Below are 144,179 nucleotides of genomic sequence, written 5' to 3' on the forward strand. Positions count from 1 at the left end.
TGTACTTCTTATTCCCTTGAAGGACTTCCTGTCATTGGCAACAACAGAGACATGCACAAGAGAATGCCTTACAGTTTATATTTCCAATTGTTAGTAATTATGTTCTTGGTACCGATTTACAAGACAAACAACATAAAACAAGCCTCTGGCCACTAAAATGTTTAGTGAAAACGCAAAGGTCCCTTACCAGAATCGCTGCTTCGCTATATACACGAAGACCCCTTGTAGTTTCACCGAGTAGGGCCTGTGAACATCGAACACAATAAGGGGCTTGTCCGAAAACAACCTGCACAGCGAGGTTGGTCCTTAATGTGTCCTAGAGGTCAATGCCCACGTATCGGTTCCACTCATCTCAATCACTCACACATTCGCTTCATGCAATATAAGACAACAATACAAATAGTACATTATGTTAGTAGGCGGCCGCCCTCTTTATATTCTTAGTTACTCTATAACACAATATCAAAGAGAAAGTAATAGAAAGATAAGAAGTAAAGTTCCTGGACACCCCTGTGTCCCATGACGTAATCTAACCGCTTTTTACGTGTCGCACGGAGTTAATTCTTTCCTGTAGCCTTCTCACAATGGCTATGGTCTCACATAGACTACTGCTATTGCCCCTTGGCAACCCATTCATCTATACTTGCCTCTCATTTACAATACACATTGTAAATTCTACTAACACTAAAGTATACAGAAGAAGAAGAGAGAGAAGAAAAGTTTAACCATTGTTATACTTACTACACGTTATCTGGGAGGCTTCTAAATTCTCCGGCTAGTTCGGAAAAACGTCACTTTTTCAGACAGGATGCCCGACTGGCCTCTAATGACGTCTAAGCAAGACGGAGGTCTTTTAATGATCGGAGAGTACTTCAGACCCACCTTTTCACAGCCAAGCTGTCCTCTCCCTCTGCAGTGAGTCTTTCCGGCTCGAAGGACCAAAAATGTAAGGAGAATTTATGTGTTTATCAAAGAGAAGACGATCCCAGATCTCGTGCAGTAGTCTGGACCCAGGAGAAATACAAATTACACAAGCCTGTGCGGTATCAGATGATTTCTAATTTATTGTAAGGTGGTCAAGCTTATATACCATAAATGACATCACAGCAAAAGTATATACCTCCAAGATTAATAAGAATACATAATAGGCTAAAACAAAAAATGATTACCATAAGTTACACCTCCTAAGGTGTATCTATTACATACAATAAAACCGTTATGAGTTGAGGGAAAAGGAATGCAAGGGAGGGGGTCTTCTAGTCTCTACCCCGTTTCCTGTATACATTATCTATAAACATACATACATGGGTGGTCTAGTAGACTGACTATCTTATCTCTAATCTGTCTTCCTCAGAAGACATGCAGGCCTATAGAAGGGTTTAGTTTAACCCCTTCACTACTTATACTAGTACCATGCTATATATTTCTAGTCTACAATGCAATAACAGAACAATTAACTGATACATTGATCTACAATTTTCTTAACATTATGCAGGTAGTCATCCGCAGTACAGCGCTTTTTTATTTTTTTTTATTTCCTGTGCCATCGCTTAGCGATGTGTATGAGGTATATCCGCCACCATACAGCACAATGGGTTCTTTGTCACTGATATCTGTGGTAAAATAGAACATGCTGAGTTCTGTTTTCCGCAAGTGGATTACGCAATCCAGACCTGCTATTGTGAGCGCAATGATGTAATCCAATGCGTTTGATCAAACAGCATGGATAAAAAAAAAAAATCCTGACTGTTTTATTTGTCAGGAGGAATAAGCGAAAATGAAAAGAAAAAAAACCCCTGCATCCTTAAGGGGTTAAACCATGCGGATGATACCTTTTGTATTAGTGTCTCTTGACGCCACCAGAAGTACAGGTGGAGCCAAGATACAAGGAGTTTGACAGGGGGTTGACTTCCCCTATTACTGATTGACTGTCCTTTTTTTGTTCCCCGTCTTCGCCCTCACAGGTCCTGTAGCCACCGCTGGACTATATGATTCCGGTCCTGCTGTTCCTCTCCCTGGGTGCAGTCTTCCACCTCCTGCTGTGATTATCCCCGTTGGATTAATGCTGCAGCTACTGTGCCTCTGCCCGGTGGCAGTGTCCCAGCTCCGTGCTCCCCGCACCTGTGACTGCTGGCGCCCCTGCTTTGGCTCTCCCCGCCGTCTGTCTCCCAGCATGTCGCTGGTTCGGCGGCTCCTCCCGCTGGCGTCCTGACCCTGGTGGAGTAGCAGTCCTTCTGCTGTGCACGTCGGCTGTCACAGCGAAGGAGGTAGCAGCGTGGCAGCTGACAACGGATGAGCGGAGTGTCAGCGCAGCTATGCAGGGAGAGCCTGGTGAGTCCATTCAGCAGAGGAGCAGCGCAGAACACTAGCGATGGCCTCTTTCAGCCCGGGCCGCCGGTTACCGCTCCCTGCAGATCGACCGGTCTGATCTTAGCTCATAAGTCGCGCAGGCTACAGGACCTGTGAGGGCGAGGATGGGGAGAATGCATGACAGCCAATCAGTAACAGGGGGCGTCAACCCGCTGTCAAAGTCCTTGTATCTTGCCGCTACCTGTAATTCTGGTGGCGTCAAGATACACTAATACCTGATACCTTCAGGTACATCGCACTGAAAATATGCCATGTATGAGGATTACCAACGGTCAGCAATCTGTGGCTAAGCTTCATATTTGCGCTGCGGTTGATTTGCGCACGGATTAGCACCAGTGGGACAAATCTGCACATGGTGGTAGGATTTCCGCAAAAAATAAACACGACATTTATCTTTTCTATGACACAGAATTTAAATAAATCCATGTGCAGAAACCGCCGCACAATCGCTTCACGGGAATCAATAATTTACAACTATTACCAGATTCCAGCGTGACTCCATATTGTATGGTGGTAACACCAGGCTGCGAGCTGGCGCCATTGTAATGGAGGTGCCACCACCAGTGTGTACTGTAAGTGCTCTCGCCCAGGTGTACCCACAGCTCTCTGCCCCCACAAACATGGCTGCCCGCCACCCATAACACACAGCACCCAGCCATTACTTCCCGCTGCATTTTTTTATATTCCACACCACCTCTGCTCAAGTCAACCCAAACAACCAATCCCTGTGAATCAGTTAACCCAAACAACCAATCAGGTTGCGAATGGAGCAGAGGTGGTGTGGAATTTCGTAATACGCGTCAGCTGTGACGTCCTCCTGCGCCATATATCTATATTCCACAACACTTCTGCTTGATTCACAACCTGATTGATTGTTTGGGTTGGCTGATTTGCAGTGATTGGTTGTTTGGGTTTAATGGAGCAGACGTGTTGTGGAATTACACACACACACACATATATATATATATATTATATAATGCATTTATGCTGCCCGGGAGGAAAGTCAGATATGGTTGCCAGGGTAACTGAGCCAGGTCTGCTGACGTTATCAGTGTACGCCGGGCCTGCGGGCATATTAGCCTTTTACTCTTCAGCTCAGTACTATCCCGGCGGGCATATATCTATATTGCACAACACTTCTGTTCGATTTGCAACCTGATTGGTTGTTTGGGTTGGCTGATTTGCAGTGTTGTAGTAATAATATTATAAATGTGTTTCTTAAAGCAGCCTATGCAAATGTATGTATGTATGTATGTATGTATGTATATATTCATGTATCCACCTTCATAGAAAATAGCTAGCAGTCAAAGGGTTAATTGGTTCATTCTTATGCTGGTATCCTGAAATACACGCCTCATCTCAAGTTCTACAAGGTCCTGAGAGGTGTTTCTCATGAAAAAGACCTGCGATGCCCAGCGCTCATAAGGAGGGGGGCTACTTCTGTTCTACTCCCTTGGATTCCTAAGTCCAGGCAGAGATATTGATAGTCTATTCTAGTTGCGTTTCCTAGAAATTACGTGTTCACATAGCAACATACACCTGGGGCGTAAACATATCTTAATCATCAGCGTCGTTACATACTAGGCCAATCATGAGTTGGTATGATGTTGGGGGGGGGGGCATGCATGAAATTGGAGTGTCATATTCAGTATAACTGTATTGTATTTCCTTACAATAAAGCAGAAGGGTATGGGGACCCACAGGGAGTATCCCTGAGCTCAAATACATATATTCATGCATGAAGCTTCTCATTATAACCAATCTTGAGCAAACCAGTGAAATCTTCTGGAATATGATTGATTCCCATAACAGCAGTGATTGGTTGTTTGGGTTGAATCGAGCAGAAGTGTTGTGGAAATATATGCATGCTGCCCGGGAGGAAAGTGAGTCATGGTTGCCAGGGTAACTGAGCCTGGTCTGCTGACGTCATCAGTGTGTGCCAGGCCCGCGGGCATATTAGCCTTTTACGCTTCAGCTCAGTACTATCCCGGCGGGGATATATCTACATTCCACAACACTTCTGCAGCCTGATTGGTTGTTTGGGTTGGCTGATTCACAGTGATTGGTTTGGGTTGGGTGGAGCAGAAATGTTGTGCAATATAAAAATATGCAGCCTGCAGATGTTCAGAGGAAGTTTGCTGGGAGATGAGACTCGGCTGAACGTTAGTGTTTGTATGGGGGTTTGTGTTTGTGTAGAGCGGGGGTACAGAGCGTTATGTAGCCTCATGCAGCCTCATGCCTGGGGCAAAACCTGCTGCAGTTGCCCTTGCTTTGGTAAAATGAAAGTTGGCATCCGATTGGTTGCTGTGTGCAGGGGTCTGCCTTCATGGCATGCTGGAGGCACCCACCCTTCCTGATTGTGAGCCGGTCAGTGGGGTGACAGCTGGCAGGGGTCACCATCCCGCCCTCTAGGACAGTCGCTGCCATTCCTTTTAGGCTTTCGGAAAGTTTGCGAGACGTTTTGTTGATCTTTATGGCTGTTGTGCGGTTTGTGATTTCGGATTATCGTGTGCAGTGCGATCCTGAAACGCTTTAAACTGCGTGTTTGTCAGCGTTTTATATTTTCGTCCGCGTTTTCTCTTTAAATAAGCCAGATGTACGCAGGCCTGGTATTATTGTATCTTGACGCCCCCTGTTTGTAACTGGCTGCATGCTCTCCCCTTCCTACAGGTCCTGTAGCCGGCCACCTTGCAGCAGCGCTGAAAGTGATCTGCCCCGCTCTGGGGTGTCTCTCCGTGCTGCAGACCTGTCTGCCCTTCCTCGGGCTCACAGGTGCTGTAGGTGTCGGCGGCCTCGCAGCACCGCTGAACGGCATGGGCTCCGCTCCCTTTTAGTGGGGCATCAGTGACTCTCCCTGCCAGCTCTCTTCTGACACCTCCCTCCACATTTCGTGCTCCGCCATCAAGGAAGGTGAGAGCCGGCGGTCCCCACATATCAGCGGTGGCCGTGGAGTTCGGTCACAGCCAGTCACCACATGTCAGCGCTGCAGTGCCAGACGTGAGCGCTGCTGAGCGGCTGTGGGGCGCAGTGTGAAGAGCGGAGCGGTGCGGGGGTGTTTGCTCTCCGACAAAACTGTGCATTGTTTTTAGGCTGCCCTGGAGGCTTAGTATTCGTGTTAGCCTTACCTCATTTGCTGTAAATGCTTCCATGTAATCCTCGTAACATGGAAGCATTGACAGCTAATAAAGTAAGCCTCACCGGAACACCAATCGCTAACCCTCCAGGCCAGTCAACAGGCTATCCATGCGCTGCTGCTAGGACCTTGACTAGGGTATTTCACACTTCCACGTCTCAGCTCCAACTGCTATTCTTTGAATTATAACTCCTTCCCTTCATCTTTCTTGCCGCTCTTTCTTTTCCCCCACTAACCCCCTCCTTCTCTTACCCAGAGCTCTGCTTTACTTAACCCCTTCGCTCCCCGTTAACCCTGTCATGCCTGCCTCCCGCCTACAACCTGCGCTTTCCAGCTCCGGCAGTTCCTTCTTCAATGTAGCCAATCGGGAGCTAGGGGTGTGACAGGGGTTCCCCTCTCGCACCCCTAGCTTCTGATAGTCAAGATGCAAGAATACTCGCAGGCATATCCGTATTTCAATGAGCGCAGCGTTTTTGCGTCGCGAACAATGCTTTTTTTTTTTTTTTGCACGTGCATCAGCGTATTTCACTGTACTTTTTCCGTGCAGCAAAAATGCACACCGACTGAAATATCGATTGAGTTTCAGGTGTGTTCTTTCTTCTGTGCCATTACGCAATGTTACATACGTCTCCTAGCAGGTTTTGCGTGTCCTCATTGATTTCTATCGGGACTTTCGATGTACAAATGTGCAGGAAAATAGGGAATACTACATTTTTTTTTGAGTGACCAAAATGCGTAAGAGAAAATGCGCACATGTGAACGAACCCAATGAAATCAATGGATTCTGATCTCTGCGTACTGCGTGCGTAAATACGCCCGTGTGAAGTTAGTCTTAAGAGCTTGTTTTTTTCTAAAAATTGCAGCTGGATTAAAAGTTGGTGTCATCCTGTGGGCTTCATATGAAGACTTTTTATATATTATTATTTTCCATTTGGTCTAGGGTCGTGAATGGGTTAATGCCAACTATAGTAGTTAAAGGGGTTGTCCCACCGTGACAAATGCATCTATATACTTCTGTATGGCCATTACAAAGCACTTTGTAATATAATGTGTTCGTTGTAAATAAGCCATACAGAAGATATTTACTTACCAGATCAGGTGTCCCCCTCCCTATATTTACCTGTCCGTTGTCCTTGGATACGACTAAACCAGCGGTGTCTTTGCATCTTCTAAAAAACTGGCAGTGGAGAAGGCGCAACACTCCAGGTTAAAGCAAATAGGAAGTGACCCAAGATTTGGGAAACTTCTCCTTTTATTTAATAAAGTACGTGATCAGCTCATGAAAACGCGTTTCAGGGATAAGGCCCTTCGTCAGTTCAGCTGGTGCTTAAAACTTACAAGCAATTGGTAGGTCCCAAAAGGGTTAATGATTAGATCTGTTTTCCTGTGGGGTGCTGGTCAGCCAGGGCAGGAGCAGGAGAAGTTCTCCACCCAGGTGGTGCGTCATCTGCTCAGGCAGCACCTCCACTATTGAAGTTACCACTTCACTCTCTTCACCACTTTTACAGTATCATTTTTCAAAACAAACACAACTTTACGGGCTTTGCTCCACCCCTCTTTTTCCTCCTTGTCTGCATCTTCTAGTCGCTGTAGCTCCAGTCAGCTGGTCAGGTCCTCGTGCATGCGCAGTCCGCTCACTCCTTGGCAACGGCTTCACCAGCTGGCTCCCGCTGAAAAAGAACAGCAGCAGCTCTCCCCAGCGGGCCGTCCTCAGTTGAAGGGTAAGCATGTATATGGGGGGTGGGGGGTGGGGCTGTTGAGCTGTTACTGGTCCTGCAGGGGGATGGGGTGTTGTCGGGCTATCACTGGTCCTGCAGGGGTAGAGTGTGGGGGTGTGCCAGGCTGCCACTGGTCCTGCAGGGGGGGGGGAGGGTGTCGGGTTGTCACTGGTCCTGCAGAGGGGGATGTTGTAGAGCTCTCACTGGTCCTGCAAGGGGATGGGGTGTTGTCGGGCTGTCACTGGTCCTGCAGGGGGGAAGGGTGGGTGTCGGACTGTCACTGGTACTGTGGAGGGTGCTGCAGCGTTATACTTGGGGGTGGGTGGGGTGGGGGGTTAGTGCTGTCACAAAACAGTTGGCGGGAGGGAGGTTCTGACTTGCTGTCACATAGAGTTGTCGCTGGTGGGGTTGGGGGGGGGTGTGCTGTCACAAAGACTTGTTGCTGGTGGGGGTGCTGTCGCATAGACTTGCCGCCGTCGCCGGGGCTGCTGTCACATAGACTTGCCGCCGTCGCCGGGGCTGCTGTCGCACATAGACTTGTCGCCGCTGGCGGGGGTGCTGTCACATAGACTTGCCACCACTGGCGGGGGTGCTGTCACATGATGCTTTAAAGGAATGCTAGAGATCGCAATCTCCTGCTACTGCTCTGACAGCTGTAGCAGAAGATTCCTTCATCTCCCCGGCATGTCCCCTCATTACTGGACACTGGGACAGCATTGTCACATCACTGTCACATCATTGTCCCATCATTGTCCCAGTGTTCAGTAATGCGGGGACATGCCGGGGAGATGAAGGAATCTCCTGCTACAGCTGTCAGAGCAGTAGCAGGAGATTGTACTGCTCTCCCATTGCTGTGAATGGGGCCGGGCGGCCGCAGGCTCCAATAAAAGCAGTGGGGACTCACACGGAGAGAGAGTGATATTGGGCTGTCACTCACAGCCCGATATTGCTCTCCCCATCACAGTGTGTGTCCCCACGGTTTGGTACCATGTTAGCCAGTAGAGCAAAGTGTGATTGTTCCCAGCAAGAGAAACCAAGTAATCTTGTAGATATGATAGCTTTTAATGACTAACAAAAATACATGATGTTGTTATAGCGAGCTTTCGGGGCAATCTCGCCCCCTTCATCAGGTTACAGCACACAAATGAACATATCCTACCACCAGAAAAAGGACTGTAAAATACACTGATACGCGTGCAAAAAAGCCACGCTCATAATACAAAAAAGTTGTGCTAAGTCATGCGAAATTGCGCTTATGCCTGTGTGAAGCCAGTGTCATATAGCAAACATAGGACATGTACAGCCAGCAGGGGGCAGGATTACTGTCAGTTTTTGCTTTGCTACGGTAGCACTGCTGCCTCCTGCTCAGACAGTTTCTGCCATCCGCTGAGCTACCAGTACAAGATGTCCCACCTCACACTTTATCTGTATACAGAAGCATAGCCTGCTCTGCTGTCCTGTACAGATGGAGGCAGTAAGTCCAGCTAATTTAACCCCTTACCAGCCATTTTTCAGGTTTTTGTTATCTTTCAACTTCGCTTTCAAGAGCCATAGTTTAATTGTTCCCTTGACATATCTGTATGAAGCTGGTTTTGTGTTGGATGAGTTGTGTTTTTTAATACTATATGTACTATATGATGTATTGCAATGCTTAAAAACAAATGTTATTGCTTTTTGTTCTCATGCTCGGAGCCCTATGACATTTTATATTTTTCCGGGGCTGGTTATTTGCTGGCAAGCTGTAGTTTTTATTGCTTCCATTTTTAGACACATACAACTTTTTGATCACTTTATGCAATATTATTGGGCTCCAGAGTTACCAAAACAATCCGTGGTTCTGGCATTACGTTGGAGTTTGTTTTTTTTCGGTCAGGGTAGGTCATCAATAGTTGATCCTCCTTCCAGCTCACTGTCTGTGCCGCGGGGCCAGACGGAAGAGGAAGTCTGACAGATGGCTGCACTTCGGGAGTGAGCTGCCTACTAGGGCTCACTCATGCAGGCGTATGTTGCCCACATATTATGTGGTGTTAAGGATCCATTGGTTTTTTTTATTTTTTCCACATCCGCCATCTTGGGGGGGGGGGGGCGCAGAGTTTTTATGGCATTCAAATTGCTTCAAAAATGATATAACTTTATTCTGTGGATCAGTACGATTACTGCATTACCAAATTTATGTTTTTTTTGCTGTGCTACTTTTAAAAAATCTAATATCTTTGGAAAGACATAAAACTATTTTCTGCCGCCATCTTCAGACAGCATTAGCTTTATTTTTCTGCTGACATAATTGTGTATGGGCTCGTTTTGTTTGTGTGACGTCCTCTAGTTTCTATTGGTACCACATTGGATTACAGGCGACTTTTTGATCACTTCTTATTCATTTTTTTTCTTGGAGACGGGCTGACCAAAAAAATCACAGTTCTAGCGTTGTGTTTTATTTCTGGATGACGTTCACCGTGCGTGATAAATAATGTGTTACAAAAAATATGTTTTTTTTGCTTTTGTTGTTTTGATGTTTTTATTGAGAATCTAGGAAAAAGGGGGAATTTTTAAAACTTTTACTACCTTTTTTTTATTTTTCATCAATAACTAAAATTTAAACTTGCAATAATTTGATCGCAATTGCAGTGTAATATAATATTATATAGTATTATATTATACTACAATCTGACAGGCAATCTATCAAGCCAAGCCACGGGTATGGCTTAATAGGCAAGGCAGCACTGAGGGCTTTCAGTAGGCCCCAGGCTGCCATGGCAAAGGAACAGCACCTCGTGATTTCATCGTGACCCTTCAAAACTGATCAATGGATTTAAATGCCGCTGTCAGAACAGCAACAATCAGCGTTCATTATGGTGGGTGTCAGCTGTGAGAAACTCCATTTAAACCTGGAGCACACAGGATGTAGATGTACTTCCTGTTTTAAGGGGTTAGGCCTTAGTCAGACGGGCGAATTTTCGCGCGATTTGCGCATGCGCATGCGTCCGGCGATTTTATAAAACCATTGCTTTGCAATGGTATCGGACACATGAGCGCTTTTTATGCGCTCGTCCGATAAATTATAGAACAAAAAATCGCAGATCGCACCTATCTGCGATTCCTGTTCTCTTCTCTATATGCGCTCAATGGGGCCGGCGGCAGCAGTGCCGACCCCATTGAGAACATATAGAAGATAAATCATTCTTCTCTGCCACAGCTGTAACAGCTGTGGCAGAGAAGAACGATGTTTGCCCATTGAATTCAATGGAGCGGCAATACAGCCGCTCCATTGAAAGCAATGGGCTGCCGGCGTGCGCGGGGTTAATTGTCGGGAAGGGGTTAAATATATAAACCCTTCCCTGCAATTCATTGTAAAATGTGTTAAAATAAAAAAATGGATACTCACCTTTCTGCTGCAGCCGGAGTCCAGCCGCGGCCGCTGTCAGTTCTCCTGAACTGCTTCTTGGCACTATTCAGCCGGCGGGGCTTTAAAATCCCCGCCTGCTGAATGATCTGCCTCTGATTGGTCACAGCCCTGACCAATCAGAGGCTGAAAACACTCACACACCCATTCATGAATTCATGAATGGGTGAGTGACTGCTGCCTCTCAGCGCTGAGCCAATCAGGGGCAAGTCTGACTCACATCCATTCATGAATTCATGAATGGGTGTGAGTGAGGCATGCCTCTGATTGGCTCAGCGCTGAGCCAATCAGGGGGCAGGTCTGACTCACACCCCCTTCACACCCACTGCAGGACGCCGCACGGAGCTCCAGCTGCCGGCAGAAGGTGAGTGTACAATTTTTTTTTCATTTTAACACATTTTAGGATGGATTGCAGGGAAGGGCTTATATATTTAAGCCCTTACCGACAAATCATCCCGGTCTCGCCCGCAGCGCATTGCTTTCAATGGAGACGGCTGTATTGCCGTCTCCATTGAATGCAATGCGCTGGACAGCTCCGGCCCGTTTCTAATGAAACGCGGCTAGGAGCAGATTTTCGGGCGATTTGCGGGCGACTTGCGCGCACCGGTCACGCGATTTTTCGGATGCGCATCCGTCATGCGATCCGCAAATCGCGCGAAAAATCGCCCCTCTGACTAAGGCCTTAAGAAACATTTGACTTCATTTTGGTAAGTTTGTGATGAGAAACTAAATAAGAAGAATGTGTAAGCACTCGCACAAAGCCCGTCCCATGATGGCGACTGACACTAATTCTAAATGACTTTTTTTTCTTTTTTTTTTTATTAAATGAAATGGAAAATTGCCCCCCTCCCGCCCCCTGATGTGCTCTACTGTGAATAAAATATGTATAGGAGATTTCCAAATCATTGTGTTCTTCTGTTCTTTACATTTATTTACAATTTACAGCATCCCAACGATTTTGGAATTCGGATTGTATATAAATATCTGCGCTCAGGGAAATTATTCCGTGGCATTAGGACTAAGGCCTCCTTGTCTACGGGCGTTGCGGTATCCCGCGGCGGAGCTCCGCCGCAGGAGCCGCCACTGCACACGAATCTCCGCCGGTCAGCCTAATCTCACAGATAGGCTGGGACCACGGAGAATCGGGGCAATTTGCAGCATGCTGCGAATTGCCTGCCGTGAGCGGAGAATCGCAATGATTCTCCTCTCGTGGACACGGGGCCGGCGCTTTTCATAGCAACGCCATGGAAAGCTTCAGCCGGCGTGCTTCGCTGGTGATTTACCGCCGGCGAATACACTGCCATGGACAGGGGGCCTAATAGCTATAATCCAAAGGCAGCAACTATTTTGAATGCAAGAAATACTCACAACCAACCAACGTGGGGGTCTTTTTGTGTGTAGACATTGTCAGAATTTTTGAAAAACCTCTGTAGACCTTTCCTTTGTTTGTAGCACATCTAATTAAAATGTTTCCTGGTAAACAAAATTCCAATGAGATTTGTTAAACAGAGTGGGAAGGATTAGCCCGGCACCACACCCTTAGGCTCCTGTCCATGGGTGTTTTTGCACTGCTTTCCCCGCTCGCGGGCGGCAAATTGCAGCAGGCTGCGAATTGCCGCGATTCTTTGCAGTGAGCCTATCTGTAAGATAGGCTCACCGCGGAGATCTGTCAAATATCGCCTGCTCCTCGACGGCGGCTGTGGACAGGCAGCCTTATCAAAGCTGTCTATAAGAAACTTTTTGTTGCCCATAGTAACCAATCACAGCACAGCTTTAATTTTACCTTAGCAGTATAAGAAAGGAAAACTCTGCTTTGAATGGTTGCTTTGGGCAACAGAGACAGATTTTCTTTTAGACAGCTTTCATAAGAGTGTGGTGTTGGGCTTCTTTTTCATCACCCACACTGTAGATGCTATGGTGATGATGAGTGAGTGTGAGGCATTGCGTGCAGTGACATAATGCACATACATGAGGGAAGAGTTAGTGTGATGGCAAACCGCATTGCATCAGGCTAAGGTGTGTGTGAGTGCCCTCCCAGGGCTGCCATGTATTGCACTTTATTAAGCTCTGCCCATGGCAAGGCTTAATACACTATCATTAAAAATGCAGTATACTGCATTGGTGCATTATATTGTTGAAGTAATCAAACTATTGCAAATTCAAGTCTCCTGTGCAGACAAAAAAAATGTAAAGACAAGTTAAAATTTATATAAAAAAAAATATTAAAAGTTTGAAAAAAACCTTTTCCTATTTCTCATATAAAATAAGCATTATTGGTATCGCCACATCTGTAACAGTCCAAAGTACTAAAATATATACTTATTTATCCTATGTGGTGAATGTTGTAGTAAAAAAAACATAATTCCAGAATTAGTTTTTTTGGGCACGCCATTTCCTAGGTACAGTTGAATAAAAAGGGATCAAAAAAATTCATGTACCCCAAAATGGTACCAATAAAAACTACAAGTCATCCTACCAAAACGAGACCTTATACATCCGTGTCTGCAGAAATCGAAAAAAAATTACAGATCTTGAAATCTGACAACAGAAAGCAATATATTTTTTTTAAATGATACATTTAAAAACAGCTAAAATGTCATATTGCCACATTTGTATGGGCCCACAGAATAAAGTCATCATGTCAATTTTGCTGCATAATAAACACCGTAGAAACCCCTAAAACAATGATTCAGTTATGTTTGTTTATTTTTTCTAGTTCACCCCACTTAAATTGAGCTATTAAAAAATGCAGATTGTCCCCGAAACAGCTATATTGACAGAAAAATAAAAATATTATAATCCTCTTGAAAAAGGAAAGTTGAAGATGTTGCCGGTCTTTCTGTGTTGGGTTATATGGCAGGGCTATTGTGATTAGTACTGATTGCTGATTTGCTTCTTTCAGGGTTTTTCTGTGCCTCCCAGAAAAATGAGCGCCCGGCCTTCTTCATCTTCATCAACCTGCTCTAAATGCAGAATTCTCTCCACCCTGCACAAAGTTTTTGGATTTCGTACTTTCCGGTCAGACCTGCAGGAGAATGCAACCCGCACTGTGGTTAAAGGTGACTCAGACATGTTTCTCTGCTCCCCATGCACATCCTTTGAACACTTTTGGTTGGTACTATATATACCCACAACACCCCACAGACTGACCCAGTCATCTAGGCATCACACTTTGGTCCTTGTCAAAGTCGATCACATTTTTACACTTGCCCACTTTACTGCTTCCAACACATAAACTTCAAAAGCTGATTGATCACTAGCTGCCTAATATATCCCACCCAATAACCGTGACTTCATCTGTCCATGGTCTTATGTCAGGCCTTATGTCCACAGGCACGCACAGTTTCCAAGTGTGGATTCCTGTGGTGGTTTCCCCCCGTGCCCGCAAACATGAGGCTTAAAGAGCCATTTACTCCCCTGTGCAGCTGCCGTACAGGTCTTCTCCGTTGCGGCTGGATCTTCTTTCTTCTGCACAGCAGATGCGTCCAGGCATACCACGAGCATGCGCCATGCTTTTTTTAAATGGAGTTTTCCCGTGCATGCAATCCGCAAGCTGGGAAAAAATGACATCTGCAGATATTTAATTATCTGCGAATGCCCATTGAATGGCTATGGGCATATTGAACTGAGGATCATCTGCGCGGATTCCAAAATTCGACTTTGCCCATGGACGTAAGGCCTAAATGTTATGGCTGATTAGTGCATTTATTCCTGTCATATGGCGTTAGACTTTGTGTACTCTCATAGAGATTCTGTCTTTTATTTATCTTTTTTAATATATTTAACCCCTTAGTGACGGCCCAATAGTGTTTTTTTTGTCCTGCTGTTGCAGGACGTGTATTGAGGGAGATAACGCCGCTATCTCCCTCCATACAGTGCCGGCGTCAGCTGTTTATTACAGCTGACACTCACGGGCAATAGCCGCGCAGCCGATAGCACCTATTAACCCTTTAAATGTTGCTGTCAATTCTGACAGCGGCATTTAAATTCCCCGACCGATGTTCGGTGGTCCCGTACGCCCCCCCACCCCCCGCGGTGAGATTGGGGAAGCCGTGCAGGTGTCATGGCAGCCAGGGACCTTCTAAAAGGCCCCAGGGCTGCCTTAGGAGACTGCCTATCAAGCCATCCCCGTGGGGTGACTTGATAGGCTGCCTGTCGGAATGCAGTATAATGTAATGCTATGGCGTTACATCATACTGCAGGAGTGATCAAAGTATCACTGGTTGTGGTCCTCCAGGGGGGCTAAAAGAAAGTGTAGGGGGGGAAAAAAAGCCCCTTTTGCCATATTTGCAATAAAAAATCTAAATAATAAACCGAAAATACGTGTTTGGTATCGCTGCGTCCGTAAAAGTCCAATCTATCAAAGTAATGCATTATTTACCCCACATGGTGAACGACGTCCGAAAAAAAAAAATAAAGAACACTAGAATTGCACTTTTTTGGTCACCCTATCTCCGAGAAAAAATGTAATAAAAAGCGATCAAAAAGTCAAATGTATGCAAGAATGGTACCATGGGAAATGATAGGACGTACCGCACAAAATGACCCCTCACTCAACTATGTCGACAGAAAAATAAAAAATTTATTGCGTGCAGAAAATGGACACAGAAAATAATTTTTAAAAAATTAAATATTTAAAAAAAAAATACAAGTATTCCACAAAAAAAAAAAAAAAACCACATAGTTTTGGTATAGTAGTAATTGTACTGCCCTATAGAATAAAGTTATCGGGTCATTTTCGTTGCAGTTTGTGCGCCGTAGAAACAGGACGCACCGAAAAAATTGTGAAATGTCGTTTTTTTTTCCGTTTCTCTCCACTCAGAATTTTTAAAAAGTTTTTCAGTACATTATATGGTACAATAAATAGTACCATTGAAAAATACAACTCATCCCGCAAAAAACAAGCCCTCATTCAGCAACGTCGATGGATAAAGGAGTTACGATTTTTTTAAAAGGAAGGAGGAAAAAACAAAAATGGGAAAAGGCAAAAAAGCTTGGTCACTAAGGGGTTAAATGTATCTGTCACTATAATATACTGTCCTATTTAAAGGTGTTTTGCAATTTTGATGAAGTATCCTTGGAGTACAGGTCATCAGTATTAGATTGGTGGTGGTTGGCCACTCAAGGACCTCAATGTTCAGCTATATGGAGTAACCACACTGCTCAGATGAGCCTGACAGCCTCTTTGTTGCACATTAGATGCAGTGCCATACATTTCATAGCGATGGTGCCTAGTGTAGCTGCTCAGTCCCATTCACTTGCTGCTGTCAGGCCATGTGACCAATAAACGTGATGTCACTGGCCTGGGAGGAGGCCACAGCACTCGCCAGAGTGGAGCTGTCTCTTCAAACCGATCAGATATTGATGACCTGTCCTAATGATAGGTCATCAGCATCCTAGTCCAGGAAAATCCCTTTAAATATATGATCACACATTGTGGAATTGATGTGGATTTTTCTCTGCAAAAAAATTTGTACCAAATTCTGCATTATAACCCCCCCCCCCACCACATAATGTGGATTCACATCAACATCCGTAGCGCAATATATTCTGCAGATTTTGGAACTGATACACATCAAAATCTGCCAAGTGTGAATACAACCTAAAAGCAGCATATTGCTTAAAAGGTCCTCTGTACTATTGTTGTGGCTATTGGGCTAAAAACACCTATTGAAGACTAAAGTGGATAGGGGGTAAGCTAATTTCTTGGGACAACCCTTTTAAGCCCGATTTACATGCAACGATTATTGCTCAAAATTCACTCAAAAGATTTTTTTGAGCGATAATCGTTGCTTGCAAATGCTACCATCATTTGCTTGACGGCCGAACGATGATTTTTAGTTCAGCTTAAAATCCATGGTTCAGCTGGAGAGCTGATAGCAGGGACCACACGCTGTGTTTCTCCATTAACATTGTTTTCAGCTACTTTCAGAGGGAGAACAAAGGAGCTGAATGCAGATAACAGACCACCTGCTGTTATCTGCATACAGTGCAGGGATGCTCATTTACATGCAAATGAAGCTAATAAGCTGCTAGTGGGCATTAGTGCCTATTAGCAGCTTATGCAAAATGATCGCTCAAACTGTCAATCCTCCTATGTTTTAAACTAATTTGACCGATAATATTTGTGTGTAAATGGGGCTTTAACTTAGAATGCTTAGAATGCATTGTGGGTAATACCATCAATCATTTGTATTCTTTGTTTCTCAGGTGACAAAGATGTGTTCGTCTGTTTGCCAACTGGGGCTGGTAAGTCTCTTTGCTATCAGCTCCCAGCTGTCCTTGCCACGGGAATCACTTTTGTCATCTCCCCCTTGCTAGCTCTGATTCAGGTAATGTATTCTAAAGGTTACATACATCGTTAATATTAATACATTGGTTATTTGAAGTTGTACGTTAGACCCCCAATTTGTGCCTGTAAAGGTTTCTACACTATTATGTCTATTATGTCTATACTATTATGTCATCTAATGTTACACAAGTCACGCAGCAAAACCAAAATTATGCAAAATTACTACTTTGTGAAAAAATCATGTAAACTGAGGGTAAACGATTAGATTGTATAATTTGCTCATCAGAGATCTGATCATTAGAATGTGTTTTCTTGTTCTACAACTGTGTGAGCAGTTGATCAGTAAAGTCCGTAGGTTGTAGCCACGGACGTCATGGATTGTTTAACCCCTTGAGTGGCACGCCCGGAAATTTTCCAGGACAAGCTTCACTGCCCATAGTGATATAGCCCGTAAGATTTCAGGGCTATGTTTCACTGTGGGACCGTGTAGGGTACTGGTGTATTATGTCTCCACCGGAAGTAAGAGGTGGCCACATAATACAGCTGTCAATAAAAGTACTCACACCCCCAGCTTCTTATTGGCTGAGGGCGTGTTTAATCCCCCCAAAGGCCGTTCATACATACCAGGAGGACAACGCCGAGCCTGCGATCGGCGCCCTGCCAGAGACGACTGAGACGGCAGGAGCATAGCGGCAACTGTGGCAGAGACCGCGGAGGAGGACACAAACTGCAGGAGATGAGCGGAGAGTCTGGGAGCGGCGGAAACAGAGGGAGCCACTATCACTATAGTGAGTTTCTTGCACTGCTTTGCTGCCGGCTGGGATGGAGCAGACTGCCGCACAGCAGTGCAACAAAGTGCCCGCACGGACCACTCAGGAACCACAGGGACAGCTACAGCAGGTATATAAGTAGACTGGATGAGAGGTCAGTGTGGCGGCAGGGACAGGGTGTCAGGCTGAGGGGAAAGGAGGATGGAGTCGTGTCAGGGGGGTGCAGCAATTATTTGTAAGGGGCAGTGGTGAGGGGGCAGTAATAGTCTGATGGGGCAGTAATGATGTCGGGGCAGTGATAGTATTGATAGCAGTGGTGTGAAGACAGTAATAGTGTTGGATAGTGGCATAGGAATGCGGTTGCGGGAGGTGCGATCACTGAGGAGGAAGGGGGATGACAAAAAAAAATTCTGCCCCAGGTACCACCTGACCTTGCTACGCCACTGCTCTGTGGCACCCAGTGGCTTGAATATGTTTAACCCTTTACATGCTGCGGTCTCTGTGACCGCAGCATGTAAAGGGCTGTCAGAAGGAGGGGGCTCCCTCTGTGACCATCAGACTCCCCCGCAATGTGATCAGGGGGTCCTGATGGGTCTCTGTGGCACTCGGAGGCTTGAATATAGCCTTCGGGTCTGCCAGCTTGGGGTATGACGCTCAGATGCTGTATAAGCGTCATAGCCTATCTAATACTCTGCTATGCTGAGGCATAGCAGAGTATTAGAAGAATGGAAAAAAAAGTATTATGCAAGTCCTCTAAAGGAATAAGAATTTTAAAAAAGTAAACAAAATAAAAACGCCCAAACCCCACCTTTCTCCCTTTACTTTGTAAAAAATTAAGAACAAAATTACACATGTGGTATCCCTGCGTTCGTAATGACCCAGAGAAGGAAGTTAGTACATTATTTAACCCCTTAATGACGCCCCCCCCCTTTTTCCCCCCTATTTTTGTTTTTTCCTCCCCCTCTTAAAAAATCGTAACTCCTTCATTTATCCATCAACGTCGCTGTATGAGGGCTTGTATTTTGTGGGACGAATTGTGTTTTTCAGTGGTGCTATTTATTATACCATGTAATGGACTGAAAAACCTTAAAAAAAAATTCAAAGTGGAGAGAAATGAAAAACAAAGACGACATTCCGCCATCTTTCAGTGCATCTTGTTTCTACGGTGCACAAACTGCAACAAAATTGACATGATAACTTTATTCTACTAAGTCAGTACGATTACTATGATACCAAACTTGTATAGTTTTTTTTTTACTGTACTAGTATTTTTTTTCAAAGACATTTTATTTTTTCTAATTATTTTCTGCCGCCATCTTTGGCGCGCAATAGCTTTTTGATTTTTCCGTCGACTTAGTTGTGCGAGGGCTCATTTTTTTGTGGGATGTCCTGTAGTTTACATTAGTACCAATTCGAAATACATACAACTTTTTGATCGCTTTTATTGCATTTTTTTCTGGGAGACATGGTGACTGAAAAAATGCATTTTTTTCGGACAATGTTCAACATGCGGGAAAAATAATGCACTACTTTGATTGATAGATCGGGCTTTAACGGATGTGACGATACCAAATACGAATTGACAGCGGCATTTAAAGGGTTAATAGCCGCAAACAGCCGCGTGGCTAATTGCAGCTATTGCCCATACTGTATGAAGAGAGGTCCCTTCGCGATCTCTCTTCATACATACCTCGACGCTCCAGGACGTAAATGTACGTCCTGGAGCAGGAAGAAGTTAATCTGCAGGGTGCAAAACATGGGGGAAAAAAATGTAAAACGTTACAAAAATAGCTAATTTATCCCCCCATACAAAAACGGAATAGAACGTGATCAAAATGCTGTACGGATCAACAAATGGTGCTAATAAAAAGTACAACTCATCCCGCAAAATAAAAACCCTTACACAGCTCCGTTGCTAGAAAAATTTAAATGCTAGGGGTCTTATTTTTTTTTTTCTTGCTGTATTTAAACAATTTGGTATTGGCATAAACGTACCGGCCTGTACAATGACTTTAACATATTATTTATACTGCTCAGAGAATGCAGATAAAAATAAAAAAAACATGCCAGAATTACAGATGTTGTTAATCTTGCCCCTAGAAAAAATGGAGTAAAAAATGATCAAAATTTTACATGTTCCTAAAAATTAGAAAAATGAAGACTAGAGTTCATCCCGCAAAAAACAATGGCAATGGAAAAATAAAATTAATACGTCTCTTGGAATGTGGCGACACAAAAGCAAATCTTTAAAAAAAAAAAATGTTTTAAATGTACAAAAATAGCAAAACATAAAACAACTGCATAAACTTGGTACCGCTGGAATCGCGCTGACTCAGAGAATAATGTTATCACATGATTTATTCTGCACGCTGAACGACGTAAAAATGAAATCGAATGGCAGAATTTCTTTTTTTCCCCCAATTTCCCTACAATTTTTTTTTTACAAAAGTGTAATACATGTAATGCAATACATTATATATACCCAAAAATGATGCCATCAAAAAGTACAACTTGTCCCGCAAAAAACAAGCCCTAATATGGCCGTGTCAATAGAAAAATGAAAAAGTTATGGCTCTTGGAAATTAGTTGAAATGAAATGATTGGCCCATTTAAAAAACCTGCCCTCATGGGTCTGACAGGGTGGTAAGAAACCCGCCACTGAAGGGGTTAATGGGGTTTTCTGAAACATAATTTCTTTCCACTTATGTTCCTAAAGTTCAGAAAGCGGTAACTTTATAATTTTATTCCTTTTTTTATATGTTGCTCTGAATGGTGTTTTGATCGCAGGGATGTGTTTTTTTTTTTTTGTAAATCATTGACCTGCCATACGTTTATCACGTGTTTCTGGCCCAGGAGCCCAGTCCCTGAGTGTACAGCATGTGATCAGTGACATCCCGCTCAGGAGGCTGGATCCACTAATCCATGTAACATTCATGGAGGGTCCAACACCTTTTTTGCGCCTTCACATATTCTGTTTGCACTGATACGCTCAGTTGCATTTCGGGATGTGTAGTTTTCAGCTATAATAATAGTCTGTTTGACTTATAATTCGGCTTCCAGCAAATTCTTCTAAAAATTAACAAAAAGGGTATATGTGTATATGGCTGTTTAAAGGAACTTTGTCACCATCTTCTTGCACCCCTCTCTGAGGGCAGCATAAGATTGTAATGAATGTGACTGTGTCACTGTGATATGTTTTCTGTATCTGTGCAGTAGTTTTGGAGTAACGTGCATTTCCCAGTCGTCATCCCGACGGCCCCATCACATATGGAGGTTTCCCTTTGACCTCAGTAGGGACAGGAAGAGCCCTTAAAGAACTTCCCCTTCCGCCATCTCCTTAGTCTTCCTGTTCTTACGGTGGCCAGAAGCAAGCTCCAGGGGTTACTTACCAAAGGGCACACTGTGCCGAAGAGGCCGGGCGGCACACCACTGTGTCCCTGCATCCCCGGCCTGTGCTGCCATGGAGTAGTCAGTCGCCGTGCAGCGCAATTCTCCATGGGCGTGTCAGCTCCTCTTGCAGATGCTGCTGCTGTGTCGGCCTCGGGTTGTTTCCTCCTGGCAGCAGCATCCTTCACAGCAGCGGCGCAGACTAGCGATGATGTAATCCGGCGTGGTGACGTCACGTGGGGGCGTGGCTACCGACACAAACCCGGGAATGGCACCAAATTTAAATCCTGCCTCCACTGATAGGCTCTAGTCCTGCTGGAGGTTACCCTGCAGACCCAGGGAAGTGCTCCAGCATGTCAGCACGGGAAGGAGAGCCAGACCCCCTGCATACCGTGAGTGGCTATATGCCAAGAATGGAATATGCAACTGTCACTGTGGTTGATTAAATGCATATATGTTCCCTCTCCTCCCATTCTTTGCATGGGTCTTTTAGACTGATAAGGAAGGTCCGAAGAGTAAAGCTGACCCTAGGAAACGGTCTAGAAAATGCGTTATCTGCAATAAGAGATTGGAAGATAACTATAAAAAATCTCTATGCAAAGAATGTACGGCAGAAGTACACTAGGGGACTGAGGCCTCATGGAATCTGGGGGCGGAAAGGGTTAATAACTTTAATAAAAGGTAGGTTTGAATTGGGGATGGGGGGGGGGTTCTAATCTGTTTTTATTAAGTCACTCTAGGGTCAGCTATAATATGAGGAGTCTGCTATGGAAGCTGGGAAGCCTGGCGACAGAGAATGATTGGCCTAGAAGATAACGGCAGTGACCTATCAGGAGAGAACGTCTCTGTGAGGCAAAGGCCTAGCAACAGGCTGTGATTGGTGGAGGTTTGAGCGGGAAAGAAGAGAGGAGATATCATTAAGAAAAGCTGAAGAATCCTGTCACAGTTTTCCTCACAGCATTCAAGGTTGCCAGCTGTGTGATGGAGGACTTGCTGAGGCAGCTGATAGTGAGAGCGGAGGCTGCAGGGGGTGAGGAGTGGCTGAGACGTTGCCTGGAAGTTCCTGCTGCAGGTGGGTCTGCCTTACCTGCCAGCCTGGAGGATATCTCCCTTTTAGCCTCTGAGCCAAGTGAGCCGGAGGATGATGGAGGTATCGGGTCAGCGGTCATTTTGCCCAGGAGGGACTCTACCAGAAGTGCTGCTGCATTGTCCAGTGCGAGGAAGAGGTCGTCTGGAAGGATGTTGGTGTCGGAGCGGCTGACTGGATGCCCGCCGGAAGCTTTAGTACCAGGTGTGGAGATGCAGACCCGCGCTAGGAGTAAGCGCACACGGAAGAGCAGCAGGTGCTATTCTCCATCAATTTCCCCACAGCGTCACAAGCCAGCGGAGGACAGTTCCAGGAGGACACCGTTGGGCTCCACAACAGCTGAGGGGCCAGCCATCCAGATGACAGCAGCGGCGAGCTCCAGCGGTGGTGGGACTTCTGGAGGGCAGTGTTTTTCGCTGCCCTCTGGCAACGAAGGTTTATCGCAGCCATTGCTGGCGTCGGCTAATACGCTAGCATCATTAGATAGTGTTTTGCTGACCCTGAGAGGTTTGTTACAGGCTGGTTCTTCAGGGATGCAGCAGTCAGTGGAGTTAAATAGAGGGTTAACTGTGCAGGATGAGTCCCCAGCAGTGTCATGGATAGCTGCACCAGCGGTCCCATTGATTGTCATGGATAGCTGCACCAGCGGTCCCATTGATTGTCATGGATAGCTGCACCAGCGGTCCCATTGATTGTCATGGATAGCTGCACCAGCGGTCCCATTGATGGTTAACAAGGCCGGTGTGAGCTCACAGTGTTATAAAGCAGCTCTGCCCTGTGAGCTGTCCCCGCTGGGGTTTCACCTGCCAATAGCCACTAAGGAGAAAATCTGGCGCAGAGAGTTTGTGGAACTCTTGCCACTATTACCATCAGGCAAGGAGGCTGCAAAATCAGAAGAGGATGAAAAAAAGCGCCCCAAGAGTTTCAATGTGTGGTTGCAGGCGTTTTGCATTTATGCTGCAGTGTTATCTGAGAAGTCGTCAGTTAAGACTGCAGGCATTCTGCAACATACAGACATTATATTGGAGGCATATCACAGCTTTGGCGGATCGTCATGGTTTACTTACGATGAAATGTTTCGCCAAAAGCTGGCGATATACCCCAATTTGAAATGGGGAGTCAAAGATGTGGGTCTGTGGCTGAGCCTAATGAGTCCACCGAGGCAGCAGAGCTTTCCTAGGGTGCAATCCACAACAGGGGCGGTGCTGAAGAGAGGACATTGCTTTGCATTTAATGACAGTCAGTGTAAATGGCTTCAGAACTGCAGGTACCGGCACGAGTGCTCTTTCTGTAATGGATTGCACCCTGTGGTAAAGTGCTTCCGCGAGGCTGCAGCAGCCAGCTCTCAGGTTGGTACGAGGGATTTGCATGTTAAAGGCCTCAACCCCAGTGAGGCTGGGAAGGCTGCTGCCTTGGTTAGGACGGTACCCAGAGCGCCTGAGGGCCCAACTCATTGAAGAAGGTTTTTTATCCCAGGTTTTAAAGGCTTCGGGTGTAATTGGGTGGAAAACTTAAGTTCGGTCAAGTTGCAGCCAGATGTGTGGTGTGATAAAATCCTAAAGGAGATTCAAGAAGGCCGGGTTGCTGGACCATTTAGTAATCCTCCTTTTGAGAATTTCAGGTTATCTCCCTTGGGTCTAGTGCCAAATAAAGAAGCAAATACTTTCCGGGTCATTCACCACCTGTCTTTTCCCCCTAATGCCTCCTTGGATGATGAGGTGGATGGGGGTCAGGCAATGGTGAAGTAGGCTTCATTTGATTCAGCATTAGTTTTATTACGGGGATTTGGTCAAGGTGCCATGATGGCTAAAGCTGATATACAGGCAGCGTGCAGATTGCTTCCGGGGTGTGCAGTTGGCTTTAACTCTTTAGGTTTTCAGTTTGATGGGTTTTTCTTTTTTGACATGGTGTTACCCATGGGGTTTAGGCTGTCTTGTTACTATTTTGAGCTATTTTCTTCATTCTTAGAGTGGGTGGTCAGCAGGGAGTTCCCTTTAGTTGGTATTATGCATTATTTAGATGACTTTTTGTTTATAGGTCATCCAGAAAGTGACAAATGTGCTGAGGTTTTGAGAGTTTTTTTGTGTGATGATGGAGTTTTTTGGAATCCCGCTGGCTCATGAGAAGACAGTTCAGCCTTGTGTGGAGCTAGAGTTTCTAGGGATAGTTATTGATAGCATTAGGATGAAATTTCGTCTGCCGGCTGAGAAAGTGGAAAGATTGTGCAACTTGATCAGTGGTGTACTGCGCAAGAAGAAAGTTACTTTGAAAGAGCTACAGAAAATGGCGGGCCAGTTGGCTTTTGCGTGTCGTGTAATTCCAGTGGGTAGAATTTTTGTCAGAAGTTTATTTTCGGCGATGAAAGGGTTGGTTTCACCTTTGTCGCATGTTCGATTAACTGCAGGTATAAAGGAAGATCTGAGCATCTGGTTGAGCTTTCTGACTGATTTTAATGGTCACACCGCATGGCAAGCAAGTTTTTGCCGGACACAGGATTTGAAGTTAAGATTAGGAAAATCGAAAAGTGGTTATGCGGCAGGGCTGCTGAGTGAGTGGTCTGTTGAGGAATGGCATGAATCTTGGCTATCAAAAGGTTTCTTGAAGAATGCAGTGTTGTTAGAAGTGTTCCCGTTAGTGGTAGCATTGTATCTGTGGGGTGAAAAGTTGTGTAATAGTAGATTATTTTGTTCTGATAATAGGAGAGTTCTATTAGCATTGAATTGTTTTGTATCCAAATCAGAGCCGGTTACAAGACTGCTGAAACTGTTAGTGTGGGCTTGTTTAAAGTACAACATTTTTGTCAAAGCACAGAGCAGTCTTAGGCCGCCTGCAGACGGGCGGAAATCCCGCGGCGGGATTTCCGCCGCTCAAAGCCTGCATAGGAGAGCATTACAATACGCACTCCTATGCAGACGGCCGCGGTTTGGCCGCGCGAAATGTCGCGCGGCAAACAAACCGCGGCATGTCCTATTTTTGTGCGGGGCTCGCAGAGCCTCGCACAGAAACGTCACTCACCCGGCCGCCGGCTCCGGTCTGTGCATGCGCCCGGCACATGAAAGAGCCGGGGCCGCCGGGCGCGGGTGAGTACGCGCTCGTCTCTGCAGGCGCTCGGGTAGGGTCCCGCGGCGAGAATTCTCGCCGCCGGATCCGACACGCTCTTCTGCAGGCGGCCTTAGTCAACAGGAGGTTTCAGTCCCTACTTTATCTTGCTTTCAGATGCTGCATTTCAGGGAGCTGGCACCAGAAGGGGATTTAATGGGTGTGAAATGTCCCGAACATCTCTGGGCCCTGATGCTGAGTTGATTTTTCAGCTTTTGTCCAGATTGGTAGCGCCGAAGACTTGGTTGGAGTATAATGCAGCTTGGGAAGCTTGGAGATGTTTTTGCAAGGAGAAGGCAGTACACGAGAGTTCACAAGATGTGAATGTTTGCATTTCCTTTTTATGTTCAAAGATTAAGTCGGGGTTGGCTTATAACTCTATTATGAAGCTTTTGGCAGGTTTACCTTTTTTTCAGAAATGGTTGAATGTAAAACCAATTAATTCATATAAGCAAATTAAGCTTCTGACTCGCGGTTTTAAAACGGTTGCTTTTGCCGCAGATCAGAGGTCGGCCATCACGTTTAGTTTATTGAGTAAGTTAGTGGCGGTTCTTAGCTTCGTCTGCACTTCAGATTATGAGAGTATTTTATTTCACTGTGCCTTTTTAGTGGCTTATTTTGGAGCTCTGAGATGTGGTGAATTTTTGCCCCAATCCAAGGTAACTTGCTCACCGTTATTGGTGTCTGACGTGTTTGATCAGGGCAATCACGTGAAATTATTTTTAAAACATACAAAGACTGATAGGTTAGGCAGAGGGATATGGATTCAGCTGTTTCAGAGTCCCTCTGCTAACCTATGCCCGGTCAGAGCTTTACAAAGGTATTTGAGGATTCGTCCGCAAAAGATGGGATCGTTCTTTTGCCATGTGGATGGATCTTCGCTGTCACGATTTCAATTTGTAAGTGTGCTAAAGAAATGTGTTAAGAAGGCAGGTTGCAATGGGGTTAAAGTGACATCGCACTCGTTTAGAATTGGCGCTGCCACAGAGGCAGCTAGGTTGGGTTTCAGCAAAGAGCATATTAAGAGTATCAGTAGATGGGAATCAAATCGATTTCAATTATATGTTCGGCCCAATAATGTTGCCTTGTAATGTTCTTTTTTTTTTTTTGGTTTTGTTTTTTTTAGGTTCTCAAAGAGAGATAGTTTGGATTGTAGGACACTCTTTTATATTCTGGGCCCATCAGAGGTCGGTAAGCCGCTGCTACTCGGGGAATTTGGATTTGGATACATCTTCTTATGAGATCTATTGGTGTGGAATCAGGGTAATGTCTTGGCCCTCCTTGACATCGTTGCTGCTCGAGAAGCAGGCAGTGCTGCCGATGCCGAGCATTTTGATTATTCATTTAGGAAGAAATGATGTTGGAAGGCTGAAGACATACGACTTGATTCTTGAGATCAGAAAGGAGCTGTGGAAAACGAAGTCTATGTTCCCTGGGACCAGAATAGTGTTATCAGAAATAATACCCCAGAGAATTTGGTCGTTCACCAAGTTTTTGTTTATGGAAAAGATTAGAAGACGGTTGAATAGATCTCTAGAGAGATGGATGTCATGGATGGATGTATTTGATTTTATTATATTTGGTAGACTTGATGTGGACGGACTGAGTCTACATTTTATATATTTTATGATATTTAATATGTTTTAACCCAGTTTAAATAAATGCCCGCGGCCCTTTAATCCAGATTCAGATTTTGTGTATGTTATTTTCTTGGTAAGATAAAAGATATTTGTAGCCTAAGATTCCATGCACAGGGAAAATTCTAGCGGAGGAAAGGGCCGCTTTTAAAGCGGATATTAGGGGTATGATTAAGGAGGAATTACAGGCCTCTATGGCGTCCCTTTCCCATCCTCAGCCTGGGCCATGAAGGCCCTCCAAAAGGTCAAGGTCAGTCACTGAGTTCTATTTCTGGGGAGTCCCTGGAACCCTTGTCAGAAGGGGAATTGGAGGACCCGCTGCCACAAGCCAAGGATTAGAAGAAATGCTATTTTTCTTCAGCCGATATGGAACATCTCATCAAAGTGGTGAGGGAGACCATGCAGATTGAAGAGGACTGTTTGCTTAGAACCGTCCAGGATGAGATGTTCGTGGGGTTCCGTTCCAGGAGGAAAACTATTTTTCCAATAAATGAGACCCTGCAGCAAGTAATCTTGGACGAATGGCAGGAGCCATAAAAGAGACTCTCCGTCTCAAAAGAAATAAAGAACCGGCTGGCATTTGCACTAGAAGATGTCCGTATACATAGAGAGACCCCAAAGATCGACATGCAGAAAGCCAAGGTGGCTAAGAAAACCCTGCTGCCCTTTGAGGATGGATCACAACTGTCAGATCCTATGGACAAGAAAGTTAACGGACTGATAAAAAAGGCATAGGAAGTGACTTCCTTCACCCTTGAAGCTAACATCGCAGTGACGTCAGTAGCCAGGTCTGTGGTCCTGTGGCTGAACCGAATGGACACCTCAATAAAAGAACGGGCTCCCAGAGAAGAATTAGCCAGCTGCTTTCCTCTCCTTCAGATCGCTACAGGATTCCTAGCGGACACATCAGCGGAATCAGTTAGATATGGTGCAAAAACCGCAGTCCTGAGTAACACTACAAGGCGAGTGCTATGGCTAAAATCATGGTCGCAGATGTGACTTCGAAGAACAAACTGCTCAATTCCTTTTCAGGGAGAATACATGTTCGGACCTGTCCTGGATAAAATATTTGAGAAAGCGGGGGACAAGAATAAGATCCTTCCAGATAGAAGGTCTTATAAGAAACCATCCTTTCCAGGAAGGACATGACAACCACCTTCTGAAACCAAAGGGAAAATGGGAAGATGGTCGTACCCGAAAGGAGGTCGGGGTAAGGAAATACAGCCCATTTCTGACCCAACAGTGGGGGTAGACTGTCATAATATCTGGACCAGTGACGTGGAATAATGTCAAACCCCTGGGTACTACAAATAATTGAAATCGGGTATCCAATTGAATTTCACTCCCTACCCCTCAAAAGATTCTTCCTAACTTCTCCGGGTTCCCCGCAAGAACAGAAAAATCTGATAAAGGGCATCCAGGAACTTAAAGACCTAGGAGTTATTATGCAGGTTCCCTAACACGAAAGGGGTGAGGGCTTGCTTCTATCCCCCCCGCGCTTTTCTTGATCAAAAAGCGGCTATATCAGAACTATTTTTAATCTCGAAGCCCTAAACAAATTTATTTCCTACAGGAAATTTAAAATGGAAACTGTTAGATCCATCGTACCTCTAATAGATACTACAGCGTCATGTGCACCATGGACTTTAAAGACGCATACTACCACATCCCAATAGCTGCCGCCCATTACAAATATCTAAGGTTTGCCCTGCAAATAGGAGATGTAATTTATCACTACCAATTTATGGTTCTGCCGTTCGGTATCTCTACAGCCTCTAGAGTCTTCACGAAAGTAGTGATAGAAATGATAGCCTACATTAGGAGAAATCAAATCCTCCTCTTCCCTTATCTGGATGATTTCCTGCTAGTATCAAAGTCAGGAGAAACCATATGCACAGACTTGTCCGTAGTCCTGTCCATATTGAACGACTTGGAGTGGATGATAAAAGTCAACAGACAAAAGTCAGACCTGATCCCGGGTACGCAGAAGACATATCTTTGGATACTCCTAGATTCCCATACCCAGGAAACACAGCTCCCCCTGTCCAGGAGTAAGGACCTTATCCAATCGGTTTCGTCCCTATGTCAAGCAACGACCATATCCATCAGAGATGCAATGAAAGTTCTGGGCCTATTAACAGCTTGTATACAAATAGTCGCATGGACACAAGCCCATACCCGACAGCTGCAACAGTTTATCCTTACCCGTTGGGACAAACTTCCCTAGATGAAAAGGTGAGCCTGTCTGTTCAGGTTAAACAGTCCCTGCGCTGGTGGCCTTCCCAGAGTAACCTTAGCAAAGGCACCCCTTGGTCACAAGAACCCTCTATATCCCTGTCAACGGACGCCCTGTCTCAGAGCTGGGATGTAGATCTGACGTATGCGTGTTCCCCCTTTCCACTGATCCCTCATATCCTCAAGAAGGTTGTCAGCCGAGCAGCGATAATCCTAGTCACCCCTATGTGGGACAAGAGACCTTGGTATCCCCTATTCAAGACCCTAGCAATCCAGAGCCCGCTTCAGCTACCAGTCGAGCAAGATCTCCTATTCCAGGGTCCACTAACTTATGCGGGAGTTGAGAAACTGAAGTTAGCAGCCTGGATGCTGAAGGCATAAAACTTCGGGGGAAAGGGCTCTCACAAAAAGTAATTACTACTTTAGGTAGTAAGCCTGTACCCACAGCAATTTACAATAAAGTGGGGAGGAGATTCTCGAAATACTGTAATCTAGATCCGAGTGAAGCCCCAAGTGTAGAATTACCCATAATTCTGGAATTTCTGCAAGCAGGCCTAGAAAAGGACCTAAGCCCAAGGACTCTTAAGAGTACAGGTGGAAGCATTAGGATCCTGTTTAGATTTTCCCCTGGCAGATCATTGCTGGATCCGCAGGTTCCTTAAAGGGGCCGACAGTCTCCAGCCCCTTATTAGGGAAACCTTTCCCACATGGGACCTAAACTTGGTCCTAAATAGTTTTTGTAAACCACCCTTTGAACCCCTCTCCCAACCCCCCCCCCCATGAAGCTGCTCACACTTAAAGTCTCTCTTGGTCGCCATAACCTCGGCACAGAGAATGGGGGAATTACAGGCCTTATGTTGTGTCGAGCCACATATGGTAGTGCAAGATGATAGAATCATCTTTAACCTAGATCCCACCTTCCTTCCAAAAGTTGTGCCTAAATTCCACAGAGAGCAGGCAATTACGCTACCCTCTTTCTGACAGGACTCCCGTAATGACAGAGAGAGAGAGCATTCCATAACTTTGACGTCAGGAGGGCTGTTCTAGCATACCTAGAGGCTACCCAATCTTTTTGTAAGCATAATAACCTCTTTGTCCAATTTCAGGGGCCGGGCAGAGGAAAGACAGCGATTAAAAGAAACATTGCAAGATGGATCAGGATGGCCATCCAGGAGGCATACAATGCCTGTGGTCTCGACCCTCCGGAAAATATCAAAGCCCACTCTACAGGATCGCTCTCCTTTTCGTGGGCAGAAAAAGCACAGGCCCCCGCTGAACAAATTTGTAAAGCGGCCACCTGGTCCAGTCTGCACACATTTATTAAGCACTATAGAGTTAATGTGCAATTTGACAAAGACCTAGGATATGGACGGAAAGTCCTCCAGGCAGTAGTCCCACCCTAAATACTTAGAATTTGGTATTACTCCATATGTAATGGGGCCGTCGTAATGACGACCAGGAAATGTATGGATTACTTACCGGTAGTCCTTTTTCCGGGAGTCATCACAGCGGCCCATAGGTCCCTCCCCTATAGAATATTTAAGTTATTTTACCCATGCAAAATGTGAGTGAATAAAGGAAAATTTTTGGTTCAGTATACACTGTCCACCATAATAATTTGAACGTCACTGAGGAGATGGTGGAGGGGAGGTGCTTTAAGGCCTCTTCCTCTCCCTACCGAGGTCAGAGGGCAACCTCCATATGTAATGGGGCTGTCGTGATGACTCCCAGGAAAGTACTGCCGGTAAGTAATCTGTATATTTTATCAGTATCAGCAAATGCATAGAGGACTACCTAAGGTAGTCCTGGATATTCATAAGCTGTAGGCTACCTACTCCGCGGTTCAGCCATAAACTGACAGCTATCTGCCTTTTACTGTGCATAGAGAGCTGTAAATCATTGGCTGGAGGGCGGGTGGGTGTGACCAGCCTGTAGCTCATGAATATGCAGGACTACTTCAGTGTCTGTCTGCTACTAATAAAATGCAAGTTTCTCCAAAACTCCTGCACAGATACAGCAGACATAACACTGCAATCAGTGTGACTGCCACTGTCTTATGGTGCTGCAGAAACATGGTGACAGAGTCCCTTTAAGAAAGGTTTCTTCTCACTTCCCTGTAAGATGCGCACTAACGTCTCTCCCTCTCTCTATTTCACCCTGTATAGGATCAGATAGACCACCTTTTATCCCTGAAGATTCATGCTTGCTCTCTGAATTCCAGTCTGCTATTAGAAGAGCGTAAGAAAATCATTCAGGACCTGGAGAGCGAGAACCCGAAGATCAAACTCTTGTACATCACCCCGGAAATGGCTGCAGCCGCCTCCTTCCAGCCCACCCTGAACACGCTGCTATCCAGAAATCTGCTCTCCTACTTCGTCATAGATGAAGCTCACTGCGTTTCCGAGTGGGGCCATGATTTTCGACCCGATTACCAGCGTTTGGGAACTCTGCGCTCACGTTTGCCACAGACGCCTTGTGTTGCCCTGACTGCCACCGCCACCAAACAAGTGCAGGACGATATCATAGCTTCCCTGAAACTGAACCAACCTATTGCAATGTTTAAACTGCCCTGCTTTCGTTCCAACCTGTTCTACGATATTCAGATGAAAGATTCACTGCAAGATTCATATAGCAATCTAAAGGACTTCTGCTTGAAAGCGCTGGGCGAAAAGACACCTTCTGGGGTAATGAGAGGGTACATCATAACTTAGCATCAAAATGAAAGGGCGATTCTGTTTAAGGACTCGTTTAGACGAGCATGTTAATGTGCGTACAATCACACGCACAAAACTACATGTATATTATAACCATTGGTTTCCTATGGTGCGTTCACATATCCCTGTTTTACAAGCGTGTACTGTAGGTCCGTGGTGCGTGTCAATATACCCCGCGGGGAGTCCCCTCATCACTGAACACTGTGACAGCACTGTCACAGTGTTCAGTGTTGATGGCACTCCCCATGGGGGGTAAAGAATCACAGAAGATCACAATGTTCTCCTATTGCTTTCAATGGGGTCGCCGCTGCTGTCGACGGCCCCATTGAAAGCAATGGACTGCTAGCAACCCCTGCAGTGATTTTCGGGGAAGGGCTTTAAATATAAGCCCTTTCCTGAAAACCATCCCTAGGAGGTGTTAAAAAAAAATATATATATATATATATAAATAAATAAAAACATATAAACTCACCTCTCCGCTGCTGTTGTGCTTAGGCACGTCTAGCCGCTTGGTCCTTCTGCACTGCTCTGAAGCTCTGTCAGCAGCCGGGGATTTAAAATCCCTGGCTGCTTAAAGGGTTGTGTCTGACTGGCTAACCACTCAGCCATTCAGTGAGTTATTATTTATCTCATATGATGAATGTCGTTAGAGAGCAATTCTGACGTTTTTCTTTCTTTTTGTCACCCCTCCTCCCCCCTTCCCCATTACCAAGAAAAAATGTAATATAAAGCAATTAAAAGTATGTACTCCAAAATGGTACCAATATAAACTACAGGTCATCCTGCTTTAAATCAGCCCTCGCACAACTATGTTGATGGAAAAGTTAAAAAAGTTATAGCTATTAGAAGATTGTGGTAGAAAATTTTTTTTTTGTTCAAAAGATATATATTTTTTTAATTTTAGTTTTTTTTTTCTGTACTATATAAATTTTGCATCCATGCAGTCATACTGACCCATAGAATAAACTTATCATTACTGCCGTATGTAAAGCCCTATTTACACTGGATGACTGTTGGGCAAACGATGCCTGACACTCGTCCCCGGACGTACTCGCTCCTGTGCTGCTGCACGAGAGTGAGTATCGTTGCTTCATAGCGGGGTGGCTGGAGGAGATTTCTCTCCTCGCTGTCCCCCGCCCCTCTCCATTAACTTTACACAGGGCTGTTTAGTACTGAACGATCATCGTTCAAGATTTCATGCAGCCTAAACGATGAGCGATGATCCTAAATGATGATCGTTCAGTGTAAATAGCAGCCATTCAGCACTGAATGGCTGCTTTTATAGGTGAATGAAGAGGAGCTGGTGGAATGTAACAGCACGGGAGCGAGTGTATGCGGGGACGAGTGTCGGGCATTGTTTGCCCGAGATTCTCCGTGGGATACCGCATCGCCCGTGCACAGTCGGCCTTAGGCCTCATGTCCACGGGGAAAATCAGGCCCGCTACGGATTCTCCATGGAGAATCCGTAGCGGGTCCCTCCTGCCCCGCGGACATGAGGCATAAAAATAAGAATAAACTTACCTCTCGCCCGCTCCGGATCTTCCCTTCGCCGCGGCGTCATCTTCTCTGCGTCGCGGCTGGATCTTCTTTCTTCAGCCCGGCGGATGCGCAGTATGACGTCGGTGACGTGCCCCGTGCATGCGCCGGCCCGAAGAAAAAAGATCCGGCCGCGACGGAGAGAAGATGGAGCCGTGGCGAAGGGAAGAACCGGAGCGGGTGAGTAAATTCCGATTTTTGTCTCCCGCGGATCCGGACGGCTTCTATAGGCTTCAATAGAAGCCTGCGGGAGCTGTCCCCGCGGGAGACCCGCATGAAAATGGAGCATGGTCCAGATTTTTTTATGCTCCATTTTTTTTTTTTTTAATCACTTTTATTGACCATCCGCGGGTATTTATCTACCCGCGGGTGGTCAATGCATCCCTAAGGGGTGCGGATCCGCGGGCAGGAGAAGAGTTAAAATCCGCTGCAGATTTTAATTCTTCTTTTGCCTGTGGACATGAGGCCTAACCGTTTTCAATGCATTTTAAGGTACATTAGATATTTTCATTGAAAAATACAACATATTCCACAAAAAAATAAACCCTCAGACAACTATGTTGATCAATAAATAAAAGTTACATTTTTGTGAAAATGGGGAAGAGAAACCGAAGAAAATGGGTTTGCGTTAATGGGGTAAAGGGTGTTTATTCAGAATAAAATATACATGGGGGGCATTGTGCAGATCTGTCCGGGGATCAGGCTGCCCGTGGCTTGTATGTAAGTGGACTACTTGCTAATGAACGGATAGTGCTATATGTAAGAGAATACATCTCCTATGATCTCACACCACCGTACTTGCCTATTACTCTCACAGGGCTTTTCTGGTTGTGGGATTGTCTACTGTAGGACCAAATATTTCTGTGGAGAAGTAGCTCGTCGCTTGTCCACACTAGGTGTCCCATCTAAGGCCTACCATGCAGGTCAGTAACAGCCTGTTCCCTCTTTTTTTTTTTCTTTTACATTGTCTTTTGTGATCTTTTGCATAATGGCCCTTTTACACGCAATAAATTTCATCCAAAACCACTGAACGTTAGCGATTAATCTTTACGAGCAAACGCGAGCAATTGGCTACTAGTGAACCTTCTTTTTACATGCCCGCCTACTGCTCAGCCCTTGGCTAGGAACCTCATCTGAGCTACACAAATAATAAGCTCCTCTGAAATACATTCACCCTCTTTTTCACATGCCAGCAGGTTTCGGTACTCCCCCTAATGATTTGCCTTTTAAAAAGGCACATGGCGAACACGCCTTTCCTGTCCTTTGTTTTTGCGATTGTTTCACAGTCGCATTTCATGACACATCCAGCACTAGCGATTGTATTCCTTTAATTTAATTACTACAAATCAGAAAACCAAGATTCTTTCTGATAGCAAACGCCTAATCCTCCTGGGTATTTGGCAGGGATTTATGCCCACCGACCTGCTCTCACAGGCCAATCATTCACAAATGCACACGCCCTGCGATGAAAACAATCACCCTGTAGCTTAAGGCTGGGTTCACACGAGGCGGAATTGCCGCAGAATTTCTGTGCGGACTTTCTTAAACCCGAGACTATGCAGCAAAGTGGACGAGATTTGCAAAAATCTTGTCCACATGTTATGGACTGTCTGTTGTGGCCAAGCCACACTGAAACTGACATGCCACGCGGAATTCAAATCTGCAGCATGTCAATTTTATTGCCGTTTCCACTTCGGGCTCTCTCCTCTCTATGGGGAGAGATGGCCGCAGCTGAATACAGGCAGACAAGCCGCTTCAAAACCGGCGCCATACAGCACGGGTTTTCAAGCTGCCTTTCTGCTCTGGAAATTGTGCGGAATTTCTGTGCCGTCCCGCTGCGGACATTTCACAAATTTCTGCCCGTGTGCCCGCAGCCTTACAAGTAAACGTTACCCAGTGTCACACTGAGCGATTGAAAAGGCGACCATTTCAAATGAAAATTGTTAGTTTTAAACGCTGATTTTTCACAGAAAACAGTCGCTTACTTTTCATGTGGATTTAGTAAACTTTAAGCAAAATTCGTTGTGTGTAAAAGTATCTTTAGAAAGGAGACAACATTTTTTTGTTTGTCATTTAGGTCTTAAATCAGCAGATCGATTGTCCATCCAGAATGAATGGATGGAGGGGGCAGTTCCTGTCATTGTGGCCACTATCAGTTTTGGCATGGGAGTAGATAAAGCCAATGTAAGGTGTGTAACCTGCTGTATTTTATATTCTGTATTTAATTGTTTTATCTATATTCGATCACACAATCATTTAAAGTTCTTCCAGTGATGTTCGCTCCTGCGCTATTACACGGTATGGCTGCCGGAATGAAGGTGGTGCGGGCCGGGAAGCGTTCTCCACCACCCGACTCCATTCACTGTAAGCAGACAGTCCTTCCAAAGTGAACGACTGCTGTTTACACTAAATGGCACATCGTTCAGTTGTCTGCTTGCAGAAAGTGAACAATTCTCGTTTAGTCGCTGCATGCATTTACATGGGATGATCATTGTTCAGATTTCCCACGGGAGTGCGTCAATCTGACCGATATTAGTCCTATGTAAAAGGGCTAAAAAATTAAATTATTCCCTATCCATAGCATAAGGGACAACTAGCTGAGAGATGACCACTAGGATACCCACCCTCCCTTTCCTTTCACCACCATATCACTAGAATGGCGGTCTTGTATACCCGAGAGACTGGCAAAATGCTTTGGAGCGGCAACACGTGTGCTGAGCCACCACTCCATTGATTTCAGTGCGGGTGCTGAAAATAGCCAAATTCAAGCTCTCGGCAATCTCTGGCACTCACATTAATTGCCGAGCACTTGAACTTGGCTATTTTCGGCACTCCAATTGAAATCAATGGAATGGTGGCTGAGCATAGATGCTGCAATTCTATTAATTTTGCCAGTGTTCAGGAAATATGAGATCCCCATTCTGTCTATTGGTGAACCCCCCACCAATCAGCTAGCTACGTATAGTGAACAATTTCATCTTACTGGAACACCACAGGACCAATTGTATTTGCAAACTGCGATACTTTGCATTACACAACACTTTGTACTAAACATTATTGAAATACGGCCGATTCTTGTATTTCCACTCCTTCTCATCATGATGCCGCCTGCAGAATTTGGTAATTATGCTTATGTTATATTCCTGACCTGGGTTTTCTCTTTGAGCCTATGCAATGCTCAGCATGTCATTATTGAGGTCATGTACATAAGAGGGGCTAGATAAGTTTAACCCTTTCCAATCTACTGTCTGACCTCTGAAGACATTATGCTTTAAGGCTGTACAGCTCCGATGTTGGAAGACATCCGTCGAGGTTCTCTTACTGTATATTGCCAGCCTCTCTGCTGTCAGAGCCTATCCAACGTGTCACCTCATGCAGTACTGGCTTTAGCCAGCAGATAGTGCTGTTGTATAACGGCAGAAAAATAGTAAGCCCCCTAGGAAAACCAGTATACAAATTGGATTGGAAAGGGTAACTGAAATAAAAATTAAATGTTATAAATATTAAACATTCCAAAAAAATCTCCTTTTCCCATTTCTCTCAAAAATGTAAAGCAAAAAAATTGGTATCACTGCATTTGTAAAAGTCTGAAATATTAAAATATTGCATTTTTTATCGTATACGGTGACCGCCTTAAGAAAAAAAATGCAGAACATCAGAACTGTATTTTGTTAAAGTTCTTAAAAAAATTGATTAAACAGCAATGAAATACATTACATTAAAGGGGTTGTCCAGTTGTAAACTAGTGATGGTCTTAGTGTTGGTAGGATATCATTTGTAGATCAGCAACGGTCTGCTGCCTGTGACCCCTGCCAAACAGCTGTTTGCGAGGTTGATGCACTCATGCACTGAGCAGGAAGTAGACAGCTCTGTTCTCATTGCAGTGGTCAGGTTTGGTATTGCAGGCAAATGGCAACTTTGCCTGTATTAGCAAGCTTCACCAGTGCAGTGGGTATGGAGCTGTCTGTTTACTGCAGAAATCAGCTCAGTGCATCGACCCGGTGAACAGCTGATTGGCAGGGTCCTGGGAGTTTAGCCCCTGATGATCTATTATGGATGGCTTATTTTAAGGATACAACTAGACAACATCTCTGTCTTTATACTTGCCTGAGATGCAACATATGCTCAAAATATTGCAATTGTGTATTTCTGGAACTTTTCTGAATAAAACCCAAATTCATTTCCAGTGTGTGCTATCCAAATTTTTTTTTATTTCTGTCCTGTGCCACTGGTGTTGACTCTAATCGAAGCTGACTCTGTGCTCAACAATTTTTGTGTGTATAAAGTATATCCAGAAAATGATGCATAGCACTCCCAAATAGAAATATGGTGTATCAAAATTTATTCATACAGTGTGTGCAGTACTTCTATTTGGCAGTTTTTTTGCACCATTTCTTGCATTATGCAGTTGACCCTTGATCAGGGTCTATGATGTTGCCATACCAGTATGTATTTTTCATCTATATGTAGGAACATATACAGGGGGTGGTCAAAAATAAGGAAACACGATACATAATGCATGCCTTAAGTTACATCTATATATATAAAATTGAATGTATGTCTGTCTGCGTGCGTGCGTGTCTGCGTGCGTGTCTGTTTGTCCTTTATGCGCTACTACACCATTCATCCGATCGCCATGAAACTTTGGGAAGTTGTTGAGTACACTCCTGGGAAGATTATAGGCATAGTACAACTATCCTACGATAAATGGCGCGCGCGCGCGCGTCGTCGAAAGTTACAACCCCCCCACGTAGATCGAATAAGTAAGCCACCTGCTATTGTGATGTCATCACTGATGTCATCAACGCCCTTGAACATGCCCCAACATGTTCTATAAAGCTGCATTGTGAGACCTCCTGCTCATATACTAATATATTAAACAGACGACCTCCTCCTCATATACTAATATATTACACAGACGACCTCCTCCTCATATACTAATTCTATGCGCAAAAGAATTAGCGTCCAAATTTTACATATGGAATCGAATTCTCTCGCTTCGCGATGTAATAGAAACTTGAAATTTGGCACGAGCACTGATTATGTCATAAATAGGAAAAGCTAATCGGTCCCAACTCGATTATTCAATTCTAGGCGCAAAAGAATTGGCGTCCAAATTTTACGTACGGAATCTAATTTTCTCGCTTCCCAATGTTATAGAAACTTGAAATTTGGCATGAGCATTGATTATGTCATAAATAGGAAAAGTTAATGGGTCCCAACTCGATTATTCAATTCTAAGCGCCAAAAAATTAGCGTCCAAATTTTACGTACGGAATCTAATTTTCTCACTTCCCGATGTCATAGAAACTTGAAATTTGGCACGAGCATTGATTATGTCATAAATAGGAAAAGCTAATGGGTCCCAACTCCATTATTCAATTCTATGCGCCAAAGAATTGCCGTCCAAAATTTTACGTACGGAATCTAATTCTCTCACTTCCTGATGTTCTATTTATATAAAAAGGAATGTATGTCTGTCTGTCCTTTTGCGCTACTACACCATTCATCTAATCGCCATGAAACTTCGGGAAGTTGTTGAGTACACTGCTGGGAAGATTACTGGCATAGTACAACTATCCTGCGAGCATCGTCGACAGTTATGCCCCCAGACAAAGATCTTTGATTTCCATCTCAAGGACAAAAGCAAAAGGCATTACGAGCAACGGGATGCGTGTTCAACTACAAAATGATGCATCCGCCAAACGTTTTGCAAGACAATTGCTGGATATTGAGAATGCTGAGGTAAAATGAAAGCTGTGCTGTGATTGGTTGCAATTTCTTATACTGCTGAGGTAAAATGAAAGCTGTGCTCTGATTGGTTGCTATTTCTTATACTGCTGAGGTAACATGAAAGCTGTGCTGTGATTGGTTGCTATATATTATACCGCTGAGGTAACATGAAAGCTGTGCTGTGATTGGTCGCTATATATTATACTGCTGAGGTAACATGAAAGCTGTGCTGTGATTGTTTGTTATATATTATACCGCTGAGGTAACTTGAAAGCTGCGCTGTGATTGGTTGTTATCTAGATATATAAAAACAAAATGTATGTATGTCTGTCTTCGCGGCAACGCGCGACGGGTATGCTAGTGGGATTATAAATCATATCTCAATAAGACATGTAGAGACTGATTTTAAGTGGAGGTAATATGACACAGATGATGTCGGGCAGAAGTGACCATCTGGCTGAGCAACAAGATTCCAATGGTCAGGAGTTTGGGCCACTCAGCTGCTGTCACCAGTTGGCTCCCAAATCATAAAGACAAAGGAGTGCAAAAAAAAAATTTCCATACTGTCCATCCTGACAGAATACATGGAGGTTACCCGCCTGTTTTCACTGGGACAGGGAGAAGGAGAGTTTTTGTAAGGCCACCTCTCACCGATCTACAGTGTTCTTCCTGTCCCCTCTGTGCTGTGGATGAAGGGTGCGGCGGCACCGGAATATGCTACTCACCAGGGCGCGGGGAGCCGGCCAGGTCAGGGTAGTTGGGCTGCGGCACCAGCAATAAGAGGGGACTAAGCGGCAGGTGCAGCTATGCTCTGCGCTTCAGTCCCGGATATGTAGCGGCACCTCGTCATACGCAATTATGTCAGACACTATGACATCAGACGCCGCGTCGGCGGTGTCTTTTGCATAAAGGCTGCAGATTCAAATCCCTGGAGCTCCTCTGTCTATAGGCTCCATTTTCACCGACAGGCGCCATGGATAGCGCAGATGGGGATAAGGGGATTGTGCCAATAGTAAGTAGTCCATTTGGACAAAAATTTCAGCATGGCTAGAAATGTTTTATCTGGTGTTGGTAATAGCTTTTCACTTTCTAGGAGGAAGCATTAAAAACCAAACCGGATTAAAAAAAAAGATTAAAAGGTGTGCATTATGCTCCAAGAGATTGGATGATAATGTAAAGAGACTAGAGATGAGCGAACACCAAAATGTTCGGGTGTTCGTTATTCGTAACGAACTTCCCGTGATGCTCGAGGGTTCGTTTCGAACAACGAACCCCATTGAAGTCAATGGGCGACCAGAACATTTTTGTATTTTGCCGATGCTCGCTAAGGTTTTCATGTGTGAAAATCTGGGCAATTCAGGAAAGTGATGGGAATGACACAGTGACGGATAGGGCAGGCGAGGGGCTACATGTTGGGCTGCATCTCAAGTTCCCAGGTCCCACTATTAAGCCACAATACCGGCAAGAGTGGGCCCCCCCCCTCCCAACAACTTTTACTTCTGAAAAGCCCTCATTAGCATGGCATACCTTTGCTAAGCACCACACTACCTCCAACAAAGCACAATCACTGCCTGCATGACACTCCACTGACACTTCTCCTGGGTTACATGCTGCCCAACCGCCCCCCCTCCCCCCCCACAGCGCACACCAAAGTGTCCCTGCGCAGCCTTCAGCTGCCCTCATGCCACACCACGCTCATGTCTATTTAGAATTGCGTCTGCCATGACGAGGGACCGCAGGCACACACTGCAGAGGTTGGCACGGCTAGGCAGCGACCCTCTTTAAAAGTGGCGGAGCGATAGCCCACAATGCTGTACAGAAGCAATGAGAAATAGAATCCTGTGCCACCGCCATCAGGAGCTGCACACGTGGGCATAGCAATGGGGAACCTATGTGCCACACACTATTCATTCTGTCAAGGTGTCTGCATGCCCCAGTCAGACCGGGCTTTTTAATTCATAGACACAGGCAGGTACAACTCCCTATTGTGAAGTCCCTGTCGACCCACAGCATGGGTGGCTCCCTGGAACCCACCGGCGGTACACAGAAATATCCCATTGCATTGCCCAACACAGCTGAGGTAGTAATGTCGTGCTTAATGCAGGTGGGCTTCGGCCCACACTGCATGCCCCAGTCTGACTGGGGTTCTTTATAAGTGTACAGATGTAGTAAAAACTCCGTGTGCACCTACAGCATGGGTGGGTGCCAGGAAGCCACCGGCGGTACATAGAAATATCCCATTGCATTGCCCAACACAGCTGAGGTAGTAATGTTGTGCTTAACCCTTTCCAATCCAATTTGTATATGGTTTTCCTAGGGGGCTTACTCTTTTTCTGCTGTTATACAACGGCGCTATATGCTGGCTAAAGCCAGTACTGCATGAGCTGACACGTAGGATAGGCTCCGACAGCAGAGAGGCTGGCAATATACAGTAAGAGAACCCCGACGGACGTCTACCAACAACGGAGCTGTACAGCCTTAAACCCTAATGTCTTCACAGGTCACACAGTGGACTGGAAAGGGTTAATGCAGGTGGGCTTCGGCCCACACTGCATGCCCCAGTCAGACTGGGGTTCTTTACAAGTGGACACATGTAGGTTTAACTCCCTGTGGACCCACTGCCTGGGTGGGTGCCAGGAAGCCACCGGCGGTACATAGAAATATCCCATTGCATTGCCCAACACAGCTGAGGTAGTAATGTCGTGCGTAATACAGGTGGGCTTCGGCCCACACTGCATGCCCCAGTCAGACGGGTTCTTTAGAAGTGTACAGATGTATTAAAAACTCAGTGTGCACCTACAGCATGGGTGGCTCCCTGGAACCCACCGGCGGTACACAAAAATATCCCATTGCATTGCCCAACACAGCTGAGGTAGTAATGTCGTGCGTAATACAGGTGGGCTTCGGCCCACACTGCATGCCCCAGTCAGACTGGGGTTCTTTACAAGTGGACACATGTAGGTTTAACTCCCTGTGGACCCACTGCCTGGGTGGGTGCCAGGAAGCCACCGGCGGTACATAGAAATATCCCATTGCATTGCCCAACACAGCTGAGGTAACGTCAGCTGTAATGCAGGTGGGCTAAAAATTAATTTGATTACACTGTAGGCGAGGGCCCACAAAAATTGCTGTATCAACAGTACTAATGTACATCCCAAAAATTGGCCATGGCCAGCCAAGAGGGCAGGTGAAACCCATTAATCGCTTTGGTTAATGTGGCTTAAGTGGTAACTAGGCCTGGAGGCAGCCCAGTGTAACGAAAAATTGGTTCAAGTTAAAGTTCCAATGCTTTTAAGCGCATTGAAACTTATAAAAATTGTTCTGAAAAATTATTTGAGTGAGCCTTGTGGCCCTAAGAAAAATTGCCCGTTCAGCGTGATTACGTGAGGTTTCAGGAGGAGGAGCAGGAGGAGGAGGAGGAGGAATATTAGACACAGATTGATGAAGCAGAAATGTCCCCGTTTTGGATGGTGAGAGAGAACGTAGCTTCCATCCGCGGGTGCAGCCTACGTATTGCTTATGTATCGCTGCTGTCCGCTGGTGGAGAACAGAAGTCTGGGGAAATCCAGCCTTTGTTCATCTTGATGAGTGTTAGCCTGTCGGCACTGTCGGTTGACAAGCGGCTACGCTTATCTGTGATGATTCCCCCAGCCGCACTAAACACACTCTCCGACAACACGCTAGCCGCAGGACAAGCAAGCACCTCAAGGGCATACAGGGCTAGTTCAGGCCACGTGTCCAGCTTCGACACCCAGTAGTTGTAGGGGGCAGAGGCGTCACCAAGGATGGTCGTGCGATCCGCTACGTACTCCCTCACCATCCTTTTGCAGTGCTCCCGCCGACTCAGCCGTGACTGGGGAGCGGTGACACAGTCTTGGTGGGGAGCCATAAAGCTGGCCAGGCCCTTAAAGACTGTTGCACTGCCTGGGATGTACATGCTGCTCGATCTACGCACATCCCCTGCAACATGGCCCTCGGAACTGCGCCTTCTGCCACTAGCGCTGTCGGCTGGGAATTTTACCATCAGCTTGTCCGCAAGGGTCCTGTGGTATAGCAACACTCTCGAACCCCTTTCCTCTTCGGGAATCAGAGTGGGCAGGTTCTCCTTATACCGTGGATCGAGCAGTGTGTACACCCAGTAATCCGTAGTGGCCAGAATGCGTGCAACGCGAGGGTCACGAGAAAGGCATCCTAACATGAAGTCAGCCATGTGTGCCAGGGTACCTGTACGCAACACATGGCTGTCTTCACTAGGAAGATCACTTTCAGGATCCTCCTCCTCCTCCTCCTCCTCCTCCTCCTCAGGCCATACACGCTGAAAGGATGACAGGCAATCAGCCGGTGTACCGTCAGCAGCGGCCCAAGCTGTCTCTTCCCCCTCCTCCTCATCCTCCTCATGCTCCTCCTCCTCCTCCTGTACGCGCTGAGAAATAGACAGGAGGGTGCCCTGACTATCCAGCGGCATACTGTCTTCCCCCGCCCCCGTTTCCGAGCGCAAAGCAGCTGCCTTTATGGTTTGCAGGGAATTTCTCAAGATGCATAGCAGAGGAATGGTGACGCTAATGATTGTAGCATCGCCGCTCACCACCTGGGTAGACTCCTCAAAATTACCAAGGACATGGCAGATGTCTGCCAACCAGGCCCACTCTTCTGAAAGGAATTGAGGAGGCTGACTCCCACTGCGCCGCCCATGTTGGAGTTGGTATTCGACTATAGCTCTACGCTGTTCATAGAGCCTGGCCAACATGTGGAGCGTAGAGTTCCACCGTGTGGGCACGTCGCACAGCAGTCGGTGCACTGGCAGCTTAAAGTGATGTTGCAGGGTGCGCAGGGTGGCAGCGTGCGTGTGGGACTTGCGGAAATGTGCGCAGAGCCGGCGCGCCTTTACGAGCAGGTCTGACAAGCGTGGGTAGCTTTTCAGAAAGCGCTGAACCACCAAATTAAAGACGTGGGCCAGGCATGGCACGTGCGTGAGGCTGCCGAGCTGCAGAGCCGCCACCAGGTTACGGCCGTTGTCACACACGACCATGCCCGGTTGGAGGCTCAGCGGCGCAAGCCAGCGGTCGGTCTGCTGTGTCAGACCCTGCAGCAGTTCGTGGGCCGTGTGCCTCTTATCGCCTAAGCTGAGTAGTTTCAGCACGGCCTGCTGACGCTTGCCCACCGCTGTGCTGCCACACCGCGCGACACCGACTGCTGGCGACATGCTGCTGCTAACACATCTTGATTGTGAGACAGAGGAGGAGGAGGAGGAGGAGGGTGCTTTAGTGGAGGAAGCATACACCTCCGCAGATACCAGCACCGAGCTGGGGCCCGCAATTCTGGGGGTGGGTAGGACGTGAGCGGTCCCAGGCTCTGACTCTGTCCCAGCCTCCACTAAATTCACCCAATGTGCCGTCAGGGAGATGTAGTGGCCCTGCCCGCCTGTGCTTGTCCACGTGTCCGTAGTTAAGTGGACCGTGGCAGTAACCGCGTTGGTGAGGGCGCGCACAATGTTGCGGGAGACGTGGTCGTGCAGGGCTGGGACGGCACATCGGGAAAAGTAGTGGCGACTGGGAACTGAGTAGCGCGGGGCCGCCGCCTCCATGATACTTTTGAAGGACTCCGTTTCCACAACCCTATACGGCAGCATCTCAAGGCTGATGAATTTTGCGATGCGGACGGTTAACGTTTGAGCGTGCGGGTGCGTGGCGGCGTACTTGCGCTTGCGCTCGAACACTTGCGCAAGCGACGGCTGAACGGTGCGCTGAACTACACTGCTGGATGGGGCCGAGGACAGCGGAGATGAGGGTGTGGGTGCAGGCCATGAGGCGGTAGTGCCTGTGTCCTGAGAGGGGGGTTGCATCTCAGTGGCAGGTTGGGGCACAGGGGGAGAGGCAGGGGTGCAAACCGGAGGCGGTGAACGGCCTTTGTCCCACCTTGCGGGGTGCTTGGCCATCATATGTCTGCGCATGCTGGTGGTGGTGAGGCTGTTGGTGTTGGCTCCCCGGCTGAGCTTTGCGCGACAAAGGTTGCACACCACTGTTCGTCGGTCGTCAGGCGTCTCTGTGAAAAACTGCCAGACCTTAGAGCACCTCGGCCTCCGCAGGGTGGCATGGCGCGAGGGGGCGCTTTGGGAAACACTTGGTGGATTATTCGGTCTGGCCCTGCCTCTACCCCTGGCCCTGGACACCGCACTGCCTCTTGCAACCTGCCCTGCTGATGCCCTTGACTCCCCCTCTGAAGACCTGTCCTCCTGAGTAAGCGTTGCACACCAGGTGGGGTCAGTCACCTCATCGTCCTGCTGCTCTTCCTCCGAATCCTCTGTGCGCTGCTCCCTGGGACTTACTGCCCTTACTACTACCTCACTGCAAGACAACTGTGTCTGATCGTCATCGTCCTCCTGACCCACAGAAAGTTGTTGAGACAGTTGGCGGAAGTCCCCAGCCTCTTCCTCCGGACCCCGGGAACTTTCGAATGGTTGGGCATCAGTGACGATAAACTCCTCTGGTGGGAGAGGAACCGCTGCTGCCCAATCTAAGCAGGGGCCCGAGAACAGTTCCTGGGAGTGCTCCCGCTCCTGAGCAGGTGTTATTGTAGTGGAGTGAGGAGGCTGGGAGGAAGGAGGAGCAGCAGACAGAGGATTCGGATTGGCAGCAGTGGACGGCGCAGAACTGCGGGTAGACGATAGGTTGCTCGAAGCACTTTCTGCCATCCAGGACAGGACCTGCTCACACTGCTCATTTTCTAATAACCGTCTCCCGCGTGGACCCATTAATTGGGCGATGAATGTGGGGACGCCAGAAACGTGCCTCTCTCCTAATCGCGCAGTAGTCGGCTGCGACACACCTGGATCAGGAGCTTGGCCTGTGCCCACACCCTGACTTGGCCCTCCGCGTCCTCGGCCGCGTCCACGTCCTCTAGGCCTACCCCTACCCCTCAGCATGCTGTATTACCAGTGATTTGATTTCACAGGCAGGAAATAAATTGGCGCAAGACTGCAGGCCAAATATAATTTTTGCCCTTTTTGGAAAACGAAAGGCCCCACTGCCTCTAGTGAATGAATTATCTAAGTTTAATAACTGTGCTGTGTCCCTGCTTATGTGTCACAGAACGTGAGGGTAGCAGAGTTATTATAACTCTTGGAGAGCAGGTATTTTTTTCCCAATTAAGGAAAGCAAATGGCGAAGCCAGCAGTAAAGCGTAGCTGGGTGCGTATGATTTAGCACTGTTCTTCACGCAGCTCACACGTCTCCACCGCCCGTAAGGACGGACAGAGGCTGGACAAATAGATTTGTTTTCAGTTTTTTCCCACCAACAGGCAGCACTGCGTATATTCAATGAACATGAGAAGTTTAATAACTGTGCTGTGTCCCTGCTTATGTGTCACAGAACGTGAGGGTAGCAGAGTTATTATAACTCTGGCAGAGCAGGTATTTTTTTCCCAATTAAGGAAAGCAAATGGCGAAGCCAGCAGTAAAGCGTAGCTGGCTGCGTATGATTTAGCAATGTTTTTCACGCAGCTCACACGTGTCCACCTCCCGTAAGGACGGACACAGGCTGGACAAATAGATTTGTTTCCACTTGTTTTTCCACCAAAAGGCAGCACTGCGTATATTCTATGAATAATAACTGTGTTGTGGCCCTGCCTATACAATTCTTTCCCTGCAGTATCAATGGAGGGTGGAATGCTCTGCAGAGGCGATTTTGAGAAGCCCAAAAAAAATGCAGCACAGCTAACAGCAGCCTGGACAGTACTGCACACGGATAAATATGGCCCTAGAAAGGACCGTTGAGGTTCTTGAAGGCTACACTCACTCCTAACACTCTCCCTGCCTATGCAGCACTTCTGTCCCTAATGCCAGGTGCAACGGTCTGCAGAGGCGATTTTGAGAAAAAAAAAAATCCCACTGCTAACAGCAGCCAACACACAGCTATCAGTGGCCCTAATAAGGACCTTTGGGGGGTCTTGAAGCCTACACTAACTACCAATTCTTTCCCTACAGCAGCTCCGGTATAAACAGCACTGTCCCTCATCTAACTCACACCGCATCTGAGGCGAGCCGCGGGAGGGGCCGACTTTTATATTAGGCGAACACCTGATCTCGCCAGCCACTCACAGCAGGGGGGTGGTATAGGGCTTAAACGTTGCAGGGGGAAGTTGTAATGCCTTCCCTGTCTTTCAATTGGCCAGAAAAGCGCGCTAACGTCTCAGGGAAGGAAGTGAAAGTAACCAGAACACCGCATGGTGTTCGTCACGAATAACGAACATCCCGAACACCCTAATATTCGCACGAATATCAAGCTCGGACGAACGCGTTCGCTCATCTCTAAAAGAGACCTATTTGCCCGGAGTGTACGTCCAAGATTATGAAAGGCGAGCAACAAAATCTCTTGCAAGGGATCAGGGATATGGTTCTGGAGGTTCTGGAGGAGGTGCAGGCTTTAAGGGAACAGCCTTTTGATTCCCAGCCTAAGGGAAAGGGGCAGTACCCGGGAATATGAAGTACTAGCATACCCGTCGCGCGTTGCCGCGAAGACAGACATACATACATTTTGTTTTTATATATCTAGATAACAACCAATCACAGCGCAGCTTTCAAGTTACCTCAGCGGTATAATATATAACAAACAATCACAGCACAGCTTTCATGTTACCTCAGCAGTATAATATATAGCGACCAATCACAGCACAGCTTTCATGTTACCTCAGCGGTATAATATATAGCAACCAATCACAGCACAGCTTTCATGTTACCTCAGCAGTATAAGAAATAGCAACCAATCAGAGCACAGCTTTCATTTTACCTCAGCAGTATAAGAAATTGCAACCAATCACAGCACAGCTTTCATTTTACCTCAGCATTCTCAATATCCAGCAATTGTCTTGCGAAACGTTTGGCGGATGCATCATTTTGTAGTTGAACACGCATCCCGTTGCTCGTAATGCCTTTTGCTTTTGTCCTTGAGATGGAAATCAAAGATCTTTGTCTGGGGGCATAACTGTCGACGATGCTCGCAGGATAGTTGTACTATGCCAGTAATCTTCCCAGCAGTGTACTCAACAACTTCCCGAAGTTTCATGGCGATTAGATGAATGGTGTAGTAGCGCAAAAGGACAGACAGACATACATTCCTTTTTATATAAATAGAACATCAGGAAGTGAGAGAATTAGATTCCGTACGTAAAATTTTGGACGGCAATTCTTTGGCGCATAGAATTGAATAATGGAGTTGGGACCCATTAGCTTTTCCTATTTATGACATAATCAATGCTCGTGCCAAATTTCAAGTTTCTATGACATCGGGAAGTGAGAAAATTAGATTCCGTACGTAAAATTTGGACGCTAATTCTTTGGCGCTTAGAATTGAATAATCGAGTTGGGACCTATTAACTTTTCCTATTTATGACATAATCAATGCTCGTGCCAAATTTCAAGTTTCTATAACATTGGGAAGCGAGAAAATTAGATTCCGTACGTAAAATTTGGACGCCAATTCTTTTGCGCCTAGAATTGAATAATCGAGTTGGGACCGATTAGCTTTTCCTATTTATGACATAATCAGTGCTCGTGCCAAATTTCAAGTTTCTATTACATCGCGAAGCGAGAGAATTCGATTCCATACGTAAAATTTGGACGCTAATTCTTTTGCGCATAGAATTAGTATATGAGGAGGAGGTCGTCTGTGTAATATATTAGTATATGAGGAGGAGGTCGTCTGTTTAATATATTAGTATATGAGCAGGAGGTCTCACAATGCAGCTTTATAGAACATGTTGGGGCATGTTCAAGGGCGTTGATGACATCAGTGATGACATCACAATAGCAGGTGGCTTACTTATTCGATCTACGTGGGGGGGGTTGTAACTTTCGACGACGCTCGCGCGCGCGCGCGCGCCATTTATCGTAGGATAGTTGTACTATGCCTATAATCTTCCCAGGAGTGTACTCAACAACTTCCCAAAGTTTCATGGCGATCGGATGAATGGTGTAGTAGCGCATAAAGGACAAACAGACAGACACGCACACAGACATACATTCATTTTTATATATATAGATTATCACCCGAACTTTCTGAGTTAGAAGAATCGGACGACTCATCAGAATTCTCAGTCCCTGTTCCTGGCGATGACGAGAATATTATTTCCAAATCAGGACTTGGATGAGCTAATTACAGCTGTGCGGAACACTATGGAAGTTATTGACGTGCCACAGTCTAGATCAGTGCAATACGAATGTTCGGTGGTCTTAGAACCAGACGCAAGAAATGTTTCCCTGTCAGTGAAAGTTTATTGAAAATCATTCTAGAAGAATGGCATAAGCCAAAACGGGGTTCCTCCACTCACAGGGATTTTAGAGAGAGGCTTTAGTTTTCACCAGATGATGCTACCCTTTGGCGTACGGTTCCAAAAGTAGACGTACAGGTGGCCAAGTTAGTGAAGAAAACGTCACTGCCAACGTAGTGATCATGGAAGGATTCTTAAAAGGGGTGTGGGAATCTGCGACCACCGTTGTGGAAACCAACATAGGCGCCACATCTGTGGCAAGATCTATGTACCTGTGGCTTGACCACTTAGAATCCCATTTGCAATTAAAAACATCTAGAGAAGAAATTCTCGTGTCTTCCACTGATTAAAAAAGCTACGGCTTTTTTGGCTGACTCATCAGGGGAATCTGTTAGATTAGCTGCAAGAAGCGCAGGACTAGGGGACTCCGCCAGGAGAGCACTGTGGCTCAGGTCGTAAGCGGTGGACCCGATGTCAAAGAGTAAATTGTGCACAATCCCCTTCCAAGGCGAGTCATTTCTTCAGCCCAATTTTGGATAAAATTCTGGAGAAGGCGGCGGACAAAAGAATGGGTTTCCCAGCAGATTATCTTCCGAGAAAGACTTTATTCTTCAGAAAAGAATCATATCAGCTAAGAGGGATGAACAAAGGGAAGTCTGGTAGGTGGTCTTACCCGAAAGGGGGCAGAGGGAAAAGCTCAGGCTTTCCTTCCAGACTTGATCCCAGATAGAGAGTGTATCATGGGGGACTACTTCAGTATTCATGGAATTGGCATCAGATTACTGAGAATCCCTGGGTATTAAGGGTGGTCTTGTCAGGTTACAAATTAGAATTATCATCTAGGCCCCCCAAAAATATTGTGTAACACCTATGCAGTTTCCCCGCCTCCAAGAGCGATTAGAGGAGGGTGTCCTTAGTTTAATTAGTATAGAAGCTATTGTACCTGTCCCTGTGGATGAACAGGGCCAGAGTTGTTTTTCACCGTTCTTTTTAGTCCCCAAACCAATCTGATCCTTTAGAATTATACTGAACTTAAATGTAGAATTAGTCACATAATAATTTTGTGATTTTAAGATGGATACAATATGTTCCACAGATCTGTTGATAGGTCCCGCTGACGTCATGTGCGCAATAGACTTGAGGGACGTATATTATCACATCCCTATTCATTCAGCATCTTGGAGGTTTCTTAAATTTGCTGTCCGAGTAGGGGGTGTCATTTCTCATTTTCAGTTCCCCTGTTTACCTTTTGGCGTTTCCACAGCCCCCAGAATATTTACGAAAGTCATGATAGAGACAATTAGGTTCTTACGGGAAAAAAACATATCTAGATGACCTTTTGTTGATTGTGAATGATACAATTACTATGCAATCTTATTTAGAGCAGACGTTGAATCTCCTCAGGGATTTGGGTTGGATTGTCAACTGGGATAAATCCAGTCTTATTCCTGAGATTAGGAAAATATTTTTGGGAGTCCTTCTGGACTCTGAAAAATGTTGTTCGCTTATTCCGGAATCTAAAATCTCCCATACTATTCTTACAATTCAGAATTTAAAAAAAAAAATTTTTGTGTCAGTAAGGGAGGTGATGCGTGCCTTAGGGCACATGACAGCTTGCTTACCTACAGTACTGTGGGCTCATTTTCATTCTAGGCCCCTACAGGAGAAACATTTATCGACATGGGATCATGCTCAGACTTTCCTGGATACAAAATTTAATTTACCACAGTGGGTAAAGAAATCTTTAAACTGGTGGCGCTCACCCTTAAATCTTAACAAAGAAAAAGAAAAAAAAGGTCCTCAGCGCTCAATATGGGTACAAAATGACAGGAGGAAAAGTGAAGGTGAAAAAGACAAAGGACTTACTTCACGGAGGCGTCCGTGTTCAGACGCCCCCAGTCCCAGCAAGCGTATCAAATTACCGTCAGCGGCAACAGCAATAGTTCCACAATTTATTTGATGGTAGACGCGTTTCGGCCTTACAGCAGTTTGGCCTTCATCAAGTACATGTACTTGATGTACTTGATGAAGGCCAAAACGCGTCTACCATCAAATAAATTGTGGAACTATTGCTGTTGCCGCCGACGGTAATTTGATACGCTTGCTGGGACTGGGGGCGTCTGAACACGGAAGCCTCCATGAAGTAAGTCCTTTGTCTTTTTCACCTTCACTTTTCCTCCTGTCATTTTGTACCCATATTGAGCGCTGAGGACCTTTTTTTCTTTTTCTTTGTTTGCATCTACTCCACCATTCTTATGATTGGAGCCTCCTCAGGCTGCCCTACAGCACATTGGTTGTCTGTATAATTGGGTACAACCATCACCTGCCAGATCAAGAGGTATATCTCCATCGCTTCACCTTAAGCCATAATGACGTCTTTGGATATCTGAACAGTGAGCGCCACCCACCAAACACCCTTAAATCTTAGGAAGCGGGTTCAGTGGTCCTTATCTCCCTGTGTCACGGTTACTACAGATGCCAGCAGTTCTGGGTGGGGAGATCAGGTAGCAGGCGAGGCCATACAGGGTTCTTGGTCAAAACTCACCAGTGCCCATTCCTCTAATTTTAGAGAGCTGAGGGCTGTTTGGGAAGCCCTAATTAGGTCTGAAGATTTGCTACAAGGAAAACACATGAAAGTGTTATCGGATAACATAACAGCAGTATCTTTTCTCCGCCACCAGGGAGGCACCTGGCACTCCCATTTACAACATATGGCACGAAGGATCCTGTCATGGGCAGTAGACAACACTGCATCTTTATCATCAGTCCACCTAAAAGGATCATTAAACCGCGTAGCGGACTTCTTGAGCAGAGAGAGGTTGGATCCTGGGAATTTGGCCCTCACCACGGAAGTATTCCGCAATCCTCAGTGGGGCCAACCTCAGATTGACTTATTCGCAACCAGATGAAACTCCAATTGCCGGGACTTCTCGCTAGATCCTACAGACCATCCGGTAGCACTAGATGCTCTATCCCAGTAGTGGGAGATGTCTCCAGCGTACGCTTTTCCTCCACTCCCGCTAATAGCAAGGTGTCTGCAGAAAATACAAAATAGTCGTGTTACGGTAATCTTCATTGCTCCGGCTTGGCCAAAGAGACCTTGGTATCCAGTACTGAACTCTTTGGCGATACAATCCCCCATAGCACTACCTCCCAGGGAGGATCTGTTATCCCAGGGCCCAGTGTTTTTTTAGAAAATCCACTGGTTACAACTGACGGCCTGGCTGCTGAAAGGCAGAAGCTAAGAAAACAAGGACTCTCCCATAAGGTGATTGATACTTTATTTAAAAGTCAGAAAGATGTTTCCTCAAAGATCTATTCCAAAGTATGAGGGAAATTTTGTGCATTGTAGAAGCCAGATATTCTGGAAACATAACCCGGACACTTAAAATCTTAGACTTTCTTCAGGCAGGGCTAGATAAGGGTCTTAGCCCCAGAACTTTACGGATGCAGACGACAGCCCTCAGTGACCTGCTTTATGTCAGACTTATTGAAAATAGATGGATAAAAAGGTTTTTAGGATGATTGGATAGGATAAAACCATTTGTAACGGGTTGGCACCCATATGGGATCTTAATGTGGTACTGGGGGGCCTTTCTGATCCTCCTTTTGAACCCATTCAACAGATTTCCTTGAGAAATCTATCAATTAAAGTCACCTTTTTGATTGCCATTACATCTGCAAGAATCGGCGAGTTGCAGTTGCTATCTTGCATAGAGCCTTACTTGAGAATTTAAGAAGAAATTGTGTGATTTTTTTTTTTTTTTTCCCTTCCTTTAAAACCACTCCTGATTTTTTTTTAACGAAAGTTGTGTCCCCTTTCCACATGGGGCAAGAAATAGTGTTACCTTCTTTCTGTCAAAATTTTAGAAATAAGAAAGAGCAGGGGCTACATAATCCGGATGTGCGTAGAGCGGTCAAGGTCTACTTACAAGCCTCTCAGTCCTTTTGAAAATCAGAGAAATCTTTTCTTCAGTTCCAGGATTGCAATAAAGGCCGATTTGTCTTCTAAAGATACAATACCTAGATGGATCAAGTTAACGATCCAGGAAACTTACAGAGCCAGAGGTCTGTTGGCTCCAGAGGGGACGGGGACCCACTCCAACAGGGCTCTCGCCGCCTCTTGGGCTGAAAGCAGGGGGGCCTTGGTAGAACAAATTTGCAGGGCAGCAACTTGGGCAAATGTTCATATCTTTTCAAAACACTACAGACTAGACCTTCATTCTAGTAGGAAACTAGCTTTCGGGTGGAAAGTTCTCCAGGCAGTAATGGTACCCCCACCCCTAGGCAATAGGTGATTTGGTATACCTCCATGTGTGCTGTCAGGATGGACGCTATGAAAAGACTAGAATTATTTCTTACCGATAATTGCTTTCCCATGAGTCCATCATGACAGCACATAGTTTCCCACTCTTGTATGGTTTGTAATACATATATATGTAACATGCTTTGATGTTTTTCAGCGCTCATAAAGGTTTTGGGCCACGTATCCGTTGTGATTAGAGATGAGCGAGCATACTCGGTAAGGCGATCTACTCGAGAGAGCATCGCCTTTTTCAAGTACCTGCTGGCTCATCTCTGAAGATTCATGGGGGGGCTGCGGGGGTGAGCGGGAGGTTGCAGAGGGGATCCAGAGGGAGAGGGATCTCTCTCACTCTCCTCCCCGCCGCCCATGCGCCCCCCCCTCCCCCCGAATCTTCAGGGATGAGCCAGTAGGTACTGGAAAAAGGCGATGCTCTCTCGAGTATATCGCCTTACCGAGTTTGCTCACTCATCTCTAGTTGTGATGATTTGGAAGTCACTGGAGATAGTCGATGGGAGGTGGCCTTAAAAAGAACTCTCCTCCTTCCTGTTCCAGTGAACACAGGCGGGGCAACCTCCATGTGTGCTGTCATGATGGACTCATGGAAAAGAATTATCAGTAAGAAATAATTCTAGTCTTTTTTGCAAAAAACAGAGCTCACCTCTCCTGCAACTCCTCAATCTGCTGGTTGAAGATTTAATGGGAGCTGAATCCTCATAGAGCTGTCGGCAAGCAGCTGAAGTCCAAAGGAGAGCAAAGAAAAAAGTGGAGGATAGCTGCAACCGTAAAAACGTTTATGGCTGCAACTATCCTCCACTTTTTTTTTTGCTCTTTATTAGGCTCCCAAATCACCCAGAGCAGGGCAAGAGGTGAAGTAAACACAAATTTGTTGGGAAAGCTCTCAGCCAAGCCGGGGTTAAAAGGGCAGCTCAGTGCTAATGATTAAAATCCCATGCATTTCGTATGGTGTTTCCATATTTTTGTCCACCCCTCTATATGTGTGTATAGAGACTTGTCCTCTAGTTCCCCTTCAGACATCTGTATACCTTTGGTCTCAGTGGCCTAGTGAAGTACAGTAGCAGTTGCTACTGTAGGATGTCATGTTACTTTGGTAGTAATGTCCCTGTAGTTTTGGAAATTAGACCACTCTCATTTGTATCCTAAAGTGTATGGGAGCAGAAATGAGGACCATATAAGAAAAAATTGGTGCAGAGAACAGTTGACTCCAGTACTTCAGCATTTTTATTTCTGGTAGGTTTGTTGCACACTGGAATATTGCCAAGTCAATAGCTGGCTACTATCAAGAGTCCGGGAGAGCCGGCCGTGATGGCAAGCAGTCTTTTTGTCGTCTCTACTATTCCAGGACTGACCGGGACCAAATCCGCTTTTTGCTCAACAAGAAGGAAGAACGCCAGGTGAGTACGGAAGAACTTTTCTTACTTTTTTCCCTTCTTTCTCTCTAAATGTCACAAAACCTACAAACCATTGAATGTTTCAGTGGTTAACAGGGCTATCCCAACAGAAACGACCAGGGGACAAACAACTGATCGCCCCAAATCACATTCTGGTCACCCCGGGCAAACAGCTGATTTTTATGGTGCAAGCTGTGACCGGGCAGACATTTCCTATGCAGCGGCCACTGCTGGGAAATGTAGTAGTGTTTTAATATGGCCATTCACATGCATGGCCATCCTTTACTAAAAGAGTACTCAAAGTTCACCAAAACAGGAGCCACTCTTGCCGAGCAGCTCTGTATTCTGGCTTATAGTAGAGTATATAACCATGGGTTGTGTTCTGGGCAAGACTCTTTTTGTGTGTGTGTTTTTTCTTTTTCTATGTCTATGAACCAGTGTTCATAAAGACATAGATTGCTTTTTCTACATGGTTTTCAGATTTCTGTATTCTGCATGAGGGGTTGAGCAACAATGTAAATACAACATGCTTCTTATAATAATGCACATTTTTGGATATATAATGGGCTATAACTCCTAGACAACACGCCCGCTGCCTTGGGGTCATATTCGACTCTGATCTATCATTTACCCCCTACATCCAATCTCTCGCCCGAACATGTCAGCTGCACCTCAAGAACATCGCAAGAATCCGCTCTTTTCTCACTGTGGTCACGCTAAAAACGCTTATTGTTGCCCTCATCCACTCTCGGCTCAATTATTGCAACTCGTTGCTGATTGGCCTCCCCTGCACCAGACTCTACTTTCTCCAGTCCATCCTGAATGCGGCCAGCCGCTACTCGGACACCTCTGCCCTGTGCCGGTCACTGCACTGGCTGCCCGTTAAATACAGAATTCAACTCTCCACCTCGCCATACCGCGCACATCTCCATCCCTTTACCTTCTGTATCCCCCCATTACTTGTAGTATGTAAGCTTGTCGGAGCAGGACCCTCACCCCTATTGTTTCCATCAATTGATTACTATGTAACCGTGGTTCTGTAATGTTTGTATTTTTGTCTTTCTGTATTCCCCCTGTCTATGTAAGCGCTGCGGAATATGTTGGCGCTATACAAATAAAGTTTTTTTATTATTATTGTAATATGGGTCCTTTCCATGCAAGGTAACAAGTTCTGTAACTTTTGCATCCTGGATATGCATCTTACTTATGGCAAAGTTCAGACACTTGCCTTTGCTTTGGAGATGCTGTATTCACTGTATGTGAAAAATGTTTATCTGTTTTCATTAAAATTTAAAATAAAATACATATTTTCAGAAAAAAAGAGGAAGGAGCAACGCACCAGACAATGAACGGGCTGTATTTGAGGCAATGGTGAATTTTTGTGAGCAGGTGGGGTGAGTGTCATTACTTTTCTCTTCTCTTTTAACCTCTTCAGTGGCGGGTTTCTTGCCACCCTGTCAGACCTACCAGGGCAGGTTTTTTTTAACCCCTTTCCTCCCCATGACATAAGGGTACATCATGGGAGCAGGGTACTTCCCGCAAAATGACGTACCCTTGCGTCATAGGGATAGTGCGAGATCATGACAGATCTCGCGCTATCGGGCAGCAGGAGCTGGCTATCACTGATAGCCGGCGTCCCGCTGCAACAGCAGGGGTGCATCGGAGATGCGCCCCCCAGCTGTTAACCCCTTCCCTGCCGCAATCTAAGTAGATTGTGGCAGGTAAAGGATTCACTCCCTCTGTGACTGATGTTATCGCAGAGAGCCCAGCTGGTTGCCATGGCAACAGGATGCTAGATACCGGTGTCCTGTATTGCATTGCCGATGATTGCTGTAATAAGCGATAAGGCATTGCAGGAGAGAAGTCCTGCCATGCCTTATCGTAGCGATCATCAGTGCTGCAGTGTAAGTCACTCAGAGGGACACCGTTGGTGTAAAAAACTAAATAAATAAATAATGTGCAAAATTTAAAAATGTAAAAAGCACACTTTTTAAATGTTTTTTTCTCATATTGGCATAAAAAACCCCCCAAAAAGGCATATAAATCGAACACACTTCTTATTCTGCGCGGCAAAAAGCGTAAAAAAAAAAAAAGCAATAAAAGTGATTTAAAAAAAAAAAAATGATGGTACCAATAAAAACTACAGCTTGTCATGCAAAAAATAAGCCCTCATAGAGCTCTGTCCATGGAAAAATAAAAAAGTTATAGGACTTTGAATGCAGCAATTTTAGAAAAAAATAAAAGATTTCCAAAAAAAAGGGTTTTTATTACAGAAAAGTGGAAAAAACTAAAAAAAAAATTAGTCATTTTGGTATCATTGTAATTGTACCGACCCGCTGAAAAAATGTGTTGTCATTTATGCTGCATAATTAACGCTTAAAAAAAAAATCTGTGGCAGAATTGATGCGTTTTCTCTCCCTACGATCATAAAAAAAAAATTTAAGTTTTACAATATAGCCTATGTACCCAGAAATGGCACCAATAAATACTACAGTTCGCCACGCAAAAAATAAGCCCTCATATGGCCGCATCGACAGAAAAATAAAAAAGCTATGGCTTTTGAAAAATGGAGATGAAAATCTACCAAAATTGTTTGGTCCTCAACGCCACAATAGGCCGTGTCCTTAAGGCACAGGTGTCAAACACAAGGCCCGCTGGCCGAATCCGGCCCACCGCGTCATTTTCTGTGGCCCACCGGCTGTGCAGTAACTTCCCTCACTCCTCCGTGCTGCTGTCAGTAGATGATCTTCTCTCGGCTTGTTCTGTCAGGAAGCTTGTTCTGTCACCATTCTGCGCATACAGACGCACGCCATTCTGCGCATACAGACGCACGCCATTCTGCGCATACAGACGCACGCCATTCTGCGCTTACAGACGCGAGCCATTCTGCGCTTAGACGCAAGCCATTCTGCGCATACACCCGCGCGCCATTCTGCGCTTACAGACGCACGGCATTCTGCGCATACACCCACACGCCGTTCTGCGCTTACAGACGCACGCCATTCTGCGCTTACAGACGCACGCCATGCTGCGCTTACAGACGCACGCCATGCTGCATTTACAGACGCACGCCATTCTGCGCTTACAGACGCACGCCATTCTGCGCTTACAGACGCACGCCATTCTGCGCATACAGACGCACGCCATTCTGCGCTTACAGACGCACGCCATTCTGCGCTTACAGACGCACGCCATTCTGCTCATATACGTACAGACACACACACACACACACACACATATATACAGACACATATATACACATACAGACACACATACACAAGGATGCCACCCTGCAGCTGCTCCTCCTCAGCGTCGCTCTTCTTGCTGCAGAGATCATGTTCTCTGCAGTCTTCTTCCCTCCTCCGCGGCAGTTGTCAGTCTGCTATCGGCACTCCTCTATTACTGTCTGCACTAGACAGAACAAGCCGAGAGAAGATCGCCTACTGACAGCAGCATGGAGGAGTGAGGGAACTTACTGCACAGCCGGCGGGCCACAGAAAATGAGGGGGCGAGCCGGATTCGGGCCGCGGGCCTTGTGTTTGACACCTGTGTTCTACAGTATAGGAGCAAAAATTAAACAAATTGACTGTATACATACACAACCTCTCCAGACTGAATCGACTTGCATGGGAGAAATAGTTTCCAGTCCATTTCCCAAATAAAACTGGAATACGAAGAGGACTGAACATGGCAAACGTCATGTGATCCTCATGTGTCCTGCGACCCTCGCGTCTCACGCTGCTTAGCATCGCTTCACTCTCCCTCCAGCTTTCGCCTGTGAGGAGCCATCTACCTTTTGTCATTTGCCCATGATCTTATAGGTTTTCAGCCTATTGACGTAAATTATCTCTCCATTCATCGCATGCTATCAGCTAAAGGGGTTCCACACTAAAGTTGTCACTGAGTTACTTCAAGGGGTTCTTTAGCCATGTTACAATTATAGGCAGTCACAAGCTTATAGTGAACAGCAGCAAAACAGGAAAAAATCAATGTGTGGGAGAAGAGTTTATCCCTCTGTTTTCTGCTTTCGTGATTCATCGAAGACAAATGATCTGACTGTCCCAACAAAACTGCCGTCTGGCTACTACCTCTAGGGTAATCTAATAATATCACATTTTTATAGCAGTGCCTCGATGAATCTGTGGGCATCCCTGTAATGGGTTACGTGTGTATAGGATGATATGGTTGGCTTTGTTTGCCTTCCCATGTTCAGGACTATGATAATGTTAAATCACTGTCCTTGTAAAGTAACGATTAGACATGTGTTAATACAGTAGTTATAGTTATATACCAATGTGGTTATATCCAGACTTAAGTGGGTAGAAAGGAGCACAACTAAGTTATTAAATGGAATGGGTGGACTACAATACTCTGAGAGGTTATCAAAAGTAGGGTTGTTTAGTTTAGAATAGAAGACGTCTGAGGGGCGACCTAATAACTATGTATAAATATATCAGGGAACAATACAGAGATCTCTCCCATCATGTATTTATACCCAGGACTGTGACTGTAGCAAGGGGGCACTCTCTACATCTAGAGGAAAGAAGTTTTCTATGCCAACATAGAAGGGGGTTCTTTACTGTAAGAGCAGCAAGAGATATGGAATTCTATGCCTGGGGACGTGGTGATGGCAAACTCACCAAAAGAGTTCAAGAGGGGGCCGGATGCCTTTCCTGAGTGTAACAATGTTACATGTTATAGTCGGTGATTATTTCAGAAGGATTGTTGATTCAGGGATTTATTCTGATTGCTAGATTTGTAGCCAAGAAACAATTTTTCCCAAATATGAGGGGTTTTTTTGCCTTCCCCTGCATCAACATAGCTGGATAATAGGCTATCCCCAATGGTTCCATTGAAGTGAATGAAGCAGTGGCACCACTACTACATACGCAGTCACCGCTACCATACACTTCAGAACGAGCCACGGCTGAACGCTCAGCATGTGAGGTGAAACCTTATCATGATACAACCCCTTTAATATTATGGCTGATCCATGTACAATATATTATGAGGTTTATCTCACATTTAAGGCTAAGCCTCTTTACCATCTCCTGCAGGTGCCGCCATGCTACCATTGCATCATATTTCGGTGACGAGAAGCCACTGTGTAATAAGTCCTGCGACTGCTGTAAGAATCCACAGGCAGTGAAACGGATGATTGAACATTTGGAAGGTTTGCCGTTAGATGAAAGTAGCACCTACATCCAACAACCTGGCGCTCCAGTTGGATCAGGTAGACTAAAATATACCAAACCGCAACAGAGGCACTGTAATAATGCTAGATTTGCTATATACAACACAACATGCAGCCAATGTTGGTCAAGGTGCTGTATATGTCTGGAGGCATCAGCAGTATACATTACTAGATTAATAAATGTGGTATTTCTGAACTGTTTAAGACTATGGAATTATGCCTTGTTCTGTATTTTCTGAAATTAGGCACGGACTGTCCACTTAAGGATGGCGCTAATTGCAAAATAACCGAACTTACTTTTAAGGTAAAGACTAAAAATTAGAGATGAAATTATGCTGTGTTTTCCTCCTTATTAGTCCATGTGTATCTTAAGCAGACATCCAACTACAACTATCAATTACTTGATCTTTATGTGTTTTTCTGAAAGAGGTAATCCAGAGTGGTGAGAATATAGTATGTTAGGCTGAGTTAAGAAAATGTCCATCTAATTCAGCCTGTTTCAAGCTCCTTGTTAATCCAGAGGAAGGCAAAAAACCCCAAGAGGCAGAAGCCAAACATGAAAGCCATACTATCCTCACCCATTCCACCAGTGCCAATCCCCTATTGCTCTTCACTTCCTGGTGCACCAAGCAGCAATGACAATGACGTCACCAACTACAGGGACCTGTGACACCCTTTAGCTACCCACTGGCTCACTTCGGCTTGTTTGCAAAAATATTTTCTTCCTGGATAACCCTTTAAGGGTATATTCACTTGTAGCTGACGTGATGTGAAGTTTGTTGCAGATCTTCAGCTGATTTCACTGTTTCAGTTGAAGGGGTGAAATCTAATGTAGATCTGCACCAAAATGTGCAGTAAATCAGCGACGTGTGAACGCAACTAAAAACCAAATTCATAGAAGAATTACCTGAATACATAATTTAGTGAGTCGTCGTCTTGTATAGAGTTTTATATTTTTTCTTGTGGGTTTCTTCACTTTCTGCAGAACCTGAAAGGCATATATACCGTGTTTCCCCAAAAATAATGTCAGGGAAATTCTGTGTACAGCCCCAATCAGGCCCATCCCAAAGCCCCATTACCGGTGGTAAAGAAAAAACACCACACACGGAGGTCTGGTATAGTTCCTCACACGGGGAGTAACTGCGCACTTTATTACAGATTACATGGGGTCTTATACCCTTGGTCACGTCACTAGGAATGTGTAATGGTCTCATTGGCTCAAATCCATCACATAACCATATATGTAATGTCCGCAGTTCCGCCTGAGGCAGTGTTAGTCACATAAGCAGTTGTTGTCTTAGATAAGGCGCTTCTGGGAAAACAGCAAAGCACGTGGCCTTTGCATCTTGTTCCTTCTTGCGGTTTTCAAGATACATTTTTCTTCGCCTTGCAAAGCCTTGGCATATCTGATATGATTTTTAAGGCTACATATTAAGTTTTTGTACTATAGCATAGAATTAGTATGTATAGAAAAATAGAATCAGTATGCATATAAAAAGAAAGACACATAGCAATATATATATATATATATATATATATATTCGTATTTTCTACCTACAAACGTATATATTTCCCCCTCAAACCCCCCTAAAAACTTAATATGGAGATCAAGCACCAGGTCTCGCACTCTCCCTCGGTCGCCTCTCCCTTGTGTCAGGGCTTCCCCACTGCCCTTATGGCCCTACTCCTCAAGGGGGGGAGGGATCCCTGCCTCAACTCAGAAGAAGGCCATGGATTCCCTGGGCTCATTTTCCGGGCATCCATACCTTCTATCTGTGCAAGTTAACACCCCGCAGAGTGCGCCCTCGCTGGAACCTATAGTCTTCTGAACTATCCCTGGGCAAATAGGAATTCCACTGACAATCCATCTTAGGAGGCAGGTGTAGTACTTTGGTAACGTACGGTGGTTGGCATTATCGGGACTGGCTCTTCATCTCTTTCAAACAAGGAAAATGTTGGTGTCAGATTGTCCAGTCCCTTACTCATACTCTTTTTGATCAAAGAGATAATCAGCAGGACTAACAAAACAATGCCCAAGATTATACTCACTTGAATCAGGTCCTTCTGCCATCCCTTCAACCATGAGAAGTATTGGTCCCAGGGATCTGTAACCCCCTAATTCCTTTCAAGTTCTTCTGACAGACTGGTTAAATTTTTAATAGCGACAGTCACTTTACCTGTAGGTCCGGTGTTATCGGGAATGTAGGTGCAGCAAGTTTCGCCAATCATCTTACACACTCCACCTTTTCCTGCTAAAATCATATCCAGGGCCATTCTATTTTGGAACGCCATGGATGCAGTAGGCCCTAGTTGGTCAGCTAACTCTTGCAAAACATTCCTGGTGTAATTTACAAACCTCTGCTGATTGTAATAGTCATAATTTATCCAGTCTTGTTAACAGTGACAATAGCAAATAGGGATTTAAAGCCCGCCTCAACCTGATCCCTGGCCTTAAATTCATCTGGCACCCCCCTAGGCACTCCTATTGCGCATATATATATATGGATCAAAACTACCCCCTGGAGCGTCAACTTCTCTCTTAGTACAATGCGGTGTTGGATTCTCACCCTCAGTGTAGTCTTCATATTGCATATTTGATTGTATTAATTTGTTCTGATCCCTGAAACAGAGGGCTAGTGTACAGTAGTCAAAGGTGTGTGTGTTAGAGGAATTGTACCACAATGTCACCTTCCCTTCATATTCTCCGGACCAGGGTTTCCAGTTTTCCCCCTTTCCTGTCCCTAAATGTGTGATGCCCACTTCCGCCCAGGTCGCCCACCCTGCCCATAGCATGGAAAGGATATGCAGGATCATGCGTTCTGTGCTTCGGAACCCAGGGCCTTTTTGCCATGCGAAGCGTGGATCCAAGTGGGCTTTCCTTTGAGCTTGACTGCAGTTGGGGCTTGAGGGCCGCTGCCTTTGCTGTGTGGTCTGTGAGGGTGTTGCCTCTTGCTTCTCCAGTGTAGGAATTGGTGTGAGCTCTTCACTTTTTCAGGTAGAAGTAGGGCCTCCATGAGAGCCTAATTGGCTGTCCTACTGAGGTAAAAAACTGTCTGGCCTTCCATATTGGCCGTAATCATGAGCTATGCCAAATGCATACCGGGAATCGGTGTAAATGTTTGCCGTCTTACCTTCTGCCACTCTACACGGCTCAGTGAGGGCCTTCAGTTCCGCTTCTTGTGCTGAGACATGCGGAGACAGAGCTTCTGCTTTTAGGACATCTTGTTGTGTGACCACTGCATAATCCGATATGGAGTCGTCAATACTCACCCTGGTACCATCTACAAAAAGCTAAAAATATGCATTGTTAACAGGGGGTTTCAGTAACTTTTTAAAACTTAAATTTTCTTGTTGCATCAATGCTAGACAATCATGCTGATATTCTATTTTAAATAGATCAGAATCTTGTTGCAAAAAATGTAAAAATAGCTGATCTGCAATACCTAGATCACCTATTCCTTCTCCTCCCCCCTTTAAACCAGGATACTCAATTGTAAAAGAGTAGCCGGGTTCAAAGTAGTACAACATTGGAAAAAGATGCTATGAGGTATGAAGGGGGCTGGATCTGACAGGCCAGAGATTAAGTGCTTGGGTTGCACTTGTGTGCATATGCTCTGGATGTCATGAGGGGTGAGGACCACTAGGGGGTAGTCCAGAACCGTAACCTTGTTCCCCTCGCATAAGTCATGGACCATGCAGTAGGTTTCCACATGGACACCTCTTTGTGTCTATTCTTGACTGAAAAAGAAAGGTGTTTGCTGGAGGACATATCTCGCGCTAAACCCCGTTGGAACCAAGTCTCCCACTTGTCCCCTATCAACATTTCTTGTGGGAAACTAAAAGGATACTGTTTGACCCAGGGGTGTGTATCTTGGTTTCAAACATACCATCATAGGGGGTACATTCAATTTCCCTATGTCTGTCTTGGAGGTGGCCAATAATTTGTCAGGACCTGTGGAAAACTCAGTTTCTGCAGCGGCAGTCAGGGCAAACACATGAGCCGGATCCACCAAGAGAGCAGTTAGTTTACAAAATTCTTCTGAACTGGCACCTGAGGTCTCAACCTGTACCGATCCATCCGGTGAGAATTTGATGGATGCAGATAAGGCCTGTAAGATGTTAGCGCCAATAACAGAGACATGAGTTACAACAAGGCAGAATAATCTACAAACATCTATCCATATTTGAAATGTGATATCCTTTAAGCAAATTCATTATTAATCTGATCCTGCCTGCAATGTCTCATCAAATTTGAGAAAAAAAACAACTCTTCCTGGCTGACCAAGATTTTCACCCCCTTCTTTGTGGACAAGAGAGGGATGACCCATTACGTACTTTTAAATCATCTAGCTCCACCCCTTCGATTCTGGCCGTTTGAAGGCTTCTTCATGCTTTAATTTGAAATTTACAGTCTGCATATGCAGAGGAGGGAGAAAAACTTTTATCCCTAGTCAATATCTGCACCACACATTTTACATTCATCACAGCCTGAACACTGGTCATTAACTCTCATCCATCCATGCGCTCAAGTCTGCCCCGTCACCCCCCCCCATTTGAAGGTGTACCAGCACATACAGACACACAGAAAAAACAATGTGACAAACAAACATACATCAGTTGAAAAACATTGAGGTGAGTGTTATAATGGTATAAAGTACATGATTCTATTGAAATGAGATTGTGAATGAGCGCTATTTTTGACAATTTGTGTGAAAAAGTTTGCTGAGATATTAGCGGTAGAAGAGGAAGCAAGTTCTTGGAGAATCTGTGGACACTTATGTGACAAACAACCACCACTGCTTGTCCTGATGTTATGTAATATAATCTTTGTTGTACGTCTTGGATTATTCTATCTTCCTTATTTACTGAAGCTGTTATATGCTATATTAAACGCTGATGTATTTTAGAATGTGTGGGTATCTTTCAGCCCCCCTGTCTTTCCTTCTCTGTCTGTGACCCTGAGCAAAGAGTGAAGTCTGAGAATGACAGCCCCCACCTTTGCAAAATAACTGTTATCTCTCTGTGAATATGAAACACAGACTGAACAAAGTTGTTTCAGTTTAACTATTCCCTGCATTTAAACTCATAAATAATACATATGCTACCGTATGACCTTCTGACAACGCAACATGTTCTGCATTTTCAACCCATGTATTCTTAAAAGCCCCCACTGGATGTGAGTGGGGTACAACTTTCTTACCCCTGTATGAAAGACACCAAGACGTGTCCATTTGTGACCTCAGAACCCAGCAAGAATGTACCTTAAAATTCCTATCTTTCCTGCCTTCTAAGACAGTATAATTCATTAAATTCATTACAATATTCTATTCAATTAAAGCAAACAAAGCTACTTTCCAAGGTTAGTATCACATTCTCTCCGCTCTTATCTCTTGGCCTTGAGACAAAAGCTTCTGCAGCTTCAAGTAAACAATCTTTCTCTCACTAAAAGCAAGCTCAGTTAACCATTTGTATATGTATATATACACACACACACACGCACATTCATATCTATCTACCTAGAATTATACACCTTTTCCTATATATCTATAGGTGACACAATCACATATTGATCCTCTCTATCTGCCACCAAATCACATGCCTTGTAACCTTTCTCTCCACTATGCTTGTTCCCCATATTTCTCTCACTACCTGACCGTCAGTGTAAGATTCAGAAGACACTCTCTCGATGCCGGGCACAATATATCACATACTGTACTTTCAAACATTTCACTTACAGATACTTTCTTAAGCAAATAATGCATGTACATACTTAACTTTCCCTGACTGTCCCTCTGCTCCCCATTTCAGCACTTTCTAGTAAACCTTTGTATTTCAAGGCACCCTTCTTGCTCCTAGGACCTCCTCCCAGTCACCATACTGTAATCTACCATGCGGGTCCATGTCACACATTTTCATAAGGGTTTTCTTACATCTTACAAACTGGGACCCTTGTCTCTCCACCACCAATTCATCCGCTCGGCGGCGGCCCTTAAGGGGCTCCGCCTTCTTTAATAAAGTCTTAAGAATATTAAAACAACAACAACATGTTCCACAGAGGGTATCCTTCTAATCCAAATTGTCAGCCCCTTATGTATGGCAAAACAACCGAAGGTCTCTTCTTCTGTGAAACCCATCTCACAGAGTGCATCCTACTAATCCAAATTGTCAGCCCCTTATGTATGGCAAAACAACCGAGGTTCCCTTCTTCTGTGAGACAAAGTTCTGCAGGTACAACAAACAACCCCCACTACTGCTAAAACGCTACAGACTTCAGAGTACAAATAGACTATAGACTAGTCCCTGGGTGCGCGATTGGTGCGCTTATCATGGTCAGTGGTCTGTGACGGCAAACCCGAAGCCCACGAGTTACCGTGTAGAACTCTTAACCCAACCTGTCCGGTCACAAAGCACAAATAGTCCCTCCTGCTGCAAGACTCCAAGCGTAAAACTCAACCTAAAAAAATATGCTGGTCTTATCTTGAGTTCTGTGAGTTGATCAGGCTCGCTTGCAGCAGGACGGCTTCCTTGTGGCGTGGATCTGGGTGGTCTGGGCTGTATGGCTCCGGTTTTGCCGCCCCCACAACGTTGGGTGCCAAGTGTCAGGGAAATTCTGTGTACAGCACCATTTAGGCTCACCCCAAAGCCCCGTTGCCGGCGGTAAAGAAAAAACACCACACACGGAGGTCTGGTATAGTTCCTCACACGGGGAGTAACTGCGCACTTTATTACAGATTACATGGGGTCTTATACCCTTGGTCACGTCACTAGGAATGTGTAATGGTCTCATTGGCTCAAATCCATCACATAACCATATATGTAATGTCCGCAGTTCCGCCTGAGGCAGTGTTAGTCATATAGGCAGTCGTTATCTTAGATAAGGTGCTTCTGGGAAAACAGCAAAGCACGCGGCCTTTACATCTTGTTCCTTCTTGCGGTTTTCAAGATACATTTTTCTTCGCCTTGCAAAGCTTTGGCATATCTGATATGATTTTTAAGGCTACATATTAAGTTTTTGTACTACAGCATAGAATTAGTATGTATAGAAAAATAGAATTAGTATACATATAAAAAGAAAGACACATAGCAATATATATATATATATATATATATATATATATTCGTATTTTCTACCTAAAAACGTATATATTTCCCTCTCAATTAGACCATGTCTTTTATTAATTTTTGCTTCAAAGAGGCACTAGGTCTTATTTTCAGGGTTGGTCTTACTATACTTACCCAGCAGGCTCAGTCCAGGTCCCTCACGCTGCCCTCCGGAGCTCCAACGTGCTTCCTGCAGATCTCAGCCACTGGTACATCACTTCCTAGTTTTGGGATTCATAAATCCTGCCTCCAGGAAGCGGTGGCTGAGCAGCAGTCAAAGACCCAATCAATGCAGCGCTGGATGAACCAATGCAGTGGCTGGGATTGGTTTATCCAGCGGTGAATTGATTGCTTGAGCAGTGATGGAAGAACCAATCAACGGCCATCGCGTTGTAGAGGCAGTGTTTATGAATTGGCTGAGCCGTGGCCAATCACAGCCATCTCATTGGTTTATCCAGCGCTGCATTGCTTGGCTGAGCAGTGGTTGAAGAACCAATAACAGCCATCGCTTCCTGGAGGTAGGATTTATGAGCTCCATAACCAGGAAGTGTTGTTGTACGAGCGGCTGAGGACTGCGGAAACTGCACCAAACCTCTAGAGAGCAGCCGAACTAGGGCTTATTTTTGTGGTTGGGATTATATTTCAAGCCTCCCCGAAAATTAGGCTAGGTCATATTTTCGGGAAAACTGGGTACTGTAGGTCACATAGGTAGGAGATTACTGGTTTGCTAGTTTTATATAGAGCAATATGTCCATGGGCAGTTGTTTTGTTCTCCAGTGTATATTTAATACCAACTTGCTATACAGGGAACACACACCAGGGTTTAGTAATTCAACTCCAGTATTCTTATAGAACAGAGAAATTCAAGAAATTGTTTCATAGCATTTTTGACAACGTACACAGAGGCGGACCACTCAAGGGCTGTTCTACCCGCATTGATGTCCTTGAAAAGCCTCTCTCTTTAAATGAGTCCAGTCACTTTTCGCACAAATGCCAATCCTTGAGTTCTAATATTATATTCCATGCCTGACTGACATCCCAGAAACCACAGATGATAGTCGAGAGTATATCCTGTAGTTTGTTTGATATTTGCTATGTTAGTATATTACTATGTTACTGCATTATGTAAGGCCGAAAAAAGACACACATCCATCCAGTTCAGCCTATTACCCCCAATGTTGACCCAGAGGAAGGCCAAAAAAACCCAATGAAGTAGAAGCCAATTTTCCCCCTTTAACAACAAAAATTCCTTCCTGACTCCAATCTGACAATCAGAATAAACCCCAGCTCAACAACCCTATCCAGTGTTTTTTAAGCTTTTATGAGCGGTTACCTCTTATGCTATGCATATATAAGTAGTGCCTCCGTCTAAATGTCTCTATGGTGATAGGCCCGGGAGCACTCCCTGAAGATACTGGAGGAAGCCATCAGTAAAAACGCACAGGTGACCAATACTGCAGATAGGTAAGAAGATTTTCTATTCTTCCTTCATCCTTAAATTGTGATGTGTATATTTTGTGTATGGCTAGATGGGGAGGAGGATATACAGTATTGTTACAGTGTATCACCATGTAAGATGAACTGCTTATTCACGTGACTCATATATGATCTTTCTCACCATGGTGTCTATATACAACCAGAGTGGACGTCTTGTCTTCTGCTGTAGACCTAGAATATGAGGTTTTCCGAAGCAGCAAAATGTCCAACCTTTATATAGCAGCGGTAGTGAAGAAGGTAAGGAGCAGACGGGGAGAGCGAATGGGCTTCAGTTGTGGGAATAGAACCCAGTGCTTGAAAATACCTTGTGTTGTCCAGTTTTGAGCGTCCCTTTTCAATCATTATGCCCGCAGATGAACTATTGTGTAATAGTTTCCCCGTTTCTTCAGAAGCTGTATGTAATTGGGTTTCCCTTCACTAACATTAGCTTCACAAATACAGTTACATCACCAAATATGTCATTACGCTGGGCACAAAGTCTCAATCTGGAGAAGGAAAACACTGAAATAAGTACAAAGTAATGTAACAATAGAAACGTCAAAGATATTATTTCTTGTCGGTATCAGTGGGGAACACAACTTTGACGGTTGGTATAAAAACTGCCACTAGGAGGCGGACACAAAACAGAAAAAGTGTTAGCTCTTCCTATCAGCTATAACTTTCCTGTAGGAAGCAGCCCTATTTTCTCATTGTACTTCTGGACAAGGAAGCACGACTCTCCCTGTTACCCCACTGAGGAAGGCGAACAGAATGGAGTTGTCTGCCCCAACCTCCAAAGTAAGGGAGGCACGTTCTAGCCTTAAATTGTACGTAGCCCGCCAGCTATAGGTTTCCTCCTCTTTAACACCAGAGCACTCCCTTCCTTGCTAAAGGCATGCGGGTACACTGCTGGAATCAGGGAGCACGCTGCCAGTGGACACCTGGGTTCATCGATATAGGTTAGTATTTTCACTCATGGATCACTAGGGTAAGTATCCTGGATCTGGTGGGAGTCACTGTCTTTCTGTCCTACTCCTGTCATCCCCATTATCAGGTGTAGGTAGATTGGCAGGGGAGTATATAGTGACCTTGCTGCAGGAACCCATTGTTCTTACCTCTTTCAGGGCACCGCTGGCTGCCTCCATGATACCCTTCAGAGGGATAGGTCTGTCCTTCTGGTGCGCAACTGCAGTCTCCCATGCTGCACCATGGGTATGTTCGGGACACCAGCCAGGCCTAATGGAGTCCTTAATGTTAGGCCTGTTAGGGCCACTCCCGTGGGGTGCAGTGTGGGGAGGGGTTTTCGCGTCTCCTCCAATTGTTCAGCCCACCTGTATTAGGAAAATGGGTCTGGTAGCTGACTTGTTAAGGCCCATTTACACACACAGATAACTTTCAAAAGATTGAAAGATCAGCAATTGTTTTACATAAAGTACTAATAGACACTAATTGCTTTTAGTACTTTATGAGCTTTATTTTCATGCAAATGAGCTTCTGGGAACTGTTACAGAACTCAGCAGGAGGTCTGAGCTGTATAATTAGCTCCATTGTTCAGCCACAGGCTTCCCGTGGAGAATTCCACACCATGGACAGCGGACACAGCATGTGGTCCTGCTAATCAGCTGTTCTGCCTGTGGGGCTGATAGCTGAGACAAAGCAATCAGCTGTAATCAGCTTTCCGTGGTGAGGTCCTACTAATCAGCTGTTCTGCTTAAGAATGCTTTTCAAGCAAAACTGAAAACCGTCATTCGGGAGAAAACTGAAAGATGGGCACATTTAGACACAATGAGGATCGCTCAAAAGATGGCTTTTGAGCGATAATCTTTGTGTCTAAATGGGCCTTTAGAAGCTGCTGCTTTGCATTCTTGGAGTTGCCTCCACCTGCTTTTGCAGGTTCAAATTTGTCTAAAGCCAAACTAGATGGTTATGGCTCCTATTGGTCTTGGCTTCCTGCTTTACTGGAGGCCCGCCCCGCACAGCCAGCTTAGTCAGCGTGGCATGTTGGGACTTGTGGTGCCCCAGTGCAAAGCTTGCAGCATCTTGGGATCCTCCCGAATCCAGCAACTTCTATCTCTCAACAGAACAGCTCTGGTTTGGGTAAGCCCTGCCCTGCGGCTAGCTCCCCTGCTTATTAACGTAACTGTCGGTGGCATCTGTTTAGCGCAATGTCTAACACCAGAGCAGAAGATCCGAGACAGGGGTCAGCTAATACCACTTGCTATGCATCCTCTCGCTGCAAGACAAAGTATATGTGCGGACAGTTAGAGATGGCGGGACAGGACAGAATCTCCCAGGGTCTAAACTCCACTATGCTCCATCCTCCTCTAGCAGCTTCCCAAGAGCTCCATATTGGCTCTCTAGCAGATGTTCATCGGACAGATGATACCTGGCCCTAGACCAGGAAAGCCGGGCTCACACTTGTGTGGGGTAAAACGCTGCCTGTATAATGCAGCGTTTTACTGTTGTGCGAGCCTGCGTATAGCAGCGATTTTTGACTGTGCATGACAGCATATCTCATGCATACTGTTATTCATCCCTGCTTCATAAAAAAACCTGGGAGACAGGTATCCCTCCTGTACTTGGCAAAACAGAAGGGCTACCTATGGCAAGTGAATGCCGTCTATTTACTCTCTTCCATAAAAAGAGTAATAGTATTGTGGTGAGCATTCGTATCTCTCCAAGATACTCGAGTATAACGCCCATTATCTACCTGCTTACCCCCTTCCATGGAGGAGTGATGCTACTATGTTGAGTCTCTGTATTTCTCATAACTAGGTGTCTCCCTTGACTAGTCAAGGATGCCAACCATCATTCACCTCGTTACCTCCTTCCATAATTATATGTGACAACGCTCCGTATTGCTCATGCTATGGCAAGGATCAGCCGCCCTGTTCCCTCTTTCATACGTTGAGCACTTGTAGTACAATGACTCGCTGCATCTCTCATGCCTACTTGATGACGACCATCATCCTCTTCATTGCCTCTTTTCATAGCCGCGGTCATCATAGTGTTATGGAACTGCGTACCTCTCATGTCTATGCAATTAGGCCGAGCCGCATACATGTCATTACTCCCTTCATAAGCAGGAGTAGTGGTAATGTTAGGTAACGCTACATTAATTCTATTTCTGTGGTCATGGCAAGTCCCAGCCCCCTCATTAGCCATTTATTGGAGTGGAGGCATTGTATTACAGCTGGCCATTTATGGCCATAATGTAATCAGCAATCAGGCTTCCATATTATTGCCTCTTAGAAATGTACTCCTAGTATAACTACACCTTGCAGTGTATAGTAATATTAGGCACCACATTACCCCCCTCCACTGAGTACTGCCAGACTATAGATCTGCCCTGACCCACTCACTACAAGTATCAGGCTGCCTCTTTCACAGCTGGGGATAAGAACAGCACTTCCAACTGTGGACTTTGGTTCAAACTGGTCGCATCAGCTTTTATTCACTTGTCTCTTTACAGCATCTTGTACACTCTGGTACAAATTACACCAGAAATCTATCTTACATGGTTGCTTGTTAATATAACTACATTGGCTCCAATTTAGTTATAACTCATTTATCAAAACTTTCTAAAGGAAAGAAAACTTTCTGGTGCCCATAGCAACCAACCAGAGCTCAGTTTTCACTTTACCAGAGAAGTTTAAGAAATAAAAGTTAAGTTGCAATTGGTTGCTACGGGCAACAGACAATGTGGCCCATTGTGTCACATAAAAGTTGCAAGACTGTTTCAGAGCTGAAATTTAGCTGTTAAAAAATAGCCAAATTGCATTTGCTTGCAACTTACATTGATGTCTGTGGTGGAAAAAATTGCCTGCGACCTGTGACCTGTGACCAAAATCCAACAGAGTTGGATTTTCCACGACTGTCATGATAGACGTGTTAGGTCACAGCACTACGGGACACCGTTGTCAATCATTAGATGCAACATTGTATGAATTACATGTCATCATACAGCCCTAGCCTTAGGCTTTATTCACGCAAGCATTTTTACGCTGCTATTTAGCTGTGTTTTTATGTCAACCGAAAATCGTGACCATGTAAAGCATTGGCTTCCAACGTATTCGTTCAGATGATCTTTTTTTTGTTTGTTTGTTTTTATTCGCATAAAAATGTTGTGCCGGAAAAATTAGCACATATGCGTCCGAAATCAGCGGCTGAATTTTATATGATGCCAGAAAAGATAGGGCTTGCCCTATCTTTCGACCGATATACGCTGGCAGCTCCCATAGATGCCAATGGAAGCTGCAAAAAAAGGGAGAGGGAGGGAGTTTAGCTGCGGCCAACATAGGGAAAAGTTTACAGGTGTCTCTACTTGGGCATTAGAGGATTTATGCCGTCCGAGGGATTTCCGGCATATTTTTTCCCTAATGCGTTACACCGTGCCGTGTGAATGGACGAGAAAACACTAATTAAGCTCCGGACTTGATTGCGCCTTTTCTTCATTTAGCGATTTAATGGCGTGTGCGTGAGACCGTGGAAGCCCATATGCTCGTGTGAAAGAAGCCTTAGGTGCGTTTAGCTGGACCGCTTATGGTTCAAACGAACAACAATCGTTTAGTCTAAACACGAGCCAATGACGAATGAGAATTGTTCACTTCTCCTTTAGTTGTTAAAGTTTCTGCAGGTCTAAAAATCATCGTTGGCTGGTTCTCTTGTCGTTCCGTTTAAACACTTCATAGCGAATGTGAACACTAAACGAGATGTGAGCGATTCTCTGAACAAGTCAACGATTAATCCATCTAAACAGGCTGCAGAAGAGCAAATGGACTGGCGATGATGTCACCAGCTCGTTCACTCCTGCAAATGACAGCTGTCCTGCAGCATTTCAAAGCTCTCTCACCTGGTTGCTAATTATTCTCATTAAGCAACTCTAATGCAGAGAACACACTTTCCTTGCTGAACTCTCTTCATGGTTGCCCAACATGTCCATGGTGGCACCAACACGCCCTACAGTGGCCACTCTGACACCATATGTACAGACTAGAGATGAGCGAACACGTTCGGCCCCGCCCCTTTTTCGCCCGAACACCGAACTTTGCGAACACCTCGGTGTTCGGGCGAAGAAGTTCGGGGGCCGCCGTGGCAGCGCGGGGGGGTGCGGCGGGGAGTGGGGGGGAGAGGGAGAGAGAGAGGGCTCCCCCCTGTTCCCCGCTACTGCCGCCCGCGCCGCCGCGCATCTCCCCGCCCCCCGGCGGCACCCGGACACTTACGCGCGAACACTGCAGTGTTCGCTAAAGCCGGTGTCCGGGTGCGGATGTGTCCGTAACGGACACGTTCGCTCATCTCTAGTACAGACTTTTTCTTTTAAGACCACCATTTAGGGAAGTCATGGTAATTCTTCATGGTAACCTCCCTACTTTCAAAGACCATAATGAAGCTTTGTATTTAGTTTAAATCTGTGATCTTGGGGATCTAGGTTTAGTTGGAGCAATTTAATAAGTCCTATTAATTCCTTGTGGCTTTTCTTCAGGTTGGTGAGATAAATAAGGCTTCAAAGGATGGAGAGCCGTATGTGACACTTGGGTCTTATAGCTCCATCCAGAAAGCGGAGACTAAAGTGGATGCAGATGAAGACGGATTTGTAGCTGCCTCTCCATCGCACACGGTGTGTAAGAGCATTCGGATTGACGTGTACATGGCAGACCTGTTGGTACAACATACATTGCATCCGTGACATTACTAACTATTTCTTATTTTGTATTCAGTTTAAGCGTAAGAGAGTGGGGGTGCCATCACACTTCCAAACTGCATCAAGCTTACTACAAATGACCACATCCGATATGGAGGCGCAATGCAAACAGCCCAATGCCAGCTTCACCAATCTAAGTGAACTTAACAGTTGTAGTGCAGCACCTCCTGAAGAGGCTGAAAGTCCCAGTAAAAAGGTTAACAGCCCAAATAAAAAGTCGCGGCAGAGCAAAAAGAAGCAGGAGATGGCCTCCGCTGCTGCGAAAGACTCACAGGACATTTCTAAGTTCTTCTCATTACAGAAGAAGTCGAAAACCTCCACTAGTTCCCATAGTTTAGCAAAAAGTGACAGTCCTGCTCATGAAAGTACCTCTCTTAGTGACACATGTGAAGCCCAGGAAGCCGCCTCCTCAGACGGTCAGGATGGGCTACAGAGTAGAAGTAATAAACCTGATGGAAATGAGCAAGACAGCAGAAAAACTGAACTTGTCCCATCATCAGAACCAAGTCATCCGTTTCTGGAGAACTCAACCCAACAGTCGTCTGACACAAAGAAGTACACTGATACTTTGATGCATAATTCTAAGACTAGAGACGCGGAAACTGACGATCTGCAGCTATCAGTAAGATGTTCTGTGGATGCCTTAAAAATACCACCAGAACAAAGCCAAGAGCAATCTAAAGAGTCTCAGGTGCCACAGGAGGCGGTCTCGGAAGAATGTGCTCTAAGCTACAGTAGGTAAGCCTGGCTATTGTTGTACTACAAGCAAATATCCTAACTAAGGTATTTAGAAAATGTTAATAGTCAACCTGTTTCCTTCACAGTGCTTCCAGATCTGCAGAGGCTGAGAAGAGCGAGGTGGAGCAGCAGGTTAGCAGTTTACGATGTTTGTCACGGCATTGAGGAGAATCGGAGAAGCTTGAGTGCATAAACTAACATATTAGCAAGTTAATGAGTGCTAATCTTATTATCCATTTGTTTTAACTCTTTCAAAGTAACGGTGAATGCACACGGGCAGATTTGAATTGTGTAATCCGGAGCGGGCGACCACCTCCGGATTCCGCAGCAAATACCACCCATAGTATGCAATCCAAAAGTGATTCTTCCTGCACATGAGCGGAAACCAATTGCGGTTTCTGCTCGTGGATGAAAAATCACAGCATGCTCCATTTTCCTGCAGATTCTACACGGACGGCTTCCATTGAAGTCAATGGAAGGTATCCGACCTGCGGCCTGTCCAGAATTCACAGTGTAGAATTTGGTGAAAAAATCAGGAAAAAAAAATCTGTACTGTACATGTCCGATGGCAAGCCACGTGGACCATCTGCAGTACAGAAAGAAGAAAATGAAAGCAGGAACACACGGACGCCACTGCTGTCAGAGCAGCGGAATCCGACCCATTAGTGTGCATGCGGCCTATTATATCCTCCAGATGCAGTACAGGATGAAAAGTTTTAATTCCTGTGTCTGTGTAAGGAGAAAGGAGCAGACAGTCAGAGCATGAAGAACCTGTTGATCTGTACAGCATGCTAGTGACCCCCAGTATTGTCATGCATTGACACTGGTTCATGCTACTACCATTTCTGAGCAATTGGAGAAGATATGTTCATGCTCAAAGTCTCAACTGAAGGAATGAGATAAACAATTGTGTTCGTGCATAAGTGGCAAGTATAAACTCTGTAAATCTAAGAGCGCCCATGAGTGTAAAGTAGTGGGTCGTATTTTCACAACGTGCCAGATGTCTGCTTCAAGAAAATCTATAGGTATGTGATGTATAATTGTTATTATTAGAATTTTTATTTTATTATCCAGGTTTGATTTGTGCATCTTAAAAGTGTGAATGTTGTCTGGAAACCCCCATTAATGAAAGGGTTATTTTAAACATTTTTAGGGTTTTAATAACTCCAATGTTCCATTTTTTTAGCAGGAATCTGTGGAACCAGCAAGTAAAAAACAAAGAATAGAAGAAAAGTCCTCCTCCATCTTGTCCAATCCCGACAAAGGAAAGGCTGGGAAAGGGAAAAGAAAGGTAACCTTTGATCCAAACCTCTCCCAAGAAGACAAAGAAGGAACAGCCAAAATCCTGCAACCACCCGGAAATAAAGTGGTAACCCTCAAGGTGAATACCCACTTGCATTTTTCTTGCACGTTTTTTTCACGCGATTTGCCAATGGGACTTTAAAAGCCCTGATCAGCCCCCCCCACGATGAGATCATAAGGTTCAGTTGGCATAGCTGCTAAGAGCTTTCTGAAATCTCTCATATCTGCTATTACAGATTGCCTGTAACCTTACGGAGCGCTCAAACCATCGCAAGTTCATGTCCCCTATAGGGACTAAAAGAAAAGTGTAGAAATGAGTTTTAAAATAAGTTTTATTAAATACTAGCTTACCCGTCGCGCGTTGCTGCGAAGACAGACAGACATACATTTGTTTTTATATATCTAGATAACAACCAATCACAGCGCAGCTTCCATGTTACCTCAGCAGTATAAAATATAGCAACAAATCACATCGCAGCTTTCATGTCACCTTGGCAGTATAAAGAAGAGCAACCAATTACAGCGCAGCCTTTATTTCACCTTAGCAGTATAAGAAATAGCAACCAATCACAGTGCAGCTTTTATTTTACCTCAGTGGTATAAGAAATAACAACCAATCACAGCACAGCTTTCATGTTACCTCATCAGTATAAGAAATAGCAACCAATTACAGCACAGCTTTCATGTTACCTCAGTAATATGAGAAAGAGCAACTAGTAACAGTGCAACATTCATGTTCCCTCAGCAGTATAAGGAATAACAACCAATCACAGCGCAACTTTCATGTTCCCTCAGCAGTATAAGAGCAACCAATCACAGCACAGCAGCTTTCATTTTACCTCAGCAGTAAAAAAGAATAGCAACCAATCACATCGCAGCTTTCATTTTACCTCAGCAGTAAAAAAGAATAGCAACCAATCACATTGCAGCTTTCATGTCACCTTGGCAGTATAAAGAATAGCAACCAATCACAGCGCAGCCTTTAGTTCACCTCAGCAGTATAAGAAATAGCAACCAATCACAGCGCAGCTTTCATGTTACCTTAGCGGTATAAGAAATAGCAACCAATCACAGCGCAGCTTTTATTTTAGCTCAGTGGTATAAGAAATAACAACCAATCACAGCACAGCTTGCATGTTACCTCAGCAGTATAAGAAATAGCAACCAATCACAGCGCAGATTTTATGTGACCGTAGCCGTATAAGAAATAGCAACCAATCATGGCGCCGCTTTCAGGTTACCTCAGCAGTATAAGGAATAACAACCAATCACAGCACAGCTTTTATGTTCCCTCAGTAGTATAAGAAGTAGCAACCAATCACAGCACAGCTTTTATGTTACCTCAGCAGTATAAGGAATAACAACCAATCACAGCACAGCTTTTTATGTTACCTCAGTAGTATAAGAAGTAGCAACCAATCACAGCGCAGCTTTCATGTTGCCTCAGCAGTATAAGAAATAGCAACCAATCACAGCGCAGCTTTCATGTTGCCTCAGCCGTATAATATATAACAACCAATCACAGCACAGCTTTCATTTTACCTCAGCATTCTCAATATCCAGCAATTGTCTTGCGAAACGTTCGGCGGTGCATCATTTTCTGGTTGAACACACATCCCGTTGCTCGTAATGCCTTTTGCTTTCGTGCTTCAGATGGAAATCAAACGATCTTTGTCTGGGGGGCATAACTGTCGATGATGCTCGCATGCGCGCCACCTATGGTAAAATATTTGTACTATGCCTATAATTAGGGATGAGCGAGCGTACTCGGAAAAGCACTACTCGCTTGAGTAATTGGCTTTATCCGAGTATCGCTGTGCTCGTCCCTGAAGATTCGGGTGCCGGCACGGAGCGGGGAGCTGCAGGGGAGAGCGGGGAGGAACGGAGGGGAGATCTTTCTCTCCCTCTCTCCCGCCCGCTCTCCCCTGCTCCCCGCTGCGACTCACTTGTCAGCCGCAGCGGCACCCGAATCTTCAGGGACGAGCACAGCGATACTCGGATAAAGCAAATTACTCGAGCGAGGAGTGCTTATCCGAGTACGCTCACTCATCTCTACCTATAATCTTCCCTGGAGTGTACTCAGCAACTTCCCAAAGTTTCATGGCGATCGGCTGAATGGTGTAGTAATGCATAAAGGACAGACAGACAGACATACATTTTTCTATATATATAGATTGTGTAACAAAATTAAAAAATAATCAAAGTTAAAAAATTAAACCCTTTTGCCATATTTATAATGAAATCTAAAAACATATTTGGTATGGCTGCATCTATTAGGCCCAATGTCCACGTGCGGATTTGATTTGCAGATGACCCCCACGGAAATCCGCAAATCAAGCCACCCATAGGAAAGCATGGAGAGTCCACAAATGTTTAAAACCATGCGGATTTGTTTTTTAGGGTATTTATAGGTGACCCACGTGGATCTGAAATCGCAGCGTGCTCCATTTTATCGCGGATGTGGCTTCATTCATCTCTATGGGAACTTAGGATCCGCAGCGATCCACAAATACATTTAAATACATTTGTGGAATTCACATGCGGTTTTTAAGGCTGGGAGGTAAAAGGGCCGTGTACTACAGAGAAACAGCTCTGTCGGCAATTTTAGCCATCATGTTTAGCGTGGGCAGATTGATGGTCTTGATGCAAGACTATCCCCGCCATTCGGGGCACTAACCATGCTGATTTTTCTGAAAAAAATATTAAGGAGCAGAGTTTGGAGGATTTGGAGGACTCCATGTATGCCCAAGAATGGACCGATGACAACACCCAAGCAAAACACAACATGAGTAAGTCCTTTTTTTCCCCTGTGTAACTGTGTTTTAGTGTGATGTAGCGTGTATGCATGAGTGCCTGCGCATGCTTCTGTGTATCCTTCAATGCATATTAGTGTTTGCTTGTATGTTTGTGTCTGCATACTCGCATGTTTGTTTGCGTGTGCATGGTCACATCTGTGTGCGCATGTTCGTTTGTGTGCGCATGGTCGCATATAACGTATTGTGCACCTGTTTGCATGCATGTTTCTATTTTTTTGGCAAATTAATGTGCTGTATGTATTTTGCATGTAAGAAATCGAATTTCTATTGTTTTTTCTTCCTCAATCTGTTTTAGTAAAGGCAATTAAAGAGGAGTCGAGAAGCGTATGCAATCAGTACCACAAGGAATTCTTGGCAAATGCCAAAAGTGGAGACCGGAGTGGGGCACTCCAAGAGAAGTTTGACCTTTATGCTCAGCAGCTGGATTACCTACAAACAACTGTGGATATGTGTCCGTAAGTACAAAGTTGCGCAGAAGCATGACACAAGTTGAAAGTAGGCTCCCTCAGACTGGTGTTTGTTTCTGCACTATGCTGCAATTATCGCAACTCCAGTGTGAGGGATGCCTACAACAAGAACTCTTAAAGGGGTTGTCCCGCCACCCAGTAATGAGAGGACATGCTGGGTAGATGAAGGAATCTCCTGCTACAGCTGTCCGAGCTCTAGCAGGAGATCGCACTGCTCTCCCATTGAAAGTAATTCAAAGTGAAAGTAACACCACATACTCCGACACACAGTGCCCCCACATGGTGCCCCCACTCAGTATATTGCCCCCACATGGTGCCCCCACTCAGTATATTGCCCCCACATGGTGCCCCCACCCACGTAATGCCTCCCCATGGTGCACCCACAGTTCCTCCACACTAACATCACCCCGCCATCCCTCCCCCACACAAGCTCAGTGATAGCACCCCTCACCCAAACAAGTTCAGTGACAGCACCCCTCTGCCCCTTCCCCACACAAGTTCAGCGACAGCACCCCTCCCCCACACAAATACAATGACTGCACCCCTCAACCTGTCCCTCCCACAAGTACAGTGAGTGCATTCATCCGCCCCTCCATCACACAAGTGCAGTGACAGCACACCTCTGCCCCCCCCACAAGTACAGTGACTGCCCCCCTCCCCCCCACAAGTATAGTGACAGCACCCTTTCGCCCCTCCACGACACAAGTTCAGTGACAGCACCCCTCCCTCACACAAGTTCAGTGACAGCACCCCTTCGCCCCTCCCCCCCACAAGTTCAGTGACAGCGCCCCTCCCCCACACAAGTACAGTGACACCTATATATATATATCACCCACCATTCACAATAGTCATAGCTCACCTCCTTCCCTTCCTACACAGGTAGGATTACTCTGAGAGGTGACACCTATACATAGATAACACAGGACCCATAATTCACGATAGTTACAGCTCACCTCCTCTCCTCTCTGCACAGGCAGGATTACACCGTGTGTGATAAATTACAGTGAGAGCCTCTCGCCCTCACCCGAGCACCCCCACAGTGACAAGTCTATGTGACAGCCCCCCCCAGCGACAGGTCTATGTGTCAGCACCTTCACAGTGACAAGTCTATGTGACAGAACCCCCCCAGCAACAAGTCTATGGAACAGTGGCCCCCCAGCGACAGGTCTCTGTGACAGCACCCCCACAGTGACAAGTCTATCACAGCACCCCCCCAGCGACATGTATATGTGACAGAACCCCCACAGTGACAAGTCTACGTGACAGCACTCCCCTCTGGCGACAAGTCTATATGACAGCACGCCCCCAGCAGCAAGTCTATGGGACAGCACCCCCACAGTGACAAGTCTATGTGACAGCATGCCCCTCCCCCCACACACAAGTCAATGTGACAGCAGCCCCCAGCTACAAGTCTATGTAACAGCACCCCCACAGGGACAAGTCTATGTGACAGCATCCACCCCCCCCAGCGACAAGTCTATGTGAAAGCACCCCCTCCCCTCACCCTCCCAGCAGCAAGTCTATGTGACATTTCCCCCCCCCCCCAGTGACAAGTCTATGTGACAGCACAATCCCCATGCAACAAGTCTATTTAACAGCAGCCCCCGGCGACAAGTCTATGTGACAGCACCCCCACAGTGCCAAGTCTATGTGACAGCACACACCCCTTCCTGGCGACAGGTCTATGTGACAACACACACACCCCTTCCCACCCACATGCGACAAGTCTGTGACAGCACCCCACAGCGTCAAGTCTATGAGACACCCCGCCCCCGCCCCCCGGTACCCCAGCCAGTACATTGACAGTCCCCTCCTCCCTTCCCCCCTGCTGCACCACGGCCAATATACTGACAGCCCCCCCTCCACTCACCCCACCCCCGGACCCTGGCCAATGCATTGACAAACCCAAACCAACACTCCCCCACACCACGGCCGATATACTGACAGCAACCCCCCACAGGAAATAAATAGAAATATACACACGTCGCCCACCTCCCCTGGTCCCGCACCACAGCCTTTACTTTGACAGCACACCCACCACCGCCCACAGCCCGGCCAATACTCTGACAGCACCCCGCCCCACCAGTAACCTAGACAGTGCATTGACAGGACCCTCTCGGTCACAGCAACACATTGACAGCCCCCCCGGTTACACTTACCCTCTGCCGCTTGACAGTTAGACACCGCTGGACACTTTTAGTCCTCACCGCGGCAGACCTAGAATGAAGCGCGCTACTGCACATGCGAGAACAATACCAGGCTTGTCCACAAACAGAGGATCTCTACTGAGCACACCCGACTCCTGGAGAAACCGTCTGGAAGAATTAGTCATATACAGGGATGACGGAATCGTTAACACAGGGGGGCACCCCTGTAGGTAAGTATATAACTTCTGCATGGCACATATACAATGCACAATGTACATTGCAAAGTGCATTGTAATGGTCATACAGAAGGGCAGACACCCACTTCTCACAATGGGACTACCCCTTTAATAATTTGGCTTTTTTTCACAGATCCAGTGACAACTTACCAGTAGCAGTGGTACAATGTTTCGAACAAGTGGAGGACTTCCCAGGAGAAGCAGGTTCTCAAGCTGCGCACTCTGAGATAGCGCCCAGTGTCGCAGCTACCTCCGCCCCCCCACCAAAGCAAAGGCCTAAGACAGTTGAAGCTGCTGCATCATCTGGAGCTGCCAACCAGGAGGCTATGTGGCAGGAGGACGCTGCTGGTACTTTCGCGCAATTTGTAGCGGCATCGCTACGCACTATGCCTGGCATCGTCAGGGTAAGCACCCAAGACTGTATTGCCTTTTTAATTGAGATGGCCACCCTCCCAAACAATCCCTTTGAGCTGCATTATAATATAGAGCAGTACCGCCTGAGGCACAGACAGCATTTGCTTGTGAACTCACAGCCTCCACCGGGTGCACCACAGCCACCACCGCCACCCCCAACGCCACCAGCCCAATAAGAAACCAAAGGCCTACACACCTTAGGGCATTACACGTATGGCTAGCATGGGCCACCAGCAGGTGCAGGTTGGCGCACACTCACAGCAACGTTTCACTGACAAGTGGTGAAAGCAATAGAGGACCAACCATCCACTTCCGGGCTGTCCAGTCTTTTGTTATCCTCACCCAGCGGTGATGTGTCTACACATTATCAAAATCTTTAAAAAACACATATAATTTTAGTACAATTAAATCATTTTTTATTTTTTGTATCTTTAAACTTATTTTTCGAAAGAAAATTTTTGTTTTGTTTGTTTACAATAATTTTACATTGAAACCTTTTGAAAATTAAAAAAAAAAAGCTAAGTGTAAAAATAAATGATTTGCTTGTAAATAAATTGTGTCCTTGTTTTGTTTAATGTGCAGTGTTTCCCTGAACATAAGACCCCGTCTACATTTTGTCTACAAAAAAGGACAGTGGGACTTCTTTTTGAGAAAAGTCTAACTTTACGCTACTATCGGGCTCAATACGTGTTCTTTCTGCTGTTTTGCACAGCTCCTTCGCGCTTGCTGCATATCTTGGGCTGGAATACCTTTACAAAGCAGCGGTAGGGACTATGATCAAGCACAGTTAGGTAATTTCTTTTAAAAATGTTTATTTGAATGTACATAGATGTTATTTTGGGGTAAAACTAATATTTCAAGCCCCCCAGCTAACTTCACATGCAGCTTATTTTCGGTGCAACTTTGGTGAAACAACAGCAACAGTTTATTGGGCATTTTTCCAAAAACAAGATCCTACCTGATTGGGCCTTTAACCCCTTGAGTGGCACGCCCGGAAATTTTCCGGGACGAGCTCCACTGCCGATAGTGATATATCCCGGAAGATTTTCGGGCTATGTATCACTATGGGAGCTGCAGAGCACAATGCCACAAGCTGTAACATTGTGCTCTGCCTGCACTGTCCCACAGAGAACAAATCAAGGGCTTTGAACAACAGAAGCAGAAGATATTGCCGATCTGCTGGCAATCTCCTGCTTCTAAGTCTCCTGCTTTGTTTATAGGTTGCCATAGAGACCATCGGCTTGTCAGAAGCAAGCCGATGGTCTCTGTGGCAGGGAGAACTGGTGCTTGGCTGTCAGAGGACAGCTAGGTACCAGCTCTTACAGCAGAGATCAGAGAAAACCTCTGATCTCTGCTGTGTTAACCCTTTACATGCTGCAGTCTATGTGACTGCAGCATGTAAAGGGCTGTCACTGCAGCAAGTAAAGGGCTGTCACCATCGGACCTCCAGAAAGTGATCAGGGGGTCCTGATGGGTCCCTGTGGAAGTCCCCTAAAAGGCCAAAAATGAAAAAAAAGTAAAAAAACAAAACAAAACAAAAGTTACAAAATTATAAAAAAAAATAAAAATAAAAACACTTGTCTCCCTTTACTTTGTAAAAAATGTAAAATAAAATCACACATGTGGTATCCATGTGCGTCGTAATGACCCAGAGAAGGAAGTTGGTACATTATTTAACCCCTTAATGCCCCTTTTTTTCTTTTTTCCTCCCCGAAACATAAAAACTGTATAAACTTGGTATCGCCAGAATCGTGCTGACTCAGAGAATAATGATATCACACTATTTAGTCTGCATGTTGAACGCCGTAAAAATGAAATCCAAAAAACAAATCGCAGAATTTCTTTTTTCCCCCCAATCTCCCTACAAATGTTTTTATAAAAGTTATGCAATACATTATATATACCCAAAAATGGTGCCATCAAAAAGTACAACTTGTCCCACAAAAAACAAGCCCTTATATGGCCATGTCAATGGAAAAATGAAAAAGTTATGGCTCTTGAGACGCAACTGCAAAATTAGTTGAAATTCAATGATTAGACCATTTATAAAACCTGCCCTGGTGGGCACGACAGGGTGGTAGAAAACCCGCCACTCAAGGGGTTAATGAGGCACAAGTTCTTATTTTTGGAGAATCTCTTATGCTTTCTGCTTTTTACAAAAAAATGGTAGTGCTTTTTTTTGGGAAAGACAGAATTGTAAGTCCTACACCACAAAAACACAGAACGTGGATGATAGGTTAAATATGATTTGTCATTCAACGAAACGAAGACCATAACAGGGAAATTGATGGTCTCATTTTCGGGGAAACACGGAACTTACCTAGCAGCCGGGATCCTGGCCTTTCTCGACGGTCTGCTACGTTCCTTTTCTGCGCCGGTCAGCCAGCACTCCTCGACCGCTGAAATTAAATAACTTCCTGGTTGCGACATTAATAAATCTGGCCTCCATGAAGCACATGTTTGTATTGGGCAGCGAGCATCGCTCTCAGACAATCAATCGGGGCTCAGAGAGCCTGCATGACTCCATTGATTTTCTGAGAGTAGTGCTACACACCCAACCTGAAATCACAGGTGCTAGTAAGAAGACAATAAACACAGCTTGGTTTTTCAAAAAATTTTATTTAAACCAAATTTTTATTTTTAAACCAAAAGACCTTTCACCATAATGAGGTATTCGTTTATAATATGGCCAAATATAGCTACTATCGATTTATCACATAAGCTACGTTTGACCATATTATGTAAGCTTGCAACCCATGTCAAGGGTCCTCATTAGGTTGTGAATCCCTAATTAACCAAAACAAAACACAAAAACACTAACTAAAAAAATAATTTGACAGGAAAAAAAAACAAAACGTAGTGTCGAAATGCCCGAGCCTCAGGCTTCATGGATAGAGACCAGCTGCCACGGAACTGCTTCCTGAGGAGTCAGGAAGTAATCTGCAAAGTGGTCTCTAACTTGAAGCAGCAGACCTAATCGTTGGTTCTGATCACCACCGACAACTGTTGCAGTTGAAGGAGGTTAATCATCTACAAGCGTTCAACCCGCATAATTGATTTGAAATGTAAAGAGGCAAAGGAATTGCCAGTGGCCAGGAATCTGTAACAAGAAGAAAGAATTTTTTTTTATAGCCATGCACAAAAAAACATGCAAAACACAAATTCAGGGGAACAAAGAATTAAGGACAAAGCAGAAACAAATTTTTAACCATGGCGTACAATTTACAGAGTACACTACCCATGTGAGCCCAAAGAGCTCCCATAGCTGTAGCTAAGCATGCATAGCTGAGCACACACCATTATGAGAGGGGAAAAATATAACAAAGTGCTGAATACTAATCAAAAAGCATTCAAAAAGAACAAAGGGAAAAAGGATAATAGAGCAAATTTAGCAAATGGAATAATCAAACAAAGGGAAGAACAGAACAAAAAGAAAAAAATAGAACAAAAGGAAGCAGACGCTCCTCAGGGGTGATGCTGAGCTGCATATATGTCTCCTGAAAGTTAAGGTGAGGACACAGCAGCTCTAGAGGCTTACTGAATGATTCTACGTTCATCCAGCAGAATGCAGAAAATTTGTCTTCATGTCTGCGAAGATCATTATATAAGGTGGCGAAATGACCCTTCAAGAGCGCTCCTGCACTATGGAGTGCACCCAAAAGCGACATTTCTTTTCTTTGGGCTTCCCCTCTTCCTTCTCCACTTCAGAGAGCTCATCATCGGCAAAGAACAGGTCGTAGATATTAGCCATCAAAGGAGAAAATTTCTACTCACTCCAGCTAATGCCATCCTGAACTCTGCAATGCTAAAAGCAAAATGGCTTCTAGGCGTTGGCCAGTGGGCTGGATAAGATGGAAGGAGTTTGGCTTCTCTTTCCGGGTATTTTTTTCTTTTTCCACGTAGATTATCCGCATATACATCCGTGCGGAAAAAGCCCACTCTCCGCGATCACCCAAAGCTTTTAAAAATCATCCTTAATCATTTTATAGATGATCCACAGTGCATCCGCTGCAGATATCCGCATTACAATGAGCGCATGCTAGAGACATTGGGCTTAAAAGTGTGATCTATCAAAGTAACGTAATATTTACCCCGTGCAGCAAACCTCATCGGAAAAAAATACACAATGTGAGAATTACACTTTTTTTGGTCACCCCGTTTCCAAGAAAAAAAAGCGATCAAAAAGTCATATGTGCTCCAAAATCGTACCTATAAAAACTGCAGGACGTCTCACAAAAAGCAAGCCCTTGCCAAGACGCCGGTACTCACCAATGACTGGCCAGCAGACCAACGTGGAGAGGACAAGATGGCGCCGGAAGAGCGCGAATCCCCAGGCTGCGCGCCAAGAGTTCCGGAGGACACCCGCTTGCTGCATCCACAGGAACAGCATTCATCACCGCAGGAGAGCTCGGGCGCCGGTCCGGGGGCGCGGCAGATCAAGAGGCCAGAGGAGTCACAGCGGCAGCCAGCCGAACCGGAAGTTCAGGCCCCACCACAAATCTCACCAGCCGACATACCAGGAGTCCAGAGGCAGGCAGGCATCGGGAGGCATAGTGGATTCCTCTGACGACCCCCGGACCCACTCCAGAAATGCTGCAGGTACAGGGAAAGGGAAACAGGCTAACCCCCTGGGGAGGTCAGGCCGGAGGGGAAAATCAACACTGCTAAAAGAGGAGGAGGGGGGAAGAGGAGGCAGAGTGGAGCTACAAGGCAGTTCCCAGTTACTACCATTAAAGCACACACAACCTCCCTGTTAATTGGGTTCATTGGTTCTGGGACTTATCCCACCTGTTGCCAGAACAGAGGCTTCGGGGGCTGGGACAAGGTCATTGGAACCCTCTGGCGGCCGTGGGGGGGCTGATATGCGCAGAGAGGGACTCTCTCCACCCTATTTGTTCTGGTCTTGGAATCTGGGGCTTTGTCTGCTTCCACTTCTTGCTCCTGGTCCCACTCGCTCTGACAGTCTGCTTAGCCTCTGCCTTTCGCCTACTTTCCCTCTCACTTCTACCATATTCCATTTGCATTTTTGGCCACGCTGGGCCTTACCTCCAACTGTTATGCTTGCTTGGACGCCACACATAATCTCTGCCAGATGCTGAGGGGAGACAGGGCCAGAGACTTGGACCCAATCTAGCCGTTTCCCCCAGTAGGGACTGCAGCAATTCACAGCTGCGAAGACGTTTGTCAATTGATAGCAGACTTTGCGTTGTGGAGTTGAGGATTGCATTGTGATTTCATGTTACTGTTGATTTATGTTATCTCTATTTTCCCTCCCCCGTTTATCCTTTCATCCATTCCCCTCACCCTACTCTTCCAGGTCACACTCCAGGGGGCAGGATCGCCCGGTGAAACCGGTCCGCAGAAAGCAAGATACAGCAAATTGGCGGTATGGCTCAAGTAGCCATATGTTCCTTTTACGCAAAGGGGCTCAATAGCCCTAACAAACAAAACCAAGTGCTATATACGCTCCACAAAAAATGTATCATGATCACTATGTTTAGGGGGACACATTTTCAACGTTCCGAATACCCGTATTGAGGTAGGAATAAGTTCTACCCTCTGTGGTACCAGTCCACGCATCTGGAGAATAAAACTTGTGGAGTTTCTGTAGCATTTCATAAATCAGTGGTCCCCACAATCCTGGCGCAGGAGGTTGACAAGAGTGGGCGGTACATTTAAAAAAAAAAATCTCTATCGCTAACAAGATATACACGGTTGCTAATATGTATTTTCCCAACCGGGGACAGGTGTGCTTTGCTTCCAGGGCTTTCTGGGGACTGTCAGACTTCGCAGAGTGGACATCGATCATATTGGGGGGAAACTTCAATATGTGTATGGACCCCCATCTGGACTCATCTACGGGACGCTCTTCACTCCAAGGGAGGGCCATCCACAGGGTTTAAAAGATGTTAGTGAGTATGGACCTTATTGATCTGTGGTGCATCCGAATAAGCGTGATTACAACTTCCATTCCTTGGCACACAATTCCTATAGTAGGGTTGACTATCTTTTTGTTTCCCATGGTTTGCTCAATGGGGCCCCACAGTGTTCCTTAGACATACTCCTATGGTCAGATCATTCACCGGTTTTTGCATCCTTGGGCTCGGGGGATACAGGGCGTCGGGCCCCATCGTGGCGTCTCAACGATAATCTACTTAAGGACGCTACCTGTATAAGTGATATTAATCCTTTCCAATCCAATTTGTATCCTGGTTTTCCTAGGGGGCTTACTCTTTTTCTGCCGTTATACAACGGCGCTATCTGCTGGCTAAAGCCCCAGTACTGCATGAGGTGATACGTTGGATAGGCTCTGACAGCAGAGAGGCTGGCAATATACAGTAAGAGAACCCCGACGGATGTCCTCCAACATCTAAGCTGTACAGCCTTAAATCATGTCTTCAGACGTCAGACAGTGGATTGGAAAGGGTTAATAGAGCTATAGAAAAGTTTTAAATTGGACCATAGTGCGGACCCCATCCTCGCACCGATAAAATGGGAGGCTCTGAGGTGCGTTTTGCAGGGCATATTTATTTCACATGGAGCCAGGCTTAAGAAAGAACATACAATACAGCTCATTTAGTTACTAAAAGAGCTTAGTGAAAAAGAAACGACAAACAAGTCTCGACCAGCTGCCGCACTCAAAGTCGAAATGTCGGAACTTCGACACAAAATTTTAGAATTTCTAGATCAAAAAGCTCTCTGCAGAAAGGATAAGTTTACAGCTGGCTATTATGAATATGGCAATAAGATTGGCAAGTGGTAAGCCAGGGCACTCCACCCTAGGATAGCTCATCCACACATACACTCCATAAATACCTTGGGAGGAGGACAGGCCCACTCCCCACAAGAGATCATGGAAGAGTTTTGTTTATTCTATTCCAAACTCTACAACATACTGGGACCCCGGGGTTTGCCGGATATCCAAAGCCAACGTGCCATAGTGGAATATTTAGACCGCAGTTCTGCGGGACTTCTCTCACAGGAGGAGGCCCAAGTTCTAGACCTGGATCTCGATGCAGAGGAGTTTGCACAGGTTCTACAGGGAATAAAGGTGGGGAAAAGCCCGGGTCCGGATGGGTATTCCTCCAGATTTTATAAGACATGTGGGAGTCTGATCTCGGACTTGCTCCTGCAGGCCCTTAACGCCGTCTCACGAGGCTGCCCCTTCCCTTCTCAAGCTCTCCAGGCGCATATTGTTTTGATACAGAAGCCAGGCAGGGACCCCATGTCGTGTGGCAACTACCGCCCGATTTCACTCATTAACTGTGATCTTAAAATATTCTCAAAAATGTTGGCGAATAGATTGAATCTCTTGGTGCCTCGTCTCATACATGAAGACCAGGTGGGCTTCATCCCGGGCAGGGAGGCAAGGGATAACACCATTAAGACCTTATCTCTGATAGGACAGGCATGCAGAGGGAAATATCTCCTATGTCTGTTGTCCGTTGATGCAGAAAAAGCGTTCGACAGGATCAGCTGGAAATTCCGTGAGGTGACCCTCTTGAAACTGGGCCTTGGGTCCAGGGCACTCTCCTAGATTATGGCATTGTATCGCGGCCCCCCTGCACAGGTCAGGGTTAATGGCAGACTGTCCACTCCCTTTTGAGATTAAGACTGGCACACGGCAGGGGTGTCCTTTGTCACCAACTCTGTATATATTAGTGATGGAGGCATTGGCTAACGCCATTAGAAGTAACCCCTCAATACAGGGAGTATGGATTGGGGAGTTGGAGCACAAAATCTCACTTTTTGCTTATGACCTCCTGATCTATATCCCCAACCCCCAAGTGGGCCTCCCCAATATTATGCAAGAGTTTGCCACTTGTGGCGAGCTCAGCAAGTATAAAGTGAATGCACAGAAATCAGTGATACCTAATATCTCAATTCCACAGAGGGAGGCGTCAGACATGGCAGCGGCATTCCCATTTCTTTGGGAACACAATGCAATCAAATACCTAGGACCCAATCCAGATATAGGATTTAAACTACAAACCATTTCTGTTGTCCCTTAGAAGGGACCTGGAGGGCTGGGCGGGGTCAGTGTCATGGTTTGGCAGGATGTGTGTCATTAAGATGGATATACTTACGAAGTTGCTATATGTTTTCCAGACTGCACCATGCTGTCCTCCAGGGGTCTTTTTCAATAGATTATGGGGCCTGATACTCACATTTATCTGGAAGGGGGATCTAGGAAGCTTAGCTATAAAAGTCTGACCAAGCAGAAGAAACGGGGTGGAGTGGGCTTCCCTGACTTCTGACTGTATCATAAGGCAGCAATGGGAACCTGCATATTGGATCTGTTCCATCATGGGTCAGACAATTATAGGTGTCCATAGAAAGAGAGAACAACCCCTCCGAGATACGCGGGGCTTTTTGGATCCCAGGGAAGGTCAACTAGGGAAGGATGGAGGCATCGGCCTTGATGGTCATTCTACTCAGAGCCTGGCGGGGAAGGGTGGGGGTGTTGTAGGATCTCTGTCCTGGGGCCTCTTCCCTTTAGTGGGGAATCCACAGCTCCCACCTACGTTAGGCTGACAGCAATAATAAAAAAATTGCTAGATGCTTATCACATGACAATGGTGTTGGGGAATGTAATTAGTTGAAGTGATTGCAGGATATTGCCCATCTGCAGTGGCCCTGGGGTTTGTGCTTTGCCTTGTAGTCATTCCATCCTAAGTAATTATGGGACTGTAATGTGAGATCTTTGGTTGGTCATGGTATATACAGGAATTTGCATAAACCACTATAGTGGCAGTACTGATTTTACAAGGGTGATTTCACATCTGCGTTGGGATCTACTGGTGGGCGTTCCACCTCAGATCCAGCTCGGAGTACCAAATGAAAAAGTACTGCAGGCAGCACATTCTCTTCTGTCTAATAGCCGGGCAGCTAAGCGTAAACCAAAGAGACCCCATTTAGGTTCTGTTCCATCCTGAGGCGGAGACTTCGGGATTACCCCCCGAACAGAGCAGGAAAGCGCAAACCCCAGGCACAGGTGTGAAGCCACCCTTACACATTTTGTAGTAATAATTCCATTGTTTTGGATGAAGCATTTCCCTGACCCAGAATACATTACTTTTTATTGCAATACTTATTTAAAGCATTTGCAAGGCAGCTGTCTCACCACCTAGCGGGGGATAACAAGGCACCGCTGCGAAGAACTGGTAAAGTCATAACCTTCTAAAGCTGGGGGACATAATGGTGATGATCGTTAATATAGTAACGGACTGTCCTATGTCCTTGACATAGCCGGCATGCTAAATAGCCCTGTAAATATGTGACCCGGAATGTTCCCACTCCCCAGATACACAGGTGCATCTGCAGGGGCTATACTGCATTAGCATGTATCCACATCTGGTCATATCCGAGGGGTGATATCCTCTTGAAAAATGACTCTTGTTGGATACAGGGCTTTTGGCATTGAATGGAATAGATCACATAGAATGTCAAGCTAAATACAGGGAAGCCTCTACAAAAGACCACCTCATTGAGAAGGTTCCCATTATCTAGACCTGAATTTCTGTGACAGATTTTGAATGCCTTAATAGACTGTATTTTCAGCCCTCATCTCTCCTCTCTTATCAGCTAATTCATAACTGCAACATGGATAAACTTTGTTGAGGTCATAAATTAGGTGATAAGAAGCTACAGGAGAGGAGAGAGCAGAGGAAAACAAAGCCGTCAGTCCAGCCTCACTGATCTATTGAGACGTAGACTGCAGTGTCTACACAAGGCTCAGTAAGGCTGAAGATAGACGAGGGTGGGGGCACAGCCTTCAAGTGAATGCTGCAGCCCCCTCATTCAAGCTATTGGCGGGGGTCTCAGCAGCAGAACCCCCACTGGTCAATACTTTTCACATATCTCAATCAAGTTATCTGAAAGTATAGTTACTCTTTAAGTAGCATGTGAATTGAATGAATCCTGTAATACTCTGAGCAGTTTGTGATACCCTGTTACTCAGACACTGTCATCTGGACAAGCAACTAATCCCTGCACTGAGTGTGCTAACATGAAGAAAAACAGACTGGAGTAATCTTCAAGATCTTCCCACCCAAGATGTTCCATGGTTGGTCAATTAAAAAAAAAAAGTTCCAAATGCCAAAATTTAATATACAGATTAGCAAGTTAAACTTCCAAACTCAGAGGCCTCTGGAGGGCATTCTGCGGCTCCAAATGAGACAATATTCAGACAACGGTAACTTCAGACGATGTGCTCGCCATTTATAAAAAAAATCTTTTAGTGAAAGAGTCGTCAATAGGTGGCGCTGCAGCAGACTAGGTCTACTGTGACAGACCTGCATGAGTGCAGTTCACCATTCGTCGGCATTTTGTAGTGATTACAGTGGACTCGCTGAGTTCTACGGTGAAAAACATGGTTTTGCAAATGGAGAGCGTTGTTGAAAACCACAGAGTACTTATTGAACATTTGTAGCATTTGTATAGCACCTGAATAGGCCATTGTCCGAATTTAACCTCATTTGGAGCAGCAGGACGCCCTCCAGAGGACCTCTAAGTTGGGGAAGTTTTAATTTCACTAACCCTGTACTTGGTTTAAGATTTCTTGATGGTGTTGGGAACACCTACTGCATTGATGTTTTATTCACAGGAAAAATATATCACGAGTGAGCCAGCCAGTCACTGCCAGCTGTGGTGACATTACTACGGCTGACACATCCGTGCAGTAATTGGCCAGGCTGCTTATGTGGCACGTCGGCACACAAGAACATAAACTGATGTTTCAGAAAGAAATGAACTATTTAGGAAAGGTAAATATATTAAGAAGTTTATTATTTTAGCATCATGGAAAAGTTTTTAATATATTTTTTTAAATCCCAAAAATCCCCCTTTGAAGGAGCACTCCAGCGAAAACACATTTTTCTATCCCTGTACCCTCACCTGATTGCCTGTCACCATCTGGAGGCCTCTTCTGTATACTTGTATACTCCAGCCATGCAACCCCCTGTATGATGCTTATCAGGCACCATCTTCATAAGGAGATTTTTTTTTTCTTTAACTTTCACTTTCAATCAGTCCCATGACATATCAGCACAGCATTAGCTGAGGCTATACCATTTCTGCCTGCTAGGGTGGACAGTTTACTTTATTGCCTTCTATATTCACTTAAATACACTACAGGCCATAAGTATGCAGTCAGGAGCTATGATCTCCTCTATTATACTTGTGTGATCAGTATCTGTTCTATGAGTGCCTGCGGCCCCCTCTAGGCAGCTTCTGTGGTAGCATTCATGCGACAGAATCACACAAACTGTGAAATTGACTACACAATGAATACATAACTGCAAGTAGATATGAGGTGGCCAGAGTTGAGATCACATGACCATCTAAAGAGAAAGTAGCAGATAGAAAGAAATAACTAACCAAGGTAACACTAGCTTACTAATATGTACTGGGGAAATAGCTATATCCATAGTGAAGGGGGGGAAAAAATCACCATCGTGGCCCTTTAAATCCTACCTAAACGTCGTATCTATATTGTGGAATATGGCTTTATAAGCGCCACCCTAAATATCATTAGATTGATGGTTATTTTATATAATGGTGCTCATTGGATAATGAAATGTTTTACAACTTGCTAATATAGTTTTCAGTTACCATACATAGGATTTCTGCTTGCTGCCAGTGAACAGAAAAGTTCTTTACATTCAGAGCCTGGAGGTCTTGCTGGTAATATCCAGCTGGCACAGGAGAGCTGTGATAATAAGACCTGATGAGCGCAGGTTGTCAGCCACTTCCACGCTGTGGATGATCTGCAGTAACCACATGTAAACTGCTACTAATGAACAGGATGCATCTGGACTCTTGTTTTAATTGGCATGTCCAGCTACAGAACTGCAATTAGGGGGATCCCTATGCATTTACTGTACAGTGCCTGCAGTATGTATTGGCCCTCTTCTAATAGGGTTGTTCCATTCTGGAGCTCTTATGGCATATCCATACGGTTCATTATTTTGTCGACCACATATATGGTGGCTTTTTAGACTTAACATTACAATTTATCATTACTAATTATCATTAATGATGTAGCACACTTAATAAACTAGATATAATACATAATGGTTAAAAGATTTCAGTGCAGGCTCCTTTGCGCCAACTGGTGGGTGACAAGATGGAGAGCACTTCTTACAGTGCTGTAGGTAGGATGCTGAATGGACGGGATGCCCACCATGGATTCGGTTCTTCCAGCATCCCTCTGCAGGTTTTCAGCCTGAATATACTTCCTATGTTACCGTAGATGTCAGAAGATAGAATTGTTCCCCAACGTCACTCATTTTTCCCTTCTTTCCCTCAGTAAAGGAAGAAGCTCAGAAACTGATCAAGATGTTTTTTAAGAATCGGACAAGGTGTGAGAGTGAAACAGACTGGCAGGAGCTGCTGCATGCTACCACCTGATGGCAGAAGACCGGCATGTAGTGCCCATCCTGCTGACTTCTATGCACTTACAGGCTACCTCATGGCCAGTGTCCTGGGAGGGGGCTTATTGTTCGCAGTACTTGCTGCTCTCACCACTTATTAGAATGAAAATGGTTTTATAGGAAGAAGAAATATTTAACTTCTGATTTCTGGGCTACAAGCAGACCCGTTACTACTTTGTATTATCCCTAATGCTGCAGTGACATGGACAGGTAATGCTCCCTGTCCTGTCTCCATTACAACTGACCTGAGCAATACTGTACATGGTGTCTTGTTTAGGGTCCTTCCCTTCTTATTGTCTCCTCTAACTATTCTTAAAGCGACCCTTCAGGCCTGGAGAAAAAAAAAGAATTGCCAAACCGCTTCTCTGACTGTTCCATGAATACTGTGTATTTAGTATGCATTGGTAGTCCAAGACCGTGTTTCTCAACTCCAGTCCTCGGGGACCACCAACAGGTCATGTTTTCAGGATATCCTATGGTAAGAACACCTGTAGCAATGTCTGAGGCACTGACTATAATTACATCACCTGTGCCATACTGAGGAAATCCTGAAAACATGACTTGTGGGGGTCCCTAAGGACTGGAGTTGGGAAACACTGGTCTAAGACACTACAAGCTCATCTAACTGACCAGCACTGATCAATCAAAGCAGATGTAGCGTCTTATACTAGTGAAGCCGAGGTGGTCATCTTTGTTTCTCCAGGCTCGGAGGGTCGCTTTAACTGAAGTGCTTTAGGTTCTTTAAAACCAAAGTTACAGACCTGATCTGAAGTCAATCTAAGTGGACTTCCCTGTAGCTGCTGCTAGTTCTAACCTCTACAATACTGCCATCTAGTGGAGGGTGGTTGCTCAATAGCTATAGTATTCACAGATCTGATCTGTTCCTGCTGCTACTATTTCCTCACTTTCATCTGTCTGTTCAGATTTATTCTACTCCCTCCTTCCATGACAAAGACTTTGACTTTTCAGGTATTTTATTTAACATTTGTTGCTTTTGGCTGGGAAATAGTTTGTCTATAAATGGAGACAATAGAAATTATTATTTAATATTAAAATTAAATGTTTTGTTTTTATCAAGCCATCGTAGCGCCATGATTGTTTTCTATACTTCCAGGGTCTTTGTATATGTTTATGTACATGAGCGACAATGTAATAAACGGAGGACTGGAAACTGCCTCTCTGTTCTAATGTGACTGTCTGCTGCAGCAATCTCCTGTAGCTCCGCTTGGCTTCAGTGTTCTTTCTTCCTTCCCTCTCCCATCATAAAGTAGTAGGACTTGTGATAAGTGATCACAGGAGAGGAGGTGGACTTCTATTATTTGGGCACTATAGTAACATAGTATGTAAACCTGAAAAAAATAGTTCCTGTTACCCCCCAATGTTGATTCAGAGGAAGGTGAAAAAAACCGAATGAGGTAGAAACTAAATCGTTTCAGGAAAAAAAATTCCTTCCTGACTCCAATCTGGGATCAGAATAATCCTCTGATCAACAACCCTTCTGAAGTGATCACTGATATAACATGTAATATTGTAACACTGAAGAAACACGTCCAGGACCCTTTTGTGCTCTTTTAGTCAGTTTGCCATCACCACATCCTCAGGCAAAGAGTTCCACAGTCTCACTGCTCTTACAGTAGAGAATCCCCTTCTATGTTGGTGTAGAAACCTTCTTTTCTCTAGCCATAGAAGACGCCCCCTTGTTAGTCACAGTCCTGGGTATAAATAGAGGATGGGAGAGATCTCTGTATTGTCCCCTGATATATCTATACATAGTTATTAGGTCGCCCCTCGGGCATTTTTTTTTTTAACTTAGGAACCCCAATTTTGATAACCTCTCTGGGTATTGTAGTCACCCATTCCATTTATTCCTTTAGTTGCGTGCCTTTGTATCCGCTCAAGCTCTGAAATGTGCTTCTTGAGTATCGGTGCCCAAAGCTGTACACAATTTTCCATGTGCCCCTACCCCTATTTTGATGCACCTCATGATTGCATTTGCTTTGGCAGCAGCTGCCTGACACTGGTTACTATTATTTGTGTACTGTGTGAAAGTTCTTTACATTTTATTGTTTTTTTGTTTTTTTTTTATACATTTTTTTAAATTTATTTTTAAAAAATGTAAACTGTTTGATTTATAAGAAGCAGGTCACCTTAGTTTCCCTTCCAAATAAAAAATTGTAGCAGGCCACCACAGAACTTAGAAAACCCCTTATAATCAGATTTAATTCTTTAAGTAGGGCCCACCCGGATAAATCGGAGGCAGAACAGGCGGAGCTCTTATTGAAATCAATGGGAGCTGCACCTAGAATAACAAGCGCCAGACACTACACAGGGGTCGGAGCAGCGGCTTCCGCTCTGACCCCAGTGTCTCCCGGCAGGCGCTGCCTGGAAAACCCCTTTAGCCCAATTCTGTCTAGCATTTATAGCAGTGGTATGATACTGTCACAATAATGAACGCATTTCCGAATAATCTTAATGCTTTATGTCTGAAAAGATAAAACAAGGGAAAAAAGGTATTATTTCTAGCATTGTATGATGGCAAAATTAAAGGAGACTTCCATTACATTGATGTTGATAGCCATGTCCTGAGAATAGGCTATCAATATCAGATCGGTGGGGTCTGACTCCCAAAAACCCTCGCCAATCAGGTGACTAAAAGTGGCTTTTGCACTGCCACAGGTGGCGTGTCTATGGTTTACAAGGCACAGCTCTGTTGGTATTGCAGCACATGTCCGTGGTACTGCAGCTCAGCCTTACTCTCTTTAATGGGACTGAGCTGCAATACCAGACAGAACTGCTACAAAATCTATAGCATCGCGCCTGGTGAATAATAAAAGGGACACGCAGAGCGCAGTAGCTGATTATGGGGCTGTTGGGAGTCAGACCTCCCTATCAGTCTGATATTACATATGTGTATGGGAAAGATTACATGACTATAAATGCATAGAAGACTGAAAAAAAAGCTATTTCTGTTCTAGACGGGGTAACCAAGAAAATAGTCGTGTCATGCATACTTTTCATATAACTTAAGACCCCATTTACACTTAAAGATCACTCAAATGATAGTTTGAGTGACAGTTTTGAGTGATCATCTTTGCATACTTTATAGTAGCTAATTAGCTACTATAGAGCTATGCAGGCAGAGTGGGACACAGCAGTGGCCACTAATAGAACAATACAGCTGTTTTGCATAAGCAAACAAATGTATTCTTCTCAGCCCTGACTCCTAGTGCCCCTGCTGTGAATTCACAGCAGGACACAGGCACAGGGAATCTTATCAGTTCAATCAGCTGAAAACAGCCTGCTCTGCTGATAACAGCTGATTGCTCAATTCTAGCAAGCTAGAATTCAGTGATCAGCCACTCGTGCACAAAAACTGCACAATGTCAGTGCACAGACTGCTTTGAGCGATTTTTGAGCGATTCTCGTTGTGTCCAAATGAGCCTTTACCCAGATGTGACCATAATATCCTTTATCACTATGAGCTCAGAGACGCTATAGAACAGTCTGATGTTGGAAGCGGTGAAGGTCATTTCTTTACATAAAATAGGCTTCTGTATTCATTAGGCATATGTAGAGTTCATCCATCGACCTCGCCATGTGTAGGGGCATATATGGGTAATCCTGTAGAGGGAGAACATCCTCTCTGCTTCTCATAGACACTGACAATTATGTTGTATCCCTCATGGTGTTTGTCTATCTGGCGTTTTTTTTTTTTATAATGATGCTCTATAGTCAGTATATTGTTTAATCACTTTAATACTTTACATCGTAGCGTTGGAAGTTTCCTCAGTGAAGTACATACAATGATATCCGATTTAGTATTTGCTGCAGAAACCATTTTAACCAAAAAGGCAGTTTATAATGGAGGCTTCACCACAGGCTCCGCGTCACATTAACACATTTCTACTTTTACAGAATTCTGTCTCCGTAAGTACTTGGTTCGGGTATTCTCAGTTTGCTCCCTAGAACATCATTCTATTGAACTGGACGGTGGCCTCTATAGCCGATGATCTTCAGCTGCTGAGACTTTCCGTAACACAATGGATACCAGTTGCAGAATCCCTGAGCTAAAGCCTTGCGGATAATCAGAGGCTGTAGACATGGCCGGCCTTGGCTACATGTGTCCCTCCTCATCACACATGGTGCTGGCTGCCAGTTAGTAGGGGGATCACCAGGCAGATGTAGGATGGGCGTGATCACCTTTCTTAGGTCCATCCAGCCAGATGATCATCCTTTGTGCTGCAACATCTTGTGGAGCTACATGAATCATCCTCCTCCTGGCTCTTATCTCCTCCTCTCTGATGATCCGAGGTGCCGCTGTCAGCCCTTCTGCATCCCCACAATACAGTCCCTACGTTCTGCTACTGTATTAGTGGTATGAGCTTGGTTTAAAGGGCTGTATTTATGCTATGAGCTAATTTCTGGTATTGTATCTATGTACCAAGAGTGGTTCATGTTGTATTTGTTATGAGCTTGGTTTTGGGGTTGTATCTATGTTGTGAGCTTTGTTCTGGTACTATAGTTATTTACTGAGTTGTTCTTGTGTGGTTGTGCTGCTATCTTGCTGCTTTTTGCACAAGCTTCAGTCAGACTGCCTATCAGTGCAATATATATGGAGTTTTCTTATGATGGGAAGGCCACAGTGAATCTGCACAGGGTGTCATCTAACCTAAGGCAGGCACTGGCTCTAGACAATATCTCCCTTTCTGTAGTGTAGACTATTCAATTCTTAGCCTAGTCTGTGGCCACAGTCTTGGTGGAATATGTACTTGTTCATGGCCTGCTTTATATTAGGGAACCCTCACCCATGTATTACTGTTGACATTTTACTAACTCTAGATCATGAACGTAGGATATTTACCAACAATTAGAACTTATCCATAAAAATTAGGTTGTAAAAAAATTGCGCAGACTGGTATGCATCTGATGACTACAGTGTAATGGACTATGCTCAGAACTTGAAGATTGGCGCAACTGATCCTAGCCTAGTGGCCCATTGTGAAGACACCAATGGCGTTCCCAGTTGACTTTGAAGTAAGAATAATCTTTACAGGCAGTCATTTATGTTTATCTATAAAGAAGCTTCGCACTCAGTGAGCAGCCGTGTCCTGGGTCTCTATGATTAAGGCCATCGTGTGGTACAGCTGCTTAGCCTGTAGGAGTAAGAAAAATCAAAAGTTAGAACATTCAGTGTTGGCTGACGTCCCCCAGCTAAAGTTTACATGTTAAAGTGACCCTCCAATCCTGGACAAAGATGGCTGGAGCGGTTCTCTGACTACCAGATGCATACTGTACTCTAGTATACATTGGTAGTCCAAGATGCTACATGCTGCTCTGACTTGCCAGCACTGGTCATGTAGACATCACTGGTCAATCAAAGCAGGTGTAGTGTCTTTGACTACCAGAGAAGCGGTGTGGCCATCTTTGTCCAGGTCTGGACGGTCACTTTCATCTGCCCAAACCCACTGAGATCTCAAGTCTGGTGAAAAAGAATCTAATCGTCATCTGCAGATGGCAACAGCCTACACAAACGTGACTTCATTTTAGCGGCTGATTTACGGCAATCCTGCATTTCTACTGAATTGAAAGTGAAGTATGCTATGGTCCAAATCCCTATGGTCAGTTCAGCAACATCACAGGGAATCCCGATCTTGTGGCTGTAATACAGCTGTTTGCATGAACCAGACAATGGGGGTCATTCTATTATGGCCTATATCTCAGTATGTTTCTGGTAGCCATGTTCTTTTGAGAAATAGTCTTTGCAAATGACAACCGAACGTGACTCTGGAGTACTATATAGTGGTAAAGACTAGTAGGGGAAGCAGGTGGACTCTTTGTAATGCCATATGGCCCCCTTCACATGCCACTGTCTTAACCTTAAAGGCTGATTTAGTCACAACGATAATCGCTCAAAAGATGTCGCTCAAGTGACTTTTGTGTCATTTACAGTGCAAGATGAACCCTCAAGATGAGCGATCACCTTGCGCTGCCAGCGGAGGATGCAGAAGACAAGCGGGGTGTCCCTGCTTGTCTTCTGCATACAGCTGTTCCCCTGCTCCAGCGCCCGGCTGTTATACAGCCGAGCGCTCGGATCGGAGGATGCAGAAGACAAGCTGGGTATCCCCGCTTGTCTTCTGCATCCAGATGTTTTCTGCACAGAGAGCCCGGCTGTTATGCGCTCCGTGCCAGGTATGGAGAACAGACCTGGACTGCTCTGTTCTTCATACCCAGCTGTCATCAGACAGCGGGATACAGCTGAAGCAATAGTATCAGCTGTATCCCGCTGTGAATCCCTGATAAGGCTCATCGTTGTCTTTCAACAACGCTGAGCGAAGGCATAACGAAATCTGCACAATGGGCGAACATTTACACACAACAATTATCTCTCAAAAGACGGCTTTTGAGCGATAATTGTTGCGTCTAAATGGGCCTTTAGTGACCAACCTTTTTTTTTTCATTTTTGTCCCCCCCCCCTCCTTTTTACAAAATCATAACTTTTTAATTTATCCATCGCCTTAGCTGTCTGTGGGCTTGTTTTTTGCAGGACGAGTTGTATTTTTCAATGGTACTATTTAATGTACCATATAATGTACTGAAAAACTAAAAAAAAATTCTAAGTGGCGAAAAATGCAAAAATGAAATTCTGCCATCTTTTGGTGCATCTTATTTCTACGGCGCACAAACTGCAACAAAAATGATATAACTTTATTCTAGGGGTCAGTACGATTACTAAAATACCAAACTCATGTAGTTTTTTGTTTTGCAGTAGTATTTGTTTTTTTTTTTTTCTTCAAAAATATTTAATTTTTTTCAATTATTTTCTGCCACCCTCTTCTAAGAGCAATAACATTTTTATTTTTCCGTCGACATAGTTGTGCGAGGGCTTATTTTGTGCGGTACGTACCGTAGTTTCCGGTGGTATAGTTTTGGAATACGTACAACTTTTTGATTGCTTTTAATTGCATTTTTTCTTGGAAACGGGGTGACCAAAAAAGCGCATTTCTGGTGTTTTTGTTTTTTTTTGTTTTTTTCAGACAGCATTTACCATGCGGGGTAAATAATGGGTTACTCTGATAGACTGGACTTTTACGGAGGCAACAATACCAAATATGTATTTTTGATTTATTTAGATTTTATTTTAAACTTAAAAAAAAAAAAGTAAAACTTTATTGATATTTTTACTTTTCTTTTAGTCTCCAGAGGGGACCACAACATGCGGTGCTTTGATCGCTTCTGCCGTATGATGTAATGCCATAGCATTACATCATACTGCGATCTGACAGGCAGCCCATGGCATTCTGCCATGACAGCCCTGGAACCTTTCAGAAGGCCCCTGGCTGCCATGACATCCGCACGGCTTCCTGCGATCTCATCTTGGGGAGCCGTACTGGACGCATATATTTATTTTCATCCCCCTTTTGAACTATTCAGCAAATCCAGCAACCTGATTAGTTCTGATTCACAATTCCAGCAACTTGATTGGTTGTTTGGGTTGTTTGTTTCAGAATTCCGGCAACCTGATTGGTGAATAGTGCTCAAGTGGGGCTGAAAATAAATGAGTACTGGACCCCTGAACATCGGTCAGGGGATTGAAATGCCACGGTCATAATTGACAGCGGCATTTAAAGGGTTAACAGCCCTGATCACCTGTGCTGGTCGGAGCTGTTACCTGCCGGTGTCAGCTGTAATAAACAGCCGATGCCCGCGATGTATGGAGGGAGATGGCAGCGCGATCTCCTTCCATACCACGTCCTGCTACGGCAGGATGTAAAAACACTATAAGGCGGTCACTAAGGGGTTAAGATATGTTCACACAGTGGAATTGGTGCAAATTTTCTGCAGCGTAAAAACAACAAATTCCATGTAAAAAAACTGCACCATCTGTGTGTATTTTGACATAGATCCACTTTAGTTGAAAGGGTTAATTCTGCTGCAAATTTTGATGTTTATGCTGGTGCGGATTCCCTTTGTGTACCCTTAGGCCATTTTCACACAGCTGTAATATGGACGCATTGTTACAGTAGTAACACCTGGACCTCCCGTGACTCTTTTGATGAGAACCAAGATCCTTACCCAGCATGGACATTCAATTTACAGAATTTCACTATTCTTAACCAAAGCTGTCCATCTTACTCACCTCCTGGAGTTCCATCCACAATGTGTGAGGTTGAGCAGCTGTGCCGTAGTGCAGCTCCACTCCCGGAAATGTGTTGCTATCCAGAGGACGCATGGTACGCATGCTCTGCACATCTTGTAGATTAACACTCAGGCTTGGTTGCTGCGTACACAACATACATGCATCAATAAATAGTTTCATTTATATTACACACAGGTATAAAGAATGGAGAACATGTACAGGATGTAATCTGCTAGTGAGAGCTGCAGCAGTCATCATGTGGGAGCTTCAGGGCTCTGTATAGGGCATGTATGCACTGAGCTCCTAGGCTCCCCCTAGATGTGACTGCAAGCAACCAGAATGTTATCTTTGAAATCTGTTCATCAAGGAGCTTTGAAGATCTATAGCAGGCAAAGCTTTCTTTTTCTGATACAAAGATATGTTAAGAAGTAAAACCACACAGAATATTGGAACTAGTTAAAAATCAGGTTGATATTCCAGGGTGGACATTTTCCTTAAAGGGGTTGTCCCGCGCTGAAACGTTTTTTTTTTTTTTTTCAATAGCCCCCCCCCGTTCGGCGCGAGACAAACCCGATGCAGGGATAAAAAAAACCAAAACGGGTAGTACTTACCCGAATCCCCGCGCTCCGGTGACTTCTTACTTACCTTGTGAAGATGGCCGCCGGGATCTTCACCCTCGGTGGACCGCAGGTCTTCTGTGCAGTTCATTGCCGATTCCAGCCTCCTGATTGGCTGGAATCGGCACACATGACGGGGCGGAGCTACGAGGAGCCGCTCTCCGGCACGAGCGGCCCCATTCAGAAGGGAGAAGACCGGACTGCGCAAGCGCGTCTAATCGGGCGATTAGACGCTGAAGATTAGACGGCACCATGGAGACGAGGACGCTAGCAACGGAACAGGTAAGTGAATAACTTCTGTATGGCTCATAATTAATGCACAATGTACATTACAAAGTGCATTAATATGGCCATACAGAAGTGTATACACCCACTTTGTTTCGCGGGACAACCCCTTTAAGCTGGACAAGAGTTCAGGCAAACTAGGATTGTTAGGTAATGTAAGCAGTCTTTCCAATAGATTAGTCAGGGCAGTGATAAAATATGGAAATTCACGTTATTCGCAGGTGTCCTGCATGGAGGGGGAGCATTATTAATCACTTTCATACATTGTATTATAGAGATGCAGTAAGCACATACCTGGCTGTTGTTTTGTAGTACGAGGAGTTCTTGATGGTTGACGGCCACAAAGCAAGGGGTAACAATCCCAGGATTGCTGATCCTTTTTACAGGGAATACATTGTATTCAAACAGTGGAAGTGTAGATACAGTTTCTAAAGGGATGAGCATACATCAGGAGTCAATTTCCACATACACAGGCAAAGGTTAGAATTGATGCATTACTATAGCTAAGATTTAGTGCATGCAATCTTAGTAATAACTAGTATAGCATGAAATGACTAGTGCTGAAAATGGATCATTATAAATGACTCCGGTATCCTAATGTCACACTGTCCTAGCTCATCACTAACCATCTAACAGTTCTGCCTGAACGGTACTCAGGCAAGAAGGAAATTACCTTACTGTTTTGTCTGAACCCTGTTTTTTTTTTTGGAGGGGGCACAGAGCTATTCTAATGGCTGTATCTTCAGTTAGAATGGAGCTATGGTGGTAGTTCTCATCTTGTTTGAAAGCCAAGAGCTAGCAATAGCCCTATTTTAGGCAGAGGTACAGCAGGTTGAAGTGGGAGCTGCATGCGGTAAACTTGGTCAAAGTTTACTGCTTCAATGTATATGGTGGCAATTTGCATTAACTCGAGATTTTTATAAAGAGGGATCAGATGAATTGCAATAAATTGCAAAATCATTCCTAGCCATGACTATTAACTTAATCAAAAAAATCCCATGTAAAGAAGAGAGTTTCAGGGGGCCCAAGAAAGTCCAACAAGTAGTAGCACCGCCTCCTAAGGAGGATTTAACTATGCATTTGGTTCAGCATCAGTGCAGAGCTCACTCAGGAGTGGCAGCAGGTAGGTGTCAGTGTATCTGCATGCACAGCGAGAAAAAGGCTTGTGGAGGTTGGCCTGGTGTCAAGACGGGCAGTAAAGAAGCAACTTCTCTCCAAGAAAAACATCAAGGACGGACTAACATTCTGCAGGAAGTGCAGGGATTCTCAGATGAAACGCCCTTCAAACTGTTTGGGGCATCTGGAAGAATGACTGTCCGTAGAAGAAAAGGTGAGCACAATCATGAGTCCCATGTTATAAGTCAACAGTAAAGCATCCTGAGACCATTTCATCCAAAGGAGCGGCCTCACTCACAATTTTGCATGAGGACACTGCCACAAATAAAGAATGGTATCTAAACCTCTTCCAAGAGCAACTTCTCCCAACGAGCCAGGAGCAATTTGGTGATAAGTAATGCTTATTCCAGCACATTCCAGTGAACAAAACATTAATATCTTGTGTCCATAGCGAGGAAACTCTCCAGATCTCAATCCCATTGAGAACTTGTGGTCAATGCTCAATAAACAGGTGAGCAAACAAAAAACACAGAAGTTGTGATTAACACTAAACACTGATTAGGCAAGAATAGGTTGCCATCAGTCAGGATTTGGCTCGGAAGCTGATATCAAGCATGCCAGGGTGAATTGAAAAATAAGGGTCAATTCTGTAAATATTGAATCTTTGCCTAAACTCGATGTATTTGTCAAAGTGTAAAAAACTATGAAATGCTTAATTGTACTTCAGTAACCATAAGAACATCTGACTAAGGGCTCCTGCACACCGGTGGATTTGATTTGTGGAATCCGAGGCCGTCAGCTGCCCTCAGATTTCATAGCAAATACTGCCATAGCCTCCTACGGAGAACCACAAAACTGCAGCACACTCCCCTTCTGTGCGGTTTCCGGGAGAACGGCTTCCATTGAAGTCAATGGAAGCTGTCCATCCCGCGGCCCTTCCACAATTATGATTGCTGAAAGGCCGCAGGATCCGCATCCTCGTCTAGTGACGGCGCGGCTTTATCTGCACTGTGCAGGCGCGCCGGCTGGCACTTCTGTAGTACAGATAAAAAAGAATCCGGACAGGTAAGCAGGGTAACCAGCCGGGCCAAGAGTCAGATCCCAAATTCCGGTTCTGACCCTGTTGTGTGCAGAAGGCTTAAGGCTGCTTTCACATCTGCCACGGGGATTCAGTTTTCCTGCTCCATTATGGGAGCAGGAAAGGGGAATCCCCTGGCTGAAGAAATCTGTTTTATGACCGAACCAAACGGACTCCATTGACTATAACGGAGTTGGTTCAGTTTCCGCCCAGCACTTTCCTGGAATGCCAGATATGCGGATGAAGGTTTCAGCGCCGATGTGAAACCACCCTAAAAGATCTAAAGACACTGACACAAATTTTGGTTTTCACTAAGTTTGCTGCTTCAGTCTCAAAACCTTTGGCCACATCAGTAGGCTAGAACTTGCAGCAGGAATGTCCTTCGGTTTGCGTGCAGCATAGTTATGGCAAGTTTAGATGTCCTAGTATTGTTTGCATAGCTCCTATTGATTCATGAAAATTTATGTTATGTGTTTTTTGGGAAGGCAGATGTGACGAAGCCACTGATGTTGACATTTCTGCAGAGCTTCCTTACCTAAAAACTTCAGCTTGGCCTGTTGGACATTCAGACTCTCCAAAGTTTTCAGCTCCTGGAGGAGGATTTGCTGTACAGCCTGTAGATTCAGACGATTATGCACAGAAGACGGAATGTATCCCAGCAACTCTTGTCTGTAGAAGAGAAAAAACATCTGAAAGTGGTGTAGAGTAGTAAAATAGAGAGTATACAAGCAGCACTCAGAATCCACCAGGGCTGGAATAAGAAAATGCAAAGCCGCAGAAATAGGAACCCAGACCTTGGTTCCACATGGAGAACATACAGCAAAGGATGACGCCCATGGCAGCATAGATAGATGCAGCTGAAAATGGGAACCTTGATTCCTCCATACAGACAGTTGCTACGTTTCGACCTATGAATAGGAATTAGTCAAGCAAAGACCTATTCATAGGTCGAAACGTAGCAACTGTCTGTATGGAGGAATCAAGGTTCAAATTTTCAACTGCATCTATCTATGCTGCCGTGGGCGTCATCCTTTGCTGTATGAAAGTGGTGTATAGTAGATGGTTTTATTTCCAGGTCCAGAGGTTTTGGGTTTTTTTTCCCACTTGGCCAAGAATGTTACTTTGTATATCATTAGATTCCAAATTTTAAGGATATTATTGGTAAATTACATAAAATTATAAAATGTCAGGTAGGAGGTAGATGCATATATAGCTGGCCATGTATCCTATGCTGCGGTAAGAAGGTTATTTACTCTAGCTGATAGAAACCTGCTTGTTTGATGGTCATAAGTGCCAAACCGCATTATTGTCTGTTAATAACATTTCTCGAAATGCAGAATAGTTTGCATTGTGGGAAATAGTTTGAGTGATGTGTATACACCATTGCATTGTAGCCAGTTATTTATGTCTAAAGATAGACATAATGATGTCACAGGACTCTGTGCACCAATGTTGGGTACATCCTGGGTGCAAGGGTACTACAGAAGCAGAGCAATAGTTACACGGGTATTCCCAGAATTAACATTTATAACCTGTTCACAGGACAGGTGATACATTTCTGACAGCTAGGGAGGTCTCAATACTGGAATCAGGAGAACGGGGGGCCCATGTCCACACTTTCCTTCTCACTGCACCCCCCCACACCCACACCCACACAATGAGGCAGAGCTTAAATGGAGTGCTGGATTGCCAAAAAAGAAGTTCAGTACAGTGCTCAAGCTATCTCTGATAGTCCTATAGCATTGGATGGAATGGCAGTGAGCAAGCTCCGCCTCTGCTCTACTCAAACTCCTCCTCACTGTGGAGGATGCAGTGAAGAGCAAAGGAGGACGGAGAAGCCCCGTTCCTGCTGAATTACAATACTTTCTAATAGAAGGGGGTTTTAGACTTTTGTGGTGCATAGTACAAAAGTTAGCAATGTTTTTTCCAATATGTAAACTGTGTTTTCTGCCTTTCAGTTTCATCCCATTGCTTCTAGTCTTTCCTTGTACAAATGAGAATAGGGCTGATCCCTCTGCAGTGTGACAGACCTTCAGATATTTGTAGACTGCTATTAAAGGGTTTTTTAGGCAGCGATAGCTATCAGTGTCGGGCTACAAATTTCAATAACAGCTGCACCTCCAATTACAACACAGAATCTCAGACTTGGACCAAAACGAAAGGAAAAATAAATTTCCTAAAATGTAACTTTTATTAATCTTATTAAAATCAAGGCATTCGGAACAAAATAATCAATAAATAGCTGGAAAGTGAGGCTAAATAGCTGTGCAATATCTCACAATTTGAGCCAGCTATTAGGACAGTTAGGCCGGCTGCACACGTCACGGCGCCCCCCCAGAGACCCCATACTTACCTGCGGATCCGGCGTCTTCCATCCCGCATGATGCTTTGGCGCGCCGGCCGCGTCATGACACGCCCACAGCGTCACATGACACGCCCACAGCGTCACATGGCATGCCCACAGCGTCATATAGCTGGCGGTGGGCGGAGAGCTGTAGCGGAAGATAGCGTGACGGACGGGCTTTCCATTGACTGCAATAGAAGCCGTCAGCGCGTACACCCGCGGCAAATAGAGCATGCCGCAGGTGAGGACGGGTGATTTCACGGTGCAGAATTCCGCGATAGAATTCCGCACCGTGAACATTCAGCTATAAGGTTCAATAGAACGTAATAGCTGCGGGCAATACGGCGGATTTTTGCCGCGTATTACGCGCCGGAAATCCGTCCGTGGGAAGGAGCCCTAAGAACTAAGATATGATGAATTATCTACTCTTCATCATATCAGATTTTGCTGTAGTGAAAAAAAAAAATCACAGAGAACAACATGTAGTTGATTATATTTCTGTCGAGATAGCAAAAATATATTGTGTCCAGAGCTTAAATACTCCACTTTCAGCTCTAGACACAAAGGAAACGCAAAGGATCTTGTTTCTGGAACTCAGATATTCTGAAAAAGACTCGAGTATTAATAAGGACTCAACGCGTTTCTGTGACCCGTCATCAGGAGTCATTACCTAGTAGATACAGTAAAAAGCAAATAAAAAAACTATTTGCAGTAGTATGTTGCAAATCTCCTTGTTAAATACCATTTTGTTAGTTGCGGCCCAATGTTCAACTTTGTTTAGATCTTTTTGAATCCTCTCTCTCTTCTCTGGCATTAGCTATTCTTCCTATCTTTGTGTTGTCAGCAAATTAGATCAGCTTCCCCTCAATTTCCTCATCTAAATCATATATAAAAATGCTGAACAACACTGGACCAAGGACAGAACCTTCGAGTAGCCCACTTGATACATTTTATCCAACTGGATATTCCGTCATTTATGACCACTCTTTGAGTACGATCACTCGGCCTGCTGTGAATCCATCTAATAGTTGTCTTGTCGAACCCATATTTACCTGCTCAACCTATTTGGTGATTCTGTCATAGTAGGAAATTAGATTTGTCTCACATGACTTGATTGTTACAAACCCATGCTGGCTCTAGTTAATTACTCCATCTCATCCAAGTGTTTGTATACATGCTGTTTAATAATTTGTTTACACATCTTTCCCGGTATAGAAGTCAGGCTCACAGGCCTGTAGTTTCCTGGGTCCACATTCTTCCTTTTTGTTGAAGATATGGACAACATTTTCCATTCTCCAATCTTCTGGAACTTCTCCTGTTCTCCAGGATTACGGCAAATGGTTCAGCAATCACCTCTGCTGCTTTCTTCAGTATGCTGGGATGGAATTCATCCAGACCTGAAGACTTGAATTCACTTAAGTTAGCTAAGTGATCCCTTATCATCTTTCTGCTTATAGATAGCCTGCATTATTTCATTTCCCCAGTAGCACAGGGAAGATCTTTCCATTTAATGAACATATCTTTCTTTCTTTTTAACACGAGTGTAAGTTCTGTGTTCATCCATCCTGGTCTCTTTAAAGGTTTCTTCCTTCTTTTAGGGATCGTTAACAATAGGGCTTCCAGAATCTCATTTCGCAATATTTCCCGTCCTTCTCAGATATTTCTGTCCTTAAGAACATCCAGTCATTGGATCCTTTCTTCCCTCTTCTGAAGTCCATTAAAACCTGCCTTTCTGAAATCCAACCTTGACGTCTGGGTCTTCTCAGGTCTTCCTCCACTTTTTATACAAAATTCAAGGATCACATGATCACTGCCTCCGAAGGTCCCAGCCACCCTTACTTCCTCAACCATTTTACCCCGGTTGATAAGAATTAGGTCCAAGATAGCAGATCCCCTTGTTTTCTCTTCTACCTTTTGGAAGATAAATTTGTCAGCAAGAGCGGATAAGAATTTGTTGGACCTATTACTTTTGTCTGATTTCCAGTAAATGTCTGGATAGTTAAAATCTCCCATAATCACTATGTCGTATTTCTTTTTTGAGAACCTGGCCGTCTGATGTAGAAAGAGTTCATCCATACGAAGGCGACTTTAGTAAATGCCTACAATGGTGTCCTTTCTAATAATTTGCATATCTGCCCGAGATGTAACATGCTAAGATTTGCAGCAAAAGAACTCTTCCTCCTAGGTGCTTGATTTTTTTTTCTTTTTTACATAAATAGTGTACATAGTATGGAATTACTCACTTGTCTGGCGGTGTGCTCATTCCCTTTATCCGGTGCAAAACAGCAGCCACTTTTGCTGTGTATGTCTCTAGCTTATCTGGTGGGCTCAAAACCAAAGCATTTCCTTGCATGTAGTCATGACGGACCTAAAAGGTAAAAAAAAAATTTTTGGTACCGTGTTAGTCAGTAGAGAAACAAAATAATTGTGTAGACATGATACCTTTTTAATTACAGCAAGCTTTCAAGGCTACCAGTCTGATGAAGAGGCCTAAGTAGCCTTGAAAGCTTGCTGTAATTTTATTTCTTTCTGATTATTTCTATCAGATCTACAAGATTATTTTGTTTCTCTTACCTAAAAAGTGATGCATGTACATCATAGACCTTATAATGGATCACTACTAATGTGTGTAGCGTAAGTTGGGGTAACACAATTGAAGAACTCAGTAAGGCATTGGAAATGTGTTTCTTTTATGGTGTCATGAATAAATGCATATCCCAATTTCTTTGCATGATATAGTACCTGGCTGTAATGTATTTGTATATATAGTTCACTGCGTCCCCTCAACGTGGCTTTCCATGTGATTCTTCTGAACTCCAGAGTTACAGAGTTGTCCTGGGGAAGAAAGTCATGGATATAGTCCCCAGCACGCATGGGCCGCACCACCTCCCCTGTAATAAGCAAAAACGGTCATACATGTTTTACCACTAATAGAGATGAGCGAGTACGCTCGGTTAAGGCAGTTACTCGAGTGAGCATCGCTCTTCTCGATTAACTGCATACTCATCCGAGATCTCTCTCACTCTCCCCCCCCCCCCACTCCCCCTGCCACCCCCCCAAATTTTCTCGGACAAGTGTGCAGTTACTCGAGAAGAGCGATGCTCGCTTGAGTAACTGCCTTAACTGAGCGTGCTTGCTCATCTCTAACCACTAACTTTCCATTCTTATAGCTTTTTTGACTTAGCTTTGTCAACTCTCCTGTTACATCTGTTTAGGTGACTATTTGTATTTCCCATGAAACAGTTTTTTTTCTGCTTTGAGACATTCCTCTGTTTATATATCCTGGAAATACAGTATATAAATAAATTGGCAATTAGCCGTTACCATTTGCGGTCGTGTCCTTACACAGTCTGATACTGTCCCATCAGTACTGAGAGTATCAGATTGTGTAGAGACTAGAGATGAGAAAGCATACTCGCTAAGGGCAATTACTCGATCGAGCATTGTCCTTAGCGAGTACCCGCCCGCTCGTAAGAAAAAGTTTGGCTCCCGGCGCAGGTGACAGGTGAGTTGCGGCAGTGAGCAGGGAGTAGCAGTGGGGAGAGAGAGATCTCCCCTCCGTTCCTTCCCGCTCTCCCCGGCCGCTCCCCACGCGCCGCCGGCAGCCGAACCTTTTCTTCCGAGCAGGCAGGTGCTCGCTAAGGACAATGCTTGATCGAGTAATTGCCCTTAGCGAGTATGCTCGCTCATCTCTAGTAGAGACACATCCTTTTGACATGGTAAAGGTAACACCAAGTTCATTCATACATTTCGAGGAGGAATAATGTAGGACTGGTACAATTAAAAGCACTAAGCAAAATGCGACACAGATATGTCCAGACAGCCGACTGGTGCTCTTTAAATCCTGTTTGTACATCTACAAGATAGAGAATACCTTTGTTTTTATTGGCAAATATAGCAAATTCTTCCTGTTCATTTGGTTCTGAGACCAACAGCTGCTCACAGATTTCTGGTAGAAGGTCAGCTGCAACCTAGTGCGGGAGAAGAGAAATGGAATCTCATCCGGCATGTTGTGTAGTAAGTTAACCCTTTCCAATCCCCTGTCTAACGTCGTCCAACATTCTAATTGAAGCCTGTGCAGCTCTGATGTCAGAAGACGTCCGGCAGGGTATTCTTACTGTATATTACTGACAGCTCTGTTGTTAGGGGCCTCTCTGGCACGCATTTCGCTTACTGCAGTACTGGCTCTAGCCAGCAGATGGCGCCATTGTAAAATGGCAGAAAGAGAAAGCCCCCTAGGAAACCCTGAATCCCAAATTGGATTGCAAATGTTCCTCTCATTATAGTCATGCTGCATGTCAGTAGTAAAGTTAGGGGCTGTTCACATTAAGATTCTCATGTACGTCAAACGTACATGAAAAAAGTATACAAACGTTATAGCATTTTAAGCATACCTGTATGTTTTTAAAATGTGTATAAAAAACATAGGACTATCGGTTTAATGCACACTTGTGTCTGTTTTTACATTAAAATATGTATTTATTTGTCACTGTAAACTTTTAAATCAAGAAAAAAAAAGTTTATAGTGGAACATTTATTTCTTTTTTTGCCTTTAAGGTATTTGCTAAAGAAAACATATATGCTAAAAGTATGGCTGTACACTTTCATACATGTCCATACATTTTCCATTGATGTTTTAAGGAAAAAAAAATATGTTTCCATACTTTTTTATGAGACACAAAAAGTGTAGTAAGCTACGCTTTTCCATCCCACACAAAAAAAAAGCATTCACAAAAAGTATGAGAGGTCAAATGCAGTCAAAAGAATGCATATTTGAACTACATTTGAGTCATTCTAGCCTATGAGTATGTGAAGTGACATGTTTTTATACTTTTTATTGGTATAAAAAGTATATGATTCTTGGATGCTTACAGAAACTCTGTCAGTTACTTTTATTCATACTAGCTAAGCTTATGGGCTGAAAGTAGGTGACCCGCCGAGTCCAGGGATGTAAGTGTTAGACTCGCCCTTCTTGTTGCTACCCCGGTGTCTGCACTGAAAGTCGTCGCTGAATGCATTGAGCGGCTGCCCATTAGAAAATTAACACGAGTGGAATACTTAGCAGGCCTGCTCAATGCACTGAGCGTCGGCTTGTAGCGTTCACCCCTGAGGAACGACGGGGAAAGAGGAGCAAACTCAGCGAGTCACCTGCTTTGAGTCTATAAGCTTGGCTTATAGGGCTAAAAGTAGCTGAAAGAGTCTGTTTAAATCCTAATGTGAGCAGCCCCTTATAAGAACTGTGCCCTATGAGGTAATTCCCTTAGATAGATACATTATTAAGTGTTATGGATAGTAGTAACCGTAACACTGGTCAATCACCGCACCCTCTAATACTTACAGTAAAAGTATGAATTTTTGTTGTATATTCAATTCCTCCTGGTAAAAAGATCACAAGTCGTCGAGATATTCGTCCATTCTGTAAGGAGAATAACAAAACAGAAGATTGTTCTTCACGAGGTGCCATAACTGTAATGGTGTCTGCCGAGCATCATCCAATAAATGGTAATTACCAAGAATGCATCCAGTTCTTTGCGTGATGGAATGTGCTGGCGTCCTTGGTACAACAGTGTGTGACGGAGGTGTTCCTGGCAGTTCCAAGAGACCTCTGTGTGCAGACATATAGGTACTGAATTACATGCAGAAACGTTAACTGTCTTGCCACACTATTAAAGTGATCATCAGTCATTAATAACTTCAGAAGGGTCGGTGATCCGGGGATTATTCAGATTACCAGATCGGAGTCAGGAAGGAATTTTTTTCCCCCTTGAATGGGGAAAATTGGCTTGTACCTCATTGAGGTTTTTTTTCCTTTGCCTACCTCTGGATCAACATTGGGGCTGAACTAGATGGACATATGTTTTTTTTTCGGCCTTACATACTATGATCCTCCGATTTCAGGCCAAAATTTTGTCCTAGGACCAAAGGGGGTATATTGATTTCTGTTGATGTTCTTTCCCAACCCTCCAATTCCAGGCTCAGTTTCAAGCCATCCAATTTTCTAACTTTCTAACTTAACGGATAGCGTGCACTGCTCTTCGATTGGCCAGTGCTGACCACATAAGCCACACTGGCCAATCAAAGAGCAGGTACAGTGTGTTGATAGTCTAACACCACCAATTCACTGTGGGGAATAAGTAGTCTGAAGATTGTGTCAACCTTCTTGGATGGCTGAAAGTAGAACCTGGAACTGGCAAATAGGAAAGATGGCAAAGAAGAACTGCTGGTAATATACCCTCCTCCTCTTCCGATCCTCAGGCAGAATTTTGTCCCGAAACCAGAGGGTCACTTTAAAAAAATGTATTCAGCTACATGAACAGTATAGATGATGCTTAGGCCTGTGACATCTTAGTCCCTGCCGACAATTTGCCTTTCTAACGCTCATAAATACACTATTGGCAATTTCACATACAACCTAAGAATTTGGTTATCTAGGTATTGTAGAGTGAGGGAGCCCAAAAAGTCTGTCTGCACCATAGAAGGAGGCCATTGCTATAAATGGCACTTGGTAGTTAGTTGTCACTGTTAAAGATTTAGCATTGTCACCCAGAAGTTTCAAGTTCCACCTCCACTATGCATGTTAATCTAAAAGTTCAACAAACTCCATGTGGGCAATTTACCAAGACCAGCATTTTCATTGCCAGTCATAGTATAATTTCTGCGGGCACTCACCTCGTCATATATTAGGTGCATTTTGGCTCCACTGTGCACCGACACAGAAATTTATATTAGTTAGGAGCTGGCATAGATTTTTTTAGGCAGCCACGCCCCTTCCTGAAAGCCCCACCCACTTTCCAAAAAAGCGTCAAGTTCAGAGTGGAAAAGTCACAAAATCTTTGCACTTACAGGACTTGCTCCAACATTTGCAACTTTTCTAAGCCAGAGTTCTGGTGTAAAGTGCTCTGTAAAAGTCCCCCATTTGTATAACGTGCAAGCTTTCTCTACATGCATTTGTACTATAGTCACATGGTGTGATATATAATATTGTGCGAACTGCATTCACCTCTTTCGTCATGGGACTTGACAATCCGAGTACATTATGATGAAATTATCCACCACATCCTGCCAAAACCCAGTTAGTGCACTGAGCTCCTGCCCCCTCTCCGCCCCTCGCCACTATTTGCAATGGGAGGGGGCGGAACTTAGCTCTGCCCCCATCCCGACCCTCCCATTGCAAATAGTGCTGAGGGGCGGAGAAGGGGCGGGTGCGTAGTGCACTGCTTCCAGCACTTTCAGCCTCCTCCCCCCACAGAAAGGGACACTATATATCGGCCAGGTGTGAAAAGCCGGCCGATATATGGACGTGTGAATAAGCCTTTATATTGAGACTTAGACTCCAGTGTCCATACAGTAATATGTAGCGGCTGCAGAATTCAAACGCTGTAAAATTTTTAATCAAACCCTATTGCAACAAAGCTGGTCAGCCCAAAATACATGTGTTTAAGTAAAAAATAATTTTGCCCCCCCTCCCCAAAGGTGTCCATAGCCTTTCATACCTTTATCCCTCCACTTACATAGTCATAACACAGGAATATGAAGATGTCCTCCTTAGATTAGTGTAGAATGGCATACTTACCCTGATAAGTGCCATCGGCATCTTGCAGATACTTGGTGACACAGGGCAGCAACGTGGGGCTAGGTAAGAAGTATCCAGTGACCAAGCTCAAGAGTGTCCAGCCTCGGTTACAGCTCTCACTACACGGGTAGAGAGAATTAGCAGAAGTAAAAAAAAATATATATTCATAACACAGGGATTGGCGCAGATTTCTTCATATTTTAGTTTTTCATACATTTTTTCCTTTGGTATTTTAGACATTACAACTGACTGGCCAATGTCTAGTAAATGTCTGATAATCAGCGTAGTCCACACGTACAGAACCAGATATACCGCGGTTATGTGCAAGACGTGATACGGGAGGGCATGGAGGCTTTAGTACCCTGTTGGGCTGCCTCTAGCTTGGATACAAGATGTGATACAGGCGGGCATGGAGGCCTACAGGTTCCATATAGTATCCTGCGGCATAGCTGCCCACATTTGCTGTAACTGAGCCTCTAGATCATGAAAACTCAGTTTGTTGAAGTTGGTGTCTCAGATGGTCCCATACATGTTCTATTGGTGATAAATCTGGTGATCGGGGGGGGCTGCCTCGGAAGTGTGACAATGTTGTGGAGACATTCCTGTGACCCCCTTGTGTGTGCGGCCAAACATGATACTGCTGGAAAATACCTCTTGAAAGCCCGCATGAGAGGAACACGTGGCTGCAGGATGTCCTAAAAGTATCACTGAGCTGTCATTGTCCCTTGTATCACTACTAGGGGTGACCCACTGTCATATGTGATGACCCCCCCCCCCCCCCCGGACTATCACACCAGCAGTGGGGGCAGTGTGCCGCTCCACAGCAAAGGCAAGACTAAGGCGCTCACCCCGAGGACTCCAAACACGATCGTCGTTAGCGCCCAAACGAAACCTGGATTTGTTGCTGAAGACAACCAGATTCCGTTGCGCCCAGTTTTGCTGTTCACAACACCACTGCAAATGGAGGTAACGGTCGGTGGGTGTCAAAGGCTGTACATGTTATGGGCACGTCACAACTCTGATCATTTGGATATCTGCCTGAGATGTAACTGCACGCTGAGCTTTGCAGCCAAACGACAACTTCTTCTAGGAGCTGGATTTATTTTTTGACAAAGAGTGGACATCAGCACAGAATATTGCACCTCTTCAGATAAAAAGTACCTTTAAGTATACCGCAGGGCATTTTATTTTAATAGACCAGAAGACGCCGGCTGCACACAGACAGATTTGAATTGCAGAATCTGGAGTAGACGTCCGCCCCCGGATTCCGCCCGCAAATACCGTCCATAACATGCTATGGAAAAGCGCTTTTTCCTGCACACGAGCGGAAATCAATTGCAATTTTCCACTCGCGGAGGAAAGAAATCGCAGCATGCTCTATTTTTGTGGTCAATGGCAGCCGTCCGACCCATGTTAATTGCGGAAAAGTCGATGGACCTGCGTCATTGCCTAGCGACGGTGCGGGAAATTTTGTACTGCTCATGGCTGACGGCAAGTCATCTGCACCATCCGCAGTACAGAAGAAGAAAAGAAATGACAGGTATGCGTGGTCACCGGCCAGGCGCAGGGTTTGATTCCGGTGCGGGCTCCTGCATCCAGAATCCGAAACGGTTGTGTGCAGCCAGTCTAAGCAAAGCTATATTAGGAGGATATTAACACATATTATTATTGCCTTTCTTTCTGAAGGTCCTCTGCCTGTCCAAGTCACTTAGTGATGGTCAGTAAGTGCCCAGTAATCCCGAATCAATGGAAACTGATGATGTACATGACAGATTCCTTTTTATAACCCAACATCCATCAAGTATAAGCACCATAAACAACGTTATGGTGCTTATCAGAGTGCTAACGACCACTTGTCCGTCCGTGTGTGCTGCGTGACTTACATGCAGAGCCTGACAGCACTTGTTGTGTCAGTTAGCGGGCTCTTAGCTGCGCCTCCTGACCACATGACGGTGACATCATCACAGGTCCTTTATCCTCCTTGTACACTGAATAAGGGATTATGGGCTAACTACATCAGCCACAAACCACTCCAGCTTAAGTTGCTATAGACACAGCAGTACTCAGTCTGGAAGTTTGTACCTGGTTGTGAGACATTTAGACACCTGTGTGGAGACTCCAATAAGTGACACACCACAAATTTACACACAGATAGCTTGTGTGCTAACAGGACCAGCAGCCTCAGTTGCTATGGATACAGCAGTACTCAGTCTGGCAGTTTGTAGCTGGTTGTGAGACAGCTGGACACCTGTGTGGAGACTCCAATAAATGACACCTCACAAATGTCCACATACAAAGCTGGCGGTGCACACTGACCAACACCATTGAAGCATAGTCCTTCTCCGCTATCTTCACATCTCCTAAACGTGATATCGTGTAATCTCAAGTGCTAATGCCGCCAACATCAGTCCAGCCTTCATCTAATGGTCAGCCGTTATCCAGTGTTGAAACAAACCGTCACTGTCGTGCAAACGTCTTCAGAGGGTTCAATGCTACCAGCAAGCTGATGCAGCTTACATGACACAACAACAAGCCACAATTTCACCTCAGCCATCAGCTGAAGTTCGTAAAACACATGCAGCTCATATGCGAAAGCTACGAGCGAACATGTCTCCTCAGCGAGCAGCTGAAGTTCGTAAATCAGGTATATGCAAAAGCAACGTAGCAGAGCTGTGTGTGTGTGATGTACATGTAGCAGAGCTGTGTGGTGCATTGCGCCACCAGAAACACTGGTACATATAATTTCCTAATAGTTACTAGTAGTTTAGATAAGAGGGAGTGCAGGGAGCTGTGTCTCATACTTTCCTTGTCCCCGTTCCTATGGCGTCCTCCAGCGAATTCAGTGCGCATCCCAGCTTTACTCTTTTCAGAAGGCTGTGCTTGCGCATCTCATATTCATCTCTATGCAATGTTCGTCTTCCAAAGAGTCAAGATGGCTGTGCGCACGTTGATTTTGCCAGAGAACACCGTAGATAGGGGATACGCAGATATGAGACACAGCTCCCCGAACTCTATATCATCTAAGCAGTTTATGATGTTTATAGTTGATGACAGGTTCCATTTAAAGTAATTTTAGGTCATAATACAGAGACTTATATAGCACTTCTGTCTAGAGGATATGTCCCGTGCCAGCCCCTGCAATATGTCCATTACACACTGACCATATTTTTACTAACACACAAGGAGCAGTCTTCTACTTCGTACTTGTGATATTATATTACTCGGCATCTTTGGAATTACTTACTTTTTAGGGTTCTCCGTTATCTGCTTCAGAATCTGGCAGTAAATCTCATCTCTCAGAAGAGGTTTATCTCTGCAGAGCTATGGAGAAATACATGAATAATATTTTATCTACTCCTCTATGTCTCCCAAAACCATTGATGTCATCCCTTCCTCACCAGTAGAATATCATAAATACACTTCACGTCATCCGTCTCCCTGTACTGCTGGTCCCTCATGAACCTCATCAGAGCTGGGTAAGAAAACATATATTAGTATATAACATGCATCCTGCATGGCTCAGACTTCGGAGTACACTTGTCTGACATAAGGCTGCTTCCATGTAATGCTGCACTTTAGTAATGTCCATGAAGTGAGATACATACTCATGAAGTTATTGGTCGCCAGGTCATTCAGCTCTTTATCTGTATAGTAAATCAAAGACTCCTGGATTGGAACCTAAAAAGAACACAAAAAGTTGTGAAACGGATTAAAATTGTGGCAAAAAAGTTGCAATGTCAAAAGCAAGGCAACCAAAAAAAGTATATCCTGGCAGGCGTTATCTGATTATTATTGATGGTACTGCATGCACTAAGACCGTGAATGTGTGGGAAAGTAGAGTGTGAAAGCTGCCAGGTATGTATATGGTGCATAACACGGGCTTATTTGGAGGAAGGACCGTGATGGTGTCACAGGCATTTGTGTTTTTGCCCATTTTCAGGTTGTAACATAGTATGTAAGGCTGAAAAAAAGACATATGACCATCCAGTTCAGCCTATTACCTCCTCCTAATGTTGATCCAGAGGAAGGCAGAAAAAACCCAATGAGGTAGAAGCCAATTTTCCTCATTTCAGGGGAAAAAATTCCTTCCTGACTCCAAGCCTGGCTGTCAAAATAATCCCTGAATCACTGACCTTTCTGAAGTAACTAGTGACTATAACATGTAATAGTGTATCACTCAAGAAAGGCATCCAGGCCCCTATTGTGTTCTTTTTTTTTGAGTTCACCATCACCACATCCTCAGGAAGTGAGTTCTACAGTCTCACTGCTCTTACAGTAAAGATCCCCCTTCCATGTTGGTGTAGAAACCTTCTTTCCTCTAGACATAGAGGCCTTGAACTTGTTCAAGCTCTGATATGTCCTTCTTGAGTACTGTTGGCCAAAACTGTACACAATATTCCATGTGTGGTCTGACCAGTGACTTGTAAAGAGGAAGAACAGTGTTCTCATCATGTGCCCCTAGACCTCTCTTGATGTGCTCGGTGATCTTTTTTGCCTTGGCAGCAGCTGCCTGACACTGGTTGTTCTAGTAAAGCTTACAGTTAGCTAAAATCCCCAAGTCCTTTTCCATGTCAGTGTTCCCCAGTGGTTTCCCATTTAGTGTGTAATGGTGACATGTATTTCCTCTGCCCATGTGCAGAATCTTCCATTTATCAGTGTTGAACCTCATTTGCCACTTTTCTGCCCAACGTATCCAGATCCATTTGTAACCACATTCTGTCCTCTCTTGCATAATTTTGTATCATCTGCCAATATTGATATTTTACTGTGCAATCCTTCTACAAGGTCATTAAATGCTTAAGCAGACAAGGGTTTGAAGAGGAGCCATAGTCCATGCATCCATCTACATGCACAGTCAGGCTCCATCCCGATAGTGTAAAAGGCACTTAATAAGGTAAGTCTCTGCCCAATGCATTCAGGTTGTGTTTGGTTAGATCATTTGAAGAGGAAAGTGATGGGTCTTGGAAAAGTAAGATATACTTGAACGAGCAGTGATGATGATAATTTGTTGTAGTAGCTATGTGAGCTATAGAGGATGGTGGTGTAGGTAAAGGGAACACCATATTGAGATAGACTGATTCTCGGTGATCTTTATGAGACTATGGGAGTAGATTTAGTGGTGGCATTATGGGTAAGACAGTAGAATATCTTGAAGGAGAATGCAGTGGGTTGAGGATGGTAGTAATATGTCAGCTGGCAATCTGTGTGGATGTTGTATAGGAAAACTAGTATTATAGTAGGTAGTAGAATATGGAGACGGTATAATGCAGCGTATCAGGGTTTGTGTGACTACATTAGAACTATGAGGAGCTAAATGTCACAGTGAGGAAGAGTTTGGTATGAAGAGTGGAGGAATGAAAGGACAGTAAACCAGATTACCTTTGTGTGTTGCACCAACTCAACTGCTTTCTTCCCTTCTGCAGCCATTCCTTTCCAACCAAGCCTACAGTAGTAACAGAATGATAGCGAGGTGTAAAAGAAGAGAATCCAAAAAAATGATAAATCTCTTCAATAGCTATGACTCGTCATGTAAGCCTTATATCTCAAAACTACTAGCCATTGAAAAATAAAGCTTGTTGGAGACTTGAAAATCCCCAGCATGTCCTTTGAGTGCACACAGGTTGTTCTGTAGCACGTGAATGAAGTTTTACAAAACTCGATTGACCTGTATTTTGCCTAAAACTTGATCGAAGCTCTTGGGTGTGAACATGGCCTTCCATGTTTAACTCGATTATTACTGATGTTGGCAATATATTCAGCATTCATATTTATTATAGCCTACGTATAGTGAAGAACAAATGGTTTGCAAATTACTTACATGGTCTGTGCTTCCCGAAAATATTTCAGTGCAAACTCCACCATAGTGTAATGTGTGGCCTCCATGGGTGGAGGTGGAAGGCTGTACGCTGGTAAAGAATCTTCTCTCACCTGGGTGCTCTGACAAGATAAGACATTTTAAGCATCCATTTCATATTTATCTTTGCTTTGTCAGTGACTTTTCTGCCCTCACCTCCGTGCTTATTTTCCTCTGGAGCCCTTGAGGTTGAGGTTGAGGTTGAGGTTGAACTCTACTTTCCCAGTTGTCCCTCTTCTCCATCACATTGTAGTAGTCGGGGGCAGCAGCTGGTTGTACATATTGAGAAGGAAAAATACCAGAACGCCCTCCAACTGAACCGAACTGCCAATCTGTGGAAAACAAGTTGGACAATAGACTTGCAATTTCTTATGCCTATTCAGTTCCTTGCATTCCATGTATAAAGTTACTGCCTTACACAATGGTAAACATAGATTTTATGTTCATTATGCAAGAATGATAATCCACAGGTAAGCTATTCTCTTTATACGGATTTGACCATTTAGTGACTGCAGAAGTACCTGATTCCAGTCCTTCCATTGGTAGCACTTTGATGATGTCACCTCTTTTGAACTGAAGACGACTCTTGTCATCGGTTATATGACTACGGAGTGCAACCACATGGTTTGAGTTCTAAGAAAACAAAACTGGCTTTAGGTTACTTGCATACGGATGGTTAAAAGTTGTACCAGAGAATCCTGGATGCTACTCGCATCGGACAACATACATGGGATACCACATATATAAATGAGCTATTCTTGTCCGAAAATCAGGCAACAATAGGACAAGCTGCGATTAAAGAAAAAAATTTTTTTAGTCGGACTATTCTATACATACATTTAGTTCTGCCCTTCTCTCACCTTCACCAGCTCTTGCAGGAAGATCTCCAACAAAGTCTTCAAAGCCTGGGCTTGGTCAGAGTATACCTGGAGATCCTCATTACGCAGGCTGAAGTGCAGTGTAGAAGAATCAGACCTTTCAATAGAGAGAATATCTGCAAAACTGAATGGAAGAAAGAATTCTATGAACCAGTTGCCTCCTAATTATATGTCCAAACTACTCTCTGCCCTCGTTCTTCATCCCACCTGTAACTGCATAGAGTCTTCAGATATTTTTGGTGGATTCCTGTTGCGTGCACTTCTTTCAGAAGCCTAAAACCTCGGTGGGATACTCCTATGTGAAGCTGGTCTGCATAGTCGTCCAACTACAAATACCAGGGGACAGTATTAATTTATGGATCTTAGGTGCGAAGGCCTGGAATATCATCAAGGGTCATCAGAACATTTTAGGTTTCATCCTTTTTGTCCCCTTATATGGCACAATCTTGCCAACTCCAGAAATATGACGTTAAGGGGTAGCTTGCTCAAATATCGATGCAGTCATAAAGAAATCACCCTTGGAATTTGGGAAGAATACAATGCCTATTGTGGAATATACTCACTGTGACAGGGAAGAGGCGGGAAAAGTAATTTTCCCAGTTATCCCGGGCAGCTATGACTATACGTTTCTTGATGGATTCTTCCAGGATAGAACTGACGTTGCTTCCGACTTGGAATTCACCTGAGAAGAAAATGTAGCGGGCTTGTCATTCTAACTATTCAGTCCATCAAAAACGGAATTGGTCCAATTATGTGGATTTAGGAAATCCTTTTGCAAAAAATTATAGGCTCCTACCCCATTTTTGGTTGAAAATGTATGGTTCAAGCACAGAGCTGTGTTATAGCTATTACTCTTCTCCTGAGAGATATTAAGCCGTGATGATTTAACATGATCCCGTTTCCATACTTACTTAAAAAATCTTTCATCTTCCTCCTTTCCTCTCGAGTTAATTTAAAACCGGTCTCTGAATAAGTGTCCTTAATTATCTAGGGTGACAAAACACACAGATGTTTTTAATGTACGTTGATCGATTCCAATTGACCCACTACTTTCCAAGTATATTGTAGATCATCTTATAGCTAGGCAAGAGTTCACAAAGCCCAAAGGAATTAATATAGAAATATAGAATGATAGACATTTAAAGGTTTTGTCTCGTCACAGACAACCCCTTCAACATGGAAATCACTGCAGTTACCAAATTAATGGTTGTCCATGTTTTACTCATAAAGGAGGTTCCATCTATGAGGTTCAAGTGCGTTGATAGGGCATATTGGTAGGTGGTACCCTGATATCACAAGCCCTTTAAATGGTCACTGACTTTTCAAACAGCTTTTGTTTATATGATAGCCAGTGTGATAAATACGCAAAACAGCAATCTGCTTTATTTACTTAAAATTATGTTTTTGTGAAAGAAATCCCCCTAAAGTGCTGGCCACTAGGGGTCTCTCTTCCTTCTAACTTGCTGTCTATTGCCTGCTTCCAAGTATGTTACTGGAGACGGCATCACAGGCATTGAAGGAGCGGGATGAGTCATCCTACTCAATGAAGTCTAGGACCATAGAGGAGAGTGGCGATGAGAAGGAGGGAGCAACATACACAGATGTGATATTAGAGCTACTGGTGAGTTATTTGCCGCTATTTATTCATATCTACACTGCTCAGTACTGCGGTACTCTGTTCTACATGATGATATTATGTCTGTGTGTGTATTACAGACAGTTGGAGCAGAATCTGCACTTCTCTGTGTGCAGTCTATGGAACATAGAATAGCAGCCAGGCTTCTCCCACTATTTTTGGGAGTATTGAGAATCAGATATACACTCTACAGAGAGGAAAAATGCAGGAAACAAGGCATATAATGGCCAGAAATAGTGTTATATCTCAAATACATGCAGCAACGTATGTCTTCTGAAAAGTTAGGTGCGCTTTAATCTTAAAATGGATAGCTATAGGGATTAAAATGGATAATTTTGCCTTTCCTTTACCTGCTCACACAGAAGGTTCAGGTAATAAGGGTGAGTGAATTTTTCTCTGGGAAAGAAGATCTATGAAAAAAGAAAATTTATTACATAATACAATAAATCTATAGGCTTCATTTTACATACTGCATTGCCTTTTGGTATATGTGCACTGGCGTAACTGTAGGGGATGCAGGGGATGCGGTTGCACCCGGGCCCCGGAGCCTTAGGATGCTCATAAGGCCGCTCTTCTCCATATAGTTCTATGTACCATGAATAAAGCATTATAGTTGGGGCCCTGTTACAGGTTTTGCATCGGTGCCCAGAAGCTTCAAGTTACACTTCTGTAGATGTGATTATATTTCATACTGCTAATGCAGAATATACGTCTTGCAGTCACACTGATAGAAATTCTACATCTGACTAACATTACCTCCTTCCGCACATAAAGTCTCCACTTTGCATCACTGTATGAGAAGAAGACACTAGCAGTGTGCTTGCTGATTGAAGATCTCATGGTATTATCATCTTCAAGAAATCTTCCTGAGAGTAAAGTTATCACAATGGGTATAAGAATGAGATAATTTGCGCATGATCAATAACTAAATTATAGAAGAAGAAGAACAATTGCCACATAAATCACATCAGTACATTCGTCTTTTTCTCTGTACCTGTGCCCTTGGGAGATTGCACTGTTGGGGCCTGAGGAATTGCACCAGATTGAGGAATTGCACCAGATTGAAACAGTCCTAAAAGTGGTTTTTGCTTGTCTCGAATAGAATTAGACATTTCATTTGTTTTCTCCATAGGTGAAAGAGGAGGAGGAGGAGGAGGAAGTGCTTTGGAATACGGAGAGTCCTTGGAAGAAAACAATTATATGACAGTTGCTATTATACACTTTTTGTTATTCTCTTCTACAAATACAGAAATCTTGGTAAGACCACGGCATTACTACAATGTTTATTATAGTAGCCATTAAAGGGATATTTTCATCTCAACAAGCTACCCCCTATCCACAGGATAAGGGATAACTTGCTAATCAGTGGCTGTCCAACCACTGGGACTGCCTTCAGTCCCAAGATATCACCCATGGCACATCCTGAGGGGTTGACAGCAGTGGTCATGCATGCTTGCCACTGCTACATTCACTTTAATGGGACCGCCAGAGATTGCCAAGCACGTGAACTCAAGTTATCTTTGGTGGTCCTATTGTAGTGAATAGAGCGTATGCACATGTGTCTAAACTTCAGATCTAGCGAGAGGCGATCTCTCAGGTCAGACAGAGGGGGGCCCAGCAGTGGGACCCCCACTGATTAGTGATGTTATCCATTATTCTCTGAGATGGCAATACTCTTCTGAATTGTCTGGGACTCTCTAAAAATAGGGGAGATCTACTAGACTCCCAGCAATAAAGCCTGGTAGATAGATGGAATGGCCACTTTATCAGGGACACTTGCCCTTTCACAATTGGATCTTCTCTGTATGGAAATTGTACATGTGACCCTGGAGTGCAGCATAAAATCAAGTGGGCAAGTTTTCAGTGGATCAGTTTTAGTGTTAAAGGGGATATATCAAGATTACAAGTTATCCCCTATCCACGGGATAGGCAATAACTTGCTGATCAGTGGGGGTCTTACTGCTTAGCCCCCCACTGATCTTAACAATGGGAGTTGCATGTTCCCTGTCCTCCTCACTGTGGAGTTACTCCACCCCCTCAGTGAAGAGGAGACTAAATGGATTGCTGGTCGCAAAAGCACCCTGTACTTCTGGGTAGTTTTTATACAGAAAACAAATGTTCTTCTGCAGAGTTAATTCCTAAAAGCACACAGGTGCGAGAGATAATGACAAAACGAACACAGGTGTATACTAATAAATGGCATTTTTTCACTTTATTCTCATTGCATCAAAAGATACAGATTATCAGGTCTTACCGTGGATGGAGGCAAATCAGCCATCTTGAGTCTCTCTAGAGCTTCTTCTTTTGGATCTTTCTTTTTAAGGAAGTTATGTACTGGTCTCCTGAAAAATGTAGATTCTATCATTGATTAATTCAGGAGTCAAGAAAACAAATGTAAAAATCTGAATAATTGCCCATCTTCATGACTTATTGCTCCTGTCCTCTAGCCTGTCAAGAAATAACCACATCCACTGCTCCTTGGCTCGTTCCTCTAAAGTACATCCTGAAATATTATGTTGTATTCGGGTTCGCCCTATTTTTCTATTCTGTCCTGTCACTTGTATCCTCTATTTCCAGGACCTTATTAAACTCATTAAGTTCTTACACCTTTTAGCATTTTCCTAAAGATCTTTCTTCAATGGAGATTAAATATACGTGTTACATAATAAATTTATATAGACAAAATGTAAGCCCACATCTCTTATAGTAATACACTATGTTATATATTCACTACTTGTATATTGGAACTTGGTTGTAGATCATCGAGCTGCCACATATGTAATGGCAGCTAAGCTCTCCATACAATAAAACGTTGTACTGTGAACAGCAACCATCCATGTGTGTACCAACCAACCCACAATGGGGTACCAAGCAACCATGTGTAAAAACATTAGAAAGAACCATTATCTAGCCACCCATTTGTCTCATGTAAGTCAACCTATGGAGATCTCACCTGACTGGTTCGAATGGTATAGGTTCAGGTGCAGGACGGTTCTGATACAGCTTGATTATCTCACTTATTTCTCGACTGGGTTTGGGTTTAGGAATTGGTTTTACCACACCGCCTGCTTTCTTTGTCTCTTTCCCAGCTACTTCTGTAGCTTTGGTTGTAGGAGGTGGTTTGGGGGTTGGGATTTCTTTAACTATAAAGTGCAAATTGTTTCATTATTTATCTATGTTGTCAAATGACAAAATGTTACCAAGAAATTACAGTTCAACATATTACAGTAAGCTCAACTAAGGGTTATCTGCTTTAGCCAAAGCAAACATCTGCTTGTTTGCTGAGTCCTTATTATAATATTGCATATCCATTGCATATCTAAGACTGCATTTTATAAGACATCGTATTACTATATTTTTCAATTAGCCATAGCCTTAAATCTAGTCACCTGGCTGAGGTTCAGGAGGTTCTGGTGGTTCCTCATCACTGTCATTCTCAGAATCTATCATTTGAGATGGAAGTAGGATCTTCGAGGGAGGCTTGAGTGCTTGTACACAAGTCCCATCACTTGCTACAATAGTTGATCAAAGTTTAGAAATAACTAAAGGTTTCAGATCAGAATAAAATGTTTTAAATGCCTTTGGTATTACTTCGATATATTCTTACTAAGGATGAGCGAGTATACTCGCTAAGGTTCGGGGGCCGCCGCGGCGCGGGGAGCGGCGGGGGAGAGCAGGGAGGAACGGAGGGGAGATCTCTCTCTCCCTCTCTCCCGCCCGCTCTCCCCTGCTCCCCGACGTGACTCACCTGTCAGCCGCTGCGGTCCCCGAATCTTTAAGGACAAGCAGGGAGATACTCGTCTAAAGCACATTACTCGAGCGAGTAGTGCCTTAGCGAGTATACTCGCTCATCCTTAATTCTTACCCATTTTCTGGAAGAAATCCCTTTTCTGCTGGAATGTTTTCTTTTGGAAAGTATACTCCGGTTCATTCTCTTCATCCCAGTTCACCTAGATGACAAATCCTAATGTAATAATTGCCATTCCCACTACCGTTATATCCTTCTCTGAGCACTGCTCTGCTCCACTGATGCTTTGCCCTTGCAGATTACCTACACGTTTATCTTTTTAAGACGGGGGTTTGGCTGACTACTGACAGCCAGGCTCCTGCTCTAGTTGCCTAGAGCAGAAAAAAATACTAAAATCCTGGCAGTTTAACCCCTTACATGCCACAATCAATATCATCTGCAGTATTTAAGCAAATAGCAGGTGGGGGCTCTTTCAGTAACCCATCAGCACCCCGCAGTGCAATTGCAAGGTACCAATGGCAGCCAGAAGCCTGAAACATTCCCCATGTCTGCCTTGTAGCTCAGCCTGTTAGACCTTGCCTCTGGCAGAGTCTAATAGGTTGCTGCCATAGGCTTAGTAGAATGCGCTACATAAGTATTGCAGAGTATTATCCAAATGATCAAACAATCCCATCTTCAACCCCCCTTTAGGAACTAAAAAATAGCATCCAAAAAAGTTCAATAAAGTGTAATTTAAATTAAATTTAATGCATTGGAATCCTATGTGTCAGATGGTCGAGTTTTTTTAACATGGCTAAATAAGCCATGTGAAAATGCTCATGTGAATAAGGCCTTAGAATGCAGTGATGCCGATTCAATTGTTTTTCTTTAAAAACATATTTTTATTGTGCAAAAGTAGTAAAAAAAAGTTTTTAAAAACTTTATAAACTTGGTTTTGCAGCCATCGTGCTGATCCAGATAAGAAAGTTATCCTGTTATTTTTACTGAATGGTGAACACTATAAAAACAAAACCCCCAAAACAATGGCAGACTTTCTCGGGTGTTTTGCCATCTTCTTCCCCCAAAAAGTAATAAAAGTTATACAACACATTATATGTACCCCAGGGTGGCTCCATTAAAAAGTACACCTTGTACTAAAAAACAAGCCCTCATACGGCTATGACAAGAAGTTATGGCTCGTCCAATGTGACAATGAAAATCGCTTTGTCCTTAAGGCACAAAATAGGCTGGTCACTGAGGAGGTAAGGAACCAAAATGAAGTACCATTGTCAATGGTGGTAGCCTAATGTCAAAACATTCTCTTTTTGTAAAATACGTCAAGACCGTAATTGTAATACCACTTTTTATCTGACCCATTTTTTGAGAACACAGTAGAGTTTGGGCACCATGCAGAAAAATTGAAATGTTGCTGCGTACGTTTTTCCTGCTCTGTTCGGTATATTGACATGGCCAGTTGTGAGTTGGGTCTCACATATTGTACCTGCAGATAGGTTGCTTGCTTTTCTAGATGCAATCACATTTCATGTCAGGCAGCTGCTGCTCAGCATTTTGTCTTTAGGTATTACCTCTACTTGTGGTTGCTGTTTCTGAAGCACCGGCTTGGTTACTCGAGGAGACGGATTAGAATTTTTAGTTCTGTTGGGAAAAGGAGCTGTAGGCTGGCCAGGGGGCGACTCTGGATCTGAAGTTGGGACAGTGGCAGCAGATGGTTTTGGCACTGGCTTCGGCTTAGGAGATGGAGAACGTGCTGGCTTTAGCACTGGTTTCGGAGCTCGTACAGGAGAGGGAGACCGGGTTCTATGAGTGCGCAGACCACGAGGTGAATCCTGTTGTTGCTGTTGTGACAGCATTGTTGCCTGGAGTGTCATCTGTTGGGCCTAGAAAAAAGATACAGACTACCTATTACCAAAAAATCTAACCGTAGGCAAATACAAGGGAATTAATCGTTTTCTATTGTGAAATAGTCACAAATGTATATAACAGCCGGTCGCTCCGAGCGGGGAACAGCTGGATGCAGGAGGCAAGTGGGCCTGCTTGTCTTCTGCATCCTCCGCTTGGAGCGCAAGGTGATCGCTCAACGTTTGAGCGATCACCTTGTGCTGTAAAGCACACAACGATTATCGCTCAAAAATTGTTCAAAATCTTTCCCTATGGATAGATTTTCCTGCGATGGGGAGTGAGTGAAAGCACATGATTTTGAAATCAATGATTTTCAATGGTTTCATTCTCATTTGCGATGTTTTCACTCACTACAAGTTGCAATTAAAAAAAAAATCTGTGATATCGCCCATTGTTTTCAATGGGGCCAGAGGCAGCAGTGCCACCCCCACTGAAATCAATGGGAGAAGATCGTGAAAGAGCTTTGGAATTCCCCATAGTGAGGAGAGAGAGGGGGGCAAAGCTATGGGGGATCTCCTACATATCTCCCCATATTTGGAGAGATAGGAGGCATGGCTAGAGGGCTTACCCAGGGCTTCTCCGAGAGCAGGTGTGAGAGGTTCACATAGTGATTCTTCTCTAGCCAAGAGAGGGGGTGGGGCTACAGTGATCTACAGTTGGGTGGCAAAAAAGTAACTCCTTATTTCTAGCCCTATCTAAAAATGTGACTAATTTTATCATCGGCATACAACATTGACAAATTTGTCACAAATAAAGGCAACGTGGCCTCCTGACTTAAAGACTGCAAATGCTAAAGTTCCCCAATAATGTAAAAATGCAGGGTGACCATAGTACAGTACTGGCAGTACTGGCATATACTGTATAGCATTAAGACATAGACAACTGTACTCACCAAAAGTAGAGCCTGTTGCTGAACAAATGCTTGTTGTTGTGCGGCTAATTGCCCAGGGTCCACTGAAGGCACCATCGGCTGGGGCATGGGCACTGCCTGAGGCATCATTTGTGGCATTAATGCCTGGGGCATCATTTGAGGCATCATGGCTATAATGAAATTGATTATTTTGATGTTATCTGTGTCTTTATTTATGGACTGGTTGCACCAATGGTACCCACAGCCCCAATCCTACCCACCAAAACCCTAAATAATGCATGTTATACTAATACTGAAATATTGCTGTACAAGTTCTTGCCAGTGTGCTGCCACTTTTGAGAAACTTTGTGAAAGTATTGAACCTTTTGATAAAGATGGTTTGTTTGGTCACCTGAAGTTTTGTATGTCTTGCATAATTGCCCCATTTGGCTAATAGTAATCTTTATAGAATATATATTTAATTAATTTTTGTTGTCTGTTCCTTATGTATGGCCAAACGTCTGGACCACAGAGGCAATGTCAGGCACTTTGGAAGGTTTTAGACGAAGTTTCGGCTCCCTACGACCTACCATTTGCAACATATTCATAAAGAAATTGGATTTCGGCCACAGACTGGACCAATCTGCACCAAATTTGCCACATTGGTAAATCAGGCACTTTCCAATGTTTTAGACGAGGTTCAAGCTCTCTGGGACCTACTGTTCTTGACATACCCACAAGAAATCGAAATACAAAAGCAAATATGAGCTGCAACCCAGTCTAAAAGCTTCTGAAGCGCCTGATTTACCTATGTGGTTAGAAATCTTGTCTGCTATTGATATGAAGCTAACATTTTTATAGCACCAAATTAACCACACACACACAGTTACATGAAATAGACCCGTGTGAAGCTGGAACATTCTGTTAGTATTATCTGTAAACTAAAAGCCATTGCTGTGTCATGTTTATGGACCTAGAATTAAAGTGGATGTATTCTGGCCAATTGAAGAAGAACTGCTCCTCAGAAGTAGATTGTTCTGTCTAGTCTCCCAACTGTGCCAATGATCGGTGGGTGTATGGAGTCATCAAGGCATTGTTGTTAGAAAGAAACTTTTTTTTATAGTAGGCATCTTGATATTTGCAGGATTAGACACCTGCCTGCTAACTAAGCTACATGGCACTGATCTGCATACGGATTATGGAAAGCCTGGTTTAGACACAACGATTATCGCTCAAAAGATGTCTTTTGAGTGATCATCGTTGTGTGCATTTAGAGGGCTTGTCTTCTGCATCCAGCTGTTCTCTGTTCGGAGTACTCAGCAGATATACAGCTGAGCGCGCCAAGCGGGGTATGCAAAAGACAAGCGGGACCGCTTGTCTTCTGCATCCAGCTGTTCTCTACTCGGAGCGCTCAGCTGTTATACAGGTGAGGGCTCCGAGTGGGGTATGCAGAACACAGCTGGACCGCTGTGTTCTTCATACCCCAGCTGTGTTTACGGAGCGGGATATAGCTGGAACAATACTATCAGCTGTATCCCACTGTGAACTCCTGATAGGGCTCATCGTTCTCTTTCAGCATGCTGAGAGAGAACGATCAGAGACTGCTTAACGAAAACTGCATGATGTCAGTGATTCTCATTCAAAAGATGACTTTGAGCGATTTTTGAGCCCGAATCGTGTCTAAATCAGCCTTAATACCTTATATAAGAGGGGCAACAGTGTTTCTGCATTTGGGGCACATAATGAGCACTAGGGATTTTTGGGACAGGGAACCGATTATTTCAGTTCCTTCTCATAGTACAGGATCAGGCTGTCAGTGTAAAAGTGTCATCCAACTATGTGCAGGAGCGCGCAGTGGCATCAAATACTGCATGTAAATGGATGGACTTCTAGCATAGGGAGCATGCCATTAGCCTGTTAATGTATGGGATACGGATGGAAAGGAGTTAATAAAAAAAATATCTAACACCAATGTGTGAGTGTGGCAGCATAATGCTAACAGGGATGAAATGCGTCTAGTCATGAACTCCCAGATAATGTGTGATTGTTTCTATGCTCACCTGGCACACTGGGCATCATTGGCATGTTTCCCATTGCCGGCATCATTCCATTCATCATTGGCATGCCATACGAAGGCATTGAACCCATCCCTGTATAAACTAAACACAATTTCAAGTTATCAGTCATTAGATTTTTCTTTAAAGTAATATAATGCACATTTAATACATAAACACTCATAAAAACCGTTTTCTATGTATATACTTTTTATTTTTCGTGGCATAATGTAATACATCATTAAAGGGATTGTTTGGTTTAGAACACCCATTGTCACATAGATGATTAGGGAATTCTGAATTAATAGATCAGAATCCTCTATTCAGCATTCTCATGGATCAAACAGCGGCTACAAATATCTTTTCTTGCCCTGGAGGGCCTAGCACATCTAGTATATGGACAGCCAATTGATTTCAATGAGAACGGTGTAATACTCCACTTCCCCTGTGGTAGCGCTGCATGAGAACTGAAGCCGTTAGATTTCAGTAGATTGTTGAGGGCTTAGCCGCAGGTCTCCCTGTGATTAGCTTATTGACCGAGGACCCTTATAAGAAAAGGAATTGTCCAAAATGGAAACCTCCTTTAACCCATTGCTTATGGTTAACTGATCTGTGTTTTGAAGATCGTCATTTTTGGATATGTGATATCAGTTCTTGCTTGTATTTGTTTATCTATGTGGTTTAAAGGGTCTGTCCAGTTGTAAACTATTGATGGCCTATCCTTAGGATAGGCCATCAATAGTAGATGGGAAAAGGTTTTCCGTCAGGGACACCGCTTATCATTTCTTCACTGAGCTGATTTCTACAAGAAGCAGACAGCGCTGTTCCTAATACCTGTGCCAGGCTTGGTGTAGGAGTCCATTAATTTCAATAGGAACTTAGCATGCAATGCCAAGCCTGGCCACTGCAGTAAGAATGGAGCTGTCTGCTTCCTGCAAAAATCAGCTTAGTGCAGGAGCACTTTGACCCAGTGAACAGCAAGTATCCCAGTTGGCAGACTGCCACCAATCTACTATTGATGGAATAATACACCATCAATCATTTAAAACTGGACAACGCCTTTACATTTTTGCTCTTCTTAAAGCAAACCTCCAGTCCAGGATAAACAAAGATAGTCACACCACTTCTCTGACTGCCTGATGCACACTGTGTACGAATATTGGAATGCATCAGTCACTTTAATCTTTGAGGCCGCATGCACAGGGGCGGGTCGGATTCCTCATGCAGAATCCAGCCCTGGCAGCAGCGGCGTCCAAGCGTGACTGCTTTCATTTTCTTCTTTCTGTACTGCAGATGGTCCGCACGGCTCGCCGTTGGACATGCACAATACAGATTTGTTTTTAAACTCCTGCTTTGCCCGCGGCGTCCACGGCTTGTCTGCAATGTCAATTGCGGACGGGCTGCGGATCAGACGGCTTCTATGGACTTCAGAAACTGCCAGAAACAGCTCCACACTTGTCCATTGGCAGTTTCTAGCATTGTAGATAAACCCTACTTAAAGGGGTTGTCCCACCTCTGGCTGTTTTGTTGCAGGAAGCAGACAGCTCTGTACCTTGCACAGTGGCCTCGGTTGGTACTGCAGGCTGGTACCCTTCACTTCAGTAGGACTCAGCGTGTGGTACTAACCTGGGACACTATACAATGTATGGATCAGTCTGCTTCATGCAGCAAAACAGCTTGAAGTGGGACAACCGCTTTCAGTGAATTTAATTTGCTGGACGGTGCTGGAAGCAGACTGCTCTGTACGCATTGCAGCAGACCGGTTGGTAATGCAGCATTTTAAGAAAAGCATCAATTTTTGGCAGAGACAGCGAATATCCAGATTCCATTTGAAAAACAAATAACTCAAAGCTGGCCATAGATGTGGGATCTTTATTGGAGGAGACTTAAGGCTGGTTTACACGGGCCTGATGATCACTCAAACGACAGTTTGAGTGACAGCTTTGAGCGATCATTTTGCATAAAGTATTAAGTAGCTACTTAAAAGCAATTAAGTGTGCAAATGAAGCCTTCACTGAATGCAGTTAATAGCTTGAGGGCTCCTATCTGCATTCAGATCCTTTGTTCTCCTATGGGAAACAATGCTATCAGCACTCCCCGTGGAGAATTGATGATAAGGCTGGCAGACGGTTTTTAGGTTGGACTAAATTTAACTTCTAGCAGTGCACAAAAAGTGCACGATGGGCGCACATTTAGACGCACCGACTATCGCTAAAACAATCGCCGATTAGCGATTTTTTTTTTTAGCCATCATCGGCTGGTGTAAATGGGCCTTTAGGGCACTTTTATATGAAAAGATCATTCAGATTCTCGCTGGATCATGGGAATCTGAACAATAATTCTTCAGTTTAAAGGTTTGCAACGAATGATTAATGAATGATAATTCGTTCGCTTATCATTTGTCGTTCAGATCATGCAGGCATAAAAATGAAATGACGATCGGCTTGTATAAACAGGCAGTTGTCCATCTATGAACAACTGCCTGTTTACGGTGTATGGAGGCGGGCAGGGCGGAACAATCTCTGGCACGCTCCACCCTCATTCACTAAGTGATGATCGCTCCTGTGCGATCGATCCTGGGACGACTGTTAAGCGCTTCTGCGCCCGACAATCTACCCATAGAAAAAGGTTCTTAGAAAGGCTGCCAAGAATTTATAACTACAGCAGCAGCCTGACTGTCTACCATCTTCTCCATTAGGGAAAACATAGATCTGATAGGTAGAATTCGTTTCCTGCAAGACAAACTGCACCATATGCATAGCTTATCTCTTCAGCCAAGCCAAAATGATATCTTAAAGTGGTCTTTCAGAGACTGGGCGAAATTTCCCTAACATTTCCACTTATTGCCATTATTCCAAAAGTCCATCTAAATCATCAAATTGAACTTTAGCACCTTTTTGAGTCAATCTCCTCCATCGCCCCGTGCAGGTTCAGATTTTCAATTGCCTATTGAGAATGGTCACTGGGGAGAGCAAAAACGACATCTCCCATCTCTAACTTAAGCCAAGATCACATACTTAACTCCAAGAAAAGTGTAAGCTTATCACAGACTGAACAATTTATAACCTGAATGCCTAGACTCACCAGGGGCACCGAAAGGATTCTGTGCTGTAGGCCCAATGCCTCCACCACCTTTCATGCGCCTGTTGAGGCTTTCAGATTCCCCGAGATCCTGTAAGGAACAAACAAATGGAGATATGAGATGTGTATCAAGACTGAAGTAGAAAGATATTCAAAATTAGAGATAAACCAAAGTGTAAAAAGATAGAAAATGTACTAACTGTTGGTGAAAACACAGGACTGAAGAGCTGGTCTACATAGTTGCCCATTCTCTGGGAACCGCTCATCTCTACAACAAAGTTTGGTAAGAAAAAAAAAAGTTGTTCAGCCTACTATGTTATAATGTTCTCGTTTTACTCGGTACAGAAGGACACATTAATTGAGAGGTTTCAAACCCTTTATGAGTGACTTAAAACATGGCTGTCTAAAGTCTATGCAAAAAAGAGGATCATAAGTGGAAGGATCACCAGGTCCTCAACCAAGGACTCTTCATATATAAAGTTTTCCTCAAGACTACACTTTACGGGCCAGGCTATTCCCCTCAGTACATGGTGACAAAAGAAATAGCCCAGTGCTCTGTTCTTGATAAAACTTTATGTATGGATCACTGTGAAGTCCTGTGTTCTCTTTGAGTGGTGCCTTGATGATCCCACCACTTGCAATCCTCTTCTCTGTTACAGGGGCCTCCAATCTTCGTTTAGGAATCTGACATTGATCTAGCACTTCAGACTCTAAGATGAGACCGTACAGTGTAAGATTAATGTTCATCATCAGTTATCTAAAGGTTTATTATGCCTAAATTATGTAAATTCTCATTAGCACATAAGCAACAATTCATGATTACCTCCATTCATGTTGGAGAATATTTGGTCTAGGCTAGCGTCCTGTGCGGCAGGTGGCAAAGAAGGTGCAGGCATGGGTGGGGCTGGTGGAATTATATTACCATCTCTGTAACCAGAAGCAACCAGATGTTAATGGAAGTAAATCCAGTGTCATGTCAGCAAACCAGTCGACTAATTCTTGTCAAATCACAAACACAATTTTGGTCTTGTTCTACCAGAATATACTTGGACAACACCCATCTCATCCTGTCCTTCAACTTCACATACCAGAATTGGACACGCTAGTCTGAATAAGGCCTACAATGACCGGCGCTGAGCTAGGATACATAGCCATATGGATGACAGCTAACCTCACATTCCCTTCTTCCTCTTGATTGATGGCGCCATGAGGGTAAGACCCCCACCTATCAGACACTGATGGACTGTTCAATAATGAATGTCTTGGAATGTAAATGACATTAACTGGATGAAGGCTGCAGTAGTTTCGAGGTCCTAACACAGCAGATAACCCATCAAACTTCAGGCTGAATACCTGTCAGCAGCAAAGGTAACCCTTGCATTACAGTAAAAGTTGTAATAAATAGTGACTTGATGTTTGTTCATTTACAATTAATTAGAGATGAGCGAGCACGCTCGGTTAAGGCAGATATTGGAGCGAGCATCGCTCTCCTCGAGTAACTGCATACTCGTCCGTGCAAATGTGGGGGGGTCGGCGGGGGGGGGGGGGGTTAGAGCGAGATCTCTCTCTTTCTCTCTCCCCCCCCCCCCCCCCCCCCCCACATTTGCACGGACGAGTATGCAGTTACTCGAGAAGAACGATGCTCGCTTGAGTATCTGCCTTAACCGAGCGTGCTCGCTCATCTCTACAATTAATGTAAGATAACTAGAGATGAGCGAGCGTACTCTGTTCGGGTGTTTTTGCACTCGAGTAACGGTTTTTCCGAGTAACTGACTACTCGGACGAAAGGATTCGGGGGGCGCCGGGGGTGAGCGGGGGGTTGCAGAGGGGAGTGGGGGGGGGGGGGGGGGGGAGAGAGCTCCCCCCTGTTTCCCATTGCTACCCCCCGCTCCACCACGCTGCCCCTCAAATCTTTTCGTCCGAGTAGTCAGTTACTCGGAAAAAGCGATGCTCGAGTGCAAAAACACCCGAACAGAGTACGCTCGCTCATCTCTAAAGATAACTGAATGGTCTGATTGTGTATATAAAACTGACATCTCCATAGAGAATAAAGGCATAGGTGCAGATATCCATCATACAAAGCTTTACACCTATAGAAATCACCTAAACCATTGTAAAAAAAGTGTTAAATATTCTTCCGCATGAAACTTAGTAATAAACTTTGTACTTTGAAGCCCTAGTGGGTGTGTATCTGGCTGAACGATAAGCAGTAAATCACCTCATATCTGAGTAAATATATCCGTAGTTTTATTATTGTCAATCACAAAACACGCCTTTTTGCTCAGATCAACAGGTTATGTAATTGGCCTTCAGTAGTGTATAAAAACAGAAGGGCAAAGATCAAAATGGAACCATTCTGGCACAAGGATTTCAAGGCATGACAGAAGGGTCTTGGTGGGGACTCCAACATGCCAGTGGATTCGCAGCCGTAAATAACAGTCGTTACTTGGCAGATGAATTAGCGGTACCGGAGCTTTAATTTGTATCAGTGGTACAATCACTTAAAGGGTTCTCTTACACGGTATGATCTGTCGGGCACGGATGCCCAACAGGCCGTGCCAGCAAATGGTTCTTGTGCTTTTACGCCGGAATGAGCGTCGCTAACTAAATGGAGGCGGAGCAGGATGGGGATGATTCCGATCCACCCACCTCCATTCACAGTAAGCAGGCAGTCAGTTATAAGTGATTGGCTGCCTATTTACAAGGAACGATAGGTCATTCAGTTTTTGGCATGATGTATACATGCCATCTTAGCTGGGGTCTTGTTTCTACGGTGTACACACTGAAGCAAAAATTACATCATAACTGTAACCTATGGGTCAGTAAAATTACGGCAGTACAAAATGTATATCGTTTTTTTTTCTGTACTACTTTAAAAAAAATATCTTTTGAAAAAAAGTACAATTATTTTCTGCCGCCATTTTTTTGTCTACGTAGTTGTGCAAGGGCTCATTTTTGTGGGACTTTTTTTTTGCTTCTTATTGAATTTTTTTCTTGAAGAGAAGTGGTGACCAAAGAAGCGGAATTCTAATGTTGTGTATTTTATTTCCCGGCAATGTTCACTGTGCGGGGTAAATAATGTGTTACTTTGATACATCAGATTTTTATAGATGAGGTGAAACCAAATATGTTTCAGTTTTTTTTATTTATATTTTTTATTCTAAATATCGGAAAACTTTAAAAAAAAAAAAAACTTTCATTTTTTTTAGTAATCAATGAGAGTTTTTAAAATTGATTTGTACATTTTTTTAGTCCCCACAGGGGACATGAACTTGCGTTGGTTTGATCGCTACTGCAATCATAGTATTACATCATACCATGATCTGACAGGCAATCTATCAAGCCACACCACAGGCTTGATAGGCAATCTGTAATGACAGCCCTGGGGACTTTCAGAAAGCCCCCAGCTGCCATGGCAAACGACCGGCACCCCATGATCTCATGACGGTGGGGTGGGGGGAGGCAACAAACTGTTTGGGATAGAATTGACAGCGGCATTTAAATGGTTAGAAGTTGCAATCAGCGGGAATGCTGATCAGAGCTGTTGTGGGCAGTTGTCAGCTATAAGAAACAGCCGACACCCGCATTGTATAGAGCGGGATCGAACCCTAATCCTTCTTCATACTAACCCTGAACCTCAATGATGTAATTGGAGTTCTAAGGAGTTAAAAATGAAATAAAACCAAATATGGCCCCAGAGTAGTCGCACCGTCTGCTTCTATGGTATGTATGGCTTTGTCAGCTTACTAAGTAGTCCTGGGATGAACCAGGCATATTGAAAATGGGAAAGTATAAGCAATGAAAAAATATAGAACAGTCCAAAAATTGCAAATGACAAAAGTGAACGATGATCATTTACTTTTCGTTAGTCGTTCATGTTATGAAGGCAAAAAAAATCATCATTGGCTCATTCAGTTTAAATAAAGATCGTTCAGTCGTTTTCAGTCACTAATATAATGAATGTGAATGACGGAACGATTTCTTATTTGAATGAGGCAACGATGTATCTGCGGGTATAAACAGGCTGCACGAGAGTGAACTATGACATCCGGTCTTCTAAACAGACCTTAAGGCCCAATGCCCACGGATGTACCGTGTTTCCCCAAAAATAAGACAGTGTCTTATATTAATTTTTGTTCAAAAAGGTTTTTTACATGTATAGCTGCCTGGACACTATTTAAATTTACTTTTTTAGTTAACTGTTAGCAGGGCTTAATTTTCAAGCAACCTCAAAAAGGCCTGAAAAATCATTTTGCATCCTCAAAAATTCTGGAAAATCATGCTATGTCTTATTTTCAGGGTATGTCTTATTTTCAGGGAAACAGGGTATTATCGCTGCGGAAATCGTGGCTAGACAACAGACAACAGGGTCTGATTCCACTGCAAGATTTCACAGGCGGAATCCGACCCAAACATGGCCATGAGCCCTAAGTGAACGCTTTGCAATTACCTAGTTTAGTAATCAATGCAGAAATCTAATCTGATTGTTATTCAAGTCATAATGATAGACAAACACAATCTAACTAAACTAATAACAGCAAACACTTGTTACTTTTATGTCTTTTACAGAACAGGAGATTTACCATTTAAAATTCCACCAGAAAACTGTCGCACGTGCTTTGTGCCACAATTACTATGTGTTTTTAGACCCTTCTAGACACTTTTTCTAATGTGCCTCAAAAGGGCATGGCCAAAATTGCGCCAAATTTTGACTAATGGTAAAGTCCCCTGGTGCAAACACGAGTCATGACTGACTCCTTGGGCAATGTCACATCGTGACATTTTTTCTTGGCAGATTGTTTTTGTGAGGTGGTTTGCCATTGCCTTCCCCAGTCATCTTTTTACCCCCCAGCAAGCTGGGTCCTCATTTTACTGACCTTGGAAGGATAGAAGGCTGAGTCAACCTTGAGCCGGCTACCTGAACCATGCGGGGATTGAATTCACAGCCTTCAGGTCGCATTTCTGCTGCCTTAACACTCTGTACCACATGGGGCTCATCTAAACTTAGACTACACAGTCTTAATATTTTAACAGATTTATCATTCAGCAGAGCTACTGTGATAAATCTGGCGCATTTTAAGGCTTTATTCACACGAACGTTTACCGACTGCGTTTTCACGGCCGGCCGATATACGTGACCATCAGAGGCATTGGTTTCCAATGCATTTGTTCACACAGGCGAAATTATGGCACATAAAAACGTTGCACCATAAAAAATGGAACATACGCGACTGAAATGTGCGCAGGCGATTATACACTGGGTAACGAGATAGTTGTGGTTCTATCTTTTGACTGATATATGCTGGCGGGTCCCATAGACTCCTATGAGAGCTGGGGAAAAAAGGGAGGGGGAGGCAGTTTAGCAGGGTCCAATGCTGCAAAAACCTACAGGTGCTTCTCTTTAGGCTTTTGAGGTCATTCCGAGGATTTATGCTGAGCGAGGGATTTCAGGGCTGTGACATATTTTTCTGCGGAAAGCATTGCACCCGGTTATGTGAATGGATGAGAAACCGCTAATTAAGCTCGGGACTTAATCGTGGAAAATCGTCCATTCATGCGAAGTTACGGTGCGGACGTGTGAACGTACAAACGCATACGCCGACATGAAGGAGCCCTAAGGCCGGCTTCACACGTCACGGCGCCCCCCAGAGACCCCAATACTTACCTCCGGATCCGGCATCCTACGTCCCGCATGACGCCTCAGCGCACATGCGCAATAGAGCGCGTGACGCGCCGGCTGCGTCATAGGACACGCCCACAGCATCACATGACGCGCCAGCTGCATCATATGACACGGCTGGAGGTAGGCGGGGAAGCGGTTTCACGCTATCTTCCATTGTGCTACAGCGGAAGATAGCGTGACGGACGGCTTCCATTGACTGCAATGGAAGCCGTCCGCGCGTACACCCGCGGCAAATAGAACATGCCGCGGGTGAGGACGGGTGATTTTACGGTGCGGAATTCCGCGGTGGAATTCTGCACCGTAAGCATTGTGCTATTAGGTTCAATAGAACCTAATAGCTGCGGACAACGCGGCGGAAATCCGCCCGTGGGAAGGAGGCCTAAGATTATATAGTCTAAGCTCGCACTGTCCAACTTTTAGACAGTATTGGTAAATAAGTCCCATTGAATAAATATCCACAGGACCATAAGTGAGTCCTTTACCTTAATATCCCACCCTGCTTTTAGTAGCAATAACCTCCACTATATAGATGTAGTATTTGGTCACATTTGGACCTCTTTGGCCTTCTCTCCAATCACTGAGCACATTTACATTTTATCATTATTTTAACACCACCATCGTGTCCACAAATTTAGTTTTGTCATGATCATTTTGCCAGCGTTCTTTATGTCTGATTTATAAAACCGGATCTATTGTCCTCACAATCCTTTAACAAAAATACTTACCTTCCAAAAGGTGGAGGCATTGGTGGAGGAGGAGGTGCTGGTGCAGAACTAGGAGGTAATCCAGGTGCAGGAAAAGAAGGATGTCCAGGAGGGAGTCCAGGTGCAAAATCAGGAGGAGGCTCTGGGATCCTATCATTATCTCCAAAAGGGTAATCAGATGTTGCAAAGAGTTGGGAAGGAATTCCATCTTCTATCTCAGCAATCACATCCAGTAATAGATCATCACCACAGAGATCCAACCACTGGTTCCCATCCAGAATGGATATAGCCCAACCTCGGGGGTTATCACCAACACCTCTAGATTAGTGAAAAATTAGAGAAATTCACACATTCAGATTCCACAATATATATTAAAGGGGTTGTCCCGCGGCAGCAAGTGGGTCTATACACTTCTGTATGGCCATATTAATGCACTTTGTAATGTACATTGTGCATTAATTATGAGCCATACAGAAGTTATAAAAAGTTTTATACTTACCTGCTCCGTTGCTGGCGTCCTCGTTCCCATGGAGCCGACTAATTTTCGCCCTCCGATGGCCAAATTAGCCGCGCTTGCGCTGTCCGGGTCTTCTGCTCTCTTCAATGGAGCCGCTCGTGCAGAATGCCGGCTCCGTGTAGCTCCGCCCCGTCACGTGCCGATTCCAGCCAATCAGGAGGCTGGAATCGGCAATGGACCGCACAGAAGAGCTGCGGTCCACGGAGGAAGAGGATCCCGGCGGCCATCTTCACCGGTAAGTATAGAAGTCACCGGAGCGCGGGGATTAAGGTAAGCGCTCCGGTAAGCTTTCTTTAGGTCCCTGCATCGGGGTTGTCTCGCGCCGAACGAGGGGGGGGGGGGGGGGGGAGGGGGTGTTGAAAAAAAAAAAAACCCGTTTCGGCGCGGCAAAACCCCTTTAAGTGTATTTCTATTGATCTCTCATGAAGAACATTCATACTTCATGGATGGTCACTGACTCACTTGTGCTGCAGCAGCCAGCCGGCTAATTGTTCTGCCGTTGTCCAGGAGTCTACTTCTGTTGTATATTTTTCCTCTGAAACAATATATAAAAAGAAAGCACTTTGAGTCTTGGGAGTGACTTGGGAGATTCATGAAGACCTATAACAGCAATATAAAACAATTCTACTGTATAAAGAACTTTAGTAAAACTCACTTTACTATTGAAAATGTGCCAGTTTTATGGTGCACCTTGTGCCTCAAAATTGTCTTACATGTTCTGCACTACATTCATGATGCATTTTGGACCTTTTTTTTTACCAAGTCCTGGCAAATGTACTGATGACATTATGCCAACAAGACATTTATACTCCCAGATTATGTGCCCGAGTCTCATGTTATCTGCATACAGCCCCTTTGTTCTGCTGTGGGACTGCAGCTGAATAAAATGTTATCAGCGCTCCCGTGGAAAATCACAGCGAGTGGTTCCTGCTATCAGCTCTCTGGACGCACAATGGATTTTAAACTCAACTAAAAATCGTCCTTCACAGGTATAGACTAAAAGAATATA

General features: G+C 44.6%; 2 protein-coding genes across 5 annotated transcripts in view; one reads left to right on the forward strand and one right to left on the reverse strand.

Moving 5' to 3' along the window:
* Positions 1-2,262: 2,262 nt before the first annotated feature.
* On the forward strand, positions 2,263-83,215 carry LOC136587814 (ATP-dependent DNA helicase Q5-like). Of its 4 annotated transcripts, none has more exons than XM_066586586.1 (20): positions 2,263-2,331; positions 7,088-7,224; positions 13,524-13,680; positions 16,832-16,953; positions 31,294-31,812; positions 34,196-34,301; positions 35,456-35,567; positions 54,934-55,093; positions 56,405-56,484; positions 60,148-60,323; positions 60,530-60,588; positions 68,776-68,849; positions 69,026-69,119; positions 74,344-74,478; positions 74,579-75,300; positions 75,387-75,432; positions 76,487-76,681; positions 79,310-79,391; positions 79,714-79,873; positions 82,402-83,214. In XM_066586586.1, exons 3-20 carry the CDS (start codon positions 13,548-13,550, stop codon positions 82,856-82,858), a joined length of 3,432 nt encoding a protein of 1,143 aa, XP_066442683.1. In that variant the 5' UTR covers positions 2,263-2,331; positions 7,088-7,224; positions 13,524-13,547; the 3' UTR covers positions 82,859-83,214. The 4 variants fall into 4 exon arrangements, with proteins under 4 accessions (XP_066442683.1, XP_066442680.1, XP_066442681.1 ...); XM_066586585.1 differs by lacking the exon at positions 2,263-2,331 and adding an exon at positions 4,479-4,532; XM_066586583.1 differs by lacking the exons at positions 2,263-2,331; positions 7,088-7,224 and adding an exon at positions 4,454-4,532 and having other exon boundaries at positions 82,402-83,215.
* A 15,658-nt stretch (positions 83,216-98,873) lies between these two features.
* The window catches only part of LOC136587779 (unconventional myosin-XVB-like), a 90,775-nt gene continuing 45,469 nt past the window's right edge, over positions 98,874-144,179 (reverse strand). The window contains exons 9-44 of the mRNA XM_066586542.1: positions 143,633-143,705; positions 142,675-142,971; positions 137,090-137,193; positions 136,467-136,534; positions 136,270-136,357; positions 133,192-133,290; positions 131,174-131,322; positions 129,948-130,259; positions 128,500-128,584; positions 128,024-128,146; positions 127,588-127,777; positions 126,889-126,976; positions 125,629-125,815; positions 125,391-125,500; positions 124,985-125,044; positions 123,910-123,985; positions 123,562-123,680; positions 123,206-123,324; positions 122,981-123,122; positions 122,642-122,753; positions 122,277-122,452; positions 122,085-122,203; positions 121,646-121,709; positions 119,872-119,944; positions 119,665-119,738; positions 119,511-119,587; positions 116,267-116,385; positions 114,204-114,298; positions 114,032-114,109; positions 112,568-112,664; positions 111,436-111,584; positions 110,937-111,061; positions 106,885-107,018; positions 104,450-104,583; positions 103,254-103,394; positions 98,874-100,269 (exon numbers count right to left, since the gene is read on the reverse strand). Of these exons, the coding sequence (XP_066442639.1) occupies positions 100,207-100,269; positions 103,254-103,394; positions 104,450-104,583; positions 106,885-107,018; positions 110,937-111,061; positions 111,436-111,584; positions 112,568-112,664; positions 114,032-114,109; positions 114,204-114,298; positions 116,267-116,385; positions 119,511-119,587; positions 119,665-119,738; positions 119,872-119,944; positions 121,646-121,709; positions 122,085-122,203; positions 122,277-122,452; positions 122,642-122,753; positions 122,981-123,122; positions 123,206-123,324; positions 123,562-123,680; positions 123,910-123,985; positions 124,985-125,044; positions 125,391-125,500; positions 125,629-125,815; positions 126,889-126,976; positions 127,588-127,777; positions 128,024-128,146; positions 128,500-128,584; positions 129,948-130,259; positions 131,174-131,322; positions 133,192-133,290; positions 136,270-136,357; positions 136,467-136,534; positions 137,090-137,193; positions 142,675-142,971; positions 143,633-143,705 (4,319 nt within the window). The 3' untranslated portion in view covers positions 98,874-100,206. The remainder of the gene's footprint in view (positions 100,270-103,253; positions 103,395-104,449; positions 104,584-106,884; positions 107,019-110,936; positions 111,062-111,435; positions 111,585-112,567; positions 112,665-114,031; positions 114,110-114,203; positions 114,299-116,266; positions 116,386-119,510; positions 119,588-119,664; positions 119,739-119,871; positions 119,945-121,645; positions 121,710-122,084; positions 122,204-122,276; positions 122,453-122,641; positions 122,754-122,980; positions 123,123-123,205; positions 123,325-123,561; positions 123,681-123,909; positions 123,986-124,984; positions 125,045-125,390; positions 125,501-125,628; positions 125,816-126,888; positions 126,977-127,587; positions 127,778-128,023; positions 128,147-128,499; positions 128,585-129,947; positions 130,260-131,173; positions 131,323-133,191; positions 133,291-136,269; positions 136,358-136,466; positions 136,535-137,089; positions 137,194-142,674; positions 142,972-143,632; positions 143,706-144,179) is intronic.

This window comes from Eleutherodactylus coqui, chromosome 13, assembly GCF_035609145.1.
Source record: "Eleutherodactylus coqui strain aEleCoq1 chromosome 13, aEleCoq1.hap1, whole genome shotgun sequence".
NCBI lineage: Eukaryota > Metazoa > Chordata > Amphibia > Anura > Eleutherodactylidae > Eleutherodactylus > Eleutherodactylus coqui.

What these genes read in the sequence shown, in the direction of transcription:
- LOC136587814 (XM_066586583.1), top strand. Translation starts at nt 4,458, where the DNA reads ATGTTGTGCAATATAAAAATATGCAGCCTGCAGATGTTCAGAGGAAGT. An exon ending in GTGACCAATACTGCAGATAG is followed by an intron (nt 68,850 to 69,025) that starts GTAAGAAGATTT and finishes ATATACAACCAG; the next exon opens with AGTGGACGTCTTGTCTTCTG. An exon ending in AGAGCGAGGTGGAGCAGCAG is followed by an intron (nt 75,433 to 76,486) that starts GTTAGCAGTTTA and finishes CCATTTTTTTAG; the next exon opens with CAGGAATCTGTGGAACCAGC.